This window comes from Miscanthus floridulus, chromosome 7, assembly GCF_019320115.1.
Source record: "Miscanthus floridulus cultivar M001 chromosome 7, ASM1932011v1, whole genome shotgun sequence".
Lineage (NCBI taxonomy): Eukaryota > Viridiplantae > Streptophyta > Magnoliopsida > Poales > Poaceae > Miscanthus > Miscanthus floridulus.
The window spans coordinates 14,893,432-15,037,197 of NC_089586.1; the positions used below are offsets into that span (position 1 = coordinate 14,893,432).

The window sequence follows — 143,766 nt, forward strand, 5'->3', positions numbered from 1 at the left end:
TTTTGATTGTGATTATTGATTGCATCTTCATCTAGACACTCATGATGCTTGAGCTTTGAAAGAACTTCTTGAGGTGTCATCTCATCATAACCGAGTCATTCCATCATCACGGACGCTAGCATATTGTCGACAAAAGATGCTCAGTAGTCCACCGAGGGGTATTCCATGATGGTAGATTTGTTGTAGAGGTGAGCGAGATCAGGAGCGAGATGGTAATACAAATGATGCTCGGCAGTCCACCGAGGGGTATCCTACGCTAGGGAATCCTCGGTGCTCGGACATCGCCAGCGACGCTGGGGACTCCTCGCTCATCGGTGCTCGGACATCGCTAGCGATGCCGGGGACTCCTCGCTCTTCGATGCTCGGACATCGCTAGCGACGCCGAGGACTCCTTGCTCTTCGGTGCTCAGACATTGCCAGCGACGCCGGGGACTCCCTTGCTGCTCAGATCTTGCTACATCTCGTTGGTGTGCTATCAAGCTGCTCCATGCTATTCGGATCAGGGTGCTGATCTTGGGCGGCATGTCTGGGGTCTTAATATGCGCATGTCAGACGACGTCGGCAAGCTTTCAGACTTCTTTTTCTTTGACCCTGCTATAAGATTTATTCTTCATCTTTCAGCAGGCTCGGGGACTAAGTGGGCACACTTCACCTTGCGGTGAATGTGCGCTTTTCTCATCTCGAGGCTACGCTCAGGGACTGGTTGCCTGCTCGGCTAGTCTTCTACTTTCTGACCCTGGCACCACGTGACTACGTCACCTACTGTTAGGCTCAGGGACTAGATGTGGGGGTATGTCCCCCGGTATCCACAAGACAAGACATGGGCCGTACCATCAGAGGTGGTCTAGCCCACAAGATCAAGGCGTGCACGGCGCTACTCGGCATGCATCGCAAGCTATTGTATAGTACCAAATAGGATACTTTCCTTGTAACCCTACCCCTCTAGAGTATATAAGGAGAGGCAGGGGTCCCCTAGAGGATAGATCGATACATCTTAATGCAATACATTAGACCACAGGATGTAGGTATTACGTCATACTGACGACCAAACCTGTCTAAATCTTGTGTCTTGGTGCTTGTATTACCATCTCGCTCCTGATCTCGCTCACCTCTATGACAAATCTACCATCGTGGGATACCCCTCGGTGGACTGCCGAGCATCTTTTATCGACACATTGTGTTTTTGGCTCTATAGGTTCTTAACATCTTTCTAGCAACCTTGTTGTCATCCCATTCGGTGCTTCCAAGAGCTCTTATGTGGTTGACCAATGCCATAAGCCTATCAAACATGGATTGTGTAGTTTCATTTTGCAAGAACATAAATCTTTCCAATTCACCATGAAGCAACTCAATGTTGCCTTTTCTCACACTCTTATCTCCTTCAAATAACACTTTCAAAGTATCCTAAATTTGCTTTGCACTTTCCATTCCATTTACCTTTCTAAACTCATCTAGACTTAAGCTTGACACAAGCAAAGCTACGGCTTGTGCATTTTGATGGAGATTGTGCACTTCTTCTGGAGTTATCTCTCTATCTTCATCGGTAGGAATTATCACACCAATATCCACAACTTCCCAAAGTCTTGCGGTAATGAGATGCATCTTTATCTTGTAGAACCAATCGATGTATCTTGTTCCATCAAAGTGAGGTGGCTTGCCAATATTGATGGAAGGAGTATGTAGAGGTGAACCTTTGATGAGTTGTCCATAGTCGAAGTTCATGTTTAAATATATTCCCTTTCCATGAGCATGCTCAATGGCTCTAATATCACTACCGGCATTTTTGTTTGCTTCATTCTTGCCACTTGTTGCATCATCAATCTTCTTGCTCAATTCTTCCTTCATCTTGCTCATCTCATCTTGCATCTTTTTCATTTCATCTTGGAAGAACTTGACTTGAGTAGCCATCAACTCTTCAGCTATCTTTTGGCCATCTCGGCGGCATCGGCTTGCATCTTGTCAGACTCCGACATTGTTTCTTCTCACGCGGTGAAGCGCTAAAAGAATACCCTGCTCCGATACCGATTGAAAGGATCTAAACAATGCCTAGAGGGGGGGTGAATAGGCATATCTAAAAATTTCTATGTAAACTCAAAGTCAAATATCAGTGACAATCGAAAGTTCCGACTATTTGGGCTAGAACTTTTGGCAGCCGGAAGTTCTGACACAAACAGCCGAGAGTTTCGGCACCTACGTGAAATTCATTATAAGTGCTAAAATGAACTTTGAGTGAAAGATATCTTACAACCCCACTCCCTAGTGGTAAGGTGAAGTGTTGGGGTTGCTCCTTTGACGCCGGAAGGTCACCACTCCATAAATCGAGTCCAAACCCTAAGAGGAGAGTTGGAGAGGAAGACAAACCAACAAGAACAAATATGATAGAACAAATTACAACAACAACAAGCATGCGGGACATAAGGATTTATCACGAGGTTCGGCAACTCCACAAAGGAGCTCCAACATCCTCATTGTTGAGGTGACCACCAAGGTCAGAGTCTCCTCCACCTCCTTGCCTCTCTCAAAGCAATCACAAAGGCTACTTGAGCTTTTCACTAAGAAATCAAGGGCAATATAAACTTCCCAAGGCTCTTCCACAAGATGGAAGCTCTTGGGCGATGCCTAGCCGGCTAGGGTTCCAATAACCCAAGAGTAATAGACGTAAATCCAACTTGCTTGATGAAGAAATCAAGTGCTCAAGCTTGCCAAAGTGATTCTCTCACTCAATCCACTCTCCTTTCACCCAAAACCCTAGGGGGGTCAAAGATTGGAGCAAATGGGAGAGGAGAGGAGTGCCTTGAATGTTTGGGAGCTATTTTGGATGAAGGTTGGTGAGCAATGAATAATTAGTTCCTGGTTAGAAGAGAAGAGATAGCTATTTATACTCATAGTGAAATCCAACCGTTCAGATCTGGGTCAGAAGTTCTGACACAGATCGTCGGGATTTCTGGTCCTTATGTAAAACACTGTTCAAGGCGCAGTCAAAGGTGGTCAACACAACTGGAGCCAGAACTTTTGGCGGTCGGGACTTACGACTCATGTCGGAACTCTCGACCTAGAGCTGAGCCAGGGGCTAAGTCCCAAAGCGTCGAGACTTTCGGCGGGAGCCAGAACTTCGGTAGTCGGAACTCCCGACTCCTGTCGGGACTTTCGATGGGCGAGCGAGCACAGGCGGCCTAACGGTTAAGTCCTCAAGTGTCGGAACTTTAGGCACCAAATGCCGAAACTTCCGACGGCCGAAACTCCTGGCTCACGTCGAAACTTCCGGCTACCAAAAGACCATAAACTATATCTAAGTGTTCGTGAAGTGATTTTGTGTCTCTCTTTAGTTTTATTTTTATGCTTGAGCACTCTATCTTCCTCAGACCACCTAAACTTGCATCGCTCTTTATAGTACGGCATACCTAAACCCAAAACAGAATAAAAATGCTATGAAGAGCGTTTTGGGTTTGTCCGCCTTTTGCACTTGAAAAATTGAGGGATACCATTTCATCTTAAATCAACTCTTTGAAACTTTCAAGGGACTAAAGCTGCAATATATCTCATTAAGATCTCATTAGTCCCTAATTTGGATATCATCAATACACCAAAACCCACATAGGGGGCAAATGCACTTTCACCTACTAAAAATACAAGCCTCCTATCCATAATTCTAATTGCTATGATCTCTAATACACACAAAGAGACTAAGTCACTACCACTAAGTTAGTGTGCTCTCAAAGACTAACTAAAGAGCTACACTAACCACTAGACAAGACAGAAGCTAGCTCTTAAAACTAATTACACTAAAGAGCTTAGTTACATGAGGAATGTATTCTCAATAGAAATAGTCAAGAGAGTGAGCAAGAGCCGATCATGGGGCTTAAATAGAAGCCCCCGTGAAATAGAGCCGTTGGGCTCACACTGTCTGCCTCCATGAGGTGACTGGACACGCCGGTCAGTTTGACCGGACGCAGCCAACCCAACGTTCGATCGCTGGATTACTGCCACGTGTCACCGCCTTCAAACGTGAGCTGCTGATCTCCAACGGCTAACTTGAACACACTCGACCGTTAAGTTGTGACCGGACGCACCGAGCCAGGACCTGACGCGGCCGCCCGGTGTCCGCCCGTGCGCTCCCACTTTGTCTGCGTGCCGTGACTTCACGCGCCGAGAGGATAACTGAACGCACCCCCGAACAGCGTCAGGTCACATTCGGAGAAGTTCTAGAGCCAAAAAATAGCGATTGGACGTGTCCGCTCGAACGTGACCAGATGCACCCCTACGTCCGATCCTCACAAGCCTCGCACACTAGCCTATGTTATCGTACGTCAACGTTGACCGGACATAGGCCTTGCGCGTCTGGTCCACTTCTCCTTCAGCTTCTGATCTTACACCGAGACCGAACCCTTCACTGCTATAAATGACCGGACGCACCCTCCGAATCCGGTCACTCCAGGACCAGAGTCCGGTCAGTGAAAAATAGTGCCTCCTCTTCTCCAACTTCGTCACCCTTGATCAAATATGCTAACCACCAAGTGTTTCACCTTATGCACGTGTGTTAGTATATTTTCATAAATATTTTCAAGGGTGTTAGCACTCACTAGAATCTAAATGCATATGCAATAAGTTAGAACATCTAGTGGCACTTTGATAACCGCATCTCACGATGAGTTTCACCCCTCTTAATAGTACGGCTATCTATCCTAAATGTTATCACACCCACTAGGTGTCTTGATCACCAAAACAAAATGGCCCTATCAAGTTTCACCTTTGCCTTGAACTTTTTGTTTTTCTCTTTCTTGTTTTCCAAGCCTGAGCAAAACAAAATAGCACTCTGACAACACAAGAATTATAAACTTGGAAAACCGCGGCAACCAAAATAAATTGTTGCCACCGGAGACACGCACTCTGACACCTGACGAACAACATTGCTTGCCGCGGTTTCGACCTCACAACAGGCGTCTTAAGATGTCCGCCTCGGTTAATGATTGCAACAAAAAATGATTCATAACTTTTTCATATAAACTCAGACGAAGACAAACTTTATATCAAAATTATAGCCCTCGACAAGATCTACAACTTTTTAGGTCATGTTTGGCAGTACGGTATTATTTTTCAAGTGCAAACCATTTCCGATTGTAATTTGTTGTGCACAAAAATGCTACTGTTTTATTTTACCCTTGTAAACTGCCGTTTGAAGGCATCCGATTGCATCTGTTAGCTGCTCTGCCACACGTGCTCCCATATGCTTGGCTCTGCTACGCGACGTACATGTTATGCTTGTGGCCCTGTTCGCTTTGCTAAAAAGGCATGGCTAAAAATACTGTTCGTTGATTTGTTGTGAGAAAAAAATACTATTCATTCACTGAAATAGTACGGCTCATAAGACTGACGTGCGAACAAGGGCTGTATCCTCGTATACCCCATGCTGCATGCATCAGTTACTAGCCTATTTAACAAGTATGTTTTGCAATGGTAGGACTGCTGTCACCCATTCACAATTCTAGAAAAATGTTATACTATGTTACCATCACAATTCTAAAAAAAATGGTATACAGATGTTTACGGATGGATCAAATGCCATCACTGAACTAGGCATCACAGTAGGTATGTCATTGCTCAATTGAAAAAATGAGATAATTACATGTCATCACCCATCCAAGGAAATATAGGGTTGCTTCAGACCAAAAAGATGTTTTTTTGGTAAAGCTCACACAAGACCATGATCTTGCAAGATCTTCAAATTTTTTGAAGCCACTAACCTGCAACACAGAGTTATAAATATGAGCGTGCAGCATTGTTAAAAAACACAAACAAGTAAGCATTTTCAAAGAGATTCCATTACAAATTGAATAAGACTGACTAGACTGCTACATATGTAAACCAAACCATATCGAGAATAGCAGTCAGTGTACCATTGAACTAGTGTCAAAAACTGGAAATGATGAATGTTACCAGTTACATGGAGACTAAATATAAAGTTAACCTGAAAATGAGTGTGCAAGGTTAATGGCATAAATTAACAAATACATCTATGCATGACCATCATTTAGCAGCTAGTGTGGTTTCTAACACTCATATCATGGAAGTGAAAGCCAAGATTTGAAGTCCAAAAGGCATTTCCATAGGAGTATGTCCAAACTAAAAAAGATAGTTCAGAGAAGGATCATATAATCTGGTGGGATACATAAGTATGTTTCAACATCCATGAATTGAGCCATGCCATAGATTGTTTCAACATCCGCAACAAAAATCAAGTCAAAATTGAGCTATATATTGTAAGGTTGTTCATGTGCCCATGCTAAAAACCACAATATCAGAGCCCATGTTGGTCCAAACAAAGGAGACAATAATTGCTAGTGTAGCCTTCTTTGTACTCCACAAATAGTCATGTTTATAGTTCCTCTACTCTATTAGTTTTAGTGATTGATAAAATCATGACAAGGAAATGCAGTATTGGCAGCAAAAGCTATCAAGGTACCTTCATCATCACAAATTAAAGTTGCAGCAATACTGCTGTCAGTCTGCTTCCAATCTAGCCTGATTCATCTCAACCTTTTCCTCTCTAGCTCTTTCCCTTTCTTTCTGATACACGGCATGCATCTCTATAATCAATCAAGTGTTACTTCCATTGTTCCATCTCCTGACATGATACATACATAAATCTAGTGTTACCAAGCTTGCTAGACTGCAATATACATACCAGAAAGTAAGGACATTGCTATCTATCTTTTCTTCGAGAACTCAAATACACATAGAGACTCTCTGAAAGTGCATGTGTTCTGAACCTTATATACACATAAAAACTCTATGAACTGTACCTGCATACTGTTCCAAGAATGTAGGCATCACTACATATATGCATGTTATATACCACATGTTCTAAAGAGTGTGTATCAGATAGCTAGTGTTTTGTTCTCTCAGATCATATATTTTTTATATAACAAGCAAATAATTTCTCGCAAAAGAAATAGTCATCATACATATATGCATGCATGTTCTACAATTGTTTGATGGAGATCTAAGCATATAGTTATGTATTAGCGCTACTACTCATTCACGTGAAAGGAAGCCAACAAGGTATTATCAATGCTGTGCAGAAGTGATCAAGGAGACTAGCGGAAGATCGACATGGACATGGTGCATCTATTGATTCGCTAGAAGAACAGCTACAGAGAACAAAAATACAAGAACGATATGGGGGTAGAAGAATATGAGTGGACAATATCTGAATGGATTTTTGCCGAGGAGGATATGATAGTCGGGGACATGGATTTTCTCATCCACATGGACGCCCTCTTCTCCGCCACCAGCTCGGGGACGCTGCCACGACCCACAAGGAACCCTACGGCGAGCCAGAGGATCAGCAGCACATCACCAGACACCGGGTTCGATTGTGCTGTAGCGCTAATCCTATGATTCTGCATCACACGACATGCTAAATCTATTGATTCATGCAAGCATGGACCTGGAGATCGATTCGCTAGCCTTTTGGAATGTCCCGCACAAGAACAGAAAAATACAGGCGAGATAGGACTCGAAGAAGGTGGATTGAGGATACCTCGATTCAAACTTCGTCGTCGCGGATTTGTTAGTCGTGGCCTTGATTCGTTCTTTGTCCCATAGATTCACTCCGCGCCGGCCTATGATTTGCTCAGCGCCAAGGCCACTGGGGAAAACCTCGGCGCCGCCGAGTCGAGGGGGAGCGGAGGGGCGACCGAGCGAGAGACGTGCCCGATAGTTGTGTTTTTTTTTTTTCCAGACCTCCTCGCACGATTGTTTTTTTCTACCGGTTTTGGCCAAATACGGGTGTAAAATTATTAGGTTCACAACTCATCCAAGCAGCAGTTTTCGAATGAGCATGTAAAATTTTCCAGACCTGTAATTTACAACGGTTTTGAGCTCAAAACTAGGCTTCCAAACAGGCATTTAGTTGAAAAGATTTTAAATTGAAACCGTTTAGGGTCCTAAAGTATTGTTGTAATTGCACATATTTTAAAATTTAAAATTTAAAATTATCAAACGATCTCGGATGTTGACATGGTCTATACAAAAGTTATAGTTCTTAATAGAATCTACAACTTTGTAGTTGAAAAGTTTTTAATTTGAAGATGTTTAGAGTTACAAATGTGTGTTCGAAGGTTATAGATTTTAAAATTTAAAATTTAGAATTCCTAAACGTTCTCAAATGTTCACGTTGTTAATACCAAAGTTCTTGTGATCTACATGTTTGATATTGACAATTTTTTGATTTAAAGTCATCTAGAGTGTCAAATATGTGTTTGAAATTCAAATGTTTTGAGACTCAATTTTTTGAACTTTTCAAACTATCTACATGTTTGATATTGACAATTTTTTGATTTAAAGTCATCTAGAGTGTCAAATATGTGTTTGAAATTCAAATGTTTTGAGACTCAATTTTTTGAATTTTTCAAACTATCTCTGATGGAGATACATCATATACCAAAGTTGTAGTACTTGACAAGATTTAAACTTTGTTGTTAATTTTTTTTTTTCATTTGAGTTCATTTAGTAGCCAAAATATCCAATATAAGATTTGGAAATATTGATATAAAAAGATAGCATATTATATATAGACATGAATGAGTGTGTGGTGCAGTGGTAGAGACATGGTAGTGTTGAGTGGTAAGTCGAGGGTTTGATTTTCCAAAGTCACAAGTTATTTGGGTTTTTTGGTTTTCTAGAGAACATTAACGGAGGCAGACATATTAAGACGCCTGCCTCGGTTAATAGACGCCCACAACGAAGGTCTTTGATCGGAGGCGGTTGCAATGCCCGTCTCCATTAAAATTTATATACTAGTGCTAGGTCCTGACATGGTGATCTTTTTTTAAGTAATTGACATGGTGATCTTTACTACTGCCATGTTCGGAACCTTCTACTTGACCATTACCTTTGAAAGATCGTTCTGTAACTTTGGCAATTGATGGAAGGGGAGGGTGGAATTATGGGATTGAGAACGAGCATGGACGTTTTGAGTATGAGACTTTTCCCTGTGTGCCATTATAAAAGATCGTAATCCCCTATATGCCCCTGAAAAAATTCAGCGGTCTTCAGCGCCACTACTTCAACTTTTTTGTGTCATCCATGCCACTTCCGTCAGTTTGGGCTCTAACGCCGTTAAACTGCAGGTGTGAAAAGACGAAAATGCCCTTAAGTTCAAATATGTTATTAATTTTTTTTGAGCATCTTAACGACTTCAAATGAAAAAACTCAAAACTAGAAAGTGGTAGATCTCGTCGAGATCTATAATTTTCATATAAATTTTTTTTTCATTTAATTTCGTAAAAAAAATATAATTTGATATGATTAATATATCTTAGAAAAATTATATTATTTTTTTGCGAAATTAAATGAAAAAAAAAATTATATGAAAATTATAGATCTCGACGAGATCTACAACTTTCTAGTTTTGAGTTTTTTCATTTGAAGTCGTTAAGATGCTCAAAAAAAATTAATAACATATTTGAACTTAAGGGCATTTTCGTCTTTTCACACCTGCAGTTTAACGGCGTTAGAGCCCAAATTGACGGAAGTGGCATGGATGACACGAAAAAGTTGGAGTAGTGGCGCTGAAGACCGCTGAATTTTTTCAGGGGCACACAAGGGATTACGATCTTTTATAATGGCACACAGGGAAAAGTCTCTTTGAGTATTATCAGGTGACCCAGCGGCACTCCTTAGGTTCTAGGTTCGACTCCTCGTGGGAGTGGATTTCAGGCTGAGGTTAAAAAAATCCTCTCGCCCGTCCCCATGTGCCAAAGCGCAGTGGAAGGCCCCGGCCCGGTTCTCACAGGGTAACGGTACCTCCTGCGTCAGGATGGGGACGGGGGTTCGGGGGTTTTCCCGATATCTTCTTCTTAAAGGGAAACCCGGGGGCCATCATAACCCCCCACAGGTCAAGTTTTTTTTTTAACATCAAGCACATAATTGTCCATACTTAGCAAATGGAAGAAACTGGTGCATGCTTAGAGGCGGCCTCCCAGACTACAATGGGGAAATTGCTTGTATGCCATTAAAAAAGATCGCAATGCCAGAAAAATTTAGCGGTTTTCAGCGTCATTGCTCTAACTTTTTTGTGCCCTCCATACCACTGCCGTCAGTTTGGACTCTAACGCCGTCAAACTGCAAGTGTAAAAAGTTGAAAATACCCTTAAGTCTAAATATGTTATTAATTTTTTTTTAGCATCTTAACGACTTCAAATGAAAAAACTCAAAACTAGAAAGTTGTAGATCTTGTCGAGATCTATAATTTTCATATAAAATTATCTTCATTTAATTCCGCAAAAAAATATGATTTGATATGATTAATATATCTTAGAAAAATCATATCTTTTTTTGTAAAATTAAATGAAGATAATTTTTATATAAAAATTATAGATCTCGACGAGATCTACAACTTTCTAGTTTTGAGTTTTTTCATTTAAAGTTGTTAAGATGCTCAAAAAAATTAATAACATATTTAGACTTAAGAGTATTTTTTACTTTTCACACCTGCAGTTTGACGGCGTTAGAGCCCAAACTGACGGCAGTGGCATGGAGGACACAAAAAAGTTGGAGCAGTGACGCTGAAGACCGCTGAACTTTTCCAGAGACACAGGACATTACGATCTTTTTTTAATGGCACACATGGAATTCCCCCCACTACAATAGTGAAAAAGGATTGTGTCCCGCCGGTAATCATGATGATGTCTAGATCGGAATCCCTGCAGCCAGAAGAGCATGCAAAACTCTCTCAACCTACAAGGACGAGCTGTCTGTTCCACCTGAAGTCCGGAAGGCTTGTGCCACGCTCATCACCTATGGCATTGAAGCTGTGAAATCTAATAAAGTCCTTGATTGGACTTGTGATACTTTAGAAGACGAAGAAGAAGAGTTGACTTTGAATATGTTGCATCCTTCTGCATCTCCCAGAATTAAGAGGTGGAGCTCACAGGGGCGGTCCAAATTGCATTACTATCTCGTAAGAAAGTTTAACCGTGAAGAAGATATCTTCCCAATAATTCCAACTTTAACAGGAATCGAAACAACCGAAGGCGTTTTAGATTCAGTCTCCCATAAAACCAATTGTTTGGTCCAAGGTCATCTAAGGCTAGAGATTGGTCAGCCTTCGCACTTGATGAAAACGCTGACATGGCAGGGGAAATACCACACTTTTCTCGGTGCACAGTTCGCGCGCCCATGGCCAAGGAATCCTAAGGTGAGTGTGGTACATGTTGGTATTTGTTAACGCAAACAGAGAAATCCGCAAGCGCATGGATACCGTTGTAGCTTTCACGCAGAAGTATTCTAGGGTATCGTATTTATCCTCAGAGAAGCAATGGTTAAAAACCTTGATAGTTGACCATCATGTATCCACTAACTAGTATACCGATTAGACTAAAGTGGGGATAAGTGGTAAAATAGGAGTTTTGTATAAGTGACACACATAGGAGAACTCCATGATAAGATAAAAGAGCAGACATGCTAAGATGGGAGGACAACGGGAGAGCTCAAGGTTCCTATGCATTTCTCTATTACCATGGTTCTATTGTAGTTCAAACCAGAGTGATTAGTTAAGTAGAGGTCAGACATAGTGATCACACCAAGATACTTTGGAGCAGCAGTTCCTTTTCGATCCTCGAAAAGACTGGGAAGGGTGATCGGGGTCAACCTACCAAAAGCTCTACAAAAACACCAACCCGAACGTGGTGGATTACAAAGGCTTGGTCGGAGTTGTCACCTCCGAGGTGACCACAACTATCTATGGGGTTGAGCGCAAACTCAAGTAATATATAGTCTAGACACCACGTCTACACTATCGATTACTACTCTAGCCACATATGACAACTAGAGCACTTAGTCGAGCGAAGATCCCATGTGAAAGGATCTAGGATGTCGCCTAGAGGGGGGTGAATAGGCGTTTCTGAAAAATCAACACCTTTAAAAGCAGAAACGATTAGTAATAGGAGTTTCCAAAATAGAAACTCCAAATCAAAGTAATACAACCCCTCACAAGTTAGCTACAAAGTATATAAAAGACACTAGATAAACCTAGGGAGCCAAACAACGGCAACCAAAGAGTTGAATCAAAATGCACTAGTCAGTTAATGTCGGAAGTCCCAACAGTTTGGGTCAGAACTTCCGACGTGTCAGAAGTCCCGACGTTTGGGTCAGAACTTCCGACGTGTCAGAAGTCCTGACGGTTTGGGTCAGAACTTCCAACGCAAACTGTCAGCACTTCCGACCCCTACGGGAAATGAACTACAAGTGCTAAAATGAACTTTGTGATGCCGATAACTTACAAACCCACTTCCTAGTGGTAAGGTAAGGTGTTGGGTCACTCTCTTGACGTTGATAAGCCACCACTCCGTAGATCGAGGCCCAAACCCTAAGAAATAGCTAGAGAGAGGAAGATAACCAAATACATGTAAATTCGAGCAAATCACAACAACAACAAGCACGCGGGAGACAAGAATTTATCCCGAGGTTCGGCAGCCCCACAAAGGAGCTCCTACGTCCTCGTTGTTGAGGTGACCACTTTGGTCGGAGTCTCTTCCACCTCCTTGCCTCACTCAAGGATACCACAAAGGTCACTTGAGTTTCTTCACTAGAAAACAAGGGTAATACAAACTTCCCAAGGCTCTTCCACAAGATGGAAGCTCTTGGGCGACGTCTAGCCGGCTAGGGAAAAATCCCTAAGAGTAACAAATGCAAATCAAACCGGCTTGACGAAGAAATCAAGTGCTCAAGCTTGCTCAAAGTGTTTTTCTCACTCAATCCACTCTCCAATCACTCAAACCCTTTAGGAATTGAAGTTGGAGGCAAAGGAGAGAAGAGTGGCGAGCCTAGAATGCTTAGGGGCTGTTTTGGCCGAGTGTTCGTTGCAATGAAATGAGTGGGCTACGGTTAGAAAGGAGGAGAGGGGTATATATACTCCAAGGCAAAATCTAACCGTTCAAATCTACGTCGGGAGTTCCGACGCAGATCTCGGGACTTCCGACGTATGAAGAAAACACTGTTCATGCGAGGTCAAAGTCCACTCGAGACAGCCAACGTCGGAACTTCCGACGAACGTCGGGACTTCCGACGGTCGGAACTTCCGACGAACGTTGGGACTTCCGACGTGCACAGTCAGCAGGTCAGTAGAACCATCGATGCCGGGACTCCCGGCTTGGGTCGGGACTTCCGACTGTCGGGAGTTCCGACTCACGTCGGGACTTCCGACGTCCACAGTCATCGCACAGGCAGTGACTGGGAGTCAGCACTTCCGGTAAGAGTCATGACTTCCGACTGTCGGGAGTTCCGGCTTACGTCGGGACTTCCGACACCGACAGTCACAGAAAATTATTCTTTGTGCTCGTGAAGTGCTAGAGTATCTCTCTTTTGATTTAATTATTATGCTTGAGCACTCTATCTTCCTCAGACCACCTAAACTTGCATCCCTCTTAATAGTACGGCATACCTATTAACTCAAGATCAAAAGAAAAACGAAATTAAACCTTTTGAGTTGATCTTCTTTAAATTGATGCCGTGTCTTTTAATCTTCATCAAGTGAGGGTGACAACATGTCAATATTGATCTTGTCACTTGAGCATAGCCATCTTGAGCACGTGACTTGATTCCATTCATCAAATATGAATAACTCCAAATGCATCAAGTCACTTTAATCAACTTGTCCAATATAGATTTGATCCTTCACATCAATATGACCATCTTAGCTTGATTAGTACCTCAACTAAATGCAAGTACTTTCTTCTTCACCCTAGCTAGGTTCTTCGGCCGCCAAGCCATCGCTTGCCCTTCACCCTTGCTTAGTACCTCGAAGCCTTTCCTTGCTATCTTCACTATCTCAAGCCATTAAGTCACATCTTGTGTTGAATCATCCATTCATATGTATTGTTATCTTTTTCATTTCAATTTAGCAAGCTTCAAATATGAGACCATTCCATATGCAATCCCTCATGTCTCATTAACTAATACTCACGAGCTTGCTTTCACATAGTACATGGAAATCCCACAATAAACAAGCATTTGCATGAATTCCATTTGCATTGTTGTCTTGTGCTTGAACTAGATTGTTTATACAACAACACATCATTTTGGCTTTCATTAAGTACCTGTGAGATAACCTATTACCTGTCCACACTTAGCAAACGGGTTAATTCTTTAATCACGTTGTCATTCAATCATCCAAAACCCACTAAAGGGCTAGATGCACTTTCAATCTCCCCCTTTTTGGTGATTGATGACAACTTGATTAAAGCTTATAAAATGATATAAACATTTAAACTTTTGGGTTCAATGATTTATGAGAGGCTCCCCCTTAATATGTGCTTATGATTAGAATTCACAAAATGACCTCAAATGTCAATTGCACATACTAAAACATATAGGAGACTCCCCCTAAATCATTGCATCCGTGGGGTGCATGTGTGTGTGACAAAGTGAAACCATGATGCAAATGACAAGATATATCACAAAAGAATAAATATAAAGGCATCACATCAAATATTTTCATTCTAGCATGCATAGTCCTTATGAAAATAAATATAACACATGTAATTCACACATAGCACTCATTACGCATTTTCTCAAGTCCACAAGCCACTAAAATATAAATAAAGATCATGTCTCAAGAAATACATAGATAAAGCATAAGTAAGTCTCATCTCTCACATGATACAATCTATCTCAAATCCAAGATATATCAATGAAGCTCAAAAACAAGAAACGACAGCCTGCAGTACATATCTTCAGGTACAAAGATAAGCAAATGAAACTCCTGAAGCTTTAATCAGTCTCTCTCCCCCTTTGTCATCTATCACCACAAAGGTCCAACAACGACATACTAAGGACAAAGGGGCTACAAGCTGTCACACAAAGCACAAAGGGTGCTTAAGGTTCAAACTTTGTACTAATCTCTCCCTTTGTATTAAACTCTCCCCCTTTGTCATCTTAAAGAGGTTGTACTTGTCACTTGTTTGCAATTCAAAATAGATCAAGTACATTGGTTTACTAGCTCATGAACAAACTCATACACTAACCACTAGATTATATAATCATTCAAGCAATAGTGGTATTCTATGAGTCTAAAAATTTTCATTTGTAATGCATGATCCTATAAGCATGTACTATATGCACTAACCGCATATTAGTAAGGGATGAAAAATGATCATGCACAATACAATGATACCTTTGTTATATTGGAGAGGAAGATAGTCATATAGATTTCAATTCATTTCTCCAATAGCACCATGAAGTCCAATTATAAGCTTGGTGAAGACCAATAGATACCAATTTTTTGAATTTCTATTCTTCACCCATATGAATTGAGAATCACTAGTGATCAAGTGCACTCTTCTTGTTGTGGTTGGCTTGCTTCTTCTTTGATCATTGCTTGCTTGAGAGTACTAAAAGATGTACCACTTGTAATACCACTTGAAATTTCATGATATCACTTGAAATTTTATGACTTGTTCTCTTTTGGGTGTTGCTTGCTTTCTAGACCAATCTCTTGATTTTCTTCAACCAAGTACCTCAAATGTCCCTTTAGATTACCACTTTGATTTTAGCCATCCAAGCCTAGGGCGAAGTGACCTCTCTCCAAAGAACCATCCTTGATACTTACTTGAAATAACTTAAAAGAAAATCACTTGATCCACTTGAAAGATTTTGTTTGATTGATCCATATTGTTGGACTTAATTTGATGAATAACTTTGAATCCTTCTTTAAGTCATTTTCTTTCTACTTGTTTAAGTCCTTTTGTTTCTATCAAAAGATCTCCAATTATCACTAGAACTTAAACTTCATCTTCATCTTGATCTTGGTCTTGATCTCTAGCTTGAGTACCAAATGTGTACCAGATACACTCTTCAAACAAATTGTCTTGTACTCATCATTTGTCATGCTTCTATCTCAAACCAAAACCAAAACATAGGTACCTCAATCACTTATAGATATGATTCTAATTTGAGGACCTTTGAATCTAAGTGACTTTTGATCAATCCAATAATTGTCACTTTCCTGACAGATTCTGTACTCTTCAAAGAATAAATCATATCTCCCAAAGTACATATCCAAAAACCATAAAATTTGGTGAAGATGTGACACACTAAGCCTTCTAGTAGTTGTATAAATTTTAGCTTCTTTTGACTTCTATATTGCTACCAGATTTCATATCTTTCCACACTGCTACATGCTGAAAACTGCTGCACTATAGCTGACAAGATCTACTCCAAATCCGAAGTATCACTTATCCAAATCTCATGAAATTTGCACAGCAACTAATACCATAAGTGTAGAGCATGCAGACCAAATTTCAAGCCAATACAAATAGATTTGGTTGCTCAAACATGTCAATGATCACTGCTAGCTCAGATTTTTAATATTGAACAGATTTCAATAATTGAGCTATTTTTCTCCAAATTGAACCAAACTTGAAATCAACTTGTTTGAATACTCTCACAAGACATATGTCCATTCAAACCACTTACTAGAAGAAATCTTATGAACATATCCAGTCAAACCAACTTCAAACTTGATTACTTAAGCATTTAATCCATTCAAACATCTCATAGCAAGCAACATATGCATATATATATCCAATTCAATTAACTCATATGCACCCAAATAAACTTTGATCAACAAGAGATATACCTTGATAGCTTATGATCATCTTTGCAAGCTTCAACTCCACTTATTTGCAGGCCTTCAAATATATCAATAAATTCCCACAACTTGAATATGACACTTGTATGTTGATAGCATATGGACTTCACTCAATTTTGACTTGACATTGGGATAGAATTGCACTAGGTTTTAATACTTGACTCAACATAAGATGAACAATAATAATTTCATTGAATCAAGTCTCCAATGCCATGGTACCTACAAACGATCATCCACTTTTCGATGGTACCCAAACTAGTTTGGGTCCTCTCATGTTAGACGCAACATACTTAGGCATAGCCTTAGTATGAATAGTGGAATTTTCTTTTTGCAATACTAACCAATAAGGTACAATAACAAACCTTCCTAGGCATAATATTTGCATCAATTGAAATAGGCTTAGGATTCTCACTTAGGGGACATGTATTAGCCAAGAATTGATTTTCTCTTTTTTGAATATTTGGCAAATTTATGATTTTCGAATATTTTAAAGGGACATAGAGATTTTTATGTACTTGAGAGAACCATGTCACATGTGATCAGGCAAATAATCAACCAAGGGTAGCAATAATCACAATATGACATGACTAGGTCACAAAGACCCAAAAACCACATGATTTTCAAAAACCACACCACCTACACATGCTAGTTAGGGATTTTGAAAAACATCTATCCTATATCACACAAATGCACACACTAGCATATAAAGGGCCTTAGATGCACTTATAATGCATGTATGTAAATACATACCTTTGCCTTGAGCCCACAATATCACCACTGAGATAATACATGGCATGACAACATCATGTTGACCTCACTTGTCAAATAATCATACCATATATGAAATCAATTTTCATCCAAAGGACTACAGATAATACTAGATAGATTTATTAGTCCACAATATCACCACTGAGATAATACATGGCATTACAACATCATGTTGACCTCACTTGTCAAATAATCATACCATATATGAAATCAATTTTCATCTAAAGGACTACAAGTGATGCTAGATAAATTTGTTAGTCCATAATGGTGCAAAATAGAAACTGAGCTCCCCCTAAATAAGTACCACAAGTAATTTGAATGACTTTCAACAAGCACTTTATTCTTTTAAGAATTTGGGAGTCAATTTTCTATTTTGACCAACACAAGGTAATTTGCCATATTTAAATTTCGTTGAGACATACTCACAAGCCACTTAGGTTTGATAGATCACAAGCTTCTGAGCAAATTAAAGATATATGAAATCATATGGATCAAACCTCAATTGCATCCCAATTAGTGCTCTGGTTCTTGCCATACCAGACACGTTCGGTAGACATACCGGACACGTTCGGCATGTGAAGAACATAAACACTTTTCCTTTCTGCCCTGGCCATACCGGACATGGCTAGTAGGCGCAGGACAGAAACAATTGAAGCGCTGCTTGTGATTCTTCATTTTAGCTCTAGTACTTCTTGTATGCCTGCATCTGAACAAATGCATTGCTCTACTAGAGAGTCATTAAAAGCATCACATGGCAAATATGATAATTATTAAATGAAACTAATTAGTCACTTCCGATTATTTCACAAATATGCTTATTTGTGAGCCATTGAGCACTAAACACAAAGTGGCTATCCTATAAGGTTTTTAGGTACTTGTTACCAATGGTAGAGATGAAGTAAACGATATGGTCATTGATTTATCTTCGGGTCAACCATATATGAGATTATGATAAGAATTGATTGATAGATCGAGTGAATATTTTCAATTTGCTTGCTCAACCACCCCGAAGCTTTCATCTCACCACCAAGTACCTACATTATCAACCTAAGCACATTTTGGTACCCAACTCTTGTTGGGTCCTTTTGGGTTAGTCAACAAGTGCTTAGGCACCCAAATGGCCTTAGTACTAGTTTGTGGTGAACACATCACCTTGCTAGTGCTAATTCCATTTGTGGTCTTCCTAAGCATATTATCATAAACAAATGTGTTTGGCTTAGGGATGTTACCATTTGGGCAATCATAGCTTAGATGTCCCTTTCTTTTACAAGCATAGCATATGCGACCTTTGTTTCCTCTACGCTTGTTTTGCTTGTATGGACATCCATCAACCTTGTGGCCCATCTCATTGCATCCATAGCATCTTCTTGTTGCAACTTGGGCTTCCTTTCTTGCCTCCTTGTACATTGGACATTTCTTGGTTGGATGCCCCAACTTCTTGCACATGAGATAAGTGCTTTGTCCATCACTTTTCCTTTGGTTGGCCAACTTGTTTGAGGCCGTTTGATCGGCCACTTCACACTTGTCGACCCAACTCTTGTGTGGACACATGGTAATCTCATGTCCATTCACTCCACAACCATAGCATAGTCTTTTTCCATGTTTCTTGCTCTTGGTTGTGTTGGCCTTGCTTGAAATGTGATTCCTTTGTTGGGTTTTGAAGGAAGCAAGGTTTGAACCCTTCTCAAGCTTCTTCACCATGTTATCACGGTTATCTTGAGAAGGTTGTGCTTTCTCCTTACCCTTCAATCGAATCACATCTTTCTTTAATCTTTTCACCTCTTCTTTGAGCTCTATGTTTTCTATAAATTTTTGCTCAATCGAAGATTGGCTTGCTTGAGAAGCACACTCATTAGCATAAGAAATATTCAATTGAGATTGTGTACAAGTGAGTGTGTGAGTGGGAGGTTGAGATGATTTTACCGTTGTAATCACAACCTCATGAGCCACCTCAAGCATGATGCTTGATTCTACTAATTCTTCATGAGAGCACTTGAGATGAACATAGTTTGCTTGTAGCACATTATATTTGCTTGAGAGTTCATCTAATTTTGCCTTGAGCTCAAAGTTTTCCTTCTCTAGTTGTGAAACACTAGAAGAGGAGTTAGTAACTAAAGCATGCTCAATTGATAATTTTTCATACCTCTCATTTATGGCCTTTAGCTCTTGCAATTTGGAGATGAGAAACTTTTCTTGATTTTGAAGTGATTGCTCTTGTTTCTCATTCTCTTCCTCTAGCTCATCATTCTTCTCAACTAGCTTCATGAGAATGAGCTTGTCTTTGTTGCTTAGATGATCAAGAGTGTAGCTATCTTCAATTTCAATATCACTCTCTTCTTGATCATCTACTCGTGCTATCTCCTTGGCTTGATCTTTCTTGCTAGCCTTCTTCTTGCTTTTCTTGGCCATGAGACACAAGTGATGAGTATTATGAGATACTGAGGTTGACTCATCACTTGGCCGCCACCGGGCTTGAGCCTCATCATCATAGACTGCCTGCTGTCCGGCTGCCTCAGCCATACCGAACGCGTCTGGTAGGGATACCAGACATGTCCGGCATGCGCTTGTAGACAGCGCAGTCACCTCGGCTTGCACCTCTTGCTCTGGCTCAGCGCTCTTGAGATCTTGTGAGGCTTCTTCGCTGCATGAAGACATAATGGACATATTTTCCATTGACTCGACCTCAAGTGCATCATCGCATTTGGATTTTCCATATAACTCAATGAGTTTGGTCCAAATGAGATGAGCACTCTCCGGAGGTGGTTGTCCATTGAATATTGCCTCATCTTGAACCTCTGCACTCAATGTACTCAAAATGATATTAATAGCTTGAGCATTTAGTTGCACGCATATCTCTTTCTCTTTTGATAAATTCTTATAGTTGCTCCAATCAACTATAGGAAGAGGTATGCTTGCAAACACAATATGCTCAACAAGAGGACTAATATCTCTAAAAGCATTGAGTACATGAATTGACCAAGGTAGAAAGTTTGAACCATCATTTTGGAGAAGCATCGGCTCCAACTCGATAGGTGTCGACATCCTTTTCTCACGGCGGTGAAGCTTTAGGTGAGAACCTTTCTCTGATACCAATTGAAAGGATCTAGGATGTCGCCTAGAGGGGGGTGAATAGGCGTTTCTGAAAAATCAACACCTTTAAAAGCAGAAACGATTAGTAATAGGAGTTTCCAAAATAGAAACTCCAAATCAAAGTAATACAACCCCTCACAAGTTAGCTACAAAGTATATAAAAGACACTAGATAAACCTAGGGAGCCAAACAACGGCAACCAAAGAGTTGAATCAAAATGCACTAGTCAGTTAATGTCGGAAGTCCCAACAGTTTGGGTCAGAACTTTCGACGTGTCAGAAGTCCCGACGTTTGGGTCAGAACTTCCGACGTGTCAGAAGTCCTGACAGTTTGGGTCAGAACTTCCAACGCAAACTGTCAGCACTTCCGACCCCTACGGGAAATGAACTACAAGTGCTAAAATGAACTTTGTGATGCCGATAACTTACAAACCCACTTCCTAGTGGTAAGGTAAGGTGTTGGGTCACTCTCTTGACGTTGATAAGCCACCACTCCGTAGATCGAGGCCCAAACCCTAAGAAATAGCTAGAGAGAGGAAGATAACCAAATACATGTAAATTCGAGCAAATCACAACAACAACAAGCACGCGGGAGACAAGAATTTATCCCGAGGTTCGGCAGCCCCACAAAGGAGCTCCTACGTCCTCGTTGTTGAGGTGACCACTTTGGTCGGAGTCTCTTCCACCTCCTTGCCTCACTCAAGGATACCACAAAGGTCACTTGAGTTTCTTCACTAGAAAACAAGGGTAATACAAACTTCCCAAGGCTCTTCCACAAGATGGAAGCTCTTGGGCGACGTCTAGCTGGCTAGGGAAAAATCCCTAAGAGTAACAAATGCAAATCAAACCGGCTTGACGAAGAAATCAAGTGCTCAAGCTTGCTCAAAGTATTTTTCTCACTCAATCCACTCTCCAATCACTCAAACCCTTTAGGAATTGAAGTTGGAGGCAAAGGAGAGAAGAGTGGCGAGCCTAGAATGCTTAGGGGCTGTTTTGGCCGAGTGTTCGTTGCAATGAAATGAGTGGGCTACGGTTAGAAAGGAGGAGAGGGGTATATATACTCCAAGGTAAAATCTAACCGTTCAGATCTACGTCGGGAGTTCCGACGCAGATCTCGGGACTTCCGACGTATGAAGAAAACACTATTCATGCGAGGTCAAAGTCCACTCGAGACAGCCAACGTCGGAACTTCCGACGAACGTCGGGACTTCCGACGGTCGGAACTTCCGACGAACGTTGGGACTTCCGACGTGCACAGTCAGCAGGTCAGTAGAACCATCGATGCCGGGACTCCCGGCTTGGGTCGGGACTTCCGACTGTCGGGAGTTCCGACTCACGTCGGGACTTCCGACATCCACATTCATCGCACAGGCAGTGACTGGGAGTCAACACTTCCGGCAAGAGTCATGACTTCCGACTGTCGGGAGTTCCGGCTTACGTCGGGACTTCCGACACCGACAGTCACAGAAAATTATTCTTTGTGCTCGTGAAGTGCTAGAGTATCTCTCTTTTGATTTAATTATTATGCTTGAGCACTCTATCTTCCTCAGACCACCTAAACTTGCATCCCTCTTAATAGTACGGCATACCTATTAACTCAAGATCAAAAGAAAAACGAAATTAAACCTTTTGAGTTGATCTTCTTTAAATTGATGCCGTGTCTTTTAATCTTCATCAAGTGAGGGTGACAACATGTCAATATTGATCTTGTCACTTGAGCATAGCCATCTTGAGCACGTGACTTGATTCCATTCATCAAATATGAATAACTCCAAATGCATCAAGTCACTTTAATCAACTTGTCCAATATAGATTTGATCCTTCACATCAATATGACCATCTTAGCTTGATTAGTACCTCAACTAAATGCAAGTACTTTCTTCTTCACCCTAGCTAGGTTCTTCGGCCGCCAAGCCATCGCTTGCCCTTCACCCTTGCTTAGTACCTCGAAGCCTTTCCTTGCTATCTTCACTATCTCAAGCCATTAAGTCATATCTTGTGTTGAATCATCCATTCATATGTATTGTTATCTTTTTCATTTCAATTTAGCAAGCTTCAAATATGAGACCATTCCATATGCAATCCCTCATGTCTCATTAACTAATACTCACGAGCTTGCTTTTACATAGTACATGGAAATCCCACAATAAACAAGCATTTGCATGAATTCTATTTGCATTGTTGTCTTGTGCTTGAACTAGATTGTTTATACAACAACACATCATTTTGGCTTTTATTAAGTACCTGTGAGATAACCTATTACCTGTCCACACTTAGCAAACGGGTTAATTCTTTAATCACGTTGTCATTCAATCATCCAAAACCCACTAAAGGGCTAGATGCACTTTCACCATGTAAAGGTGTAAATCATTATACTAATCATGCTTTAGCTAACCAACTAGGGCGAGAAATAGATAACCATGAAGGACAATTTAGTATTTAGAGAAGATAAATATAAAGTACTTGAGCCTTATGAAGAACCGATACAAAATTATACCGGAACTCCGGGGGCTCTTCCGGAACTTAAGCTTCTCTCCCTAACTCCCTAACTAATCCTATACTACTTTTACATCTTGGCAAAGAGAGTGAGGATTGCCCTTGTGGTGTGTGTGAATGGAGAGCTTCTCCCCTCTATTTATAGCAATAGAGAAGGTCGGTTTGGAGGAATATTCCTCGCATGTCCGCATACAACCGCCTTGGGGAGTTCACCAGAAATCACCATGTGGAAGGAGGAGGGAAGCCGGTGCGTTGAGGGTGCACCCACACCCTGGCTGTGCCTCCCCCCAACTGTCCTTTGCATGTCAGTTGCTTGCTAGCCCTAGGCCGCGTCTATGTGGGTTTGAGGCCCGGGATCCTGAGGTAATTAGGCATTCCTTCATTTGCTTGTTTTGGATCTATGTTACGCTTTCTCCTGTTGTACATTTTGGGTATGTTTTCTATGGTTTCTGGAAATATCTTTCTGCAAATGATAAATCACCAAAATTAAACTCGTGGAATCTTTTAGTTATAAATCCTAATTCTGAGTTTGGCGTTCATTTGAGCGGATTTTATTTGAAAGTTGGCGGTTAAATTTAGCTATTAAGGACTGCCAGAACATTTTTTTTAGAGTTCAAGGGCATACACCCCTGGCCTTTCAATTAAAATCAAAAGGCCAAGAGTTATTATAGTTCAGGGGTTCAAGCCACAGAATGTGTCCACCAGGACTTAGAACACTGAATAAGAGAAAACATACTAGATATCCATAAAAGAAGAGTCTGTTTATATCACACCTAAGTGATTTACATGCCTCTCTCACACGATTTTTACAGAACATCACTTGTATACCACGTGATCATCACATAAAACATCAGAGAACGTCACATGTATATTATATGAACATCATATGTACTATTTTTGGTACTTGGCATTTTTGGTTGCTTTACACGCCTCCCAAACGTCATTTTTACGAAACATCACTTGTATACCATATGAACATCATAAAAACATCATAGAACATCACATGTATACTATATGTAAATCTGTCAGATTTCATAGAACATCACTTATATACTATGTGAACATCAAATGTGTATTGTGCGAACATAAAAAAATTCGAGTGACAGCAGTCCATAAATCACCCGAGTGACATATAGCTTTACTCTAAAAGGAACAGCTGGATCAAGAACTAGCCAAAGCATCAGAATCAAGTCTTCAGGCTAGGTTGAGCGAGATGTTCAGAGAACTCCACCATGGAAGCTTCAGTTCAGCCATCAGGTCTTCATGCTCCTTGTTACTCTAGGTCACTCCTTCATTTTCACCTCTATAAAACTTCAGGTGGTGTTTAGGCGCCCAAATGGAAGCCGCAGAATCTTGCCCGCTTCTGCCTTGATCTTGTTGATATATTCTACCAATAGATCCTTCTTGTCGGGAGGGCAAAGAATTGTCCAATTCAATAACAGCCCAGAAATACTGAAAAGGAGCATTTCCATGCTTCTCCAACCAATTTTCTGAAAACAAATGTGTGTTCCATATTTAATATTTAACTAGCATTATCCAAAATGAAAATATTACAAGAGGACATTGGCATCCCACAATTCATCATGTCATAGTTGCGTGTGCTAGAGAAGGAGCCTATACCTGCACAAGAGCAGGCTCTAAGAGTTATTAACTGTGCTGTCAGAATTTGTAAGCTGTCATGTTTGCCCAGCGCTAAATATTCTGTATAATCTGGTTGAAGTGCTCAATCAGATGAATGAGTTAGCTATAATAGTTTTGGTTATGTTTATTCTATTTGGAATTTGTTTTGAATTGATGCATACTAAGCTATTTAGATGTTATTTCTATTCTAAATATAGCTTGCAGTCCTTAGGTCTCCTGATACAATGATCAATGCTCCCTCCATTCTTCGATTCACCAAGGTCCGGAAGCAGAATTTTGGTTCAGGAGAACTTCCAAATGCAAGGACCTTCTCTCCAGGTGCTGGTGCAGCGTTGAGGATATAGAAGCGGAATCTTGGTTCAGTGGATATTCCAAATGCAAGGAACTTCTCTTCAGGTGCTTGCGCAGCGTTGAGGATACTGAAGTCCTTTGTGAAGTGAACATTTTCCAGCCCTACCATCACCTATCTGGTGAGTGTGTCAAATATTCAAACTTGTCTCGTTTTGCTGGATTTCCTGTATTTAATGTACCAGTGAGTTTCACTAGTAACCTTCCCTTAGAGCAAGGTCCTTGGCTATAAGACAAGTTATAAAAGCTAAGTTACACAATAGTTAGTCTTTTATTTGTCTACAAACTTTTTATATTGTTATATATTTCCATTCTCTTTCATATTCCTTCTCACATACATCCATATTGAGACCCACTACTACATATGCTTTTGTGTCCAGCTTGTGCTTGTATGAGAGCCAAGCTCTCTTCTCTCTCCTTTATTCTCTCTTCCACATCAGCAAAAATATTAATTAGCTTGGCTATAAGCCAATTATTGTACTTGCTCTTAGGCCTCCTCCAATGGTATGAGCTAGTACCTAGCTCTAAGCACTCTTTAGAGACAACCCTTCCAATGATCTAGCTATTAGCACATAGCTCATAATATGAATGACCCCACACGCCATGTCCACATAATCTTGGAGTGTGTGCATGAGACTCACTTGATCAAGAGATAGCTCTTCTCTCTCCTATTAAAAATATAAGAAAATATTCTTTGAGCTAGTTACAAATTTGTCTTAAATGCTTGGCATCTACATTGCACTTATTATTGCACAAAATCTCGGTGATAGGACCATGTAGGACATAGCTTTGAAATGAGATTCTTCAATTTGGTCCTTTTTTAGCAACATGCATGGTTGGACTGTGTCTCATTTGTTTTGTCGTTTTTAATCTGAAATTTGTGTAGGGCGAGAAGAATTCAACCACGTTGTCGAGGCTCCACACCTGCTAATGAGTGCTTCCTGGTTCCTGTGAATACCTGAATACAGCCGTGTCTTGTCAACGCGTGGAGCGTGATTTGGCCTGTTTGGCTTACCTTAAATCCGGCTTGTTCGGCTTCTTTTTTCAGTCGAAACAGTGTTTTTCTTTCACAATATTTCAGCCAGAACAGTGTTTTTCAGCCAATTTTAGTCCAGTTTCGGCAAGCCGATTGAGCAGGGATTAGTATGAACTGTGACCGGTAGCCAAAAATACATGGAAGGAGTAGTAGCTTGTGGCATGTTATTGAGCTCACACCTGCTGTCATTGGTATGTTTTTTTTTTGATACATTGCCACCTTGGTCTGATGTCATGAAAACTATGCGAGATAGATGTCGTCACTCACAAGGCACAAGGTGTTGTGGCTCAAACGACCAAGTGGCTTTTCATGAAAAAATTTTACCCACCTCATATTATAACCCTAGGATTTACTTTGTCTTTAGATCTAATGGTGCACAATCCAAATAACGGTGGGCCCATTAAAGTCGCGTAAGTCGTAGAAGGACGGGCGACGTCTCACTCGCAAATTTTTTTCACCCATCCGCCACAGGAGATTTTTTATTTTTTAATCCTTTTTAATCCCACCTAAACAAATTTTGTGGATACGACCCTTTTGGTCGTACCGGTGCTGCTGGCGCGACCAAATAATGTTGCCGCACTACATGTATTGGCGCGACAACACCTGCCACGTTAGACAATGTTTCTGACCTCAAACTTTGAAAATCATAACTCTTCGATACGACGTGGGATGAAGATGATTTTTATATGAAAATTGTAGATCTCGACGAGATCTACTTTCTAGTTTTGAGTTTTTTCATTTGAGAATATTAAGATGCTCAAGAAAATTATATAAAATTTCAGCTGCATAATAATCACATACTATCGCTTGTCGCATTAGAAAAATAGTATCATCTTTGTATGGGTCAAATGAAGATACTTTTTATACCAAAGTTGTAGCTCTCAATGAGATCTACAGCTTTATAGTTTTGAGATTTTACATTTGAGGCCGTTAAGATGCTCGAGAAAAAATATAAAATTTCAGCCCGGGTATACCGCTGAAATTTTATATATTTTTTTGAGCGTCTTAACATCCTTAAATGGAAAAAACTCAAGACTACAAAGTTGTAGATCTTGTCAAGATCTATAATTTTTATATAAAAATCATCTTTATCCGACGTCTTATCGAAAAGTTATGATTTTTCTAAGTTTAAGCCTATTCACAACAAACGAAGTGACACGGGAAGATTTTTCACGTCCGAGACGTTGTCTAACGTAGCAGGTATTGTCGCGTCAATTTATGTGGCGCGACAGCGTTATTTGATCGTGCTTGCGGCATCAGCGTGACTAAAAGGGCTGTATTAGTAAAAAAAAATTAGGTGTGATTATTATTAAAATATTAAATAAAAAGGAATTAAAATATAAAAAATTCCTCCGCCACATACCTGCCCACGCCGCCACGCCTACCCACCCACCGGTAGTTTCCTCTCTTTTTTTTCCCCCGCTCCGATCCGTGGTGCGCCGCCTGGTCCCTACCACCCGTGGTTGGCGTGGCGTGGCATCCTCGCCCGCGTCTGCCCCGTCGTCTCCCCGCGGGGGCCGTGCCTCCTGCGTCACGTGCTTGCTATGACCCCGCTCTGCTGGATTATATCTCACGCTTTCCCTTCATTCCATCTACGGCCATGTTTAGTTCCCCCATTTTCTAGAATTTGGCACTATGTAAAAAGAAGATTCCTCGTCACATCAAATTTGCGGTACATGCATGGAGTACTAAATGTTGACGAAATCAAAAACTAATTGCACAGTTTGGTTGTACTCTACGAAACGAACGTTTTGAGCCTAATTAGTCAACGATTGGACAATTATTACCAAATAAAAACAAAACACTACAGTGCATGAACAGTGCCGCCGAATCCGGCGGCGCCGAATCGGCCGCCGAACTAAACACGGCCTACGTGTTTATATGCTACCAAGTACCGACAGCTGGTCATTGCGAATTTGGTGTTGCGGTTTCCTGCTGCCCATCGCTTTTTCGTTTTATTTGGACGGGGCTTTGCCGAACAATTTAATACCACTGCTACATTAAACATTAGTGCTCGATTGTTGTGAGACATAGATTCATATCATATTGAAATATGCCGGTTTACAATTATGATGTTATATCACATAATGACATAATAATGGAGTAATTGTTGGATAAAGCATAAAACCTCCTCCTAACGAGATGGAATACACCTTGTGATTTTCAAACGAAGAGAGTATCTTTCCGTGTAAAAAGCTGAGGAGCCGTGCCAAGCACCTCCTTAATACATGTTTTTTTTTTAATATTGCATCTTAGTGTTTGTTTCTCTTGGGTTGAACAGGAAGCCTTACGCCTGTTCAAGACGTCAGCTGTTGGTATTTGGGTTGCAATTGAGTGATTGGGGGTAGCTGATTGGCCAGAAGCATTGTTTGTCAACCAATGGGAAACAATGACCTCGCACACCCTCCAAGGCTTCAAAGGCATCAGGTCATTTTCCATGGAGGTTTCATAAGAGTTTTATGAGCATTAAATATGTTGATATGTCATTGTATTGGTGAAGAGAGATGATGAAAGTTTTATGGGAGCAGAGATAGTTTCATGGGGATGAAACTCTTCTGCACTGTTTTCAAAATATAAATGCGTTGATAACTGGGCCATGAAACACCCACTGAGACTGGCCTCAGAACAAGTACTTCAAACAGTGATAACACACTTTTACATTCTTAAATGGCATTGTTAGTGTTTAACTGCGCTCCTATTATTTTCCTAAAGAGATAATGGTCATTTTTTAAAATTTTCAAAAAGATAATGGTCATTTTTCCCCTAGTGCAATAACCTTAGGGTACTTAATTACCGGTCATAATGACGTTTTTTTTTGGAATACTCATGATTTTGCTGTGCCCAAATCTGGAAACATGTCGAATAAGTATGACATGATATGAATTGATGCTTTTATGGACTAGTAATTCTTCTACTATAATGGACCAATTAAAATTATACTATGTCGAATAAGTATGACATGATATGAAAAACGTCCCCCGCTGAGAGCCTTCAACCATCATACACCAAGAAAAATACACACAGAAATTCATCTTCATTAAAATCAAGAGCTAATAAAATATCTAAACCCAATCCGATGGCTGACGTTTGACGTTTGATGCGAGGCCTCAAACGCCGCCGCACCCCGCATGCCCTCCGAAGTCCGAACCACACACGCACGGCAACCGGCGTCCACCACAAACCCACCCACGATAGAACCCACGTACCACCAGAAAAAAAACAAAGAAAAATGAAAAAAAACCTACGCCGGCGGCTCCACACTTCTGAAGACAGCCTCGACCACGCCGCCGCAACAGCATTGCCTGGCCGGGCGGAGCCACCGGCGCCGGAGATGGTGAAGCGAGATGGGGTCGGGATCAGGATCGGAGACGGCGGCGGCGGCTCCATGTGCAGGAGTGCCCGCGCCAAGGGTTTGGGCGAAGGGCACGGCAGATGCAGAGTCCTCCCTCACTTCCGCGTCCTCACGAAGCGGGACGACCGCGACTCCAAGGATCCACCGACCATTCGTGTCCCCGAGGGAATACTACGAGTTCTACAACCGCAACGACATCAGCCACATTCTAGGGCCCAAGGCCTCCTGCATCTCCTTCAAAGACTCCATCTGCCGCTACTTCGGCTACATGGTCACCAAGAAGTACATCTACACCATCGAGTACGACTGCTTCGTGAGTGCCCTTTGCTCCGCTCCGCTCTGAAAGGTCCTAATATGGCTAGAGGGGGTGAATAGCCTATTTAAAAATCTACAAACCAACTAGAGCAAATTGATTAGTATGATAAATAGTGAAATGCAAACTTACTTTAGCTCTACAAGGGTTGCAAGCCACCTATCCAATAATTATAGTTGCAATGATTGCTAGTCACACAACTTGCTATGATACTACTCACTAAGAGCTCTCAACCTTGTTACTCTAAAGAGCTCCACTAGATGAACTTAATTAGCAAAGCAAGCTCTCAATTCTAATTACACTAAAGAGCTTACCACAACTAGTTTGCAAGAATATAAATGAGTGAGTAGGATGATTATATCGTCGTGTAGAGAAGTGAATCAATCACAAGATAAATATTAAACCAATCGTTGGGAGAATACCAAATAGCAAGAGACAACCGATTTTCTCCCGAGGTTCACGTGCTTGCCAACACACTACGTCTCCGTTATGTCGACCAACACTTGGTGGTTCGGTGGCTAAGAGGTGTTGCACAAACCTCGTCCACATGATTGGACACCGCAAGAACCTACCCACAAGTGAGGTAACTCAATGACACGAGCAATCCACTAGAGTTACCTTTTGGCGCTCCGTCAGGGAAGGTACAAATCCCCTCACAATCACTGGAGTTGGCCACGAACAATCACCGACTCGTGCCAATCCTCTACCGCTGCACCAAGCCATCTAGGTGGTGGCAACCACCAAGAGCAGCAAGCAAATCCCGCAGCAAAACACGAACACCAAGTGCCTCTAGATGCAATCACTCAAGCAATGCACTTGGATTCTCTTCTAATCTCATAATGATGATGAAACAATGATGGAGATGAGTGGGAGGACTTTGGCTAAGCTCACAAGGTTGCTATGTCAATGCAAAATAGCTAAGAGAATGAGCTTGAGCCGGCCATGGGACTTAAATAGAAGTCCCCATGAAATAGAGTCGTTGTACCCCTTCACTGGGCACAACACGGGGTGACCGGACGTGCCGGTCGTATTGACCGGACGCAGGACCCCAGCGTCCGGTCCTCAGATCTTCGCCATGTGTCCCCTGCTTCAAACGCTGTTCGTCCGATCTCAATGGTCAGAAGACGACTAGACGCAGCAGCGAACAGTGATCGGACGCTAAACCCCCAGCGTCCGGTTGTTTCTAGTAAGCTTCCAAAGACAATTTTCTCGACCGGACGCGTCCGATCATGCTTGACCGGACACAGCCAGCGTCCGGTCACACGATGTCGTGTTGTCATGTCAACATGATCGGACACAGCCTGTCAACGTCCGGTCACTGAGCGACACAGCGTCCGGTCGTTTGACCGACGCCAGCGTCTTTGCTGTTACAACTGACCGGACACGCTGGTCCCACTGAGACTAGCGTCCAGTCACTTTGTGACCAGCGAGACCAACTCCTTTTCACCTCTATCTTCTTCACCCTTGCTCAAATATGCCAACCACCAAGTGTATCACCTTGTGCACAAGTGTTAGCATATTTTCATAAATATTTTCAAGGGTGTTAGCACTCCACTAGATCCTAAATGCATATGCAATGAGTTAGAGCATCTAGTGGCACTTTGATAACCGTATTCCGATACGAGTTTCACCCCTCTTAATAGTACGGCTATCGATCCTAAATGTGATCACACTCGCTAAGTGTCTCGATCACTAAAACAAAATGACTCCTACAATTTTTACCTTTGCCTTGAGCCTTTTATTTTTCTCTTTCTTCTTTTCCAAGTTTAAGCATTTGATCATCACCATGCCATCACCATCGTCATAATCTTCGCCATTTCTTCATCACTTGGAGTAGTCCTACCTATCTCATAATTACTTTGATAAACTAGGTTAGCACTTAGGGTTTCATCAATTAACCAAAACTAAACTAGAGCTTTCAATCCCCCCTTTTTGGTAATTGATGATAACCCTTTCACAAAGATATGAGTTGAAATTTAATTGAATCCATGTTGTTTGCCCAACCATATTTACCATGTGTAAAGCATATGGACAAGTTTCATGAATTCCAAATGGTAGCAATTGCCCCCCCTACATATGTGCTAAGAGTTTGGATTGTAGCTTGCACATATGCTTAGATAGGAAATATAGGAGTCAATTTCTACCAAATGATGCTAAGGTATAAGAGATGGACCTTTGAAGCGTGATACCAATCGGAGTGCACCAATATACCATCCTTAGCATCATTAGTAACTAGACATACACAAAAAACTAGAATACCCCATGAGATCAACATTACAAGCAAGGGTCTAGTTTCATAAAATTAACATAAGTCTAGTTACTTTAGCTCGATACCACTTGGAAATAAAATCACTAGATTACCTATGCATGCTAGATTTTCATTTCATCATTCAAGCATATAACTAGCATACACCACACAAACATGGATATTGAAATTTGAAACTTGTGCCATGCAAGCAAATATATGAAATGCACATTCAAATGCAACATACAAGTTTATGAGCTTGCTCCCCTACTTGTGTATAATTGTGATTGATCCCCTTACAATGTCATTTTATTTGTTTGCTTCCCTATCTTACTATCTTTGTGAATTTCTCTCCTCCTTTGTCAACAATTAGCATAAAGGAAGGGTTCAAAAATAGTGTCTTTAGTAAAAGGTACATGATATACCAAGCAGTTATTCTGGAAGTCTGAACCTGCACCTGTATTTGTTACTATTGGTTCAATTTTCTTTGTCACGGTTCTCAGTCTCATCTTCAATCACCTCATCTGTTCTATGTTCTTATTAAAATAAGACTATGTTTTATCTTCTTAAAATATAGAAGCAATGGAAGATGAATATATATGCATTGAACTCTTCTTCTTAAATTTCCAGTGAATACAACTTAGAGCATCTCCAAGAGTACCCATCTTTGGCCCACCTACTTTTAGGCGGCGATTCGGGATGTTAATAGAGTTTGTGCCCCTTCACTGCAGATGGTATGTTTATCTTTCCCTCAATACTTACTCATTTGCAAGCACAAGACACTGTTTGTTACCAACTGCCATAAGTTACTGTATTTTACGATTTGTCCATAACTTGAATTGTCTTAGTTGACAACTGACAAGTTGCAGACATATAGCACTAGAAAATTTGATATCTCGAGTCCTTTTTCCTCTTTTCAAGGCTTAGGACTAAATTCTATTTAAACTTCATGGTTTGCAGTTTGTGGCAGGGAAACGTACTCAGTGAGTGCTGATGGTGCTATCATTGCTTGGAAGATTGATTCTAGCAAAGGAAAGGAGTTTATTATTTTTCACCTTTTTATTTATTTTAAAAAACTGTATACTATGTGATGTAACTTGGATAAGTAGTGCTCACAGATGACTATTGAATTATCCGAAATCAGCCGAAATCAGCTGAAAACGTACCGGCCGAACCATGTACTAGACTAATGTGTCACAATCTTGCAATATATTTGCTGGGTAATATTAGCTTCATAAACTTGAAAGTCAACTCGAATGGTTGACGCTGGTGGCCTGATTCTTTTGTTGTTCCATTCGTCCTGTCCTAACTATGTATTTTTTTTGCATGAATCTTAATCTATTTCACTGTTTACTTCATTTTCAAAAAACATATTATATCTTGTCTTGCACAGTTATCAACTTCACTTAGGACGGAATTCTTGGCGGACATTTTGAAGAGCCGTGCAAACGAATATTTTGACAGCTTTCTTGAAGATCTCCAAGGCATGTTTAAGGACTTAGGCAGAATGTAAATTAGATGGTTAATGCGAGAAATAATGCATTATGCCTTCTTATGCAAAAGTGTTTCCCGGATTATATACATGCTCAAATATAATTGTGTAAAAGTTAAACTATGAAAAAAATTGTTGTTTGGTTGTTTTCATGTGCATCTCTAAAATAAAGCCGTCGCGTTAGCACGGGCACTGTACTAGTAAAGAATAGAAGTACACTCTGCCTTTCTCATATTATGTGGCACACAGTTACTATTTCAAATCAAATTGGGGCTTTTAAGGCTGAAGCAATCTTGCTAATAAAGTTGAAGTAAACAATTGCATACATAGTAGGTTTAGGCAGTATTTGAATGGCACTTTCTGCCTAATTCTGACTTACATAGGTATTTCCTTCCATTGACAGAAGGAAATATCCATCTAGGCCAAAACACAATTATCCCGTTTCTATTGTGACAAAACATGGGTCCTGTTCGCTTGAGCTTATCAGCCAGCCATGGAGCAGTGTTTTTCTCTCACAACAAATTAGTCCTGCAAATCAGCCACAGCAGCGATAAGTCCTGCCGAACAGGCCATGATGTTTTGTTTCTTATGTTTCTTACCTCCCTATTTTCAGGATCAACCTCCAGCTACCACATCCAGTGGAACAGCTTCAGTTTACCTTGATCTCGAGGCGATTCAGACCCCTTGTACCACTACTAGTAGCTGTACATTATTGAAAACCCAACGTTGACTAACGAGCTACCGCTGGACATGTTGAATGCGCTTGCTTGGCAATGGTCAATGCAGCAACTGAATGAGATGATGTTGATTGGCCATTCATTCATCGATGTATGTATGCAGTGCGGCAAATCTGCGAGCTGACACTGACAAACTGATGAAATGTGTGAATGTGTTCCCTCGCCTTCCCTTCTCATCCCTTACTATTGGACGTTCCGACACTCGTACCTTGAATCCGATGGTACTCGAGTATTATCATCTCAAAAGATTAAACCAAAGCACAACATGACAAGTTTGTTTAGCAACTGTTATCATCTTCACTCCACGTGTAAGGTATATCCTCTTCTCCCACCGTCTCTATCGCCATGGGATCGATGCTGATCAAATTTTTTAAGTTTGACTAACTTTATAAAAAATATTAGCAACAATTATATCTTCAATAAATTTATTATGAAAATAGATTCAGGCCTTGTTTGGATACGCGTGTATTCATCTCAATCCATATGTGTTAGAGTGGATTGGAATGGAATTAAACTAAATTCCATTCCATTCCACTCCAACATATGTGGATTAGAGTAAATACACATGCATCCAAACAAAGCCTCAACGATCTTTATAATAATGCTAATTATATTAATATTTTTTTATACTTAGTCAAAGTTAAATATGTTTGACTTTTCGGGAAAGAATAATGCCAAATAATAAGGGACATAGGGAATATGCAAGAGAGAGAGAATTGGTATTTCTTTCGTCCATCGAGTTGCGCAAGGAGTCTAGCTCTTCTCCACACGCTAGCTTAAAGATTTTTTACATCTCTCTTCCATACATGGCATATGATCCTAGTAGAGCTAGCCATTATATAACAAGAAAAGCACATAACTACCTTTTCATTTAGCAACTGTCATATGACCGCGACTCCGTGAGATGATATAATAAAAAAATAAAAAGGGCAAGGGTAAGCTCGTACTAATACATTTTTTGCTTCTCTTTTTGTGAGGAAAAATCAAAAGGTCCACACCACACATTTTTTTATCCCTACCGAAAATAATTTACATATAATAACTGCTCCATCCGTTCTAAATCATAAATCGCTTTGACTTTTTTTTGATATATCTATTTTGCTATGCTTCTAGATATAATAAAATATGTCTAGATACTCCCTCCGTCCTACAGAACATGTAATCCTATAGTTCAAATCTTGTCCCAAAATCATGTAATCAGAGTTCGGGGTATCATTTTAGATGGACCCCATCAATAAAAAGCATTGCACCTTTGGAAAATCAACTCATCCCATGTTCTACTTTGAAGAAAACATTCTAGATCGTTCTTGAGTTATAGCACATGAGAAGAAGGATATAGGAGGGGCACATGTGTAATTTCACACTTCCACTAAATTTGTCTTAAAATATTCTAGAAGATACGGCCCGGCTGCAAAGATGGCGGTCGCTTGCTGCGTCGCTACAGGTGGGCCAGGCCTATCTATCCATCCACCTATACCAATCAAAAATCATCGCGGGCGCGCACAGGCTGGGTCACGAAAGGCCCATGCCCCAATCATCATCGCCGGCTCCCTTCGTGGGCCCCACGCCCGCTTCGGTTGGAGGCGGCGGCCCATACGGTCCACCGAGGACCCGGTCCACGCCACGCCACGCCATCTCCTTCCTCCTCTGACCTCTCGTCGTCGACGAAGGAAGGATTCCGCCTCCGCCTCCTCCGCCCCGGCCGCCTTCGCGCTCGCCCGCCGCTGCATTTTCCGGTGGCCTCGCCGCGTGCGGCCGCGAGACGTGGGGGCCTGCTGCGGTCCTCGCCCGCGTCGTCTTCCCGTGGGGGCGTGCGCGTGCCCGGGACTGGTGAGACGAGTACGTGCGCTGTGACCCCCGCTCTGCTGGATTATCTCACGCTTTCCCTGCATTCCATCTACGCGATTATATGCTACCAACACTGGTCATTGCGAATTTGGTGTTGCGGTTTCCTGCTGCTGTCCATCGGAACTTAATTTTTTTTCGTTTTATTTGGACGGGGCTTTGGCGGACAATTTAATACTACTTCTACATTATTAGTGCTTGATTTTTGTTAGAATAGATTCGTGTTGAAGCATGCCTGTTTACAATTATGATGTTATATCACATAATGACATAGGGTAATTGTTGGATAAAGACATTTTTAACCTCTCGAAAACGCACGAGTCATTATTTGTTGGATAATAAAGGGCATAACTCGTCCTAACGAGATGGAATACACCTTGAGATTTCAAACGAAGACAGAGTGCCTTTTTCTTGTTAATAGATGTTTTTTAATCTTGCCTCTCAATGTTTGTTTCTCTTGGGTTCAACAGGAAGCCTTGCACCTGTTCAAGACCTCAGTCTTCAATTGTTGGTATTTTGGGTGGCAATTGAGTGATTGGGGAACCTGATTGGCCACAAGCATTGTTGGTCAACCGATGGGAAGCAATGACCCTAGCACACCCTCCAAGGCTTCAAAGGCATCAGAACAAGTACTTGAAACAGTGATAACACACTTTTACATATTTAATAAATGGCATTGTCAGTGCTTAACTGTGCTCCTGTTATTTGCCTAAAGAGATAATGGTCATTTTTTCCTTACTAGTGCAATAGCCTTAGGGTACTTAATTACTGGTTATAATGACATCTTTTTTGGAATACTCGTGATTTTGCTGCGGCCAAATTAGGAAACGTGCCGAACAAGTATGACATGATATGAACTGATGCTTTCATGGACTAATAAAGGATAGAAATACAGTCTGCCTTTCTCAGATTATGTGGCTCAAGTACTATTTCAAATCAAATTGGTGCTTTTAAGGCTGATGAAATCTTGCTATTAAAGTTGAAGTGCACAATGCATACATAGGTTTGAGCAGCATTTGAATGTCATCTTCTGCCTAATTCTGTTTTAATTACATAGGCCAGTTCTTTCCATTGACAGAAGGAAATATCCATCTAGGACAAAACACATTTCTGCTTTTTTCTATTGTGACAAAACTTGATGTTTTTGTTTCTTATGTTTCTTACTCCCTATTTTCAGGATCAACCTCCAGCTACCACATCCAGTGGAACAGCTTCAGTTTACCTTGAATGGCCTAGCTTTCAGGTTATTCCATATAAAAATATGCCCTTGCTTATTAAGAAAGAAACGTTTTCCATTTACCTTCTATTTTTATCAAGCATTTCTCCTTTCCTTTATGGCTTTATCTCTTACTTGTTAAAGTTCTTGGTAGGCCTACTCAGCAATTCCACCACATGGGTTCTTCCCCCCTACCGTTGCTGCAAATCCACAGGCCCATCCATACATGTGGGGAGCTCAGGTGCCCCCTTACTACTGTTAATGTCAATCTGTATTTATATGTGTTATATTGCAAGAGCATGTGATTTTCATATGTAAATCAAAACCAATGCCCCTTAATTGCAGCCCATGGTGCCACCTTACGGGACGCCACCACCACCTTATGTGATGTATCCACCTGGAACAGTATATGCCCATCCCTCTACACCTCCTGTATGCACTTTTATGCCTAACAAATTTAACCTACATGCAAGCTAATGTACACACACCCTTTTATCCTGCGTGGCTGACATATTTTTGCATGATGAATAAATTATTGGCAGACTATGCATCCATTTAGTCATTATCCTATGCCAACAAATGGACATGCTGAAACTCCTGTAAGTAATCAACTGTTTCTATTCCCTTTTGGTCATCACCATTTCATGTAATCCTGAAATATATCTTTCAGGGAGCTGCGCCAAGTGTTCCAGAAATGAATGGTGAGTGTTTTCCAAGGTCAACAGTTCATTATCAAAGTCAATCAGAGTATGGAAATTAAAATTAGACTTCTGGTAATAATTTCAGGGAAAAGTGAGCCTGGCAGAACATCTGCTCCATCTGCCAATGGGATTACCTCCCACAGGTTTTTATTTGTCAGTGTAAATTACAAATCTCTAGAGTTCATCCACAACCTAATCGCCTTGTAATTTTTTACCTGCAGTGAGAGTGGAAGTGAGAGTGAGAGTGAAGGAAGTGATACCAATTCTCAAAATGTGAGATTGATCTGTGATCCTCAATCTCTTTCTTGTCATAACACTTCTTTTAGACTCCTTGATAATTTTGCTGTTGCAGGATTCACACTCAAAGGACAATGATGGAAAGGAAGATGGTGGGTATCTGAGGACTTGTTTTATTTTCCAAATGATAAAGACCAATAGAATTGCATATCTGTTTTCATAAGATGATGGGTATATCCTGTCAATATGCAGGCAATTCTCAGAATGGCATGTCTTATTCGGCATCACAAGGAATGTTAAACCAAACCATGGCGATGCTTCCAGTACAACCGGGTGCAATGGTTGGAGGAGTCCCTAGCTCCACAGCTAACTTGAATATTGGAATGGACTACTGGGCAGCTCCAGGTTCTGCAGCTGTCCCTGCAACGCATGGCAAAGCACCAGCTGGTTCAGCTCGAGGAGACCAATGGGTACGGTCCTTTAGCATGTGTTTGCTTAAACTTTTATATGTACTAAAATCCTTGATCTTTGAGGATTGGCATGTCGTGATTGTGTTTCTAGTGTATTTCTTGCTCCGTAGAACCGAATACTGGTTTTGTTTTTTTATGTAGACTGTGCTGATAGTGTTGTTCTAGATAATAAGTTTCTATAATGAGGAAGTCAGGCAGGAGCCAAAGCACTGGACATCTTGTGGTGTAAGCAGTCGGATGGACCTCATAGTTTCAGTTAGAACTTAGTCTTACCTGTCCTTTTGTAGTTGTTGCCTTATCCATATAGTCCATTGAGTGAGTGAATTTGTGAACACTGTTTTATTTATTTCGAACCTAATACCAACATACACAGTTCTTCCCGTTTTATTCTTGAAAAATATAATGACTGCTGAGCGAAACTATTTGATGCCCTAACATTTCCATTTTCCATGTCCAGCTAAAAAATTCTTGTATTTGTTTCAAACACCATCCTTTAAACTTACAAACAAGAGAAATTATAGTCTTGCCATCTTCTGAAGTGCTGTGAGAAGTTTTATTCTATCTTATTGTGCTTTGGGTGTGGTAAATATGATACTAACAAGGATACCACGCTTCAATGCTACTTTATTTATATAAGTGCTTTGTGTGCACATTAATATAGCAAAATCTGTTTACCGCAAATTGTGTTTGTATCATGGCAATATTCAGGATGAAAGGGAACTCAGGAAGCAAAAACGAAAGCAGTCTAATAGAGAATCAGCACGCAGATCCCGGCTGCGCAAGCAGGTATTGTGCAATGCTCATGCTGACATCCTGCTACCTGAATTTCATCTTCTAAGATCTTTCGTTCAATGCTTTTGTGATCTTATTCGGTTATTCCAGGCTGAGTGCGAGGAGCTTGGGCAACGTGCTGAAGCTTTGAGGTCGGAGAACTCCTCTCTCAGGGCAGAGCTTGAGCGGATAAGAAAGGAGTACGAACAGCTACTTTCACAGAATGCTTCCCTCAAGGTATCAGTCATTTTCTATTCTTGATATTGTCATCTCATATTATCTGTCATGCTAGGTCAGGTTTTCAGTTATGCTAGATCACCTCCTGAATTATGCAGTTACTGCTACACATATTCATAAGAAATTGGCAATACCGTTGGCACACATTGCGCTTGAATTAGTGCATATTGCTAAGTGTGACTTTTTTCAGATGTTTCTTTTTTTCTGTAGTATTTGTTGGCCTCAATTCAGTGTTGGTATGATGTTTGTAGGAAAAGCTGGGGGCCACCAGTGATTCGATTCCTGATATGAATGAAAAGAACGATGGCGACGGCAGCTACAAGAAGCAACCTGATTCTGATGCCCAATCTTGACCCGTTTAGCTCAGGATTCTTGTAATGCACATTGCTATTTATTTTCTTGAACATTGTCGAACACAACATAGGAAAGAGTGAATTGCTTATGTAATTCTACCTCCTCGACTGGCTAATGTCTCTGACGGCATGTATATAATATATGCCCTCACTGCTGTACTAGTAATTAATTACAGACAAAAAGGAAAAACTCACTTGATGATGTTCGAGATGGACTACAGCTTGATTTGTAGAAACCAAAACAAGAAAGCAGCTCTGTGCGCAAGTGCAAGGTAGTACACCAATTGCCTGCATCCTCCATGGGCAATTGGGCATCCATGTCCATAGGTTCGGTCGACCCATAAAGAATTTTGCCCATCCAGTATTCTCAATTGCCTTAATGGATAAGTCTCATGTGTGGCTAGTCTTTGTGGGGCTGTGATGCTCACATGGTTATGGTCCTTGTGGCTGTTTTTCTGTTTTTAGGACAGCATCTTAGACTAGAGGACAGCATCTTAGAGGATAGCATCTTAGACTAGAGGACATCATCTTAGCTAGGACAGCATATTAGCATCTTAGACTAGCATCTTAGACTAGCATATTGGCATATGCTTGGCTGGCTAGCAGCCTATAAATATGTAACCCCAACCCCTCAGGTTGGTATGGTATTTGTGTGAGCTTGTGTGAGAAATAGACAAGAAAATTGCCCCAACTCCTAGTGTCATCCTTTCTCGATGAGAGTAAGAATTCTCCTACTACCAAGAGTGAGAATTCAGCGACTAACAACTGGTATCAAAGCCGTATTATCCTGTAGCCTGAGCATCTCTTGCTCATCTTCTCTCCCAGCCCCACAACAGCCCCAGCTGTTGGCAGCAGCAGCTCCTCCGGCCGCTCCTGTTCACTCCTCTCCCAGCTCGTCTGAAGCAGCCCTCTCCCCACGCAGCAGCCCCCTGGTAGCGCGTCATGTCCGCAGGGCAGTCTCAGCGCTCGGTCGCCTCGAGCACGCGGCGTCGGCAGGAGGCCGAACTTGCCGCGGCAGAGGAACGCGAGCGAGCGGCGGCAGAGACCGCTGCAGCGGCGGCAAGGGCGTCGAGGCTAGCAGCGGCGGAGCTGGCAGCAGCCAGAGCGGAGGCGGAAGCAGCGGCGGTGGCGAATGCAGCGCGTGCGGCGGCGGCGGAGGTCGAGGCTCTGCGCGGCAGCATCGGCAGCTCCATTTCCGCTGACGACACCGCCGACGCGGACCTCGAGCTGCTAGAGAGGGAGGCAGCGCGAGCGCGGGCGGCGCAGTGGATAGCCGCGCACGTACACGAGCGTGGCGGCAGCCCAGACAGGCGCGGACGCGCTGGCGGCGCTCCTGGAGGAGGCGCGCACGGCGGTGGCGCTCCTGGGGCAGCCGCGCACGCCCACGAGCGCGGCGGCAGCCCAGACAGGCGCGGACGCACCGGTGGCGCTCCTGGAGGAGGCGCGCACGGCAACGGTGGCGGACGGGTCGATGGAGAGCGCGGCCTTCACAGGCAGCGTGGCTCTCTCTCCCCGGATCGGTACCGACGGGTCGATGGAGAGCGCGGCCTTCATAGGCAGCATGGCTCTCTCTCCCCGGATCGGTACCGTGGTTACCACGGGCGCCAGGCTGTTGTCAGGGACGTCGGTCCCGGCGGTGGGTGGCCTACCCTCACCAAGACCAACTACGTCGAGTGGGCTGCGGTGATGAGGGTAAAGCTCCAGGTGCGGCACATGTGGGAGGCAGTCCGGTACGGCGACATCGACTACGACCTAGATCGACGGGCGCTGGATGCTCTCATCGCTGCAGTCCCGCCCGAGATGCAGTTCTCGCTTACCAGCAAGCGGACTGCCAAGGAGGCTTGGGACGCCATCGCTGCGGCACGCATCGGCAGCGACCGCGCCCGCAAGTCCACACTGCAGGCACTTCGCAAGGAGTGGGAGAACCTGGCCTTCAAGCCAGGTGAGGACGTTGATGACTTTGCTCTCCATCTCAACACTCTGTTGCAGAAGATGGTGCAGTTCGGCGACGACACCTACGACGAGGAGAGAGCTGTCGAAAAGCTCTTTCGCTGCGTCCCCGAGAAGTACAAGCAGATGGCTCGCTCGATCGAGTCGCTGCTGGATCTCTCCACGATGTCGATCGAGGAGGCGATAGGTCGCCTCAAGGTCGTCGATAGTGATGAGCCACAGTCCCTCTCGGGCCCATCACCACTGGCGGGAAGCTCCTTCTCACTCGGGAGCAGTGGCTTGCCAGCCAGGGTGACCGGAGGAAGGGGGAGCCTTCTTCCGCGACAGGCGGCCGCAAGCGTGGCAAGCCGCGCAAGGCGCGTAGAGACGCCCAGGCCGGGGCGCGAGGACGTGCCGAGGGTGATGCCCGCGGAGGCGCCCAGGGCGGCGCCGCCGGCAGGCACAAGCCGGCACGAGACGACACCTGCCGCAACTGCGGCCAGCTTGGCCATTGGGCCAAGGACTATCGACAGCCACGACGCGGCCAGGCCCACGTCGCACAGGCAGAGGAGGAGGAGCCGGCTCTGTTCATGGCACATGCCAGCATCGAGCTACCTCCAGCAGCACCGGCCGCAGCGGCTCTCCTCCACCTTGACGAGCCAAAAGCACACGCCCTCCTCGGCGACAGCTCCGGCAACGACAAGACTGACGGGTGGTGCCTCGACACCGGCGCCACCCATCACATGACCGGTCGACGGGAGTTCTTCACCGAGCTTGACTCTAGCGTCCGAGGCTCCGTCAAGTTTGGGGATGCCTCCGGCGTGGAGATCAAGGGCGTCGGCTCCATCATCTTCACCGCCGTGTCTGGTGAGCACAGGCTGCTCACCGGAGTCTACTACATCCCCGCGTTGAGGAACTCCATCATCAGCTTGGGACAGCTGGATGAGAACGGTTTGCGCGTGGTGGTTGAGGACGGAGTCATGAGGATTTGGGATCGTCGCCGTCGCCTTCTTGCCAAGGTATCCAGAAGCACAAATCGACTCTACGTCCTTAACGTGCAGGTGGCACAACCCCTCTATCTCGCTGCTCATCGGGACGACGAGGCGTGGCAGTGGCACGAGCGTTTCGGGCACCTTCACTTTGAGGCCCTGAAGCGGCTCAGTGCCACGGAGATGGTGCGAGGCCTGCCGTGCCTCGACCATGTGGAGCAGCTCTGCGACGTCTGCGTGTTGACGAAGCAGAGGCGACTCCCCTTTCCCCAGCGAGCGAGCTTTCGAGCCAAGGAGAGGCTCGAGCTCGTGCACGGGGACTTGTGTGGCCCGGTGACACCAGCCACACCGGGAGGACGACGCTACTTCCTGCTGCTCGTCGACGACCTCTCCCGCTACATGTGGGTGATGGTCCTCGGCAGCAAGGGAGAGGCTGCGGACGCCATCAGACGCGCGCAGGCTGCTGCGGAGGCGGAGTGCGGCCGCAAGCTGCGCGTGCTGCGCACCGACAACGGCGGCGAATTCACGGCGGCTGAATTCGTGTCGTACTGCGCTGACGAGGGCATTCAGCGCCACTACTCCGCGCCGTACAGCCCGCAGCAGAACGGCGTCGTCGAGCGGCGCAACCAGACGGTTGTGGGGATGGCTTGGGCCCTCCTCAAGCAGAGGGGGATGCCGGCTATCTTCTGGGGAGAGGCGGTGATGACGGCCGTCTACATCCTCAACCGCTCGCCTACCAAGGCGCTCGACGGTAGGACGCCATACGAGGCTTGGCATGGGCGCAAGCCGGCGGTCTCCCACTTGCGGGTCTTCGGCTGCCTCGCATTCGCCAAGGAGCTTGGCCACATCAGCAAGCTCGATGACAGGAGCACTCCGGGAGTGTTCATCGGCTACGCGGAGGGCTCGAAGGCCTACCGCATCCTCGACCCAAAGACACAGCGTGTGCGCACAGCGCGCGATGTTGTGTTCGACGAAGGGCGAGGATGGGCGTGGGACAAGGCAGTGGACGATGGCTCGGCTTTGACGTACGACGACTTCACTGTCGAGTACGTCCACTTCGAGGGAGCTGGGGGAGTAGGTAGTTCTTCTTCGGCGAGCGCGTCTACCCCAGTCTCCGAGCCTCCACCGACCCCGGCACCTGCTACTCCGACAGCACCACGCTCTCCAGCCAGGACCTCGGCTGCGATGAGCTCTTCGCCGGCTCCACCACAGCCGGCAACGCCACGCACTCCAGCACCGACAGGCACCACTCCGGGCACGTCTACTCCACCACCAGCTCGTGTCGAGCACGGCCCGATTGAGCTCGCTACTCCGCTCTCTCACGACGAGGAGCGCGTCGACGCGTACCACGACGGTGAGCCGTTGCGGTACCGTACGGTGGAGAACCTTCTCGGCGACCAGCCGGTGCTAGGACTGGTGCCTCATGACCTGGAGGACCTGGAGGCGCAGTTGCACCTTGCGTGTGACGACGGCGAGCCTCGGTCGTTCGCAGAGGCCGAGAGACACGCGGCATGGCGCGCCGCGATGCAGTTGGAGATGGATGCGGTTGAGAAGAACCGTACCTGGGAGCTTGCTGACCTTCCTCGTGGTCATCACGCGATCACCCTTAAGTGGGTATACAAGCTGAAGAGGGATGAAGCCGGTGCCATCGTCAAGCACAAGGCTCGTTTGGTGGCACGAGGTTTCGTGCAGTAGGAGGGGGTCGACTTCGACGACGCCTTTGCTCCCGTGGCACGGATGGAGTCCGTGCGACTCCTCCTTGCGCTAGCTGCCCAGGAGGGCTGGCGTGTTCACCACATGGACGTCAAGTCGGCGTTCCTTAACGGCGACTTGAAGGAGGAGGTCTACGTGCACCAGCCGCCGGGATTTGCGATCCCCGGCAAGGAGGGCAAGGTGCTCCGCCTGCGCAAGGCCCTCTATGGCTTGCGGCAGGCACCGAGGGCATGGAATGCCAAGTTGGATTCCACGCTAAAGGGGATGGGCTCCGAGCAAAGCCCGCACGAGGCGGCCATCTACCGACGGGGCAATGGAGGAAATGCCCTGCTGGTGGGTGTCTACGTCGACGACTTGGTGATCACCGGCACCAAGGATGCGGAGGTGGCGGCATTCAAGGAAGAGATGAAGGCCACCTTCCAGATGAGTGACCTGGGGCCTCTCTCCTTCTACCTGGGAATCGAGGTGCACCAGGATGACTCCGGGATCACGCTTCGACAGACCGCCTACGCCAAGCGCGTCGTTGAGCTAGCTGGGCTCACCGACTGCAACCCAGCTCTCACTCCGATGGAGGAGAGGCTGAAGTTGAGCCGCGACAGCACGATGGAGGAGGTGGACGCTACGCAGTACCGGCGTCTTGTGGGGAGCCTTCGCTACCTCGCCCACACACGGTCGGACTTGGCATTCTCCGTCGGCTACGTTAGTCGGTTCATGCAGCGACCGACGACGGAGCACCAGTAGGCTGTGAAAGAGGATCATCCGCTACGTTGCGGGGACTCTCGACCACGGCCTCTACTACCCGAGGTGCCCTGGGGCGGCACACTTCGTCGGGTACAGCGATAGCGACCACGCCGGCGACATCGACACCAGCAAGAGCACGAGCGGGATCCTCTTCTTCCTCGGCAAGTGCCTCGTTAGCTGGCAGTCGGTCAAGCAGCAGGTGGTGGCCCTGTCCAGCTGCGAGGCCGAGTACATAGCGGCCTCCACCGCTTCGACTCAGGCGCTCTGGCTCGCTCGACTGCTTGGTGATCTCCTCGGCAGAGACACTAGAGCGGTGGAGCTCAGGGTGGACAGCAAGTCCGCTCTGGCCCTGGCAAAGAACCCCGTGTTCCACGAACGCAGCAAGCACATCCAGGTGAGGTACCACTTCATCTGAGGCTGTTTGGAGGAAGGGAGCATCAAGGCGAGCTACATCAACACCAAGGACCAGCTTGCGGACCTGCTCACCAAGACCCTTGGGAGGATCAAATTCCTTGAGCTCTGCTCCAGGACCGGGATGGTTCAACTCTCCCACAAGACGACGCACAAGACTTAGGGGGAGAATGATGGATAAGTCTCATATGTGGCTGGTCTTTGTGGGGCTGTGATGCTCACATGGTTATGGTCCTTGTGGCTGTTTTTCTGTTTTTAGGACAGCATCTTAGACTAGAGGACAGCATCTTAGCTAGGACAGCATATTAGCATCTTAGACTAGCATCTTGACTGGCTAGCAACCTATAAATATGTAACCCCAACCCCTCAGGTTGGTATGGCATTTGTATGAGCTTGTGTGAGAAATAGACAAGAAAATTGCCCCAAGCCCTAAGTTAGTAAGAATAAGAAATTAGGTTTCTTATATTATATTTTAAAAAAATTCTTAACGATTAGCAGGGGCCGCGCGAACGCGTACCCCCTCTTAGATGGTAGGCAAGCGCGCTCTTCCCAAGTGCAATGGACACCGCTAACCTAGGCCATGACTCTTGTTGATCAGCCATAGACCCCGTCCAGGTAAGTATGGATCAAGGTCGCACTCGTGGTTTGTTTTGTAGGTCCTCCTAAGTGCAAGCATTGTTAAGGTACCGATACGGTACTAAATCAATCGATGTTTAATTTGTGTTGTGAAGGTCCGCTGTTGTTAGCACGTTGGGCTCGGGAGCAGGCCCTTCGATCGCAAACCTGGCCCAAATGAGAATAGTTGTGCCCCAAGGCCCAATCTGTCAACTTGTGGGCCAGCTCGGTGAGATCATTTGCCATGCATACCGCATACTGTGATCTGTGATGCATGCCAACCGTGCTCAACCAATGAGGATTGGTATGTATTTATGTTACATCAAGTGACAATTTTACAGAAATAATTACAAGATTATAATCGTAATTACAACTAATAATCAGCTACTAAACATGTAACAATCACCAATCAACAGTAACTGGCCATTGCCGAGTACCACAGCTTCCATGGTTAACATCCCCCCGGAATTTTAACCGGTGGCTACAAGGTTGAGATTGATGTGTGATTTTTGTAACATCTGATGCTTGGTAGCAGGTTTGGTGAAGATGTCGTTAACTTGATAAACCGAAGCGGGATGAGCCGAACCTCAAGAGCACCAAGAGCAAACCTTCTCATGGACAAAGTGAAAATCCACTTTAATATATTTGGTGCGAGCATGAAACATAGGATTAAAACTCAGATATGTGGCAGCAAGATTATCGCACCACAGAACAGGAACACGAGGCTAAAAGATGTGCAGTTTTTTGGGAGTAGATTCAACCCAAACAACTTCAGCTGTGCCATTCGTGATGGCCTTATACGTTCACGAAAAACTTGTCAGAGTACAGATACACACTCTCTCCCCATTGTCATAGTAGAAGTACACTTTCTCTCCCCCAAAACGGCTAGGAAACAGTGTCTCTGTGCACCAGCGATCATAGTACTCCAAAATGACCAAGAAATATACACTCTCTCCCAAAATGGCTAGGATACACTCTCCAACAATGGCCAGGAAAACATTGTGTCACCCTGGTCCAACCCACAAATAAACCGTGTGGTTAGTACGAAGAAAAATACTTTTATTTTCATTTAAAATATCAAATGTTTATTTAGCTTAACAATTTTGAAAGGATAATTAAGAAGAAAATAATTATAATTATCTTCTCTAAACATTTAGCTTAATAATTGGCAGGGGCCGCGCGAACGCGTACCCCCTCTTCCACCAATTATGACGTCCACTCTCCTACTTGAGGAACCATAGACCCCGTCCAGGTAAGTATGGATCAAGGTTGCACTCATGGCTTGTTTTTGTAGCTCCTCCTAGCCATAAGCATGGTTAGAGTTATGTGATAGCATCGTCCTTTGTAACGATCAAGACTAGTAAGTCCATCAGTCCAAACAGTTGTCCATGTACCAGTAGAAGATTCCGTAGCTACTGCAGCCCCTGCTTCTTCAGGCGGAACTAAAAATGGCAATGGGTAAATCACCATCGGGTATGGACTCCCCAGACCCATCCCTGCGATAACAATTTGAGACCACGGGTATCCCGTACCCGGCTGCGGGTGGGGGAATTTCCCTAGATCCATACCCGGCAGGGTAAATTATACCAGGCGGGTCACCCGAACCCGCCAATAGTTCTTTTGTAGGCACATAAAAATCAGCAATTCAGCAGCAACCATCACTCCCATGACACAAAAATTTAGACAAATAGTAGCTTAATAATTTCTACTACAACCACCAGCCACATAGCACCATAATAATTCATGATCCATACACATTAGTACTTAGTAGGTAGTAGAGAGTAGTACTTCGCTAGCAGTAGCCACTAGCACTTAAGGGTCTGTTTGGTTGGGCTTTTGGCTTTGGCTTTTGGTCCCAAAAGCCAAAAGCCCAACCAAAGGGGCTGCTTTTTCAGAAGCAGCTGCTTTTCCGTAGTACATTTTTGAAAGCTGGTTTGACCCTGCTTTTGGCTTTTGGCTTTCTGCTTTTCGAAATTGGTGGAATAAAAAACTCTTCCATAGTTGTTTCAAGAGAGACAAAGATAGAATGTATATTTTATACTTGTTTAACCAAACAGCTTTCAGCTTTTCTACAGCTCACAGCCCACAGCAGCTTTTCCACAGCTCACAGCCCACAGCAGCTTTTTCCCACAGCCACAGCTCAACCAAACACACCCTAAGATATTACAGTTTGCAAGTTCCATCCAAGCCACCGTTCTTGGGCTTGGATGCAGGAGCGCCGGTGAAAGCTCTAGTTTGGTTTTGGTTAATTGATGAAACCCTAAGTGCTAACCTAGTTTATCAAGATGATTATGAGATAGGTAGCACTACTCCAAGTGATGAAGCAATGGCGAAGATCATGACAATGGTGACGGCATGGTGATGGTCAAATGCTCAAACTTGGAAAAGAAGAAAGAGAAAAACAAAAGGCTCAAGGCAAAGGTATAAAACGTAGGAGCCATTTTATTTTAGTGATCAAGACACTTAGTGAGTGTGATCACATTTAGAATAGATAGCCGTACTATTAAGAGGAGTGAAACTCGTATCGGAATGCGGTTATCAAAGTGCCACTAGATGCTCTAACTCATTGCATATGCATTTAGGATCTAGTGGAGTGCTAACACCCTTGAAAATATTTGTGAAAATATGCTAACACATGTGCACAAGCTATTTTCTATTGCGCCGGATGCAAAATTCTTGGTGGTTGGCACATTTGAGTAAGGGTGAAAAAGTTAGAGTTGAAATAGAGTTGGTCGAAATGATGCTGGCGTCGGTCTACTGACCGGACGTTGGGTCACTCAGCGACCGGACGCTGAAAGGCTGCGTCCGGTCGAGCTGGCAGAGAGGTCGCCAGTTTCGGTGTTGCACCGGACGCTGGACCTGAGATGCACCGGACGCTGGTTTCTGCGTCCGGTCAAACTAACGGGTCTGCACAGTGGCTAAGGGTTGAGCACCGGACGCTGGCAGCGTCCGGTCAAGGTGGACCGGACGCGTCCGGTCGAAAAAACATGCCTCGGGGAGCTTACTGGAAACGACCGGACGCTGGGGCTTCAGCGTCCGGTCAGTTTTGACCGGAGCGTCCGGTCAGCTTCGTAGCCGTTGAAATCTGACGAACAGCGTTTGAAGCTAGTGACGCGTGGCGTCCATCGGGCGACCGGACGCTGAGGGCCAGCGTCCGGTCAGTATGACCGGAGCGTCCGGTCAGAGCGTGTTTTGCCCAGTGAAGGGGTATAACGGCTCTATTTGATGGGGGCTCTATTTATAGCCCCATGGCCGGCTCAAGGGAGCTCTCTTGCACATTTTCATTGACATAACAACCTTGTGAGCTTAGCCAAAGCCCTCCCACTCATCTCCATCATTGATCCATCATCATTGTGAGATTGGGAGAGAATCCAAGTGCATTGCTTGAGTGATTGCATCTAGAGGCACTTGGTATTCGTGTTGCGCTGCGGATTTCGCTTGTTTCTCTTGGTGGTTGTCACCACCTAGACGGTTAGAGCAGCGGTGGAGGATCGGCACGAGTTGGTGATTGTTCGTGGCCATCTCCGGTGATTGTAAGGGGAGTTGTACCTTCCCCAGCGGAGTGCCGAAAGGTAACTCTAGTAAATTGCTCGTGTCATTGAGTTACCTCACTTGTGGGTCGGTTCTTGCGGTGTCCTATCATGTGAACAAGGTTTGTGAAACATCTCTTAGCCGCCGAACCACCAAGTGTTGGTCGACACAACGGGGACTAGCGTGTTGGCAAGCACGTGAACCTCGGGAGAAAAATCGGTTGTCTCTTGTCATTTGCATTCTCCCGGTGATTGGCTTGATCTTCATCTTGTGATTGGTTCATCCCCTACACGAAGGTATAATCACCCTACTTACTTGTTTACATTCTTGCAAACTAGTTGATACAAGCTCTTTAGTGTAATTAGAATTGAGAGCTTGCTTTATTATTTACATTCATCTAGTTGAGCTCTTTGGAGTAGCAAGTTTGTGTGCCTAAGTAATCATTGCAACTAGAATTGTTGGATAGGTGGCTTGCAACCCTTGTAGAGCTAGAGCAAGTTTGCATTACGCTATTTGTCATACTAATCAAATTGCTCTAGTTAATTTGTAGATTTTTAAATAGGCTATTCACCCCCCCCTCTAGCCATATTAGGACCTTTCAGCCGGCGGCTCCGTTCTTGGGCTTCGATGCAGTAGCGCCGGCAATGCTGTTCTTCGCCTTCGATGCAGGTGGAGGGACGACGATGTCTTCGGCTTGGTCCTGAGTCGAAACTAGAGGAGACGTAGTGGTAGTGCCCTCCGGATCCGGATCTTGCAGCTTCAGAGTGTGGACGGCGTCGACGAGCTCAGGATCCGACGGCTTCGGTAGGTGGTCAGCGTCCTCCTCGATGTCCCATTGAAATGGGACGGCCACGGTTGATGCTGGCTAGTGAGGGGATGCGAATCGGAGCTGCAAAGCAAAAGCGTATGAAAGGAAAGGTCAAGAAGCAAGATTGTCACCGTCCGTCGACGCTGCCGTGCTCGGTCGCTGGCATGGCGTCGCCCGCCCCCCACGGGTAAACGGGTATGGGGACTGCTAGGACGTCCCCGTACCCGGGTATCCGGTGGGTGAAGGTTTTGCTCCGTTTATGTACTCATGGTAGTGGTTTTAGTCCATATTGCTACTCTAAGACGGTCTCCAATAACCGCGACCCAAAATACAAGACATATTCGTCCTTTGAGTAATGTTAGAGGTAAATGGTTCAATACCTATTTTTAGTCTTCTCCAACAATAAGACCAAAAGGACAACAATTTCTGCAAATGAGTCTCCAGAAAAGAGGATACTCAGATTTGGGTTATACCTCTTCTGAAAAAAAAGATACTCAGATTTGGGTTATGCCTCTCCTGACACACAAAATTGGTCTTTTCCATATAGGTACTCTGTTGGAGGCTATAGGTATTATGTTAGAAATCTATTTTGAATTTGGGTTCCGCAATGGGCGGAGCTAGAAGTAAATACCAGTTGGGTCGTGGGTCCCCATTGCCATTTTTGGAGGAACCCCGGGCCGAGGAGAACCGATATGGTACTAAACCGATGGCTGTTAATCTCTGGTCGACTGGTCCTGCCCGCGTGCTGTTAAGGTCTGCTGCTGTTAGTTAGCCCGTTGGGCTCGGGAGCAGGCCCTTGGCCTTCGGTTGTCCGCAAATATGGACCAAGTGAGAATAGTGTACCCCAAGGCCCAAGCCATCAAGGGTTTCTCCTCCACTAACCAAGAGGCGGGAGTGCACGACTGCACGGCTATGAAGTTCTGGCCAATGTTTACTGCCTTCCTTTTCTTTTCTTCACTTTGTTGTTTTCAGACTTGGTAGGAAACCATGTAGATAGTTTGACAAGGTAAGAGAAGGTTATTGGGGAGCATTGCTTGTTAGATAGTTTTCAATTTTGTTATCAGATTTGCAAGACACATCCAAGGAGAGAATGTAGATAGATTATTATTATAAATAAAACATTATTAGTTATCAGATAGTTTTAAGATTTAAAAACTCATCCAAGGAGCAGAACAGTACTGAATCAAGAATTACTATTGTTGCTTACCTAAATCTGTTAACAGTAGTTATGAATCTGCTTATTAAAAATAGAGAATAGTATGCAAGGCTGGTAATCCATTTCATCAGAATGTATATATCTTAATCTGTCTAACATTATCGTGGGCGCGGTGAATGAAGTCCATCAGCCATGCATTAAAACTAATTAAGAGGAGGATGCACTAAAACTAGAGAAAATTGACCTGAAGTATATATTGCTAAAATGACTGACTAGAGCGCAAACTCTAAAAAAACTAATTAAGAGGAGGATGCACTAAAACTAGAGAAAATTGACCTAAAGTATATTGCAAAAATGACCGTCTAGAGCGCAAACTCTCAAAAAAAATTTGGACCATTTCTCGATTTGTGCGTGTCATCCTCAAAAAAATTTGGACCATTTCTCGATTTATGTGTGTCATCTTTGCACAGGGACCATGCTAATCTTCTTTGTATCGTTCTAATTTTATCAGATGTCTCCAAATAGAAAGAGTAAGGATGGGCATTCCAGCTTATAACCAAAGCTTTCTGGCTTTGCGCTAGCGAGGTGGCACTGATTAAGCATTGAGGTGGCACTAATTCAGCATTGTTAGTTGCCTACCGCAGTGTTGCTCCACAATTCAATATCAACGGACCTTAGAGCCGCGTGTGGGCTGCTTGCTTTCCACGGCCCATTTAGTTGGGAGCTCGATATGGGCCCCTCTTTCCCTTTTTTTAATCTGTACGGGATTGGGAGGAAGAAGAGATTGACTTCGGGGCAGATAGTACTACTCTGTCTCCCCTAAAATGACGAAAAGTTTCGGATTCTCGCCAAAACACGAACTACGTGCAGCAATATCAGTTCTCTATATTTTTTCAGAAATAAGCAGAGACAAAAAACAAGGTTACGGGAACAATTGCAGTCAGTATCTCTAGACAGTCCACCATGCCTAGCTGCCTACTTTCTATAAATTTCTATATATTGTAAAAAAAACATTTCGTTATGCTTTATGGACATTTAGAAATAGTAAAGCCATAGAAGTTGCATTCTGTAAAAATCCTATCCATGGTTACAAAGCTAGGGTCGTGACCAATGAGGGCCAATACAACCCGTGGGCACACAGATTCTGGACATCGATTATATGAAGGGTAAAAAACACACGGCAATTCCTGCACCGATGACCAATCTAATCAGTGAACAGTGTTTGAACAAGCAATATGCCGGAACCAAGTCTTCTCTGGAGACCAACACAAGTCACCAGCAGGCACTACAAAATTCAAACCATTCCCCCGCAAAATGTGCTCTCTCCAAGACTAATATGAACCTGTGAAGCAGATCGATACCAAAGCCACAAACTACATGGCTTTGACCTTGCACCTACATTCTCTTCGAGGCTTCCACGACAGGAGAAACCTAAGTGATGTATCTTTCTTGTTGCTCCTGCAGCAGGCGAGCCGAGGATTTGGCATCCAAATAGAGCCCGCTAACTTCCTCGAGATCAGCCTGATAGAGATCATATATAAGCTCAGAGATCATAAGCTTGCGAGAACAAGAATAAGAATCAGCTAGGAATGAAAGCTCGGTACATATACCTTGCAGATCTTTTCTCTTCCATTAGTCTTTGCAACCACGCTGGCAGGTGATAGCAACTGAATAGCATGTCTGCAAAGAGAATAAGATCTGTTACCATCATTTCTTACTAGTTATGGAGGGGGAGGGAAGGAGAAATCGGCTTGCAGTATCGAACACTACAGTGAGATCTATTCTAAGAGTAACGCAAACCATTACACATCATAGATCAGGTCAACAAGATACGTGCCTAACCTCCAAGGGCTTGTGTCTTTTGAACTCATATTTGAAAACTATTTGAACTCATATTTGAAAACTAATCCATCAAATGCGTGGAAAATACCAAAGAATACAAAAATCTAACCTCAAAGATGTCTGCTGTCCGATCTCGCCTAAATAAGCAAGACTTTCTTCATCAATATCAATCTCTTCCACTTGTGCTCGGATAGCCAATATCTGTAAAGGGCAACAAACAAAGATTAGCGAAAATTCTGGACAGGAAAAAAACAGATAGAAATCATGCCCAAAATAAGTAAGAACCTGTATCATCTCAGTAGGGCCATATGTTTCTGTCCGAATAATCACCAACCTATCTAGAAGATCCACTGGTATACCATGTGGACTTGTCATATCAGTTCCTCTGGATAAAATCATTACAAGATTCATTAATCAAGTAATTAATAAATCAAGGTGCAACTTAGTAGACAAGTACGGATTTATGCTGGGTATTGAAGTTAGCTGTGGAGTACTCTTGCAAATAAACTGCTTACCTTACATTACATATTCCCCTATTCGTAGCAAGTATCACAATTGGTGACAATGGGCTCTCCAATGCACGGTTAAGATAAGAAAAACATTCAATATCCAACATGTGGACCTGAAAAAAGATATTTGATTAATTGATTTTGAATAACCAGAAGACAGCCAGACACAATCAAGTTCAACAGTTGTGGCACTGCACCATTAGGCGGATAAAATATGTTTAGCAATCAGCAAAATCAAATGCGCTTTCTACTTAATTTTTTTTGTTAGGACAAGACAGGTGGATTTTTCAATCACAAGTACAATAAAATAATACCTCATCAATGAACAAAACACCAGGTACAAGCTCTGCAATTCCTTCATCAATATATCTGTTTACCACCTGTCATCATATAAAATTAAAAATCAGCTGAAAATTCGATACTGCCTAAAAAATAAAAAAAAATGTTAGTCAAAAAGAAGAAGAAGAAAACCTTATTAATTTCTTGGCGTAGCTTTTCGGTGATTTCAGTCTTTCGTGGTTTCATCATCTGGCCCATAAGGGACAAAATATCTTGGCCACCTTGTGGCTGAGCATTTGCTGCATCAAGGTCATGAAGTGTGACATCCTGCATAAAATGATGAGAAGATTATTTCCTCTTCAGAACAAGAGCATAGAATACATGAAGCCTCCATGTTGAGATGCAAACACAAGCATTAATTTTTATTAAAAATTGCATTAAGAAAAATATCCTCCTTGTGATAATAAACAATCAGGTAATCTAAAAGCAAACTTTCAACTGTTTATTTACTATGTAACAGTAGCAGAAGCAGCAATGATAGAACCAAGTTAATCAGCTCTAAGAGATTCTTGTTGAAAGGACTTGGGCTCATGGCCGATGGTGATGCACATAACCATTGTTTGTTATCCATGTAGATATTATTCTACCAAGGAAGCAACAGTCACTAGCATTGCCCTATAACTTTTCAATATTTGTTGTTCTGGAAATCTGGTGTGCCCATCTTATACTACCTCCCAACTAGCTGATTTGTAAACCACAAAAGCAGCTTCCATTATAGCAGAAAAAAGATGAACAAGGTGGCCAGCAATTTTGCAGGGAAAGTACAAGAAACTTTTTGTAGCTAAAATTGATTGTAGCAAGCTATCATCAACATATCAACTTGCAATACTGTATTCTTATAGCTTTTCACCAACATATTGTGAAGGAAATTAGTCAACAATTTGTGATAGAAATTATCGGTCAAAGTTGCATCTTGAGGAGTATACTGTTCCAATAATGGAAAGATTTGCTTCAATCATGATAACATTCACTAACGAAGGGTACTGCATGAAAAAGATCACTGCAGAAAATAATGAAATGTTATGATTAAGATAGCATCAGAATGATACCTGCACTATTTCCTTTTTCTTATGGACTTCACCTTTGGGGATAGGAACATACTCTTCAGCTTCAAGATCATATTCTGTAGCAAAAGAATCACATCTACCAACTCTTTTCACTGCTCCACTATTTGCTTCGATGTATATAACATCACCCACTGCCACCTATATCCATATGCAGACAATGAGTAACCTAAAGCAACAAATGAAGATAGCAGAATAGATACAGTAACCCAAAAAGCAAATATAGTGCATCTTCTCAATGTTTAAGGAGCTACTCAGCACCAGGACATCTGACAGTGAGTTAGCATAAAATTTTCCCAGAGTAAATTATCAATAGTCCTAGAAGATTTAAAATGTTTGTCAAGACATTATTTCGAGTACGAAACAATTAGACTGCCTATTGTTATTGAAGAGTAAAAACTTAATCCAAAAGTCCACCACCAGCAGGATAGGTAAGGAAGTAGGAAGTTACCTTTTCCTTGATCAAAGCATCATAAATTGAGGGATCTAACTTCAGTTGCTTAGTCCCTTTAACAGTCTTTAGGCCAATGATTACATGGCTAATGCTTTTCGCATATCCACCAGTTGTACTCTCAGCCTCTTCTGGGGAAAGTTCAGTAACCTAGGAACAGAGCAACATTGGTAAATCTATTATAGAAGCAAGAAGTCAACATCAGCTATCAAAGCGATTATGGAAACTGTTGATAAATGAAGGAAACCACTAATCTAATTATAGCCTAGTATCCATTTAACGTTTAACTTGGGTATGGGCATATATGCATTGCTTACCTCTCCTTCGTAGACCTCTTTGTTTTCCTTTATACGCAAACCTATAGCTCTACGGAAATTCTCCATCAGCACCTCAGTTTTCTTGACCTCTGAGGAGTACACTTCTGATCCTACCATAGGACAGAAAGGGACCTGTATTGTAGTGACAGGGGAAGGAAACATTAGATTACGACATAAGCTCTACAGTAAATTCAGCAAGCATTACACCTTAGCAACATCAATAACGTTTACAGACAAACCAATTCAGCTAGTTGAACAAAAATGACATTAATTAAGTATGCTAAAATACCTCAAGATCCCTATGAACTAGCTAAACAGTTTTTTTGTTGTGCCCATCCAGAGCTTCTTGTTCACCAAATAGGGTAATAATCTATAATAAACAGGGTAATTAACTGAAGACAGCCCACAGTTATCAGAACCTATCCTCATCTCCACAACCATGGTCCAATACAGGAATTGAGTAGACGAAAATCTGATACAGTCAGTCATCAATATAGAAAACTAGTAGATTAAATTTGGCCCTCTTTCTTACAAATGTGCAGACCACAATCCATATATTGTTACAGTGGCAGGATATTGGTATGGGACATTATGACCCACAACAAAGCCAAAGGGGAAGTAATAAACCCTAGCTTTACCACCACAATGAACAGCTGATATGTGTGAAACAAAGGAGCAACTGGGCGCACGGACCTTGCTGCCGAGCTCCTGCGCTATGCCGAGCGCTAGCGCCGTCTTGCCCGTGGCGGGCGGGCCCGCAAGGAGCAGCGCGCGGCCGGCCATCTTCTTCTGGCGAATCATGTCGACCGACAGCCCGGCCGCCTCGCGCGCCGCCGCCTGGCCCACGAACCCCGCCGCCAACGGAATCGCCATCCCATTGGCCTGCTCCGCTCCCACAATAAGAAAACCAGGAAAAAAAACAGTGAGGAGTACGCAAACACACAGAAGAGCTAAAACCCTAGAAAACCCAGAGGGGGAAGGAGGAGGAGCGGGCAGCTACGTCGAGGCCGAGGCCCTTGATGTGGGTGTGGGTGGCGATGCGCTCCTTCTTCGAGGTCGACTGCACCTCCTCGATCCTCATCGCCGCTACCGCCCCTCGCCGCCGCCGCCGGTTATGCGCTCTCTGTTTTCTCTAGAGCTGCTCCCCCGCCGCAACAAAATTGAGCTGGGAGCGGAAGCGGGGACGCTAGGTACCCTACGCTAATTTTTAATTCACGTACATACGCATACCACGCGTACCGACGCTAGGTACAAACGGGGGTGTTTAGATACCCAAACTCCTGAATTTGGCACTATTAAAAAAGAAGATCTTCCGTCACATCAAATTTACGGTACATGCATGGAGTACTAAATGTTGACGAAATCAAAAACTAATTGCTCAGTTTGATTGTACTTTGCGAGACGAACGTTTTGATCCTAATTAGTCAATGTTTAGACAATTATTACAAAATACAAACGAAACGTTACAGCGCGCTACGGTGCGCAACGGTAAATTCGGCGTCGCCGAATCGGGCGAACTAAACATGGCCCGGGTCAAGTTCTTAACCCGTTAGCTCCGCTAACCGGGCCCGGCTGCCTCCTGCGTTCATGGGAGGAGGGACTAATAGGGAGTAGGAAAAACTCTCTCTATATTTATATCTAATAATGGCCCGTTCGCTGGTCTTAAACGGGCTGAAAAAACTGTTCTGGCTGAATTGTTATGAGAGAAAAACATTGTTCCGGCTAAAAAAAACGAACAAACTGAATATGAGGTAAGCCGAACAGGGCCAATAAAGAGGTAAAATTTCTGACTATTTTTTTCGTCCATCTATTTTTTATCCTTCTCCTTCTAACTACCGAATAATAGAGAGTTTCTTCCGTTCGGACTTATATATATACAACCCGTGCTCATATGAGTTAGAATAGCTCTTGTCTAACGCGATACGGAGTCGGATTTCAAAATGTATTACGTTGTGTATGATCTATGTTTAACCAAAGAGTCCATACTCCTACGCAAAAAAAAAAATCCAAACCCCATACGATTACTATATAGAGTAAATCTGGCTTTTTTCTTTTTCTATTCCATCATCTGTTCGGCCTTTTTTTTTTACTATCTCCGATCAGTTACTGTGTCTGATCCGTTTTTCATTTTTGTATTCGTTCCACTTCTTTTCCTGATTTCCTCTTTTTGTTTTTTTCTTCTTCTTTTTCCTTTTTTTTCCTATTCTGGACTATCAAGTCCGTTCATGCCCTTTCCCAATTCTCTCATAATTTTTCTTATAAACATAAAAAAATTTAAACACAGTATTATGGGTCTTTGGATCCTTCATCCTTCCCTAATCCTTAATAATCAAATATTCCTACTAATAAATTATTGATGTAATTTGATTAAGAATAAAAATTATTCTTATTATAACCTAGATTAGATAATGGTCTAATTAATTAAATCATGAATAGAAATCTTGGGTAATTTATTGTCCAATCTAACCGGGAAGCGGCAGCGGGGGTTGTGCCTCCAGCAGATTTGACGCCGCGGGAGGTGTTGGTGGCCGGAGAGCGAGGCGGCCACGACAACCTGTTAGGGTGGGGAGGCGAGCGGAGAAGGTGCAGGTGCGGGCTGCCTACAGGGATTCCTCTTTTCCACTGAACTTCCCCGCTCATTCATGAATAATTAAGAATTTTTGTATATTTCTACTGATTTTGCAGGACATAAGGAATTTGCTAATTTGGCTGGCATTATTCTAAATTGCACTTTTATAGACGGTCAATGTCCTAATGTAATTATTGCTTCATTGCCGATGGATTAAATGGAAAATATACATATTACTAGCTAAGTAGAGATACAAGTTTTTTCTCAAAAAAAAAGATACAAGTTTTCATTTCCTCCTGTTGCAACGCACGAGTATGTTTGCTAGTATATATAAAAAACCGATATTATTTTTGATATTATTTTAAATATTTAAATTCGAAATTATGACAAAAGAAATTCTGTTTCGATCAGTTCTCTTTGACTCGGTTACCGATTTATTTATGATGACAAAAAAACTGATTATTATTTTCTCAGTTTCAATCGAATTTTGTTAAAAAGCTTTCGTGATCTTACTCGGTTATTCCAGGCTGAGTGCGAGGAGCTTGGGCAACTTTGAATTTTAAGGTCACACAAGGCTCCTCCCCTAACGCCGTGCTTGAGCGGATTAGAAAGAGTATGAACAGCTACTTCCACAGAATACTTCCTTCAAGAAATTCATTCGCTATCTTTACATTGCTGTATATCATATTATCGGTCACTGTAGCTCAGATTTTAGTTATGCCAGCAGCCTAGCTCCGGATGGCAACGGGGATGAACCCGTCGGCTGCCGGAACGTTCTTTTGCCGCTAGGTAGAATTCATCCCTGTCCCCGTCTGTGTCTCGGGTATAGATTCTTGTCTGTCTCGGGTATAGATTCTTGTCTATCCTCATATTCATCGGGCATCGGTCGGGTAACAGATACCTAACGGGTACTGCATACCCAATAAACAAGGACACTTGGGGTCGCAGTTTTGCAATCGAAGACGTTTCTTCTTCACCCGGCTATAAGTATCAAAGTCTCAGAGATGCAAGGAGAAAGAACGAGGTTGCGAGGAGGACGAGCAAAGGTGACAGAGAGACCGAACTGAGGAAGCGAGGGGCACGAGCGCTCGTGAGGCAGGCGTGCTTGTGCTGCCGACGGAGATGGTGAGAAAAAATTGAACTATGGTTCCTAGAACACACAAACTATATATATAATTGTTCAGATTTGGGTCAAAATACATATGTTGAGCTTCTTTGGGCCTAATACTTGCATGACAGCTCAAATAGTCAGGCTTCCCAACGGGTAACGGGGATGGGTAAACAGGGAACGTTCCCGTACCCACTATACCCGTCGGGGATGGATTCTTGCCCATTTAGATGCCCGCGGATAAAGATACGATCCAATCCCCATCCCCTAATGGATCAAATACCCGTCGGGTATCGGGTATCTGGGGCCCGTTGCCATCTTTAAGCCTAGCTCACCTTTTCAATTATGCACCAGCATGTTCTTAACAGAAACTTGCAATAACGTTGGCACATGAAGCAAGGACACACCACTTGCCTGCACCCTCCATGGAAATTTCATTATAAAGCTGCAATGGCCGATGCCACAGCCATAAGATGATGATATCCAAAGGACAATTATGATGTACATTTCCATTGCCTTGCCGTAGTACAACTACATTCTCTCTCGCCCAAAATGGCGAGGAAGCAGTCGCCTCTGTACACCACCAGCAAAAGCTACCGACTCGCCCCAGCCAAGCCAGTCTAGCTCCTAAGTAAACCCTAGGGTTAGTAAGACAAAAAAAAAAGGAACTAAACTTGTCGAGCATCTAGCAATATGCTTTCCATGGCACTATCCCAGCTACCTGGTACCTCAGCTCTTGTTAGAAGCACTCAGATTGGAACCCTCAATTGTCAAGGGTTTCTCCTCCAGGAAAGCATACACTCGCGATCTGAATTTCTGTGCTAGTTCAGCGAGATCATTCGCTATCCGGGTCTGGGGCAACCGGTTCGCAACGTCGATCGTCAAGGTTGCGCATAACTTGCTCCTCGTCAGCACTTCCAAAGTTGGTTTTGAATAGTTAGTGTGTGATGCCAACCGGTTTAGGAGGATAAGAGCTTCTCTCATCACCAAACACCTGCAGAAATAATTTTCACATTAATACTACAACAAATCGCAGACTAAGAGCAATTTGGAGTTTACTCAGCAATATCTCCACATTCATGCTCTGATACAACAAGCTAGGAACGCACAAGACTGGGGTAGCAAAGTTTGATGTACCTTTCTTTTAGTAACTCTTGTGTTTCATATTGCATCTGCGATGCAAGAACTTCCATTATCATCTCCAAAAAACTGGCACCGCGGGCATTCACTGGACCTAAAAGCACCTCATATCCCAATTGGCCACTGGAAGCTATATAAGCTAGCAGAATGATAACAAGCCGGCAAATCTCAATCCCCTGAAAAATATAGTTGTTCAGCTAAGGTAAAGTGAAATAAACAAGTTATGCTGAATCTAAAAAAAGTCTCTAGGTGAAAAAAGTTTTCAGGGAATATCATGCAACGCCTTTTGTTTATCAGCGATAGGTGAAAACCATCACGATGTTCAAACCATGTGGACAGAACAATAGAATCTGGATAAATGTAAATGCAGATTTCCATCCTGAATAACTAAAAGAGATAAGTAGCTTACTAGAGAACAAGTTGCCTCAGAAGTCAAACAATCAGATAAATCCACAAGAACTGAGCTTATGACTTCTTGTGATCTATTGTTTTCACAAGCTTCCGATTCCATCTGTTCGGAGCCATCTTTGCCTCCACTACACAGCAACTTCAACATCACTGGGCCTAACAGAACAGGAATTAGGTTGCAATTGCAAGGATTAAAGGCAGGGAAAGTTACTACATAAGTGTAACATATTTAATATATCTTTGAAACTGAAAACAAAATTATTTTAACGAGGAACCTACATTAAGCCGATCCCACAATAGCTGAACTCAATTCTATATAAGCATATCAAAGGAAAGGTGTGGGACAAATGTCTTTGGTAACAGTTAACACTAAAAACACCAACAAACAAATCATGTTTTTCGATCTAGTCATTAAAAACAGAGGCTCCACTACCGATTCCCCTTATGCTTATGAGGGATGAGAAGTCCCCAAGAACCAGGAAGAAGCGTCATTAAAAAGACCAGGTAGCTAGTCCACAGAATGCACACATTGCAGTGTTCACCTGGCAAGAACAGTTTTTGCATGGTAGCATCTTCAGTTCTAAAGCTAGTGTGAAGAAATCAAACATACAAGCACAAGAACTTACAATTCAGAAGCAAGAAAAGTAGACGCACAGAATGCTTCTTAACAAGCAATCCGTTTTCTTTCTGCAATAGCAGATGTAATCTCGTCATTACAGAAGTAAATCCGAATCTGAAAGTAGCAGCATTATATCATTAACATCCAACATCATAATAAGCAACTAAACAGAGGAAACATAATTCAGATGCTTGCTTACTTATGGCGTTCCTCTTTGGCATCTGTCGACCTTACAATGAGAATCATTATGGATAATGCTGTTGGAGTATGAGAGTATGTGTATTAGGCCCATGAGGCCCATGTATGACCAATATACATTGCTACCCTTCTAGGGTTAGCCCAATAAGGAAATCACAACTCTAGCATGGTATAGAGCCTTCAGAGCCTGGCTTTCCTCCTCCCCTTCCCCAGCCGCCAGGCGTCGCCGGCCGATTTCTTGCCGCCGCCATGGCTGGCCGCCCTCCCCTCCCTCCCCAACCTACTTCCAGGCTTTCCCCTCACCTTCCCTACCCGTCCCTGGGCCCAGCGCGAGGCCGCCGGCCTCCCTCCCGAACGCGATGGGCCCAGCCGCCGCCGCCGCGGTCGCGGAGCGGGCGGGGGCGCGGTTTCCGGCGCGGGCCGCGGGCGGGCGGAGGCGGCGCGGGCCGGCGGGCGGGGTGGCGCCAGCCGCTGCGTGGCGGCGGGCCCCGCTGGTGTGCGGGTGCAGGGCGCGGCGGCCCCGTCGCTTGGGGCGCGGGCGCAGGGCGGCCCCGCCCTGCGGCCGCGGGCGAGGCGGCCCTGCCGCCGCGGGCGCGGGCGCAGGCAGCCTGGCCACTGGCCCTGCCGCCGCGGGCGCGGGCTTGGGCTCTGGACGATGCCGCCGCGTGCTGCGGCAGACAGCCACGCCCTGCCGCTGTAGGGTGCGGGGGGAGAACCTGGAGCCTTTCTTCTTCCCCGCTCCTCCTCCTCTGCCGCCCCCTGCCCCTCTCCAGACGGCAGGGGCCAGCTCCGCTCTCGCCGCTGCTCTCGTGGCTGCACGGGCTGCTGCTGCTGACAGCCAGGCCCGGGTGCGGGCGGCCGCCCTCGCTTTGGAGCGCGAGCGCGACGCGGCTGATGCCCTGGCCCGCCAGATCGCTGAGGCGGAGCAGCTCCTCGTCCTCCCTACATCCTACGACACCGCGGCCACCTCCTCCGGCTCGACGGGTCACCGCGCGTCTCACACCACGGTCATCTGGCACGACCCGGCCGACCCGCACGTCGCTCAGCTCCACTACCAGGCCGGGGGTGTCCAGAACATCCGACTCCTCGTCCCGGTCGTCCTCGAACCTGAGTCGCCCTCTTACGCCCGCTGGAGGGACCTGGTTCTTCTCACCCTCCGCCGCTACGCCCTCGACGACCACGTCCTAGTCGACGCCTCGGTCGCAGTCCAGACCTCATCGTGGCTGCGCCTGGACAGCGTCGTCCTCTCCTGGATCATCGGGACGATCTCCCTGGACCTCCACGACCTCGTCCGCAACTCTGCTGACGCTCGCCGGGCCTGGCTTGCACTCGAGGGCCAGTTTCTGGGCAATGCCGAAGCCCGGGCCCTGCGTCTCGATGCGAGCTTCCGCACCTTCGTCCAGGGTGACCTCTCCGTTGGCGACTTCTGCCGGCGCATGAAGAGCATGGCGGACTCCCTCGGCGACCTTGGCTGGCCCGTGGAGGACCGCATCCTGGTCCTCAATGTCCTCCGCGGGCTCAGTGACCGCTACGCCCACCTCCGGACGTGGATCACCCGGCAGAGGCCCTTTCCCTCCTTCCTGCAGGTCCGCGACGACCTTGTCATGGAGGAGCTCACTCAGGGCGTCCAGCCAGGGTCCACCTCCACGCCAGGGTCCTCGTCTTCCTCGACTGCCCTGGCCGCTACTCCTCCGGCGCGTTCCCTCGCTCCACCGCCGTCGTCGCTTCTTGGTTCTCCTCCCCCCGGGCCGGGCGGGGGTGGAGGGGGCCGTGGCGGCCGCCGTCGCCGTGGAGGGGGACGTGGGGGCCGCGGAAGCCACCACACACCGGTGCAGTCGCCCTCCGGAGCCCCTACGCCCGCGACTCCACGGGGTGCACCCTCGCCCTCCTTCCACAACCCGTGGTCGGGGCGCATCTACATGTGGCCCTTCCCGGCTCCAGGCGGAGAGCCTCGCCCACCAGCAGCCTTGCTCACTGGAGCTCCTCCAGGGTTTCACTGCCCATCTTCGTGGGTGCCACCTCCCGACATCTTGCCCGGGCCTGTCGGTTGGAACCCGGCGGCCTTGGCCAGATCCTTCAGCACCATGGCCCTGACACCGCCTGCTGGTACCGACTGGATTGCCGATTCGGGTGCCACTTACCACACTACTCCAGACCCTGGTATACTCTCTTCTATTCACCCTCCTTCTTCCTCTCATCCTTCGTCCATCATGGTCGCGAATGGTTCATGTATTCCAGTTACGTCCGTGGGGGCCGCCGGCACTCATGGTTCCTTTCGTCTTCCTGACATTCTTGTTGCACCCTCTATGGTTCACAACCTTCTTTCTATTCGTCGTTTTACAGCTGACAATTCTTGTTCTGTTGAATTTGACTCTTCTGGTCTTACTGTGAAGGATTTGGCTTCCCGGCGTCCTCTTCTCCGATGTGACAGCACGGGACCCCTTTACACCCTTCGGTTTCCGGCGTCTGCTTCCTCTTCGTCGCCGTCTACTTTGTCAGCTGCCTTCGCCGCCACTCCTTCTTCCACCACTTGGCACCGTCGCCTTGGCCATCCTGGACGTGATGCTCTGACGCAGCTTAGTCGCAGTTCCGACATTGGTTGTACTCGGGCTCACGATGAGCACTTGTGTCATGCGTGCCAGCTGGGCCGTCATGTTCGTCTCCCTTTTTGTTCTTCTTCTTCACATGCTACGCATGTGTTTGATCTTGTACACTGCGACCTATGGACATCTCCTGTCATCAGCATTTCTGGGTATAAATACTATCTTGTGGTGGTTGACGATTTCTCGCATTATTCGTGGACTTTCCCTTTGCGTGCGAAGTCGGATACTTTCACCACTCTTCTCCACTTTTTCGCCTGGGTGTCTACTCAGTTCGGCCTCACCATCAAGGCCGTCCAGTGTGACAATGGCCGTGAGTTCGATAACGGCACCTCCCGTGCCTTCTTCCTCTCTCACGGTGTCCAGCTGCGCATGTCTTGCCCGTATACCTCCTCCCAGAACGGCAAGGCCGAGCGCATGATTCGCACCACGAACGACACCATGCGCACCCTTCTGCTCCAGGCGTCGCTACCTGCTCGCTTCTGGGCAGAGAGTCTGCACACCTCCACCTATCTCCTTAACCGCCTTCCTTCCGCTGCCTGCCCGGCTCCCACACCACACCACGCTCTCTTCGGTACCCCTCCTCGGTATGACCACCTTCGTGTCTTCGGGTGTGCGTGTTACCCTAACACCACTGCCACCGCTCCCCACAAGCTGGCTCCCCGTTCCACTCTGTGTGTCTTCCTTGGGTACTCCCCGGATCATAAGGGGTACCGGTGCTTTGACCTCACCTCCCGTCGGGTCATCATCTCTCGCCATGTGGTGTTTGATGAGTCTGTCTTCCCCTTCACCACCACCACCCCATCTCCCACCCCCGATCCGGACCCCTTCTCTTTGTTTCCCACTGACACGGTGGTCCAGCCACTTTTACCGCTGTCTCCTGCAGGTACTGCTTCCCCGTGCCCCTCGCCGGGCCCGTGCCCCCGCTCGCCACCCACCAGTGACGCCCCTGGCCCTGCGCCCTGCCCGGGTCCGGAGGCGTCGCCCTCCGGAGCTGCTCCTACCCCTACGTCCGCAGCGGGTACGGGGACGCTGCCTGTCGCACCTCCTGCGCGTTTCGCCCAGCCGGTGCACGTCTACCGGCGCCGTGTGCCGGCGGCACCGCTGCCTCCGGCATCACCGGGGTCCCCTTCTCCACTGGTGACGCCTACACCACCGGTGGCCCCTTCTCCGCCGGCGACCCCTACACCGCCGCCGCCGCCTCAGGCTGCCCGTGTCGTGTCGCCGGTGTACCACCCGCAACTCCTTCACCGACACCCGCGGCATGTTCACCCTATGGTGACGCGACACGCGGCTGGAACCCTGCGGCCCCGGGCTCTCGCGACGATGCCCGACGACCCGCAGATCTCTCCTGTTCCCTCTTCCGTTCGCGACGCCTTGTCGGACCCTCATTGGCGCCGCGCGATGGAAGAGGAGTACGCGGCTCTCCTCGCCAACCAGACATGGGATCTGGTGCCCCGTCCACCCGGATCCAACGTCGTCACCGGGAAGTGGATCTGGACACACAAGCGGCGGGCTGATGGTTCCCTTGAGAGGTACAAGGCTCGCTGGGTTCTCCGGGGTTTCACACAGCGCCCTGGAGTCGATTATGATGAGACTTTCAGCCCCGTGGTGAAGCCGGCCACCGTACGCACAGTGCTCTCCCTGGCTCTCAGTCGCTCTTGGCCCGTGCATCAGCTGGACGTCAAAAATGCCTTTCTCCACGGGACTCTCACCGAGACGGTCTACTGCAGCCAGCCAGCGGGGTTTGTTGACTCTTCTCGTCCGGCCATGGTCTGCCGGCTCAACAAGTCTCTCTACGGGCTCAAGCAGGCCCCCCGGGCGTGGTATTCTCGGTTTGCTGCTTTCCTGCTGACACTGGGGTTTGTGGAGGCCAAGTCAGATACGTCCCTGTTTATCTATCACCATGGAGCTGAGACTGCCTATCTGCTGCTCTACGTTGATGATATTGTCCTCACAGCCTCCAGTCCGTCCTTACTCAGCCGTGTCATCGCCTCTCTTCAGCAGGAGTTTGCTATGAAGGATCTTGGTGTGCTCCACCACTTCCTCGGGGTCACTGTTGAGCCTCGCCCCACCGGCCTTCTCCTTCACCAGCGGCAGTACACTCTTGATATCCTGGAGCGTGCTGGGATGACTAACTGCAAGCCCTGCTCTACTCCAGTTGACACACAGGGCAAGCTGTCCGAGGCCGTGGGAACCGCCGTGGCAGACCCCACTGCTTACCGGAGTCTGGCAGGTGCCCTTCAGTACCTCACCTTCACCAGGCCAGACATCACCTATGCAGTACAGCAGATATGCCTTCACATGCATGATCCCCGAGAGCCTCACCTCACTGCGCTCAAGCGCCTCCTCCGCTACCTCCGCGGCACTGTCGACCACGGCTTACTCCTTCAGCGGTCTTCCTCCACCGAGCTCGTCGTCTACACTGACGCCGACTGGGCCGGGTGTCCGGACACTCGGCGCTCTACCTCCGGCTACGCTGTCTTTCTGGGCGGCAACCTGGTGTCCTGGTCGTCCAAGCGCCAGCCGGTGGTCTCCCGATCCAGTGCCGAGGCGGAGTACCGAGCTGTCGCTAACGGCGTGGCTGAGGCCTCCTGGCTCCGACAGCTCCTTGCCGAGCTCCACAGCCCTCTCTCCCGGAGCACGTTGGTCTACTGCGACAACGTCAGTGCGGTGTACCTCTCCACCAACCCTGTGCAGCACCAACGGACCAAGCATGTGGAGATCGACCTACACTTTGTCCGTGATCGGGTTGCCATCGGCGATGTTCGGGTCCTCCACGTCCCGACCACCTCCCAGTTTGCCGACATCTTCACCAAGGGCCTCCCGTCATCGACCTTCACCGAGTTTCGCTCCAGCCTCAACATCATTGGTGGCTAGTTGCGTCTGTGGGGGGGGATCGTGTGATCGTGTGTGCTTCTTTTCATGTCCAGTCTGTAACTCCGCTGCGCCGGTAGCTCAGACTGCGGGGGGGTGTTGGAGTATGAGAGTATGTGTATTAGGCCCATGAGGCCCATGTATGACCAATATACATTGCTACCCTTCTAGGGTTAGCCCAATAAGGAAATCACAACTCTAGCAAATGCATCAGTACGAATTGTCTCTTCTGAGTACTTGACGCCAATTTGAAGCATTGCAGTGAAAAGGGAACTCCATGAAGTAAAAGGAAGAAACATATAATGCTGTCTCAATGAATCTTTTGCATCCAATGGACTCAGCAAGGTGGAACAGTCTTTGTGGTTGTTCTCCATGTGTATGTTAACATATGGTTCAACAGAAACGTTGTTCCTGAGGGTACACTGAGAAAAATCAAATTAAAGTTCATAAGCATGGGAACCTACAATAGTAATAAACAAGGAAAAAAGGAGAACATTATGCAAGCCACCCTTGAGTAGAAACATTTCCAACATTAAAAAAAATCTAACCAGTTTATTTCATTTAGAAACCACGTCACCATTTAACTCTAAGAAAATTTAAAAACCGAAGCAGAAAGGAAAACATAGTTTACAGATCAAGAAAGAATGGCATCCCAAAACGTGTCGAGTGAAGCAATACTGATCACTTTACAGCTTAGATCTAGGGAAATATTCCAGGTCAAATTTTGAATTAGAGAAAAAACATGAATATTATCAGTTAATTACTGTTTGAGTTCAGTGCTAAACCTAAGCACCATATTTACTTCAACTGTGAAATGCAGTTGCTGTCTACTAGTAAAAATGTATTCCATGCACGAGTAAAGCATACCTTCCACTAGACTTCACTCCATGATGCAGTAAGTGCTGTAAAACTCTGAGCAATACCCTCAAAGTTCTACCAACTATAGCAGCCTGAAATACAGAGGTAAAAATGAATAGCATGTCCAACAAAGCAAAAATACAGTGTTACTCAGTCCAACATCACAATCCACAAGAAAAGTGGAAAGACTGACATGCATATATAGCAAAACCATTACAACAATGTAGCAAATAAAATTAAGTGTATTCATTAATCATTATTGTTTCAACTCTATAGCAATAGTATATATCTGATGGGGTGACGCTATGAGAACTCAAACAAAAGCCGCAAAGTGATGAGTGAATGTACTATTGATGTTTCAACAGGGACGGTTGAACCAGTTTTGCTAGCATTTTCCCAAGTCTGCATCAATTAACTGCTCGCTCTTTTATCATTCACAAAGAAATAGACCTAAAATGTACAGCATTGCTTCATGCTCACTACAGATAGTGTCGGGTTCATAAACCCAGGGTCCCTCGTAGACCGGCTTCCACGCCAGGGCTCAGCCCAGGAGGACAACTTCTTTTCTTCTAGACCGGCCCGAGAGTCTAAATTCGACAGATCAGAGCACTCGCTTTGGACCCTGGCCGCCCTCGGCCCATCTCACAGACCGGAGCACTCGCTTCGGACCCTGGCCGCCCTCGGCCCATCTTACAGACCGGAGCACTCGCTTCAGGCCCTGGCCGCCTTCGGCCCATCTTTCCGACCGGAGCACTAGCTCAGGCTCAGGCCAACTCCGAAACGGCCTCTCCGATCGGAGCGCTAGCGTCGGGTCCCAGCTGCCTTCGCACGGCCTCCGCTCGGAAAGCCTGACCCAAGGACCGCCTGCGACTCCGACCCCGCGACCGGGCTCGTGGGAAGCCTGCTCACCGCTCTTCTCCGACCGGCGCACTAAGAGCCGACTGGAGCCATCCGACCAGAGGCTCTCCGTTCGGAAGGAACCAGAAGACGTGCGGAAAAAGGCAAGGCATGGCTCACAAGTCAAAACCACTATACCAGGGACCATACCCTGCGCGAAACAGTGCTCTGCAGCCACCCTGACACAAAGTATTATAGGGGCCGCTAGAAACTCCCATATGGTAAGCCCCCCGCGTGTCTCGAGACATCGATCGCAGTATGGGCACCATGATTTGCCATACCGGGTGAACATAGCACGGCTCCTCACATGCCACTAGGCATCAAGAAGTATTTGCAGGTACCGGCGTCCATCCTTCCTGAAGAAGATAGCTCGACCCCCCGTGCACATCTGACATCTTACAGCGACATCGACAGTATTGGGGGGCGTCAACCATTATCCAGTTCACATCACCGTAGGCAGCAAGGCTTAGAAATATCTGTAATCTCCCCTCTCACCTGTAAAGCCATCTCCTTCATCTATAAAAGGGGATGCGCTCCCTCCAACGAGGGGGGATCGACTTCTTCAAACTCAGACTCACTAGATCGACATCAACAATCACAACCGCAGGACCACCCAGTTCCGACCGCGACCCTTCCGGTCGGAGTCAACCGAACCTCTTGTACACCCCCTCCTCTCTCTCTTGTTTGTAACCCCACTACAGACTTCGAGCACCTGGGCTCGGGAATAAAGTCATCGACCGACCCACACTGGACGTAGGGCACGTTGCCTGAACCAGTACAAATCCCGTGTCATCGAGTGCTAGGCCACCTCCGATCACAACGTACAGCAAAACTACAAATATTTACTAAGTTGGTCACATTCTGCACTGACAGTTGGCGCCGTCCGTGGGGAGGACGTTGTACGTTCAACACTTTTTTGGTAATCGGATAGCCCATTTCTCCGCCACCCCCGCCGTGGCGGGTTCGGGCGATACGATTCGCTTCGGCACGATGGAATTTCCCGCACTCTCGCTCGTCGGGATGCGGGTTCCACCTGTTTTCGAGCCTTCCCAGGCCTTCCGCTTCGGAAGCCTGGATTTCGCCGCCGACCGGCTCGGCGTACTCCACCTCCACGAGGAGACTCGCAACCCGGCACCCGTCAGAGGGACGTCCTCCATCGACTCCGGGACGCGCGACTCCAACGACTTGGCATCTGAGCTTCATTCCGAGCAAACTATCTGCTCAAACCCTGCTGTGAGTAATATACATGCTGTTATTTACTTACTACGCTCTATCTTCCGTCAAATACCCGGTAGGTTACCGTTGTCCCCGTCGCAGCCGCCATATGGCCGGTTCCCCGGCGACGTGGCGCCTAGCCACCGTCGGTCCCGGGAGTACGCTGTGGCGGACGCCCCGGAACAGCCGCTAGGGGTAACGGAGTCCTTCCGGACCCACGCCCTGCCGGGCCCTCACGCGGAGACCCCCAAGCTCACACGTGAGCACGGGGAGGACCTACGACGACAGTGGCCGCATCAGCCGCCAACTGCACCAACGCGCTCGGCGCACCACATTGCGCCCCGTGCGCATAGACCGGCGAGCGGCGCTCGGGGTCGCTCAAGTCAACCCCAGCGCAACGCCCCGGTTCGGGGGACCGACCCCCCGCAATTCGCTCGGGCCAGTCAGAACGTTGCCGCCATACCTCTATTTCTTTATAATCATTTCATACATCCACACCTGCATTTCATACCATACGCCTGAACCCCTCGGACGGTTAGGGCATGAACCGCCCGGGGGCTCGGGAACTAAGCATCGCACATGCAGCGAGATGCATCAAAACGTTCCGTGATTGCGTCACGAAGCGGCGGTTGCCTCATTCGATATGAGCAACCGAAACAGAGCCAGGGGAGAAAAACCGCAGATGAGCCATGTGCGACCCTCGCCCGGTTTGGCAGACTGGGTCATCTCAACCTTCTCGTTCGATCCTGAACCTCTCGCCAAGCCCACAGAATCTCCATCGAGGGGAGGCCGAAAGGCCACCCAGGTTGGTCTCCGGAACGACCTAGGCATCTGTCGGGTTGCAGGTAAAGGAGTAGTGGAATGTCACAAGAGGGCTATGCCGACCCCGTCGCGAACGACGGACCCGGATTCCACTCGATCACACCCGTTAACAACTCACTGAGCTAGTCTTTCGGGCCCGAGCGATCGGGACAGGAGACGAAACTCAGCCCCTCTGGTTGTGAGGAACCGAGGATGGGGTAAACGCACATAAACTCACATCGACCCCTACGAAGGCCCGACAGGGCTCGGGGGCTCAAGAAAAATGCCAAGGACGGCGACCTCGAACTCGCCAGATCCACAACTTCGACTCGCCCGGTTCCCGGCGCGCACCGACGCCTGGACCCACGAGCTCCGCCTCGTCCGATCTTTAACTAAACTAACAATGTCTTCGTAATGGCTTCAGACGGCTTCGCTGCGCTCCAAAGAAACCCTGGGACCGCGACCCCGAACTCGCGTCGACAGGATCGGCGACATCCGGCTACGGCTCCTGGGACCACGACTCCTAAACTCGTGTAACGGCTTCACCAACTAAAACTAACTCTCTTGATCCACGGCGCGCACCGACGCCTAGGTCTACTCGCAATTTCAACTCGATCCTATCCACGGCATGCACCGACACCATGGTCCGTTCACGACTCCGACTCACCCAACCCCACGGCGCGCAACGACACCGTGGTTAAACAAAAAACCTCCCCCGCTGGCAAACGCAGAAAAACCCCCGAACCGGTTCTGCCCGAACCGCCCGGGGACTCGGGGGCTACACCCGCGGGTGCGCTCGCGCGCACCCACCGACAAAACAAAAATCCCCCGGACGATTCTGCCCAAAATCGCCCAGGGGCTCGAGGGCTCCTGTCGAGTTCATAAACCCGGGGTCCCTCATAGACCGGCTTCCACGCCAGGGCTCGGCCCAGGAGGACAACTTCTTTTCTTCTAGACCGGCCCGGGAGTCTAAATTCAACAGACCAGAGTACTCGCTTCGGACCCTGGCCGCCCTCGGCCCATCTCACAGACCGGAGCACTCGCTTCGGACCCTGGCTGCCCTCGGCCCATCTTACAGACCGGAGCACTCGCTTCAGGCCCTGGCCGCCTTCGGCCCATCTTTCCGACCAGAGCACTAGCTCAGGCTCAGGCCAACTCCGAAACGGCCTCTCCGATCGGAGCGCTAGCGTCGGGTCCCAGCTGCCTTCGCACGGCCTCCGCTCGAAAAGCCTGACCCAAGGATCGCCTGCGACTCCGACCCCGCGACCGGGCTCGTGGGAAGCCTGCTCACCGCTCTTCTCCGACCAGCGCACTAAGAGCCGACTGGAGCCATCCGACCGGGGGCTCTCCGTTCGGAAGGAAACAGAAGACGTGCGGAAAAAGGCAAGGCATGGCTCACAAGTTAAAACCACTATACCAGGGACCATACCCTGCGCGAAACAGTGCTCTGCAGCCACCCTGACACAAAGTATTGTAGGGGCCGCTAGAAACTCCCATATGGTAAGCCCCCCCGCGTGTCTCTGGACATCGATCGCAGTATGGGCTCCATGATTTGCCATACCGGGTGAACATAGCACGGCTCCTCACATGCCACTAGGCATCAAGAAGTATTTGCAGGTACCGGCGTCCATCCTTCCTGAAGAAGATAGCTCGACCCCCCGTGCACATCTGACATCCTACAGCGACATCGACAGTATTGGAGGGCGTCAACCATTATCCAGTTCACATCACCGTAGGCAGCAAGGCTTAGAAATATCTGTACTCTCCCCTCTCACCTGGAAAGCCATCCCCTTCATCTATAAAAGGGGATGCGCTCCCTCCAACGAGGGGGGATCGACTTCTTCAAACTCAGACTCACTAGATCGACATCAACACTCCCAACCGCAGGACCACCCAGTTCTGACCGCGACCCTTCCGGTCGGAGTCAACCGAACCTCTTGTACACCCCCTCCTCTCTCTCTCTCGTTTGTAACCCACTACAGACTTCGAGCACCTGGGCTCGGGAATAAAGTCACCGACCGACCCACACTGGACGTAGGGCACATTGCCTGAACCAGTATAAATCCCGTGTCATCGAGTGCTAGGCCACCTCCGATCACAACGTACAGCAAAACTATAAATATTTACTAAGTTGGTCACATTCTGCACCGACAGATAGGGTTTTAAGATAGTTTTTCTGCAGGTTCCTTCATTCCTTGTTAGTTAAACTACTGGATCTATGATGCCTAAAGTCACCACTTCTCACAATAAGGTGCATGATTAAAATGGAACTTAGTCACAAGTAAATTGCTGTCCATAAGCATTAACATTAGAAACCATCATTTTCCTTTCACCACAGTTACAAAGATTAACATGAAAACCTCAATACCACATCAAATAACTTCTACTGATTTAAGAGTAAATTTCACAAAACTACAATTGTTAGCTATTAGAAAATTGTAGTTCTATAGTATCAAGTGCTAAAATAGTTTATTGTTGTGATACACGTCAAAATAGTTGCAGATCTCTGGGTATTAGATCACAATAGTTGTAGTTCTGTGAAATTTACTCAAATTTTAATGCTAATTAAAAAATAAACGTGAACAGATCATTCCAGTATGTATCAGTATTAACATAATTAGTACAAGATCATACTCTTGTGCCGCTACACCTATACTCCATAGTCCATACCAATAAGGAAGCACACACACATGTTCATCAAGTGCATCTAAGCGATAATAGAAATGGCAAAAAAAAACGATGCTACAAATGAAAGGAAACTCTCAGAGTCTCGGATCTTACATTATCAAAAGCACAGAGATTTAGCAATGCTTCAAGGAAAGTTTGTATTGATATCTTCCCACTATTCATCTGCCAAAAAATGAACAATTAAATTGATCGTTTTAATCAACTTAAATGGCATGATCAAAAGGAAAAATGGAAGGAAATTTTGAATTTTTTTTAAAGATCCTGGCTACTTCAAATGCAGACAATATATGTGGCATTTCATATGTAGATCCTGAATTGAAATGTTCAAGCAATTTAGGACATCTTGTGGCTAAATACAAGTCTTATATCAGTCCCGGTATAAAAAGACAGGTGGAAAGATCAAGAGTAAACTGGAACAGTTGTCTGACATTAAGGCTCAAGTTCAGTCAGAAAATTCGTATGCCCACCATTGAAATGCATGTCAGGGTGAACTGCAACAGGGAAATACAGAAGGCACTTTTTACATGGTACTCACCTTAATGAACATGTCATACACTTGGGAAATAGCTTCATTCATGGAGGAGCTTGGTTCAGAAGAGGGTTCACAGTTGTCTGACAATCTAGTACATTGGAGAAGTGACAAAATTTCTTCTGAACAAGAAACAATGATCTTTGATATCAAATTCCTTCTTGATAAACTGTTAGGTGGCATGCCCCACATTGCACGTAGGTTACTAGAGATACGCTCAACCAATACTTTATTGCACTCAAGATGTTCATTGTCGGATGTTTTATCTGTCTGTACTCCTATTGCCTTAATTTCCTTGCATGTAATGCTCCTTTGTTCAAAATGGGTATTCTCCTACCAACATAACAGAAAATATAATTTACACAGGTTTTGGTACTATATATATGACATAAAAGGATGAAAATAAGCTAGGGGCATTACCTCCAGAAGCACTACTCCGGATGTACTTATTCCTGTTCAAGACAAATCATCGATAAGATTCAAAAAGGAGGGGAGAATAAGAAAGGAAGTGTCAGCTACAAACTGAGCTTAACATCTTACCATTATCAATCATGGTGCGACGCCTCAGTTCCAAGGCCTCAGGCAAATCAGTTTGTTGCCCTTGCTTTAGATACAAATCATCTCGCAAGGAATGGACATCCTTATCTCTGCCATTCATCTTGTCTGTTCGCCTAGTGGATGTCCTAGAAGAACCCCCAGCATGCAAAGCCCCATTTGCAGGGGCGTGAAAGGACTGATCAATATCCACCCCTGCACTGCATACATCTTTGCTGGAGCTGATGAATAAAAAGAAAATGAAAGGGGAAAACAGTGTCAACAGTCTTGGAACTGATGCAGAAAGCAACATATGTGAATCAAGTAATATTTCAAAAACCCCGCCCCCCATAATCCTGCTTCATTCAGAATGAACTAGACATGTTCAATTTCTTCAGATACAGATAGATGACAAGTATGCTAACTCACAGTGAGCATCATGGTGATTGAAATAATGAGTTGCTGAAACCAGTCGTACTTACACATTAGCTTTTCTCAGATTTTGAATCTCCGCTTCTTTAGCTTTGATTTGAAGATCTTTCTTTGTTCTGTCCTTTCTCAGCTCGGTGCATTCATTTTTCTGCAAACAAGATTACAAAGAATCAACACCTGCTTATCATACGAGTTAGCTAAAAACAATCCCAATTAATCGATAAAAAAGAGTTTGTCAGCAGCACCAGTTTAGTAGATCAGACCTCATCTCAATTCAGATTCAAACAAGGTAAAAATGCACAGTTCAAAGGATTCACAGAAATACAGAATACGCCACAGATGATAACACAAGGTACGCACCAATCCATTCATTTGCTTCGAGACACGGTTCAGCTCCCTCTGCGGTGGTTAAGATCAAAAGCATTAGGAACAAAATGCAAATGCATCTACGCCAAGTGAACCGCCACTCCGCTCCAAACACAGAGAAAGAAATCACCTTGAGCCTCTCGAGCTCCCTCGCTTCCCTGTCCCACTTCACGCCCACGCCGGTGCCCACGAAGCGGTGGTCGCCAGCGGAGCCCGACGCCGCGACGATCGCGAGGCTGCCCTCCTCGGGCGCCTGGCGCTGGGAGAGCTCGCGCGAAGGGGAGAAGCCGCGCGCATCCCTGGCGCTGGCGGCGACGGTCGGCGGCGGGAGCGGCGGCCGCTGGGAGAGCTCCCGCGGAGGGGAGGAGAGGAGCCGTGGGGAAGGGTGCGAAGCGGCGGGGAGGTAGGAGGCCGAAGAGGCGGGGAGGTAGGAGACGGGGGTGGCGGCGAAGGGGCCGGGAGCGGGCGCGGGTGTGGGGGTGGGAGTGGGGTTACGGTTGCGGGAGGCGACGGCCTCGTCCGCCGTGCGGATCAGCTCGGCGATGAAGGTTGCGTCCTCCCACTCGTCGTCCAGGCCGCCGTCCATCCCCGCGCTCTCCGGTCCCTACTCGTCTCATCGGCGCTGGAAGCGGCGGCGGCGGTGGCAGTGCGCGTAGTTAGATATGTCCCGCAGCCCGATGGCACGGCCGAAGCACGTTTTTTTTCCCGGCCCAAGCACGTCACGGCCCGATATTGTGCGGGCCCAGGCCGGCATGGTCCGATGCAGAGGGCCGTGCATAAGGCTGGACGAAAAACTCGAACCTCGTTAGTTCGCTCGGCTCGTAGCTGGTTCGGCTCGGCTCGTTAAGATAACGAGCCGAGCCGAGCCGAGCCAAGATTTTAGCTTGTTAGCTATAACGAGCCAACTCGAGCCAGCTCGCGAGCCGCTCGCGAGCTAAACGAGCCAAGCTTCCAGGAAAAAAAGTATCATTTAAGGTAGTTAGATGCATGAATACTATAGTATTTTATTATACTTGTATATATATTAGCGCATATTAATTTTTTTATTCAATTTAAGGTTGTTAGATTCATTTCTTTTATATTATTATTATTCTCAAACTTTAGATAAATGCAAATATTATATTTTGTATATTTTTTATATCTGGCTCGCGAGCTTAACGAGCCAGCTCGAGCTTTTAACGAGCCGAGCCGAGCTGGCTTTCTGGCTCGTTAGGATAACGAGCCGAGCCGAGCTAACTCGTTATCTTAACGAGCCAGAACGAGCCGAGCCTAAACGAGCCGAGCCGGCTCGTTATCCAGCCTTAGCCGTACACCCAGGCACGTGGGCTGACACGACACGACCCGTATTTTCGAGGCCGGCCCGGTAGCGGCCCGATGACCACCCTGGCGGTCTGGCCTGCTAAGAGCCCAAGCCTCCTCCCTGTGCACACTAACCATAACTTGTTTTCACGATCTCACGGTTCCCACCCCCGCGCCGCCCCTCTTTCTCCCGATGCGTTCATGCGCACGCACACCGCACACGCTCCTCTCTCTCCCAAGCCTAACCCTGCCTTTCCCTCTCCTCCCGCTCCACTCTCTATCCTGAATCGCTCATCAGCCTCATCTCCGCGGCGGCGCGACCCCTAGCACCAGCAGGCCAGCACCGCCGGGCGCCTCCCCACGCCCCAGCACCGCCGCACGGCAACCTCCTCGCCGCCCCTCCTCCACGCGACCACGATGGCCGGCCTCGAGCAGTAGCGGTGGCCGGCCTCGAGCGGTGGTGGCATTGAGTGCAGCTGCTAGCCGCCCGGCCACCTCCTCCACCACGCCCCCGCACAGCCGCACCGCAAGCGCCGGCCACCTCCGCCTTCTCCCGAGTCCCGACTCCCGGTCTAGTGGTCTCCCTTCCCCTTTCTCTTAGCGGGCCTCGGGCTGACCCGGCCTGCAAAAAATGGTTGTGGTCATCGGGCTAGCCCCGCACGAAATGTGGCCCCGCGGGCCGTGCCTGGGCCGTCGGCCAGGCACGAAGGCTCAAGGTGGCACGCCCTGGCGGCTCTGCTGTGCCGGGCCGGGTTGGCCCGGCCCGATGGACATCTATACGCGTAGTGCGAGTGGTGCTGTGGATTTGCGGGTGGGGTGACGACGCATAGGGTTTTGTGGGGCTTTTGGTGCCCTTTATTTAATCCGGATACTTTAAATAAGCCCATTTTTCCGGTTTCAAAAAGACACGGGACAGGATAGATGCACATGTTACAACTCCTCCAAGCCTAAAATGCTGTACAGGGAGGAGTCATTTAAAAAATATCCTAAATGGATATAAAAATACCAATATTTATAATGCATAGGTAAAAAAAATATTATACTCCATTCCAGATTATAAGTCATTCTGGTTTAGAGTTTGCTACGTATCTAGATATATATTATGTCTAAATAAATAGTCAAAGTTATGTATCAAAAAAGCCACACTGACTTATAATTTAGAACGAAAGGAGTATTAAATTAGTAGTAAAATATCTTTTCATAATAAAAATATTAGAAGATACAAATGTTAGTAATATTTTCTATAAATCTAGTTAAATTTGAAAAAGTTTAATTCTTCGAGAAGCTTGAAAGGGAGGAAGTACATTCATACATTATACTGAAAGTGTCTTTTAGTAAATAGAAAAGCTTGAGAGGGAGGGAGTACATTCATACATTATCCTAAAAGTGGTTTTCAATAAAAAGACGCTATAGGCTCGTTGGTCACTAGGACCTCTGCAGTTAAGGTGTGTTTACATGTATGGACACTAGTGGCCCTGTTTATTTCGCTGAAATTTAGCTTATGTTGATTTATTGTGAGAGAAAAACACCGTTCGTTCGTTGAAAAGTACTGCTGAAGTAGTGTTGCAGAACGGGGCGACTATTTGCACCTCGTTTGTCTCGTACCAAAGCACATGTCTATAAGTAGAGCAAGGGTTCAAAGGTTTTCTCGAGAAAGTCTTTTTCTTAGACAAAATGCCCGGGGCGTCTTTCCTGGCAGATCCCGCACATCAAAAAAAAAAATCAGAAATTTCACTCAAGTGTGGAGACAGGCATGGGAATTTAATTTGCCAAAAAAAAATTATGTATCCTGTACAACTGATACATGACACAAGAAAGATGCAGATGAAGATTGGCTTAAAGGTTCCTTTCTTGTCTTTTCTATCTTTCCTTTCATTTCCCGAGAATGCTACAGTTTTTCAATGAAGAAAATCATCCCATACCCCAGACAAACTCAGATGGAAAAATCAGCTTACAATATCCTCAAAACCACTCACCTTTTCTACTGATTCACATGAGACAATAAAGAAAAGAAAAACTAGGTAATATTCGATTAACCAGAGCAAATAGGTATAGGATCAGCAACTAGGTCATATTCGATTAACCATGGAAATGCCTATCTGATTGACTTCAGTTATCTATCTAAATTATTGGGCCAATATAGTCACTGTTTTTCTTAATGTAAGAATGCAATGCCCCTTCTCTTTCTCTTTCTTTCTCTTCCCCAGTTAGCCGCCCATGATTCGCCTGATGGCTGCCCGCTGTGACGACGATAACCTCATTGGGAAGGTCACATCGAACTTGATTACCAGTTTTCCCTTCTTCCCAGGTTCCTTCCTGATTGGCCACCCTTCGTTCTCCAGCACAACTTCGTACCCAGGGCGCACAACTTCCTCCACCCTCACAGGCAGATTCCGTCCATCGAGGGTTCTGAGGTTTATCTCTGCCCCAGCAAGGGCATCTACCAGAGGGATCTCCTGCTTTACAAGAAGGTTGTTTCCTTCAAGATTGTACACATCGTGGGGCTTTGAATCGAGGACAAAGGTCAGGTCTTGTGCAAACTGGCCATGCAGCTTATCGCCTTTGTTGGGGAATGTAATCTTGGTGCCCTTCTTCCAGCCAGGTAACACTTCAACAGCCAAGACCTCTGTTTCAACTTCTACTCTTCTGCATAAGATGAGATTTGGATGGAGTCAGAGAATCAGCATAATTTCTATCTCAGTAAATGCAACCGCAAACTGATTCAACATACTAAAGCTAATCATGCTGCCATGAAATTGACAAAAAAAATAAAAGGAAATAACTTTGTGATAGATATTTGTTTCAAAAGTAACAGTAAGGACTTGTGATCCATAACTAATTAGCTATCCTAAATTGCTTAAGAATTTTCTCTTGAGAAGGAAAGTTGGCATGCAGGACTTTGCCATGAAACAAGAAGTCTAGGATTACCAAGGAAGATGTCAAAATGGAATTGATGATATTCAAGAACTGTTTTCATGTCAAGCAATCAAACCACTGTGTGTTTAACAGCCAGCAGGCCAACTTCTCCTGAATAACACTGGTTAGGCCACTGAAGTCAGGAGATCGATGAAGCCCTGTCACCAGTCCAGGTTCAAAGGTTGGCACAAACTTATTAAGAACAAAATCCGGGAGGACGTCTCTCCCCCCAGTTAAGTTTTTTACCAGTCAGCAGGCTCATCAGTGTTAACTTAATAAGAGTTCATGCAGACATTAGCCTGCCCTTGCAGTCAAATGTTCAAATTAACTTTCTAGAATTTCATTCCGGAGTGCTAAGAGGTAAAAAAAATAGTATGCATTATGACTGCTGTGCAATCGAAAAGGGCCAAATGTGACACTGTTGCATGTTTGCAAGTTCCTGTAAAACAGGTTAGATACACAAACAAAAATAAGTCCTGTTGACAGATTTTCAACTCAAGCACCATGTATATGCATCCAGCCTTCATGTTTTACTAAAATCGAAACATACATCTTGCCACCGCCACCCCAACCCCTCCCAAAAAAAACTGGGAAAGAAAAGTTAAAAGAAAATATATAATGGACTCATAACATGCGAATATGCGATGCAAACAGAAGATAATTACAAAATATATATTAGCAAAGCCAAAGCATATCTTAACTGTCACAGAAGAGTCATGTCTGTGTGGGCCTGAATTTTCAAATTATCTAAATGTGTTATTGACCCAAACTCTTGTCCAGCAAAAAGGAGAAAATTATAACATTGAGGATCAACTTATGACTACAAAGATATCATAGAAATATGAGGAAAGTAGTACAACATACCCATCTGGCTTTGCAACATTCCTAGTGATCTTCATTTTCCTTTTTGTTCCATTGTACAACTCTTCAAGGGTACAAAGTAATGTTTTTTCCACAGGCGGTGGCTTTTCTACATGGCTTGTACTGGCACCACTCTCTTTCCGTGAACCAGAAGGAGCTTCGCTTCTACTGTTCCTTGCTGAAGTCCAATGTGATCTTGGTTGGAATCGTGTCCGGTCTTGGTCGAAGGAGTAAGTCTTGTTGCTTGCCATGAACTCAGCAAAGAAATCATCTGGGTCACTAGGATTGTACCGGAAATTACTCGGACCACTTGGGCCAGCAGTTGTGGAGGACCGGCTCTGGGAACCAGGTGGAGGCATCCCCTTTAAGCCTTCCTCACCATATTGGTCATAAATTGCACGCTTCTCTGGATCACTTAGTACCTGCACTAATCATCTAGAGTTGGTCAGCAAAGAGCAAATAAGCAACACAGCTCTTGAACTGAACTTTTGCATTCGGAGTCCTAGAAGATTGTATGCAATGATTTTTCAGCACTACAGGCTGGAAGTAAAATAAATACAATGGGTACAAGTAAATGTGAAAGTGACGATTAGAAGAGAAGGAAAGTTCGTCTGCTAAATTCACTTGCCTCATACGCCTCGGTTATCTGCTTGAACTTTGCCTCAGCCTCCGCCCCTCCAGTCGGATTCTTGTCAGGATGCCACGTCCTTGCAAGCCGCCGATACGACTTCTTGAGGTCCTCCAAGGTCGCATTGCGATTCACCTTGAGGATGTTGTAGTAATCCATTCCCAAATGCGTAGTGAACCCTAGATCATCGTTTCTACAGGCTCCGCTGCTTTTTCAGGAGCCTAAATTCACAGAACAGTTGTGAACCCCAGTCTTTGATTACGTCGAGTGGTCCTTCAAACTTGAAGGAATATGCTTCACAAGAATCAACAGGAGACAGGGCGGACCCAGGACACGGGTGTGCACACGTACACCCAATAATTTGCAAAAAAAAAAAATCGAAGTTAGTAGGCATAATACATTCAGATCCGGATACAAATAGCGAAATTGCTTAAGTTAGGGTTCGGGTGCTCGGTTTCGCACAGCAGGAAGGGAAGACAAGGGCTGGCGCATACCTGGTGGGTGCTCGTCGCCGGCGAAGGGAAGACGAAGACCTGGCGCGAAGGGACCGACGAGGGCACCTGGCGTAGGGCGGCGGCGGCGGCGGTCGCCCAGTTGTGGCGACGGGGCAGAGGGAGAGAGCGCGCGCGCTTCGGAGTGAAAGGGAAATGTTTTTTTTAAGTTATTAATAAATGCACTTTGCTCTCCCTCCGTGCCAAATGAAAAATATAAATATCGCTTTTCAACAAATTAGTTAATCTTAACTTAGTAAATAAATATATATACAAATACTAATAGTTATGATACATAATAAGTATCATTAAATTAATGATAAACTATATTTTTCATAAGTGATACAAATGTTGATACTGTCACATTCCTTTTAGGACATAGGGGATTGGTTTCAATTAGATCCATAATAATTTCAAAATTTACGTCATGTTCGCTTGGGCTTGTTTGGCTGATAAACCATGGCTGAAAGTATTGTTGGCTGACTTGGTGTGAGAGAAAATACGGTTCGTTGGCTAAAAAAGTACGGCTTATAAGCTAAACAAGCCCAAACGAACAGTGTGTTGATTTTTGAGTGATGAAGGACAAATACACTACTACTACTACATGTCAGGGGGCTATACTATATATCGTCTCATGTGACATTTTGTATATAGTAAACAGGAAATTCAGAATCAAGTCTGTCTAAAAAATGCTAAGCTATGTTCTTTCTCAGTATTATTAAAGCTAGAAGATTTTTGGGCTGCAACATAAAATTTGTCATCTTTGATTACTTATTTTGGCATAGTGATTTCAGATTACAATCTCTTCTTCTTCCTTGTATTACTGGCTTAAAATTTCCTTTGTGCTCAAGTGTATGTTTCTGCATGTTTAATACTACAAAATCGTTTCAAAAGCACTAAGTAAGACCCATTGGAATGATGCATACATAAATCTCTTTACTAATATATAATTTGGTTTTTTTCATTCATCGTTTATACATGTGAAATGTGATTTCACGAATAAGTGTATGAAATGTTTACTAAGTGGTCGTGGCGTAGATTGATCACGGCTTCATCCACACATTTTGCACTAGCATGCAAAGACAAAAAAAAAAGACGTACTTTGCCCTACACATGCATCCCCAACAGCCAAAATCTCACGTCCTAATGAGATGGGTCCACCCACATATCTATTGGAGAATTAGGTCTAAGGATATTTTCGCTTATAATGTATGAATCGGTGTCCCTTAAAATTTTGAAAGGGTCCATGGTTCATGTGTGGTACGATATGTGAGCAACCACATCCATCTTTACACATGGACACGATTCCTTCGTATCTTGTTTTTGGCTCGATGAGAATCCTGAACAATATCATACATACACCTTAAGCTTTGTTACAATATCGTATCTTGTAGCACACGGGTAAATCACCTAGCTACACTGAAGAGGCACCATGATCTGCAAACGTGGAAGGAGGAGAATAAGGAAGGTGAAAAGCAGAGAGATACAATAATGTTTAGAAAATCTGAAAGAAACCATAGACAAAGTCATGAAGGCCTTCAGGCTATATAAAATTTTAAATCCAAGTACATCTATACACCTTAAGCTTTGTTTGAATGCATTTGTATCCACTTAATTCACGTTTATTAGAGTGAATTGAAGTAAAATTTAGTTTAAGTTCTATTTGAATCTACTTCAGTATATATGTATTGAGACAAGTATATGTATTCAGCATATATGTCTTTATATATATATATATGGTGTATCAGTCGTGGGGTCCAAGCTGGCTGGTTGCCCACCGGACAATGGGACAAGATCACAAGACCGTCGCCGTGAAGGTGACGTCGTCCATGCTGCACATCGCATCCACGCAGCTACACCGTGCAGCAACACCTGGCGTACAGAAAGTGACATCATATACTTCATCAAAGTGGTTATGTTATCCTACATGTGATTACCGCTAGATCTCTTTTGTCCATGATCAGATGCATCTAGTCGTTTTCCTCAACAAAAAAGAAGAAGATGCATCTAGTCGTATGTACCCTACCCTATAATCCACCAGTTAAAATAAATCTACAGCCACACAACAAATGCCTGCTCCATAGTCATGGCCTATGCTACATCCATACACATGAATACACCCAAAAAATATAACACCATCAAAATGAAAGCACAAGATTATCTCTTAGTCATTCTCTCTCATTACTCATCCAAATCTAACGGCTCATGTTTATTGTGTCTGCGCAAATCATCCTTCGAGATTGACTCACTCAAATCCGATGACGAGGATCGCGTGTATGGTCCTCCTCAGCCCGCTGCCGTCTGCCTCGTGCAAGGAAAGCAATCCGCGCGCGCGAGATCTCGCGGTCTTGTGACTGCGGAAAGAAAAAACACGCGACTTTTGGGCCGCGGAGGAGCCGCCGCCGACGTCAGAGCGGCGCAGCCGCGTGGTGGCGCGGCGAGGAAGGGAGTGGAGCGCGACGAGCAAGCCAGTGACGAGGAGGAATAGGAGGGAGTGGAGTGCCACGACTTCTTATTATTGGGTGGATCTCGGTGGCGTGCGTGCGTGCTGCAGGATCCGTGGCGGCGTGCAGTGGTCGGCTGGCGATGGCGCATCGGGTGGACAACGAGTACGACTACCTCTTCAAGATCGCGCTCACCGGCGGCTCCGGCGTCGGCAAGTCCAACATTCTCTCTGGATTCACTCGCAACGAGTTCTGCCTCGATTCCAAGTCCACCGGCCGTACTTTGATGACTGCTGGCGCACAGCACACTGCCGCGTCTGCTCGTATTCTTGGTCAGCGCCGACGCCGTCGGCGTCGTGCCAAGGAGTGCCTCCGCGATCACCCAGCATGACTTCCCAAAGGGGTTCGCCCTGGTCCTCTGAGTAGGATCTTGTATGATGCTAACAGTTCCTTGGGATTTCGTTGCTCCTCCATATCTGCATATGTGAAATTGACAAATCGCTGAGAGAAAAAAGAAAAAAAATACAGCACACATACTGTTTATGTCCTTTCCTTTTGCTTTTTTTTCTTTGTTTTGCCGAACAAACTTCAATCGGGGAGAAGGGGTTTACCGAACACTTGTGTTGATCCGATCCCAAAAACTGTTTACTTCCTGGACTTTTGGTGAAGAGCTCAATTATTTTGAATACATTAGGTGGAAGGGGCGGCTGTAGAGGATGGGAGAACACGTAGCATTTAGGAGAACACCTAGGTTTGTGTTGGTCTTCAAATCGTGCTCACAGCTTGAATGTTTTAAAATTTGTATGTGATGATAGGTTTTTAGTATGATGGGTCCACTGTAGATGTTTTAGCATATCAGTATCACCATTACAAGATCTGTATACTATAGCGCTTGCAATTGTACAGTAGGCAGTATCACCATTACAAGGTCTGAGGAGTACCGGCATAATCTTAAAGGAAAGTAACAAAAATCTTTTCTTGTCAGGAAGATGTGAAGTTTATGCATGAGATGGGTTTAGATGCTTACAGATTCTCCATTGCTTGGCGAAGGCAGATTCCAGGTAGGTAAAATGACAGTAGTAAGTTTTCTTAAAAAAATTGTGATGTTGTTACGTAGATGGAAGAGGAAAGAATAACCCAAAAGGCTTGGAATACTACAACAATCTCATAGATGAACTGACATACAAGGTTTCTCTTTCAATCTGAAAAATACAGTATATAGCGAACACGAATGGTTGCCACATGGTACTTGTGCATAGAATTGATCAATCACTCTGCAGTGCAGGCAAGTCAGGGAGGTCAGATAGGATCACTCTCCTGGGCTGGTGGCACGATCCTGCCACCATCACATCGCAGGACGTAGCTGCTGCAGGAGGAAGAATGACTTCCATACATATCGGATGGTCAGTATAGAATGCATCTAAAAACTTTTTCAGATGTGTGCATCATAAATATTATGAAGGCAGCTCCTGAAAGATATAAGTTAGAGCTTACCTGTAGATTGATGTTCGGCTGGTATTAATTTTCTACTGTAGCAGCCAGAAAACACTGTTTATGCTGGAATTTTATGATAGAAAAATACTGCTCCGGCTAGGAAAAAAAGCCAGCCAGCCAGCCGAAGCCGGCCAGCCGAACACGCAGTTTGTTTCCTTCTGAAATTACTGTGGGGCAAGTAGATTGATGTAGTTGTGCAGTGCCTTCCATTGATTGAGAAACAGAAATGCTCGATGCTTTCTTATTTTCGGATATAGGGTTATTTATTATTTTTAGTATCTGTGTTGGTGCTCAGGGATCAGAGGGCGTAGGAGTGGGAGGTGAGAGGCCTGGGCTTGAACCCCCGGCAATGAACTGGCGACGCCGTGCTCGGCGCCCGACTGGAACTCGGTGGCAACTAGGAGATCGTGAACAGTAACGTCCGAGGGACCAAGGTGAGATAAACTCAATCATAGGCTAATCTATTCCATCATAATTGTTCAATACTTATACAAGCAAATCTCTAACCAACTCAACTCTGACTTAATCATGTAACAAACTCAAGAGATAAGTATCCTAGATTCTAGGACTTGCTAACCAACTGGGCTGACTAAGCCGGGCTCCTAGCCACGGTGTCTGCGCCTGTAGACCGTATCGGTCATAACATCTCTCCCCTCCTTCGAAAACAGCTCGTCCTCGAGCTGAAACGAAGGAAAGAGAGCACGAAACTCATCCATGGGTTCACAAGTGGCGTCATCTTCCAGCAAGTTCTCCCACTGAACCAACACATGCCAGTATGCCACACACCGCGCCTCAACTGAGAATGAAGCACGCGTGCAGGACGATGAAGCACTCGGCCATGACGAAGAGGAGGAAGCGCCAGTGTAGTGGAGGGCAGAGTTCCCTGAAACGGCTTGAGAACCCCAACATGGAACACATCATGAATCTGAGCTCCCTCTAGAAGACGCAGACGATATGCCACTTCGCCAATGCGCTCAATTACCTGAAACGGACCAGCAAATCATGGACTAAGCTTGCCACGGGAGCCCGGCACCAAAGATTACGTCGGCCAATGAAGAAGGCGCAGGAGAACCCAATCGTCAATGTCAAACTGAAGAGGGCGGTGGTGAGCATCATGATGCCGTTTGGCGTATTCCTGGGCTTGCAGCAGCCGATCACGAACATCGGCAAGAAACGCGTCACGATTGCAGAGAAGCTTGTCCACCTTGTCTGTTCGTGCCATGCCGACAGCGTAAGACAACAGAGGCGGTGGAGGCCGGCCATACACCACCTCAAATGGCATCGTCCTTAGGGAGGAGTGGAATGAAGTGTTGTAACAATATTCTGCCCAAGGAAGCCACTGAAGCCAAGAATGAGGACGATCGCCAGTGAGACACCTCAAATACATAGCAATTGTGCGATTGACCACCTCGGACTGTCCATCGGTTTGAGGATGAAAAGTTGTGCTCATCTTGAGCTTGACCCCAGTGAGCTTGAAGAGATCGCGCCAAACATGCCCCGTAAACACTAGATCACGATCACTAACAATGGATGCCGGGAAACCATGAAGTCTGACGACGCCCTCAAAGAAGATCTCGGTGACAGAAGCTGTGATGTATGGGTGACTCAGCGGAAGAAAATGCGCCTGCTTGGAAAATCTATCAACCACCATTAGAATCACACTCTTCCCATGTACACGTGGAAGCCCCTCTGAAAGGTTCTAATATGGCTAGAGGGGGGGTGAATAGCCTATTTAAAATTCTACAAATCAACTAGAGCAATTTGATTAGTAAGACAAATAGCGAAATGCAAACTTGCTCTAGCTCTACAAGGGTTGCAAGCCACCTATCCAACAATTCTAGTTGCAATGATAGCTAGACACACAACTTGCTATGATATTACTCACTAAGAGCTCTCAAACTTTCTACTCTAAAGAGCTCCACTAAGCAAACTTAAATAGCAAAGCAAACTCTCAATCTAATTACACTAAAGAGCTTGCCACAACTAGTTTGCAAGAATATAAATGAGTGAGTAAGATGATTATACCGACGTGTAGAGGGATGAACCAATCACAATATGAAGATTAAGCCAATCACTGGGAGAATGCAAATGACAAGAGACAACTGATTTTTCTCCCAAGGTTCACGTGCTTGCCAACACGCTAGTCCCCGTTGTGTCGACCAACACTTGGTGGTTCGGCGGCTAAGAGGTGTTTCACAAACCTCGTCCACACGATTGGACACCGCAAGAACCTACCCACAAGTGAGGTAACTCAATGACACGAGCAACTTACTAGAGTTACCTTTCGGCGCTCCGCTGGGGAAGGTACAACTCCCCTCACAATCACCGAAGGCGGCCACGAACAATCACCAACTCGTGCCGATCCTCCACCGCTGTACCGAGCCGTCTAGGTGGTGGCAACCACCAAGAGTAACAAGCAAAATCCGTAGCGCAACACTGAAAGGTCCTAGTATGGCTAGAGGGGGGGTGAATAGCCTATTTAAAAATCTACAAATCAACTAGAGCAATTTGATTAGTATGACAAAAGGCGTAATGCAAACTTGCTCTAGCTCTACAAGGGTTGCAAGCCACCTATCCAACAATTCTAGTTGCAATGATTACTTAGGCACCCAAACTTGCTATGTAACTACTCACTAAGAGCTCTCAACCTTACTACTCTAAAGAGCTCAACTAAATGAATGTAAATAATAAAGCAAGCTCTCAATTCTAATTACACTAAAGAGCTTGTATCAACTAGTTTACAAGAATGTAAATAAGTGAGTAGGGTGATTATACCGCCGTGTAGGGGATGAACCAATCACAAGATGAAGATCATGCCAATCACCGGGAGAATGCAAATGACAAGAAACAATCGATTTTCTCCCGAGGTTCACGTGCTTGCCAACACGCTACGTCCCCATTGTGTTGACCAACACTTGGTGGTTCGGCGGTTAAGAGGTGTTTCACAAACCTCATCCACAAGATAGGACACCGCAAGAACTGACCCACAAGTGAGGTAACTCAATGACACGAGCAATTTACTAGAGTTACCTTTCAGCACTCCGCCGGGAAAGGTACAACTCCCCTCACAATTACCGAAGGCGGCCACGAACAATCACCAACTCGTGCCGATCCTTCACAGCTGCTCCAACCGTCTAGGTGGTGGCAACCACCAAGAGAAACAAGCGAAATCCATAGCGCAACACGAATACCAAGTGTCTCTAGATGCAATCACTCAAGCAATGCACTTGGATTCTCTCCCAATCTCACAATTATGATGGATCAATGATGGATATGAGTGGGAGGGCTTTGGCTAAGCTCACAAGGTTGCTATGTCAATGAAAATGTGCAAGAGAGTTCCCTTGAGCCAGCCATGGGGCTATAAATAGAGCCCCAATCAAATAGAGCCGTTATACCCCTTCACCGGGCAAAACACGCTCTGACCGGACCCTGGACTCAGCGTCCGGTCGCCCAATGGACGCCACGCGTCACTTGCTTCAAACACTGTTCGTTAGATTCCAACGGCTACGAAACTGACCGGACGCACCGGCAAAACTAATCGGACGCTGAAACCTCAGCGTCCGGTCGTTTCCAGTAAGCTCCTCGAGGCGTATTTCTTCGACCGAACGCGTCCAGTCCACTTTGACTGGACATAGACTAGCGTCCGGTGCAATATCCTAGGTATTGTGCAGACCCGTCAGTTTGACCGGACGCAGCCTATCAGCGTCCGGTCGCTGAGTGACCCAGCGTTCGGTCAATAGACCGACGCGCACACCCTCTGCTACCACTGACCGGACGCACCGGTCCAGCCGAGGCCAGCATCCGGTCACTTGCGGTGACCTCCAACTTTTCTATCTAGGGCGCCGGTGGCACCATCGGACTGTCCGCACTCTACGGGCGAACACTCCGCCGGTGGAGTTTCTTACCCTTGCACCTAAACTTCGCCACCCTTGATCAAATGTGCCAACCACCAAGTGTATCACCTTGTGCACATGTGTTAGCGTATTTTCACAAACATTTTCAAGGGTGTTAGCACTCCACTAGATCCTAAATGCATATGCACTGAGTTAGAGCTTCTAGTGGCACTTTGATAACCGCATTCCGATACGAGTTTCACCCCTCTTAATAGTATGGCTATCAAACCTAAATGTGATCACACTCTCTAAGTGTCTTGATCACCAAAACAAAATGGCTCCTACAATTTATACCTTTGCCTTGAGCCTTTTGTTTTTCTCTTTCTTCTTTCCAAGTCTGAGCACTTGATCATCACCATGGCATCACCATCATCATGTTATGATCTTCATTTGCTTCACCACTTGGAGTGTGCTACCTATATCATGATCACTTGATAAACTAGGTTAGCACTTAGGGTTTCATCAATTCACCAAAACCAAACTAGAGCTTTCAATCTCCTCCTTTTTGGTAATTGATGACAACCCTTATACAAAGATATGAATTAAAATTCAATTGAATCCATGTTACTTGTCCAAGCATATTTACCATGTGTAAAAGGATATGGACAAGTTTCATGAACCCCAAATGGTAGCAATTGCTCCCCCTACATATGTGCTAAGAGTTTGGATTGAAGCTTTGCACATATGATTAGATAGGAAATATATGAGTCAATTTCTACCAAATGATGCTAAGGTATAAGAGATGGACCTTTGAAGCGTGATACCAATCGGAGTGCACCAATATACCATCCTTAGCACCATTAGTAACTAGACATATACAAGAACTAGAATACCCCGTGAGATCACCATTACATGCAAGGGTCTAGTTTCCATAGAATGAACATAAGTCTAGTTACTTAGCCTATGCATTCTAGTTTTTCATTTCAACATTCAAACCTACAACTAGCATACACCACACAGGCATGGATATTTGAAATTAAAACTTATGCCATGCAAGCAAACATATGTAATGCTCATTCAAATGCACCATTCAAGTTTATGAGCTTGCTCCCCCTATTTGTATGCTCAAAAATTTGAATTGATCCCCTTCTTTTGTCATATATTATCTCTCCCCCTTTGTTTCACTATCTTTGTACACTATTTCTCCTCTATCACTCATATCTTTGTTTCTCTCCCCCTTTGTCAACAATTAGTACAAAAGGTGAGCTCAAATTATGGATAGGTTAGGGTGAAACCATGTGAAATAAGGATCATTTTCCCAATTTGGTTCAATCTAGATTACATGCAAAAGATATTTAACTCGGTTTGATCCAAGGACAAGCTTCTTCACACCTCCAAATAAGGGTTATCTTGTACCATGTTGAGTTAAACACTTATAGCTCATTTTCTAAATCAAACACTAGGTTTACAAGCCCACAAACATGGCATATGCTACCACTAGATCATTTCAAGCATACAAGCAATAGTGGTACCATACAAGCATCAAATTCATTTGATTTTCATGAATGAGCCTAGTATATGTTAGGAATGACTAGATGCACTAAACAAGTCCTTAGCAATGGATGGATGACATGTCAATCAACTTTACCTTGCTTTGCTCGAAGGAGAGGCATGTCATATAATGGGGGTGCATCAACACATATTGGAGAAGTCAAGTATGTTCAATTCATTCCTTAGCTTGCAAAACCTCTTCTCATCAAGTGGTTTGGTGAATATGTCGGCAAGTTGATCTTCGGTGCCCACACTCTCTATGCAAATGTTTCCTTTTTGTTGGTGATCTCTTATGAAATGATGGCGAACATCAATATGCTTTATTCTTGAGTGTTGAACCGGGTTGTTGGTGAGCTTTACGGCACTTTCATTGTCACATAGCAATGGCACTTGCTTGAACTTGATTCCAAAGTCACTCAAGGTAGCCTTCATCCAAAGTAATTGAGCACAACAACTACCGGCCAAAATGTACTCCGCTTCGACGGTTGAAAGTGCTACACTATTTTACTTCTTTGATGACCAAGATACAAGTGATCTTCCCAATAGTTGACATATGCCCGATGTGCTCTTTCTCTCAACTTTGCATCCCGCATAATCGGAATCCGAATATCCAATCAACTCAAATCTTGCTCCTTTGGGATACCATAATCTAACATGTTGTGTATGCTTCAAGTATCTCAATATTCTCTTAGTTGCCTTCAAATAACTTTCTCTTGGTGAGGCTTGAAATCTAGCACACATGCATACACTAAACATCACATCTGGCCTTGATGCGGTCACATAGAGTAGACTTCCAATCATAGACCGATACATCTTTTGATCCACCATGTTGCCACTAGTATCACTATCCAAGCTTCCATTTGTCCCCATTGGTGTACTAATAGCTTTACTATCATCTATTCCAAACTTCTTGAGCATGTCCTTGATATACTTGCCTTGACTCACAAATGTGCCATTCTTCATTTGCTTGATTTGAAGACCAAGGAAGTAACTAAGCTCTCCAATCATAGACATCTCAAACTCACTTGCCATCATCTTGCCAAACTCCTCACAAAATTCTTGATTTGTTGACCCAAAGATGATATCGTCAACATAGATTTGCATTATGAACAAGTCATTCCCAAGCTTCTTGGTGAAGAGAGTGGTGTCAACCTTTCCCATCTTGAATCCCTTAGAGAGTAGGAAATCCCTCAATCTCTCATACCATGCTCTAGGTGCTTGCTTCAATCCATACAAAGCCTTTCTCAACTTGTAGACATGGTTGGGTTTCTTCTCATCTTCAAAACCGGGAGGTTGCTCAACATACACAAGCTCATTGATGTACCCATTGAGAAATGCACTTTTCACATCCATTTGATACAACTTGATATTTTGGGCACAAGCATAAGCTAGCAAGATCCTAATTGCTTCCAATCTTGCAACAGGGGTATATGTTTCTTCAAAGTCAAGACCTTCAACTTGAGTGTAACCTTGAGCCACTAATCTTGCTTTGTTCCTTATTACTATCCCATCTTGATCTTGCTTGTTCCGAAAGACCCACTTGGTTCCAATCACATTATGATCCTTAGGCCTCTCAACTAAATCCCATACTTGGTTTCTTGTGAAGTTGTTTAGCTCTTCATGCATAGCATTGATCCAATCAACATCCCTCAAAGCTTCATCTATCTTTTTAGGTTCAATGGATGACACAAATGAGAAATGCTCACAAAATGAAGCCAATCTTGATCTTGTTTGCACACCTCTTGAAATATCACCAATGATAGTGTCCAATGGATGATCTCTTGCAACATTGGTTGGTTGAAGCACTTGCACTTGATTGCTAGCATTTGATTGATCACTTGGTTGAGATGATGAACTAGCCATTTGTTGATCTTGCACATTGCCATCACTAGTGCTTGCTTAAATTTGATCATGAGAACCACTAGCTTGCACATTTGAGTTAGAGAGCACTTGATTCTTGTCATCTTCAACATTAATCACCTCTCTAGGCCTTAACTCACCAATGTCCATGTTCTTCATTGCATTGACCAATTGAATGCCTCTTACATCATCTAGATTCCCATCTTCCTCTTGGGAACCATTTGTTTCATCAAACTCCACATCATGAACCTCCTCAAGAGTACCACTAGCCAAATTCCAAACTCTATAAGCCTTGCTAGTAGTGGAGTAACCAAGCAAGAAACCTTCATCACATTTCTTTTCAAACTTGCTCAATCTAGTGTCTTTCTGAAATATATAGCATTTACAACCAAAAACCCGAAAGTATGCTATGTTGGGCTTTCTTCCATTCAATAGCTCATAAGGTGTCTTCTCCATCATGGGGTGACAATAGAGTCAGTTGCTATAGTAGCAAGCCGTGTTGATTGCTTCGGCCCAAAATGAATGACTCACATTGTACTCACTCAACATTGATCTTGCCATATCAATCAAGGTTCTATTCTTTCTTTCAACTAGCCCATTTGATTGAGGAGTATACTTGGCCGAGAATTGATGTCTAATTCCAAATTCATCACACAACTCATCAAATCTAGTGTTCTTGAATTCACTACCATTGTCACTTCTAACTTTCTTGATTGTGGTTTCAAACTCATTGTGAATGCCTTTGACAAATGATTTGAATGTTGCAAACACATCACCCTTATCAACAAGAAAGAACACCCATGTGTATCTAGTGAAATCATCCACAATCACAAATCCATATTTGTTTCCACCAATGCTAGTGTATGTGGTTGGTCCAAACAAGTCCATGTGCATCAACTCAAATGCCTTAGATGTGCTCATTATGCTCTTCTTTTGATGTGTATTACCAACTTGCTTTCTGGCTTGACATGCACTACATAGCTTATCCTTCTCAAATGTGACATCTTTCAAGCCTCTAACTAAGTCATGCTTAATCAATTTGTTCAATTGTTTCATTCCAACATGACCAAGCCTTCTATGCCATAACCAACCCATGCTAGACTTAGTGATTAAACATGTTGACAATTGAGCTTTTCTAGCATTGAAATCAACTAAGTATAGATTCTCATATCTAAATCCTTTGAATATCAAGTTAGAGCCATCTACACTTATGATCTCTACATCATCCACACCAAATATGCACTTGAATCCAAGATCACACAATTGAGCTACCGACAATAAGTTGAAGTTCAACCTCTCTACTAGTAGCACATTGGAAATGCTCAAGTCATTGGATATTGCAATCTTACCAAGCCCTTTGACCTTGCCTTTGCCATTGTCACCAAATGTGATACTATCAATCCCATTGCTCTTGCTTTCATTGATTGAATTGAACATTCTTGAATCACCGGTCATGTGTTGTGTGCACCCACTATCAAGCACCCAATGCCTTCCTCCGGCTTTATAATTTACCTACAAAAGAAGATCAATTCTTTTTAGGTACCCAAACTTACTTGGGTCCTTGTAGGTTAGTCACCAAGGTCTTTGGTACCTAAATAGCCTTCTTCTTTGGGCCCACAATTGGTGTACCAATGAACTTAGCCTTCACACCATTGGCACCCTTATAAAGCATGTAACAAGAATCAAATTTGATTGAGGATACATTAGGTAGCTTGTTCTTGTTAGTCTTGCAATTTTGCTCTATATGCCCAACTTGCTTGCATCTATTGCAAAACCGACCATTGCCCTTCACAAAGCTAGTTTTGGGAGTGACAAAGGTTGCCTTGCCTTTCTTGGGGGTATAGCCTAATTCCTCTTTGTTGAGAGAAAACCTTTGGCTACCCAAGCACTTTAGCAAGCGGGCATCTCCACCATAGGCATTGCCTAAGGCACGAGTGAGCTCATTCACCTCCTTCTTGAGGGTTTCATTTTCCACCATTAGTGATGTATCATTCATAGGTGGAGTGGTAATGGTTGTGCTACAAGAAGTGTTAGTGGGAGCAACAATAATGGATTCATGAAAAGATTCATTAATAAGATCACATGTTAGTCCCACATCACATGTTACTATCACTTGCTCCTTCTTGGCTTCCTCCTTCTTGACTTGCTCAATGAGAGAGGAGTGAGCCTTTTCAAGCTTAAAGTGAGCTTTGCCAAGCTTCTCATGGGCATCCACTAGCCCCTCATGAGTGGCATTGAGCTCATCAAAGGATTGCTCAAGAAATTTTACTTTCTTGCGCAATTCTTTGCACTCCTTTCTCTTCATCTCATTGCAAGCATGCACTTGCTCACACATGTCCAAGAGCTCCTCCTTGGAGTACTCCTCATCATCATCATCATCATTATTTTCATTCCTACAAGAGTCACTTTCACATTCATCATCATCACTCTCATCATATTTTACCTTGGTAGGCTTTGCCATGAGGCATGTTGATGGAGTATCGAAGATGGAGGGCTTGTCATTGATGGCGATGCTTGCTAGTGCTCTCTTGATAGACTTCTTGCCATCATCACTAGAGTCATCACTATCCGATGAGCCATCACTATCCCAAGTGACTACATAGCCTCCACCCTTCTTCTTCTTTTGGAAGGTCATTCTCTTCTCCTTCTTTTCCTTCTTTTCTTTCTTATCCTCCTTGTGCTTCTTCTTCTCATCCTCATCATTGTCACTATTGTATGGACAATTTGCTACTACATGATCGGGGCTCTTGCAATTGTAGCATCTTCTCACATACTCTTTCTTATTGGTGTGATCTCTTTTCTTTCTTGCACCATAGCCCTTCTTCTTCATGAACTTGCCCATCTTGCGCACAAAGAGAGCCATAGCCTCATCATCAATATCACTTAGATCTTCATCATCACTAGATTCTTTCTTGGACATGCCCTTGTTTTTGTATGATGATGAGCTAGCCTTGAGTGCTATACTCTTCTTCTTCTTCTTGTCCTCTTCTTCCTTCTTGTCATCCTTGTCATCCCCCTCCTTTTCCACACGGTATGTCTCTTGTGTCATGACATCACCTAGTACTTGGTTGGGGGTAATGTCCTTCAATCCTCCTCTTATGATGAGCAATCTTAACATCTCAAATCTTGGAGATAAGCACATCAAGAATCGATGGGAGACATCATCATCCTTGATCTTCTCTCCCAATACCTTCAAGTCGTTGACAATGACTTGCAATCGATGAAACATCTCCAGAATGCTCTCATCATCCTTCATCTTGAAACTTGTCAATTTATCCTTGAGGATATACAACTTGGCACTCTTCATCGCCGGTGTGCCCTCATATGTTTCCTCCAATCTCTTCCACACCTCATTTGCTCTATCACAATCCTTGATTTGCTCAAACACCTTGGAATCAATGGCATTGTATATGGTGTTGAGAGCCATTGTATTGCATTGCTTGTTGATCTTATCTTGATTGGTTGGATCATCGGGATCAATGATAGCATAGTCATTCTCGGTCACTTCCCACACTTGATCATTGATTGAACCAAGATACATCCTCATCTTTCTCTTCCAATAACCATAGCATGTGCCGGCAAAGAACGGTGGTTTGCCCCCCACATGGTTGAACACAACTTGAGCCATAATTTGACACTGAGGTTGTTAAGCCTTTAATCAAACGGTGACCATGGCTCTGATACCACTTGAAAGGTCCTAGTATGGCTAGAGGGGGGTGAATAGCCTATTTAAAAATCTACAAATCAACTAGAGCAATTTGATTAGTATGACAAAAGACGTAATGCAAACTTGCTCTAGCTCTACAAGGGTTGCAAGCCACCTATCCAACAATTCTAGTTGCAATGATTACTTAGGCACCCAAACTTGCTATGTAACTACTCACTAAGAGCTCTCAACCTTACTACTCTAAAGAGCTCAACTAAATGAATGTAAATAATAAAGCAAGCTCTCAATTCTAATTACACTAAAGAGCTTGTATCAACTAGTTTGCAAGAATGTAAATAACTGAATAGGGTGATTATACCGCCGTGTAGGGGATGAACCAATCACAAGATGAAGATCATGCTAATCACCGGGAGAATGCAAATGACAAGAGACAATCGATTTTCTCCCGAGGTTCACGTGCTTGCCAACATGCTACGTCCCCGTTGTGTCGACCAACACTTGGTGGTTCGGCGGTTAAGAGGTGTTTCACAAACCTCGTCCACATGATAGGACACCGCAAGAAACGACCCACAAGTGAGGTAACTCAATGACACAAGCAATTTACTAGAGTTACCTTTCGGCACTCCACCAGGGAAGGTACAACTCCCCTCATAATTACCGAAGGCAGCCACGAACAATCACCAACTCGTGCCGATCCTTCACAACTGCTCCAACCATCTAGGTAGTGGCAACCACTAAGAGAAACAAGCGAAATCCACAGCGCAACATGAATACCAAGTGCCTCTAGATGCAATCACTCAAGCAAAGCACTTGGATTCTCTCCCAATCTCACAATGATGATGGAATAATGATGGATATGAGTGGGAGGGCTTTGGCTAAGCTCACAAGGTTGCTATGTCAATGAAAATGTGCAAGAGAGTTCCCTTGAGCCGGCCATGGGGCTATAAATAGAGCCCTAATCAAATAGAGCCGTTATACCCCTTCACTGGGCAAAACGCGCTCAGACCAGACACTCCGGTCATACTGACCGAACCTTGGACTTAGCGTCCGGTCATCCAATGGACGCCACGCGTCACTTGCTTCAAACACTGTTCGTCAGATTCCAACGGCTACGAAACTGACCGGACGCACCGGCAAAACTGACCGGACGCTGAAGCCTCAGCGTCCGGTCGTTTCCAGTAAGCTCCTCGAGGCGTATTTCTTCGACCGGACGCGTCCGGTCCACTTTGACCGGACACAGACCAGCGTCTGGTGCAATATCCTAGGTATTGTGCAGACCCATCAGTTTGACCGGACACAACCTATCAGCGTCCGGTCGCTGAGTGACCCAGCGTCCGATCAATAGACCGACGCGCGCACCCTTATAAAGCATGTAACAAGAATCAAATTTGATTGAGGATACATTAGGTAGCTTGTTCTTGTTAGTCTTGCAATTTTGCTCTATATGCCCAACTTGCTTGCATCTATTGGAAAATCGACCATTGCCCTTCACAAAGCTAACTTTGGGAGTGATAAAGGCCACCTTGCCTTTCTTGGGGGTATAGCCTAATCCCTCTTTGTTGAGAGAAAACCTTTGGCTACCCAAGCACTTTAGCAAGCAGATATCTCCACCATAGGCATTGCTTAAGGCACGAGTGGGCTCATTCACCTCCTTCTTGAGGGTCTTATTTTCCACCATTAGTGAGGTTTCACAAGTGAGACCATCACTCAAAGGTGAAGTAGAAGTGATATTGCTACAAGAAGTGTTAGTGGGAGCAACAGAAATAGATTCATCAATAAGATCACATGTTAGTCCCACATCACATGATATGATCACTTGCTCCTTCTTGGCTTTCTCCACTTTGACTTGCTTAATAAGAGAGGAGTGAGCCTTTTCAAGCTTAGAGTGAGCTTTGCCAAGCTTCTCATGGGCTTCCATTAGCCTCTCATGAGTAGCATTTAGCTCATCAAAGGATTGCTCAAGAAATTTTACTTTCTTGCGCAATTCTTTGCACTCCTTTCTCTTCATCTCATTGCAAGCGTGCACTTGCTCACACATGTCCAAGAGCTCCTCCTTGGTATACTCCTCATCCTCCTCCTCATCATCATTTTCATTCCTACAAGAGTCACTTTCACATTCATCATCATCACTCTCATCATATTTTACCTTGGTAGGCTTTGCCATGAGACATGTCGATGGAGTATCAAAGATGGAGGGCTTGTTGTTGATGGCGATACTTGCTAGTGCTTTCTTGATAGATTTCTTGCCATCATCACTAGAGTCATCACTATCCGATGAGCCATCACTATCCCAAGTGACTACATAGCCTCCACCCTTCTTCTTCTTTTGGAAGGTCATTCTCTTCTCCTTCTCCTTCTTTTCATTCTTATCTTTCTTGTGCTTCTTCTTTTCATCTTCATCATTATCACTATTGTAGGGACAATTTGCTACAACATGATCGGGGCTCTTGCAATTGTAGCATCTTCTCATATATTCTTTGCTCTTGGTGTGATCTCTTCTCTTTCTTGCACCATTGCCCTTCTTCTTCATGAATTTGCCCATCTTGCGCACAAATAGGGCCATGGCTTCATCATCAATGTTACTAAGATCATCATCGTCACTTGATTCTTTCTTGGACTTGCCCTTGTTCTTAGATGATGATGAGCTAGCCTTGAATGCTATACTCTTCTTCTTCTTCTTGTCCTCTTCTTCCTTCTTGTCATCCTTGTCATCTCCCTCCCTTTCCACATGGTATGTCTCTTGTGTCATGACATCACCTAGTACTTGGTTGGGGGTAATGTCCTTCAATCCTCCTCTTATGATGAGCAATCTTAACATCTCAAATCTTGGAGGTAAGCACATCAAGAATCGATGGGAGACATCATCATCCTTGATCTTTTCTCCCAATACCTTCAAGTCGTTGACAATGACTTGCAATTGATGAAACATCTCCGGAATGCTCTCATCTTCCTTCATCTTGAAGCTTGTCAATTTATCCTTGAGGATATACAACTTGGCACTCTTCACCGTCGGTGTGCCCTCATATGTTTCCTCCAATCTCTTCCACACCTCATTTGCTCTTTCACAATCTTTGATTTGCTCAAACACCTTGGAATCAATGGCATTGTATATGGTGTTGAGAGCCATTGTATTGCATTGCTTGTTGATCTTATCTTGATTGGTTGGATCATTAGGATCAATGATAGCATAGTCATTCTTGGTTACTTCCCATACTTGATCATTGATTGAACCAAGATACATCTTCATCTTTCTCTTCCAATAACCATAGCATGTGCCAACAAAGAACGGTGGTTTGCCCCCCACATGGTTGAACATAACTTGAGCCATAATTTGGCATCGAGGTTGTTAAGCCTTCAATCAAACGGTGACCACGGCTCTGATACCACTTGAAAGGTCCTAATATGACTAGAGGGGGGGGGGGTGAATAGCCTATTTAAAATTCTACAAATCAACTAGCGCAATTTGATTAGTAAGACAAATATCGAAATGCAAACTTGCTCTAGCTCTACAAGAGTTGCAAGCCACCTATCCAACAAATTCTAGTTGCAATGATAGCTAGACACACAACTTGCTATGATACTACTCACTAAGAGCTCTCAAACTTTCTACTCTAAAGAGCTCCACTAAGCAAACTTAAATATCAAAGCAAGCTCTCAATCTAATTACACTAAAGAGCTTGCCACAACTAGTTTGTAAGAATATAAATGAGTGAGTAAGATGATTATACCGACGTGTAGAGGGATGAACCAATCACAATATGAAGATTAAGCCAATCACTGGGAGAATGCAAATGACAAGAGACAACCAATTTTTCTCCCGAGGTTCACGTGCTTGCCAACACGCTAGTCCCCGTTGTGTCGACCAACACTTGGTGGTTCGGCGGCTAAGAGGTGTTTCACAAACCTTGTCCACATGATTGGACACCGCAAGAACCTACCCACAAGTGAGGTAACTCAATGACACAAGCAACTTACTAGAGTTACCTTTCGGCACTCCACCGGGGAAGGTACAACTCCCCTCACAATCACCGAAGGTGGCCACGAACAATCACCAACTCATGCTGATCCTCCACCGTTGTACCGAGCCATCTAGGTGATGGCAACCACCAAGAGTAACAAGCGAAATCCACAGCACAACATGAATACCAAGTGCCTCTAGATGCAATCACTCAAGCATTGCACTTGGATTCTCTCCCAATCTCATAAAGATGATGGATCAATGATGGAGATGAGTGGGAGGGCTTTGGCTAAGCTCATATGGTTGCTATGTCAATGAAAATGTGCAAGAGTTGTGGCTTGAGCCGGCCATGGGGCTTTAAATAGAAGCCCCCATCAAATAGAGCCGTTGGCTCAAAAAACGGGCTGACTACGCGTCGACCGGACGCTCTGGTCACACTGCACCAGACGCAGCACTAGACGCTCCGGTCATGAATACCGAACACGTCCGATAGCTCCCAGACTGCCATGTGTCCTATTCAAACTAGCCTAGCCGTTGCTGCTCATTTTGTTGACGACCGGACGCTCACACCGGATGTAGAAACTCAATTGACCGAACGCTGCACCGCCGAGTCCGGTCGAGTCTAGTAAGCCACCAGAGCCGACCGGACGTGACTGTTAGAAACTGACCGGATGTTGAGCCTTAGTGTCCGGTCGAGTACAATAAGCATCCACTCATGACCAGATGCGTCTGGTCATACCGGACCGGACGCTGCCAGCGTTCGATCAACAGAACTATCGAACACTATTTTTTCTGACTCATACCGGACGTGTCCGATGTGGCGACCGGACGTGTCCAGTCGCTGAGTCTGCCGCCGAATACCGGACGTGTCCGGTCATCATACCGGACATGTCCGGTCACTCTGTAACTAGCACGACTAACTGCTCTTCGACTCTATCTTCTTCACCCTTGCTTAGATGTGCCAACCACCAAGTGTATCACCATGTGCACATGTGTTAGTATATTTTCACAAACATTTTCAAGGGTGTTAGTACTCCACTAGATCCTAAATGCATATGCAATGAATTAGAGCATCTAGTGGCACTTTGATAATCGCATTTCGATACGAGTTTCACTCCTCTTAATAGTACGGCTATCTATCCTAAATGTGATCACACTCGCTAAGTGTCTTGATCACCGAAATAAAATGGCTCCTACAATTTTATCTTTGCCTTGAGCCTTTTGTTTTCTCTTTCTTCTTTTCCAAGTTTAAGCATTTGACCATCACCATTGTCATGATCTTTGCCATTGCTTCATCACTTGGAGTAGTGCTACCTATCTCATAATCACTTTGATAAACTAGGTTAGCACTTAGGGTTTCATCAATTAACCAAAACAAACTAGAGCTTTCACCCTCCACAAAATCCATGGAGATATCAGACCAAACTTGTGAGGGAACCTCTAAAGGCTGAAGGAGACCAACCGGGTGCAGATGTTCTATTTTGTTATGCTGACATGTGAAACAAGAACTCACAAAGTCCCGGACAAGGCGACGATCATGATCGATCATGAACTCCCGACGAAGCCGCTGCAGCGTCTTCTGTGTGCCTTCATGGCCAGCACCGTGCGCTAACTGGAGAACAGCGGGGAGGACCATGGACGTCACCGGGACAAACACGCGGGCACCACGCATGATGAGACCATCAGCGAGACGCTAGGGCTCACCACGGTTCGCCACAATGGAGTCGCGCAGCGCACGCAGGTCATCATCCAGCTGCAGTTCGTGGTGTAGATCGTCGAATAACTAAAAGGAAGGCTCCATGATGGCATGAAGTAGCAGATCGTCCACCTCCCTTCGAGACAACACATCGGCAACGACATTGAGAGTGCCCCGCCGATATTCAATCATGAAATCAAACCCAAAGAGCTTACTAACCCACTGATGTTGGGGAACTATCGAGAGCCATTGATCCAACAAGAACTTCAATGCATGATGATCTGTGCGCACAATAAACTGTCTGCCCCATAGATACGAACGCTAGTGCCAAACTGCTTGGACAAGGCCGATGAGTTCCCTCTCATATGCGGCTAACTTGTGGTGCTGAGCTGCAAAGGGTCTGCTGAAAAATGCCAGAGCACCAGCGCCTTGATGGAGTACCGCGCCGAATCTAGAGCCGGATGCATCACAATCGACCATGAATGATTTGTCCCAATCAGGAAGTTGGAGAACCGGTGCACTGGACAGGGTCTTCTTGAGGGTGTTGAATGCGTCCGTGGCTGCGGGTGACCATAGGAAAGCCTCCTTCTTGAGCAGCGCCGTCAACGGGGCAGCCACCGAGCCATAATCTTTAATGAACCGACGATAGTACCCGGCGAGGCCGAGGAACCCCTAGCGTGCAAGCACGTTGTTGGGTTGAGGCCAGGTAGCGATGGCTGCAACCTTCTCCTGATCCATTGCAACACCAGCCGTGGAGATGACATGTCCTAAGTAATGTACCGACGTCGTTGCGAAGTCGCATTTGGAGCGTTTCAACCGCAGATGATGGTCACGCAGTGCAGTCAAGATGGCGTTGATGTGCTGCAGATGCGTCGACCAAGAGGGACTATAGATCAAGATGTCGTAAAAAAACACTAGGACAAACTTACGCAGGAACGGCCAGAGCACTGTGTTCATGAGACTTTGGAATGTCGCCGGTGCATTGGACAGCCCGAAGGGCATGACTAAGAACTCGAAGTGACCCTCATGAGTCCAAAAAGTAGTCTTCTCAATGTCATTAGCATGCATGCGCACTTGATGGTACCCTGAACGTAAGTCCAGTTTGGAGAAAAACCGGGCCCCGTGAAGCTCATCGAGCAGTTCTTCGACCACCGGAATTGGAAATTTGTCTTTAATGGTGAGCTTGTTCAAGGCACGGTAATCCACGTAGAACCTCCAGGAGCCATCATGTTTTTTGACAAGTAAAACAAGAGCAGAGAACGCTGAGGTACTCGGATGGATTACCCCCATTTGTAGCATAGCGGCGCACTGAGATTCCAGTTCGTCTTTCTATAGTTGTGGGTAGCGGTAAGGTCGCACGGCCACTGGCAGCGCATTTGGCACGAGATGAATGCGGTGATCACAGGCGTGAGCGGGCGGCAAGCCTTCGGGCGTGGTGAACACATCTTCAAATGAGTTAAGGAGCTTGTCGAGCAAGGCTGTCCCGGTGTTGCGGCCCGCGTCATGGAGAGCATGGAGGTGGCGAGTGGACTGCACATCATAGCGGGTTGAGCCGATACCGCGCCAGAACACACACCGCCCGGCCTTGGTGAATGCCATGCACAAGTCATCAAAATCCCACAATATCGGTCCGAGGGTGCGCAAGAAGTTGACACCGAGAACCATGTCCCACCGGTCCAATGGAATCGTATAGCAGCCGACTGAGAAGACTTCTTCGACAATGCGTATGCCGACGTCGCGCGTGAGCCCCTGGCAAGCAACGCGGTCACTATTTGCGACCGTAACTCTGACACCTGAGCACGGTTCAAAATGGATGCCAACACGACGTGCGATGTCCCCATTGATGAATGTGTGAGTAGAACCCGAATCAAGCAATGCCACACACTGCACGTTGCCGACCTGGACGTAAACCTGCATAGTATCTTCAGTCCTGATGCCTACAATGGCCGATAATGATATGGTGGGTTTGTCTTGGCTGACGTCTGACGTTTGTTCATCCTCATCGGATTCTGGCTCCTCCACAATATAATATGTCACTTCAAGGTAAAACAGACGCGGACACTTGTGTCCCTACACATATGGTTCATCACAGTTGTAATACAAGCCCAATTTGCGGCGATCTGCCATCTCTGCCGGTGTGAGACGCTTGAAGGGGCGGCTTGGGGAGGACGCCGAGGCTGCTGCTGATGGCATAGCGCCCCCTGTTGACGGTAAGGTGGTCTGTCCAGCCAGAGCGCGCCGAGGAGGATGACTGGGTGGTGCTGGGAGCGCGAGGGACGCTGATGCATGGCGACGCTCATAAGCCCGAGCCAAGCGCATGGCGCGATGCAAATCCTAGGGGTCATGGAGCTCCACATCAACTCGGATATACTCAGGGAGGTCCTCGGTGAACAGATGTGCTTGTTGTAGCAGCGCCAGATGTCCCGCGTGCGCCAAGCGCGCCTGGAAGGCTTCCATGTAAGCATCGACGGAGGCACCGAACGGTAGGCAAGCGAGGTCGGCAAGATGGTTGGTGGACAGCGCTGGCCCAAAACGTTGGTGGCAGAGCAGACGGAAGTTGTCCTAGGATGGGCGGCCGAAGTCGCGTTCCAAAACATAATACCATTGCTGTGCAGATCCCGTCATGTGAAAGGATGTGAGCCAAACCTTGTCCGCCTCATGGGTAAGCTGGCCGCGGAAGAAGGACTCGCAACGGTTGAGCCATCCGAGCGGGTCTTCTTTGCCGTCGTAAGTGGGGAAGGACAACTTATGGAACCTAGGAACGCCCTAGCTGTCCCCATGTTCCTCAGGGTGATGGCGTGGTTCATGCACCATCGTAGCAGAAGAGTAGATCGACTCGTTTAGGATGGAGGACAGCGATGGGACCGGCGACGGTGATGACAGAAACATGATCGACTGAATCAGAAGCCCCTTCAGGGATGGCTGCGAGGTGACGCCAGCAGCCGTGGGCGCTGGAAGCGGCGCCGTGGACCCCAACAGTGATGGCGAGGGCAGGATCTCTGAGACGACCGGCTCTGACGCCGAAAAGCCCCCATACCCGGCATGCCATATTGTAGGAGCGGCATGGTGGAATACGGTAGGCGTGGTGGCGTCGAAGGACCCGGACGGCTCTCTACCGTCGCCAGGCGCAGAGACATCTCCGCCATCTGCCACTGCATGCCTTGGAACATCTCTCCCATCTGCCGCTGCATGCTTGCCAAGGTGGCCAGGGAGTCTTCAAGGGTCGGTGGTGCGGGAGGCGGTGGAAGGGCGCCCGACGTGGCGAGAGGAACGGATGACGACGGCGTGGTGGTGGTAGCAGCAATAGCGGCACCGGCAGGAGCACCAGAGGAGGCCATGGTCTCTGATACCAGATTGTTGGTGCTCAGGGATCGGAGGGCGTAGGAGTGGGAGGTGAGAGGCCTGGGCTTGAACCCCCGGTGATGAACTGGCGGCGCCATGCTCGGCGCCCGGCTGGAACTCGGTGGCAACAGGGAGACCGTGAACAGTAACGCCCGAGGGCCCAAGGTGAGATAAACTCAATCCCAAGCTAATCTATTCCATCATAATTGTTCAATACTTATACAAGCAAATCTCTAACCGACTCAACTCTAACTTAATCAAGTAACAAACTCAAGAGATAAGTATCCTAGATTCTAGGATTTGCTAACCAACTGGGCCGACTAAGCCGAGCTTCTAGCCACGGTGTCTGCGCCTGTAGACCGTACCGGTCATAACAATCTACCTACTTATTGTGTTTATCCCGTGGAACTCAAGGAGCAGTGGAGGATGAAAAGCCAGCGCTTGGTTTTCTTGATTCTTGCCAGAATGACCAATTAATTACCCAAAGACCAGATTAGCTCCTATGATTACAGCTTTGGCTTGATTGATTTATATGATCAATAGCGTTTGGTTGTTACTTGCATCACTAAAATGCCACCGTGACGTTAGTACGAACAATATACTAGTATAAATTAATGCCCCATTTGAATCCCCGCCAAGGGAATTTTGTTTATGCCAATGAAATTTTATGGGATGTCCTTTTTAAAAAAAATATATATATGAAAAGACACACATCTGATCACACCTTTATATAACCACGTTTACCATTACAGCATGATGACGAATTTGATACATCCTTTATCCATAGCAACGCACGGAGTGGCCAGTAGAATCTAAAAAGGCAATTAGTTTTTTTTCTCTCAAATACATAAAAGATTTGTGTATTATTGTAATTAAGAAGAAGAGTTTAACCATACACACGACACGCTTCTAATGAGCGCCCTAGAAGGTCTTACAGTTGTGACTGGACCTTCCTAGCAGACTGTTTTAAACTTCAATATTATATAAAAGTAAACAACCGAACTAAGAGCAGCGCAGTAACCCACAGAGCTGGGCGCCTCCGCTACTGGCAGCGCGATCATGCTCCGTCATCCGAGAAGAGTCTTCTACTAGTCGTAGCATTGGTCCCCGAGAACATCGCGTCCAGTGCTTTCACTTCGCTTGATGTCAAGTTCCTTGCGAAAAAGTTGTCGTAAGCTCGCTTGGACGCGGATGAGATTGAAGCTGCCGGCGGTGCAAAGCTCATCCTCCGCATGAGGAGCACCTCGCCCCGCTTGGAGGTCGGAATGTGCGCCAGCGGCTGAACGGCAATCCGTCTGCTCCGTTTTGGCAGGGGTTGTCTTATGGTTGTCACCTTCTGCCTAGGTGAACTAGCAATTAATGGCGACATTCGCTCGAGCTGCACCTTCTCAGTGAACCGTGCGAGACGTCGGGCAGCTTCGCGTGGTGTGGGCGTCGCGTCCCTGGGTGTGGTGCAACCATCTACGACGCCGGGTGCTCCCGCTCGTGGTGGCGTGAGTTGTGGCGACCCCTGCACTGTCGACCTCAGAGACAAGTCCATCGTCCACTGAACAGCCGTCGTCGGGGAACAGGTGTTCGCCACTGGTGCTTCAACCTCCTGAGGAGCTGTCGTAGCAGGCAAACACTCAGATGTTGCTGCTCTCATTGGCCGGCTCACGACGAGTGAGACGGCGAGCTCCTCCAGCATAGGGGCGAAAGAGATGACCAATGCGGGAGGCCCCGCACTCACGCACATCGACAGCGCCACCGGATCTAAAAAGGCTATTAGTTTTGAACCGTCTCAATCATAGTAGCAAGTCTATCTAATTTCTTCTTAATCTCTGGTTTCTGGGCAAACGCTACATTTACTCATGATCATAGTCATAGCATTTATAATAGATCTTGGTACTTATAATTACATCGTTTTAATTGAACGCCACGAAAACGACCGAGTAGGCTCGAGCAAATTAAAAGAAGTTTGATGTAAACCTATTACCTATGTTCCCATTGACTGTGCTCTTAATTTGGCACCGAGTATTCAGCCTGTTCGCTTGTTGGTTTCAGCCAGCCCAAACCAGCCAGTCAATAGTGTTTTCCTCTCACAATAAACCAGCACCAGTCAGCCCAAACTAGCCCAGAAACCAACCAGCGAATATGCCGATGGTTAGTATATACGATTACCCTAATTCCCAAGATCATGTACACAATAGTAGTACCTCAAAGCCTCAAACAACTAGGACAAATAAATAAATTCTTCCTATGACACCTGGAACCGAGTACATGGTTGGCTGAATGTGAGCATTGTACGTGCTGAACGGTCTCAAATCAAAATTCCACAAACACGAAGACACCCAGCAAAGCAAAGCAAAGAATTCTACCCGCGTGCGTCGTGTTCTCGTTCTGGCGGCGACGGCGAGGCATGATAGCAGGCGAACCCCACAAACCAAAACTGCCAAACCCTGCCAAGAAGGCAAGAACACCCACCCACCCACTGCTTCTTCCTTCTCTCTCTCTCTCTCTGCCAGAGCCAGACCAAACCTGACCAAGACCCAACCCACCCACTGGACCGGACCGTGCCCCGCTTGGTCCAGCGCCGGCCCTGCCCTGCCTGCAGGCTCCCTCCCGCGATCCGCTGCTCTTGAGCTCGACGGGACGGAATCCCGGGGGACAGGGGAGAAGGGGAGGGAGAACAGCAGCCCGCCGCGGAGGGCCAAGAACCCGACCGGAGGGAGGCAGGGAGGAGTTGAGCGTGCGGCGGAGAGATGGGGCAGGCCCTGCGCAGGCTCTTCGATTCCTTCTTCTCCACCAGGGAGATGAGGGTACGTAATGATACCATCTTGCCCGTCTCCCTCCTCTACCTGCGGTTCCTTCCTTCGATTCGATTCGGTTGCTTGCTCCGCCCGTCTCTTTGCTCAAGTAGGCTGCTCGTTCTGGCAACTCCTAGGCTTGTGTTCTAGTTTCTCTCTGGGTTGAAAGAAGGGCACGGTTTAGGCCCGCCTGCTCCTCGAGTGGCTCGGCTCGTCTGGAAATGTGAGGAACGTTGCTTCCGCCCGGTACTGCGCGAGGATTCGGGCGTGTGGGTTGGCGTGGCTTACTTGCTGATGCGATGTTCCGTTGCTAGAGGTAGAGCTATCTTGGTTCTGTACTGGGAGTGGCATGTGACTACTGAGTATGTGACCAGGGATCCATTGTTACGGTTTATCATCATTCCAGGGCTTTTAAGTTAGGATTATACTGTTGATTCCAGGGCTCTTTAAGTTCAGTTATTAACTTGTGCCATGCAGAAGCCTATTGAATTCCCAATTCAGTGCTTGGTCACTCTATCGTCCTTCTCTCTCTCTCTTAAATAACACTATATCACCCTTGTGGTGAATTGCGAATTTGAGATCAAGTGGATGGAGGTAGCAATCAAGGAATTGGCTGTAGATGGGTCTACTGGGTACTGCTTTCTAACCAGCTGATTTTGAGATGAAAAATGAGTTACCAACTAGCATTCTAGTGATTCTAGCTAAAAATATAGATGTTCGATATCCTCCTTAAGCCAACTAACACTAACCACTCCGCCAACTTTTCTTTGTCATTTTTTTTACAAGAGAAACATCTCTGGTTATAGTAAATACTCTTCCTTTATTCATCCTATCATCCTCCATCAGTTCCAGTTTGTCTTTTTTATCAATGCTTATCTAAGTCTGTCACTAATCGTATCATTACCCTCTTCAAGGTTGTGATGCTTGGTCTCGATGCAGCTGGTAAAACAACTATACTGTACAGGCTGCACATGGGAGAGGTTCTTTCAACAGTCCCTACAGTCGGTACGTGGCCCATATCATTATACTTACCATTTATCTCCAATGCTGAATGATTGCAGCATGCATGCAGTTTTATTATTCTATAAACTGATACTCTTATTTGTTTATTCTGTGTGTTGCCAAATAAAATATCGAACCAAAACTTTTTTTTTTGCTGAAACCCTTTGTGTGATTTGTCTGCCGAGTACAGAATAAAAAAAGAAGGCAACAATAGGAAACCATGATCATCAACATTTGGTTCAAATAGTGGGATAATGCGTGCTTCAAAGGCATAATCTGATCTTAATTGGTATCGATTCAGAAACATTTGTGTATGTTGCATCTGATGGTTCAAAAAATGACTTTCTTCAAAGCATTCTTCTTCCAATCTTGATTTGGAAATTCATGATGATATAAATGTGGAAGTTGAATAGTTGGAAGCTGGGAAATGTATTGATGATATAACTTGAACGCGTCGGATGAGTAGACATTTTCAGTCAGGCTTGTAATATGATTTTTTTTTTCATATTTTGAATTTTAGTTTCCTTGTTATTGCAGTTGCAGTTATGAACAATTTCTTCTAGATCATGTTACTTGACACAACTTTACATGATTAAATGGAGCTATACAGAAACTTCATGCATAACATAATGCTCGAGTCTGGATTGACCTTGTTGCTATCCTCATTTCTCCATCCAATGACTACCTCTGGTAACATAATTTTCATGCTTCCTGCAGGTTTTAATGTTGAGAAGGTTCAGTATAAGAATGTGGTATTCACTGTGTGGGATGTGGGTGGGCAAGAAAAACTCAGGTCACTGTGGAAGATGTACCTGAGTAACTCTGATGCACTGGTAATAACTATTACTTGCAAGTCTATAGACACATGAGTAGCTTCCCATTATGTCTCTTTGGTACTTTTGCCGTTCTTGTCTTTCTCAACTCTTGATATGGTGTTAACTTTGTGCATTGTTCTTCTTCAATTGTAGTTAATATCCACATCACAGCCTATATGTATTCCCTCAAGTCGAAGCACATTTTGAAATTTTTGGATGGGTAGCTTAGTAAATTGGTGTGCAGAATAGTATAAGTGAAAGGCATTTAGTCTTCTTGCTAAGTTTGTGTTTCAGCTTTTGGTTTGTTGCAGATCTATGTCGTTGATTCTTTGGATAGAGAAAGGATTAGAGATGCGAGGCAAGAATTCCAGGTAAGATAGTCATACGACCTCCATCAGTACAAGCTTTACTGGCCCCTTAGATTATGTCTGTTGATGATACGATGTTATGCATCCTTTTTCTCCTTCCAGACCATTATCAAGGACCCTTTGATGGCAAACAGCATAATCTTGGTATTCGCAAACAAACAGGATCTGGTAAGTTAAACCAAGAGTTTGGAGGCGCTAAGGGCTACCTGTGTAATATTTTATGACCTTATTCACATGTGGCTGTTTATTATTTATGTTTTGAAGTACCCTCCTTATAATGAGTAGTTATCACATGTTCTTTTTTTTATTATTTCAGTTTATATTGTGTGCCACATTAAATTATTTTGCATGGTTATGAGGCATCCAATGTCTTCTTTATTGATTACAGATGAGCTTTCTGTAGGATAAATTTACCTTACAGAAACAAAATTTACTCTGTCCATATTAACAAGATGCCAAGATATCAGAGCATTTATACTTAAAAAAAACGACAAATGTAAAGACCTTCCTGTGTAGGAACTCTTGAGACTATTGGTGCTCTCATGGAACTTTTTAGAATACCAAAAATATTTCTTTGAAATTCAGTATGGCTAATTGATAACCAGGAAGTTTAGAACTGCTATGTTGTTAATGACTTCAGATTTATTATGGAAGGTTCAAGTGAGCAGCGATCGAGCGATGCTTTCAGACTGATATCTTTCTCTTGCTCACACAGAGAGGTGCGATGAGCACGGATGAGGTTAGCGAAGGACTGGGGATGCATGATCTCAGGAACAGAATATGGCATATACAGGGGACCTGCGCACTCCGTGGTGAGGGCCTATACGACGGGCTCGACTGGCTTGCGTCCACTCTGAAGCAGTTGCAAGAATCGGGTCATGCAACTTCAGTTGCTGGCCCTTCCATCTAATCCAGTGGAAGGTTCTGTATCATTCTGAGCACACAATTGAACCCCCTTTTCTCTTTGCATTAGTATATGGGATGAACATGAACTTCGATCATTCAGGAACCATTTTCCTTTGCTTGCCCGGCATAACTTCTTTCAGTTCTCTCAGAATGTACGATGTCAGCGCTTCAACCCATTCTAAAATGCATGTTCTGTTTGTGCAGTGAGCTCAATGCCTCAACTAATTGAGAAGGCTCCTGCCATGATTCGCCGCAAGCCCAGAAGAATATGCTCCAGCGCAAGCATTCCTTGGTGTGGCTGCCCGCTGATGGAGTTCCTTTGTGTTGGTATCATATGAGCCAGTTCATCCGGCAGGAACTCGCACACTTTTCTCCTGAGATTGTTTGTAAATTGTTGAACGAATGTATGCCGATCCTGTGTGTATACTTGAGAGCTGGCGCACGTGGTTGTTTTGTTTGTTGTTTGACTGCTTTACAATAAAAGAGATAGTCTGTGATTCCGGTGATTACAAGCTTTGTCGAGTGCTCACAACTAAAGAATATATTGCAATTGTTTTCTCCTGTGCTGCTGGAAATTTCGGAAATTCCTTGTATGTCGTTGAGGTCTGAGTGAAACGTGGGCCCAGCAGTTGCATATAATGGATGGATGTGTCACGTGTGTGAATTTTCAGTGGTATAGAAAAACAATCTCCAAGAATAGAAGGATAAACACATCCCATTTTCCAGATGATGGATACAGCATTTTCGTGGATTGGGTTGTTAACAATATATGTTTAATTCTAAGTTTCCTTTTTGGCATGGGGAGAGAAAAGGAAGGGAAAAAAAAAGATTTGGTTGTTAACAATGTGTGCAATGCTAAGATTCCTTTTGGCATGGATGGTGGCATGGGGAGAGAAAAGTCAGAAAAAAAAAAGATTTGGTTGTTAACAATGTGTGCAATGCTAAGATTCCTTTTGGCATGGATGGAGAGAGAAAAGGCAGAAAAAAAGAGGAAAAAAGAGACGACAACGGAGAGATTTGAACTTATGCGGGCGTGGCCACCACTGCTTCAACGGGCGGTGCCGGGGCTTCGAGGCTTCAACAGCGCACGGTTCGACGTTGCTGGGGCCGGCACCGTCCAAGCCAAGGCGAGGAGATGGTGGCTGGTTCTGCAGACGAAGATCGTGGGGAGGAGAAGCATGGCGGCCACGAACAGGAGTCCATCGATAGCGAGGAACTGCATTGGCACGGAGGCCACGAACAGCAGAGTCGAAGAGGCGGTCGAAAGGACCAGGGCCATGACCATGGGCAATGTTGCGGCGAACACGCTCCAAGGCGCTCGAAGACGCTACGGCGTTGTCCATGGTGGCCGCGGTGGCGGATCGGGCCACGACGAACTCTGCTGACGCGGCGAAGGGCGAAGAACAAGCCACGAGCGATGTGAGACGGTAAGTCAATTTTGGCCATGATGCTTACTGGTGTTGGTTCAGAGGCATTCGTTGCCTCTGCGTTCTCCTTCTCTCTGTCCAGAAGAGCGAAAGTGATTGATAACGTATTAAATGTGAATGTAAATGAACAGAGATTTTGGGAACAACTGTCTGTTTCATTGATCTCTTTGGATTATATACAAGTGAAGGGTCGCGTTATACGAACGCCGTACGGACGTGACTGTTTGGGAAAATGCAACTGTTCACTAGAACAGTCTACTACCGAAGGGACATGCCCCTTCGTAATGCTAACCGCTTATACTAACTAATTGCTAATTCTCTTCATCTGTTGATGAGATCAATGAGTATAAAGAGGTGTGTTAGGAACAGACACGTTTCGTAACAGAACTCTCGCGGAAACCCCATGTACTTAGCAGACACGCCTTAACCACTCAGCCAAAGCGTCGTCGCGGAAACCCCATGTACTTAGCAGACACACGCCTTAACCACTCAGCCAAAGCGTCGTTGTTGAAGGCATGGAAGACAAACCATCACCCTGTTCGCTCGAGCTTGTTTGACTTATAAGTCGTACTTTTTTAGCCAACGAGTAGTACTTTTCTCCCATGCTAAATCAGTTAACAGTACTTTCAGTCATGGCTTATCAGCCAAACAAGCCCAAGCGAACATGGCGCATATTTATAGCTTTTATTTTCTTCCCCTATCAAACCGTTCCACATTTGTACACGTACACGTTCAGACAACAAAATCGCGTCTTGCACTGCACCCAGCCAGATGCCCAGGCCAAGCCTAGTAACCGTTGGCTGCTACAGGAAAAAACAAAAACATATGTGCATTGAGCATTGAGGACCACGAGCAGATCCCGTGCACATCTCAGCTCGGCCCGGTATCTTTTCACCCCTGGCTTTTCGTTACTGGGTATACAGCCGTAGCCGTAGCACATGATACACTTGCTCACAAGAACGACTATCTGGCAGGGACAACCAGACAAGGCATAAAAATGAGCACATGTCAGACTGATAGGTTTTGCCGGGGCTTTCCCCACGTGTTAATCAGGTCTGGTCTGGAGACAGTCTGGTCTAGGCTACAACGTATCCAAAATATTTGTACACACATCAAATGCACAGGACGAACACGGAATGGGACTGAACCATCATGGCGAGAAGCAGATCAGCAGAAGGCTGCCCGGTGACCCGCATCATGAGCACGGTGCACCAGGGACGGGGGGATGCGATGCTTCATTGCCCTTGCTCCCTCCAGATGCGGCCGGTGACCCGCAGCTTGAGCTCCTGCCTGCCGCCACCTGAGAAGAAGAGCGCCATGTTCCGGTGGATGATGAGCCCGTCGAAGCTGTCCCGCACCTTCCGGTGGCTGTCCCTGATGCTCCGCGGCGTGCCCTGCCACGTCAGCTTCCGCCCACCCCCGCCCACCTCCAGGCTGTACCCGAACCCCTGCGCCTCGCTCTCCTCGCCCATGAACCGCAGGAACGCCATGTACACCGGCGCCATCCCCAGTAGGAACGCCTCGAAGTGCAGGCAGAAGTGCTGCCCAAAACACTTGAAAACCTGCATGTATAAAACACAAGGGGGGTGAAATACTGAAATGGCAGACTCACTTAGCCTGATGATGCTTATGATACAGCCATCACAGGTCAGAAAAGAATGGATGGGCTCAAAACAGATCTGACCACATTCAAAATACAAGACATCTCAGAAGTAGGTCTTGTTAGGCAAATACTATGAAGTCACTACTCAATGTATATGCTGACCATACAGATAATCCAGATTACATAACCTGGAATGTTTCCCATGTATCGGAAATAATCGCTTGAGTACTTAAACATGAACAGAGTGTCATTTTACTTACTGTGAGCATCCATGTAGCATTTTCCACTTCGTAAGGGTTGGGCTTCACATATCGGTGGTTAAATGTGCAGCCCTCATGCAAGTCCACCTTATGGTCATTGATGAGATGAGACACCAGAAACGGAACATCACCTGTGATCAGACACTCTGAACCTGCGTACGGACAGTTGTATGGCCTGAACCTGCAGAGCTCCTCGTGCTTGAGTTTGTTCTTGTATGGGTGAATCTCAGTGCATCCCATACTCTGGTATTTGCATGGAAGCTGGAGTTGTTCTGCCACCTTCTCAAGTGCTAAGCACCTGATGTTTCCCAGTTCCTGGCGACAAGTTGGGCAATGGTTCTCTACCCTGTGCTTGCAACTAGAGCAGATTGTGTGGCCATTAGGGCACTGCAGAAAAAAGGAACCAGTAGATTATTACCATTCTCATTTCCTGAATTCATTTATGTAACTCTAATCATTGCAACTAAAGCTGTTGTTCAAATTACATGATATAAATCCTGAAGCAATACAAATACCATCACTATTCAAGTAACACAATTAGCTTGCAAATCATTTAATTATTCTTATGAAAAAAATGTGTAGAAACAACACCTGAGGAATTGTGATTATAATAAAGTCACCCTTTTATTTGGAACAATAAATATAGCTCTTTGACAAAAAATGCAGAACAAGGATACAATAAACATAACCATGGACAATACACAATAGTATGTGTGTCTAGAGAGAGGGAGAGATAGCAGACTAGAAAAAACTTGGAAGTGTTCCAATGCAATTGCAAGCTATAAAAGCTTTAAACTTGCTGATGGTCATGACCATGCCAAATTCTAAGAAAGCGGAGATATAAACTGATAAACATGGGCTCCAACACTATGCATGCACTGATATAAACATACAGAGGAAACAAATGACTGATCCCTTCATTGCTGCTCTTTCATTAACATTAGGAAGTTCTAGGTTATTTTGATGTGAGGGAGTCCATAATTGTAATGGACAACATGACAGATGCGATGCGAAGATGAAACAGACTTGATCCATGTGGATCCCAGAGAACTTATCGTCGATTACAATGTGACAACAGAAAAAATGTTACACTAGGATTTTAACAGAACAAAAGTTCAACAACTTGAGATCAATGGGCAAACCTAGATACCTTAAGGTGGTGCAAATGCAGCATATGTACCATAGAACCCAGTCAACCCACCTTCTATACTAACTCAATCCACATATCTAATAGGCATTGTAAGCTAACATCATTTTCTTAGCATACAGACTCAAACATGCAAAGATGCATACTGCAATTACCAAAGTATACCTTTTATGCTAACTCAATCCACATATCTAATAGGCAATGTAAGCTAACAGCATTTTCTTAGCATACAGACTCAAACATGCAAAGATGCATACTGCAATTACCAAAGTATACCTTTTATGCTAACTCAATCCACATATCTAATAGGCAATGTAAGCTAACAGCATTTTCTTTGCATACAAACTCAAACAAGCAAAGATGCATACTGTAATTATCAAAGCACCTCCTTTTGCCAACAAAATAAAAAGAGAAGATATGTCTAAGCACACAAACCTGGAGTATAGGTGGGCGCATCGAGTTGGTACACACTGGACACTCGAGCAAATCATTCAAGCCAGACAGCGATGACAATGCAACATTGGCTAGTGATGTCGACCACGGTTTACTTGCAGAGTCTACGTCAAGCCTGATACCCCCAAGTGGCTCAGAAAGCCCATCGTCATCTCCACAGTCCAACTCAGGGACTACTGTCACAATGCTGCTTCCCGGTGCCATTGTAAGAAGCTCCTTTCAGGTTCGGAAGTAGCACAAAACATCAGCACCCCACCACTCCATTGCTTTCCTGCTAATCACACCAAATTTTAGCATCAAAGGAGACATGCAATCTAAGCACAACAGAATTAACATCCTGCACAGGTTGATTCTGATGTTCAGTTTATCAGGGTCACATAAAAAATGGATAATTTCTCAGAAGTCAGAACCATGAATGAAAGGGATAAAATCTGTTGGCACCGACTGAAGCGTCCGAATCCAACTTGACGCAAGCTACTGATGAGCAAACTACATTCAGATCTCAGAACTCAAGGAGAACCACCCATTCCAGTGACTCTCATCCATGACCATGAACCTTGGCAGTTTCCTAACTCGAATTTGCCACTACGGGTAACCCAACCAACTTCGCCCGATGTATAGTACATTTAATCGAGGACAGGTGCAGGAGGGGCGGACCCAACCCGAGAATTTTTGGCCAAGAAATTCGAAGTCTGTAGGCGTATACATGTATACTGCACTTGAAATTGGGTCAGATTTCAGATCCGAATTCAAAGAGGTTGGGTTTGGGTGCTCGGTTTCGCACAGCAAGAGCGGAAGAGAAAGGGATGGGCGTACCTGGTGGGTGCTCGTCGTCGGCGAAGGTCGCAAAGAGGGAAACCTGGGCACCAGGGCGTTGGGCGGCGGCGGCCGAGCAGTCGTCGGCACAGAGCGCACGCGAGGGGGACGGGAGAACCACCGAGAGAGAGAATGCCGGGGGATAAAGGTTGTTTGGCCGTACGGGCCACCTCAGTAGTCAGTAGTCACTACTGTAGTAGTCAGTACTAGTGGATCCGGTGCTCCCACCCCTTCGTATGCTCTCACGTTCCCATTTGAAATTTGAAAAAAAGAAGAAAAAACCACCCAAATATACTCGATTTTTTTAAAAAATACGAATAGATAAATATTGTAAGGTTCTATATTATGTAAAATTCAACGGAAATGCTAGATCAGGGCGTCCGTTGCCATGGGCTGTGACGGTACGAATGACCCAACTGCCCCGAATGCGTCCTGTTTGAAAAAAAAACGTTCGGTTGTCTTCTTTCACTCAAGGGTCTCTAGAAATGTCATTCCCCAATTTCCACTCGCCATCGAATTCTAATTCCGCGCTCCACCGTGACTGCTCCCGGGCGCTCTCGACCGCGGCTGGCTGGCCGCCATCCTCCATCTCCACCTCACCTGAGCGCCGCCAACCACCTTCCTCCCTCTCCACCGCAGTTCACCTACCATCGCGCGGCTTCAGCTCGTCACGCCTGCCCGCCCGCTTCTGTCCTTTTCAGGGTGGCACCTCGGGCCAGGAGGGGTGACTAATCGGCCTCCACCTCTCTTCCTCTCCACAGACCTTGGTCTGCATCCTCCCTCGGCGACGGCATCCAGCGATGCGGACGAGATCGGGCAGGGGCAGCGTCGCCTATCTCTGATGGTGCTGGTGGTGCCGTTGCGTGCCTCAGGTCGGTCCCCACTAAGCCAAAGGGCACCCACGAAGCGCGGACCGTGCTGATGGTGCTCGCGTGCTGCCGCTCGGCGTCGGCTCCTGCTCCGAGGCCGGAATCAACTGACCCTGGCCTCTCCATCCCTCTATGTTACAAATGTATGTTTCAAGTGTTTCATATGCTATCAGAAGTATATTGCAAGTGTTTCATATGGATATTGCAAAAGTAGATCGGCATGTTGCATATGTTGCAAGTGTTTCCGAGGTATGTTGGAAGCGTTTGTTCAAAATGTTTCATTTGTTTCAGACATATGATGCAGGCGTTTTTATCGAGATGTTGCACATGTTTCACATATATGTTGCAAAGTATGTTTAAAATGTTTCAGCTGTTTCAGTCTTGTGTTGCAATAAGTGTTTTTCATGTTGCAAGTGCTTGATCTGGTTGTTGCATATGTTTCACATATATATTGCAAGTGTATGTTCCAAATGTTCTGCTTCAGACTTATGTTGCATTCAAGTGTTTTATGTTGCAGGTGTTTCATGTTTCAGAGGTATGTTTAGAGAGTGTTGGTATAGATTAATGCACACAGAATAATCCGCAAGCACACGGATAATATACCGATGTAGCACTTCACCGGGAGTACCCAGTTTTATATCGAACTCGAGGAAACATGTGTGAGAATAACCAAATCTAACTTATCCTAACTTCACAATCAAGGCTAGATAATAAAAGCATAGAGGAGACTGCTAAGGTCTTCTTGTTCTAACTTCGGTAAGCTTTGTCTTTTATTGTTCAATTCTGGGGGTATTATTAGAGAAAACACACACATAGTGTATTTCCTATAGCAACAATGTCCTGCTAGGTCTACTAATGGGAGGTGGACTAAAAAGGATTCAACGAGGCTATAAAAGTCACCCTCGCGAGCTACCACCGATCCGTAAAATAGGGTACATCCATGAGTAACCAAGTCTAAGCACCACGCTTACACTACGAATACTACTTTAACCCAGGAGCTACAAGGATTAAAGTACTCAAAAGAGAATCGCAAACCTAAAGAACAATATGAACAAGATGCTTACTTGAATTAGAAGTCGATTACCAGAGTCTCAGAAGCAAGCTCAAGAAGAACTTGATTCCGCTAGGGTACAAGCCGTAGAGAGAGCTCCGACAGGCCAGGACTTCTCCAAACTCTTCCCTCTCACTCTACCTCACTATCTCTAATACAAGACTAGATCCTATTGAGGACTAATCTTCTCTTGATTGCTAGCTATGATCCTGATGGACATCTAAATTAGGGTTTCTAGCTTCTCAGCTCTTAGGATCAAATGCCTATTCCTCCTCCTGGGGTGGTAGGGGCTGGTATATATAGCTCGAAGCATCTAACGTGAGCCATTGGATCAAACCGACTTAAAGAACGGCAGAGATGCAATCCTTAAGGCGGTGGAGAACTAACATAACAATGAGGCTAACAGGTGGGACCCACAGGGGCCGGGCGACCTCTAGGTGGGGCCAGGCAGCCCCACATGTCAGAGACACGTGTCTTGCTTCAGTGATTCGCCTTCTGGAGTCTCCTAGAGTCTTCCCACGTCGATTACGCGGCGGAATTCTGTAATTTCCTTTGACGAATAGGTCCTCCTTGGCGGTTTTCTGATTAAATCCTGCTGAAAACACAAATTCACCAAAACTCATAGAATTTGTCAGTTTAAACCTATAAGTCTACATTAGTGATCTATTTTAGCCATTTATGCAAGTTATATCGACAGTTTGTGATGAGTGTTAAATACCGTCAATAAACTCCCCCACACTTAGGCTTTTACTCGTCCTCGATAAAGGATAGATTACTCAAGACATAACCTTAGGACAAGACATCAATATAAAACCATTTCTAGTCATACATGCACTGTAGGATTCAAAGTGTCTACCATGAAACTTTGGGCGGTTGAAGAATGGAACAGCTTAAAATAGATCAGTATCTTCCTTCAGTCAAGTCAATTGGAGAAACATTTTAATACTTTTGAAAACAAAACATAGCTTACCTTCTCCTTTTGTAGTACTCTCAAATCACTCTATATATGTGGTATTTTTGAATCCTCACCAAGGTATTGATGACTTTGCCTTCTTTTTGCCTACTTCTAAAAGTTTATGTGGAGCTCAGGTAGGGATGAATATGAAAACATACTTGCATTGCATATATTGTAAAGTTAAAACAAGGATCCAAGGAGAAAGATGTCATACTCTTAGATCAAGATGTGTATGTGTGTGGATATATATATGGTGGCTAACCTATTTCTACTATGCTCCTTGAAACATATCTCTTTTATTTGAAACTTGAAAAACACTTTTTGCAAGAAAACATGGGCTATCTTATTCATCTCTGTCTTTTTTTGGGCGAGCATCCTAGTACCCATTGTTTTCAATATCTCAGACACTTGTCGATTTTTTCCAATACTATTTTTTATGAATAACTTTTGCATAGCCCATGCCTCTCTTTCTGCAACTAAAACCTTTCAAGAGAGACATTTACAAGAACTTGGAGCATTTATCCTATCAAACATATTTTTATGTCTATTTCCAGTGTATGAGTAGAACATTTTTAGGTGAATAGAAACATATTGTTGTGTACTCCCAGTGTAGGAGCAGCAAATATATGTGGAGTGTACGTGATCTTGATCTTGAGAGCATGATAAGTTTCTGAACAAGGGTCACAAGGTTTGACCAAACTCAATACAATGACAAGTAGTATATGTAGAAGGTTTCTTAGTTTATCATATCATGTTTGGCTCTGGTAGGACATTGCTTACCACAAAGGAGAGGTGTAGCTATTCTTTTTACTTTTTGAAATAAAATTCTCCAATAACAACACATCAAGAATCAAGTTTTCATTATTCTTTTATATCCCATTCCACAACAACTTAAGTAACATAGGGTCCCTAATAATAAGTTCTCAACAGTAGCATGACTTCTAGGAAAAGTACTATATGAGTCTATCCTTAAGTCATGACTGAAATAATCTTTCCTCATGTTTTAAAGTTGTTTTATTAAGTGATTTTTAATTCGGTTCAAAACGAAAAGCGAAACATATAAAAATAGAGTGTATTGGGCTCAAACCTGACCGTGGACAAAGTGTGAGGCGAGGTAGCATCATGATGGGCTGGCCGACCCATGTAGGAGGCCGAGCGGCCTGCTCTAGGGTCCATTTTGGTCCAACTTTGGTGAGCGTGGTTCTTCGCTCATTACTTCCGAATTTCATGATTTTAGCGATCGAATTCCATCTTGCTGTCGCGGTGTGTCTCCCCACACTTGTTTCCTGTATACCTTTATGCACAACATGTGGAGACAAAACACATACCCAAATGAAATAGAGACCAGATAATAATAAGACTCCATTAATATCTAAGGCACTTTATTACACAAGCACAAACTAAACATAAACTTTTGATGACCTAACACGAACTTCAATATTCTAACGATCTAAGCTAAGCGAGTAACCTAAACATATGACCTAACCACTCATGCCTTATTATTGACTACTTAATTCTCACTTCTTCATCTTAACAACAAAATGATTTAAAGCGTTAAGATCATATTGTAGGCTCTTGCGATAGACATGTTCTTCATCGATCCTTTGCTGTAGGGTATAGATAATGTTAGAGAGGTCGTCAATCTTCTTCTCTAGGAGGGCCATAGTCATCCTTGGATGCTTCTCAACCTCTGGGATAGTGGTGATGGTGCCTTCCTCTTCTTCTCCTTTGGCGGAATAACCTTGATCTAATCCGGCATAGCGTGAACTCCATCAATGGTGGTATGAGGGGTGATCGACTTGTATTTTGCACATGTAACGTCTCCAAATTTATTGGTCTTCACTCCAGTCAGCACCTCATGTCCCTTTAGAGGAAGGAGGTTGATTTCCTTGGTCACCTTGATCAGCTTCTGGATGGTTAGATGAGACTCTTGTTGGCATGACTTGTCTTCAAGAAGTGGACGCGACAGCGGTGAAACAAGGATCGGACGACATATGGCTTGGATGAAGTAAGATTGGCTTGAGCGAATGGGGGTAACTTCAGGAGGCACAACAGTCAACACAAGCGTGTCGAGCTTCATGCTAGGATCAAAACCATAGGGGACGATCTCTTTGTTGGCCATAGGGACTAGAGAGGAGGAGAGCTTTGCTGCTATTGGAGAGACAAGGCTCTGTGGGATGGCTATGGAGGCGGTAGAGGCTCGCTTATATAGGGGGGAACAACTTGTAGCAGGGGTCAAGATCTATCCATATGGGGTCTCGTAACGAGGAAAAATTGAATGCGTAAAAAAACTACAGGATTGTGGAGAGGAAAGATCTAGAAGACATGAGAAAGTTGACCGACGCGAGGCGACTGACAAGTGGGCTGGGTAGCCTCTAGGTGGGGCCAGGCGGCCCCACATGTCAGGGTCTCGGGGTCATCTTCTACGCTATGACTTCTATCGCTTATCTAATCCCGAAAGTTATATTTTTGTGTTACGAAACATAAGGGGGTGGCAGAGGTGTAAATCTATAGTAAAATCAAGAAATCTACCTCATCCAAATCAATAGGTGGGTTTTCAGGTTCTAGAAAGATCTTAAGATGGTGGCCATTTACCTTGAATAACGTACCTTCATCGTTTTGAAGTGTTTTATCACCTTCAATGGTTCTTCCCATTTGCTCTAAAGTTTTTCATGCCCGAATAATTTAATCCTAGAATTAAAAAGTAATACCTTATCTCTGGGGGCGAACTCCTTCCTCATGATCCTCTTGTCGTGCCATCTTTTGGTCCTCTCTTTGTATATCTTGGCGTTGTGATATGCTTTTTCACACCATTCATCAAGCTCAGAGAGTTGCATCTTCCTCTTAGTTCCTGCGGCTTCAAAGTCCATGTTCCATCGCTTGATGGCCCAGTGAGCTTTGAATTCTAACTCAACAGGTAGATGACAGGTCTTCCCATAGACCAATTGATATGGTGACATTTCAAGTGGTGTTTTATAGGCTGTTCTGTAAGCCCATAATGCATCTAGTAGTCGATCTTTCCATGCAATCCCCATCTCGTTGACCGTATTTTACATAATGTTTTGATTTGTTTGTTTGATGTTTCTTCTTAGCCACTTGTCTGAGGGTGATATGGAGTAGTGACATTGTGACGGATTCCATGTTTTGACAAGTAATTGTGAAAATTCTTGTCAGTGAAGTGAGTGCCTCCATCACTAATCACCATCCTTGGAACTCCAAATCTTGGAAATATTGTCTCTTCAAATATCTTCTTGGAGTTCTTTGCATCAGCAGCTTTGCATGGCATGGCTTCAACCCACTTGGAGACATAGTCAACTGCCACCAAGATGTATTCATAGTTCTTTGATTTTGGAATAGGTCCATGTAATCAATTTCCTAGACATTGAAGAGCTCAATCTGAAGGTTGTTGGTGAGTGGCATGGCATCTCTTGAATTAATGTTTCCGTGCCTCTGACACGCTCCACACTTTCGAATGAAGTTCTTCGTGTCTTCATACATGGTTGGCCAGAAAAATCCACTTTGCCAGATCTTTGAATGAGTGTGGAATGCACCATAATGTCCTCCATATGGTGATGAGTGGCATCGTTCGATGATTTTGACGCCTTCTTCCCACCTTCTGAGTAGGCCGTCAGAGCAGACTCTAAAGAGGTACGGTTCATCCCATATGTGGAGATGACTTTCGTAGATAAGCTTCCTTTTATTCTCCCCTGGTGGTACATAGCCTGCAACCATAAAGTTAACAATATTTGCGTACCAGGGGTCGGATTTTGTGACTTTGAAAAGCATGTCGTCCCACAACGAATTATTGATAGGCAGTTCCTGCGAATTCTCAAACTATATTCTGAACAAGTGATCGACAACAGAATTTTGTACTCCCTTTTTATCTTTTATTTCTAAGTCAAATTCTTGGAGTAACAAATTCCATCTTATTAATCTGGGTTTAGCATCTTTTTTAGTGAGCAGGTATTTTAAAGTAGCATGATCAGTATAAACAATCACCTTTGCTCCTACTAAGTAAGATCTAAACTTATTAATAGCAAAAACAATAGCCAGGAGTTCTTTTTTAGTTGTTGCATAATTAAGTTGAGGTCCTGTCAAAGTTTTGCTAGCATAAGCAATTGCATGATGCTTTTTATCTTTTGTTTGTCCCAAAACTGCCCCAACAGCATAATCACTAGCATTATACATAATTTCAAAAGGTAGCAACCAATCAGGGGGTTGAATGATTGGTGCAGAGATGAGTGCTTTCTTAAGTATGTTAAAAGATTTCAAACATGCATCATCAAATTCAAAGGGAATATCCTTAGCCAAAAGATTTGTAAGTGGTCTAGCAATATGTGAAAAATCTTTTATAAAGCGGCGATAAAAACCAGCATGACCAAGAAAACTATGGATCCCTCTGATATTTATGGGAGGAGGTAACTGTTCAATTACTTTAATTTTAGCTTTATCTACCTCTATCCCTCTTTCAAACACCAAATGTCTAAGCACTATTGAAAGCTCTAGTTTGGTTTTGGTGAATTGATGAAACCCTAAGTGCTAACCTAGTTTATCAAGTGATTATGAGATAGGTAGCACACTCCAAGTGATGAAGCAAATGAAGATCATAGCATGATGATGATGGAATCATAATGATGATCAAGTGCTTGGACTTGGAAAGAAGAAAGAGAAAAATAAAAGGCTCAAGGCAAAGGTATAAACCATAGGAGCTATTTTGTTTTGGTGATCAAGACACTTAGAGAGTGTGATCACATTTAGGATTGATAGCCATACTATTAAGAGGGGTGAAACTCGTATTGGGATGCGGTTATCAAAGTGCCACTAGATGCTCTAACTCATTGCATATGCATTTAGGATCTAGTGGAGTGCTAACACCCTCGGAAAAATGTTTGTGAAAATATGTAACACATGTGCACAAGGTGATACACTTGGTGGTTGGCACATTTGAGCAAGGGTGAAGAAGATAGAGTCGAAGAGGAGCTAGTCGCGCTGGTTACAGAGTGACCGGACGTGTTCGGTATGGTGACCGGACACGTCCGGTATTTGGCAACGAACTTCGCGACCGGACGCATCCGGTCGCCACACCGGACACGTCCGGTGTGAATCAGAAAAGGCAGTATACGGTAGGACAGTCGATCGGACGCTGGCAGCGTCCGGTCCGGTATCACCGGACGCGTCCGGTCGAGCAAGGATGCTTACTGTACTCCACCGGACGCTGCGGCTCAACGTCCGGTCATTTGTGATTCAGCGTCCGGTTTGAGCGTCCGGTCGTCGGCAGATTGGGTAGCAACTGCTATGTTGGTTTGAACTGGACACGTGGCAGTCTGGGGGCTACCGGACATGTCCGGTATGCCGACCGAACGCGTCCGATATTCATGACCGGAGCGTCCGGTCAGTTGGACTGCAGCATCCGGTCAGCCCGCGTTATACCCAGTGAAGGGGTATAACGGCTCTATTTCGTGGGGGCTTCTATTTAAGCCCCATGAACGGTTGAAGCTCAGACCTTTGGCCATTTTCATTGACATAGCAACCTTGTGAGCTTAGCCAAAGCCCTCCCACTCATCTCCATCATTGATTCATCATCATAGTGAGATTGGGAGTGAATCTAAGTGCATTGCTTGAGTGTTTGCATCTAGAGGCACTTGGTGTTCGTGTTTCGCTGCGGATTTCGCTTGTTACTCTTGGTAGTTGCCACCACCTAGACGGCTTAGAGCAGCGAGGATCGTTGAGCGGAGGGTGGTGATTGTCTCCAGCTCCGATCGTGGTGATTGTGAGGGGTTCTTGACCTTTCCCCGGCGGAGAGCCAAAAGGTACTCTAATGGATTGCTCGTGGCTTGTGTGATCCTCACCTTGTGTTGGTTGTGCGGCACCCTATTGAGGGTTTGGCGTGTGAAGCCAATTAGCGCGTGAACCTCCAAGTGAGTGAATCGCCACAACGAGGACTAGCTTGCCGGCAAGCAAGTGAACCTCGGTAAAAATCATTGTGTTCATCATTGATTCCATAGTGATTGGTCTTCATTGTTATTCATCCTTGTGATTGATTGGTTCTTTCATCTACACGGCGGTATAACCCTCTTGATCACTCTCTTTACTTTACCGCAAACTAGTTGACAAGCTCTTTAGTGTAGATAGTTGTGAGAGCTTGCTTGCTTGGTTGGTGTGGCTCTTTAGTTAGCCTTTGAGAGCACACTAACATAGGTTAGTGTCATAGCTCTTGTGTGAATCGACACTATCTAAACTAGAATTGTGGTAGGTGGCTTGCATTTTGAGTAGGCTAGCGCAACACTTGCTTCGCCTCATAATTGTCTAACTATTTTGTTAAGTGTTGTTGTAGAATTTTTATTAGGCTATTCACCCCCCTCTAGCCATTAGGACCTTTCAACTATTCCTTCACTAACTATGAAATGACATTTTTCCCAATTAAGGACAAAGTGCTTTTCTTCACATCTTTGCAAAACCTTGTCTAAATTTTTAAGGCAATCATCAAAAGTTTTTCCATAAACAGAAAAGTCATCCATGAAAACTTCCATGATTTCTTCAATCATATCAGAAAATATAGACACCATGCATCTTTGAAAAGAAGCTGGAGCATTACATAGTCCAAAAGACATTCTACGATAATCATAAGTTTCATATGGACATGTAAATGTGGTTTTGCTTTGGTCATCTGGATGCATCAGAATCTGGTGATAACCTGAGTACCCATCAAGGAAACAGAAGAAACAGTGATTCGCCAGTCGCTCCAACATTTCATCAATGAAGGGCAACAGAAAGTGATCTTTCTTTGTTGCCTTGTTAAGTTTTCGGTAATCTATACATATCCACCATCCAGTGATGGTTCTTGGGGGGGATTAATTCATTCTTTTTCATTTTTAACAACAGTCATGCCTCCCTTTTTAGGCACAACTTAAACAAGGCTAACCCACTCACTATGCGGCACTGGATAGATGATCCCGGCGTGCAAGAGTTTCAAAACTTCTTTCTTAACAACCTCTCTCATCGCATTATTAAGCCTACGCTGGGGCTCCCTAGAAGGTATAGAGTTAGGATCTATAGAGATGTAATGGGTGCAAACAACAGGGCTAATTCCCTTAAGGTCTTGTAGTGAATAGCCAAAAGCAAAACGATGCTTTTCTAGGATAATTAGCAAGCATATGGATTCTTCCTGAGAAAGTTTATCACTTATGATCACAGGAGAATCCTGATCATTATTAAGAAAAGCATATCTAAGACCAGAAGGCAGGAGTTTAAGTTCAATGGTGGGCTTAGGTGGTTCTAGTAATTCATCAAGAGGTTCAGACTCCGTAGGATTTTCCTCTTCTTCCTCGATGAAGAACTGAGCATCATGCTCAAGGTTGTATTCAATTAAATTATCAAGAGATGCAACCTTAACCTCTTTCATTGGGTCTTCCTTAGGAATTGTCTCACTCTCAGCATTTAGAGAATGAGTAATGGGTATAGAAAGCTTAAAGTTTTTCTCAAGTCTTATATTCAACTTCCCCATTTGTCCTTCTTGAACATGTCTTTCAATTAGTTGTCCTATCAACAGGTAGTGGCGGACCTAGGACTTTACTGCAGGGTATGCTGCTCGAAAATTTTCCTGATGCACAACTAATGTTGGAGTGCAGACTTTGTAAAGTGGACACGACACTACACACAGCTACCGATTTCCATTCCATTTCATGGTTGTATATGTCTCACAGGACACAACAAGATGGGTTGAAAAAATTGCAAAATAAAGGATGAAGTGTATTATTTATAGTTATAATATCTAGTGGGGATAAAAAATTGAAAAAACAAAAATAAAGACACATGAGGTCTCATGGGACACAACAAGAGAGGATAAAAAATAGAAAAACTAAAGAATGAAGTGTATTATCTATACTTAATTTTAAAGGGGTCATAAGAAAATGGGAATTTAGAACGGCGCGTTGTACATAGCTGCAAAGGAATGCAAAATGGAAAATAAAAACAAAAAGTGAGGCTGCCAAGGATTGTGCTAGCGACCTCTAGATTGCAGAGCAAGAGGCTTACCACTGGGCCAACAAGATGTAATAGTTACGTATGTTGCAAATTTCGCTATGTAAAGAGTTATAATCCAGTGTTAAGTAGTGTAGGGCTGCCCCACAGGGTATGCCGCCATGGGTCCGCCCATGTCATGACGAGCGACAATTATCTAACCCTTCAAATGGTTCTCCCAACCATTTGGAGGCTCGCGTGAACCAGTGGAATACAACCACGAGTCCACGATGAGACACGCTCACAGGCCAACCGATGGGACCACCCCACGATTCCCAAAAATCACAAAGAGGTCTGTGTTACTGGTGAGTACCTATACCTAGGTACCCTCACCATCCAGGTATCAAAGCATCAAAACACGGCAAGTCCCTGACTCACTGCACCTAGTCTACTGATGATTCAGGGGATACACCCTCAGGGTGCGCCCATGCCCTAATAGATCCATACTCGAGAGTGTGGGCTCCGGAGCTAGTCGAGAGGCATCTCTCAATTGGGCCCTGAGCACAAACAACTCGGTACTCGCTAAGTAGGGACGTGGCACTCTCCCGACCCCCCTGGCGTAGAGCCGGAGAGAGGCCAGGCCAACCCTTAGCTGGGGCATTTGGTTTGATGCAAGGGTTAGCTTCTTCAGCAAGCCCCACCAAGACCGTCCGGCATGTGGAACCCAACTACTTTTTGTAACCCGCCCCTCAACTATATAAGGCGGGACAAGCTTCCTTTCCTTCTTCTTCGCTCGGTGGACAATTGAAACCCTTCGATCCCTAGCTTTCTTCTATGCTCTCATGCTCTCCCATTAATTTGTAATCGCTTTTACCAATATTGAGCCCTTGGTGTTTAGGAACACGAGCGAACCACCCAATTATATGTAGGGCATGATTGCCTGAACCAGATCCTAAGTCTCCAAGTGCTAACCCATCCAAGCCGACACACGACTACAAATTCACTAGTTGATAGTATGAAACGTCGATAAATGTACATGCATGTATGATGGTTATCTTCCATGGCGTCACTGCGATACCAGATTAGACAAGCACCAGAGCTCAGTGTAGTCGTCCTCGAGCTACTAGCGTTGGCCTGGAAGGAAGACAGATGATGAGGGAGACGTTGACCTAGATATACGCTTTGAAAAGTTTTAAATAGCAAGCTAAAATATTTAAGTATGGGTTCCTCTAGGAGCTATAAAGAGCTACAATGAAATATAACTGAAACTATTTCATTTAGCGATTTTGTAGAAAATAATTTTTAATGAATTATGCACGAAAATATGTTACTAGGGAAATTTCATCATTAACCAAAAAAAAAAATACTCAAACATGCACATGTTCTAATAAGACGTGTCTCTAGTTCCATTATTTTAAATCAATCAACAACTACAATCAACATTCATACTAATTAAACATTCAACTAGTAACAATTCAATAATTATTCAATGGTTCAGTGAATCATTTATTAAACATATAACACAATAGAGTGTTATATTATATTTACCTGGAGTAAGAATACTTGCCTCTTCAAGATTAGCGGTGCTAAAAATATTTCATGGCTAAGCTAAATACTAGCGGTGTTTAGCAGAGATATAGCGATGTGTTAGCGGCAACGACAGAACAATTGGCAGTATCGTAGATACAGATGGCCATATGGCCTGAGGCCCATGGGCCTGACCCTTGGCCAGGCCTAGGGACGACACAACCCGATGGTCGTCATGCTCATGCTGGCCTATTCCGATGGGTGGGCCATGCCTAAGCCGCTCCCTCAGCCTGCGTGCCGGCCTAGCCCAACCTGACCGGGATAACACAAATGATTGGCCTATCCTGACTCCCCACCTATATAAATTAAATCCTAACTCCTAAACGCTAGCCGCCCAACACTCCCACCCACCGTTGCCACTTCTCACGTCCGCTTCTACTTCCATGTTTGCCCACGATTTCCCCTCCCCCGAGTCCCGTCACATCTGCCATCGTCCTCCTCTCCTCCTCCCTCGCGGACTCCATATCATCAGGCTCCCCTTACCACCCTCCACCATGAGAGAGTGACGACGCAAGGCGCGACCTCACCATCGTGGGAGGCGATTGCCGGGGCACGAGCGTAGTTGCATCGTCCGCAGCTTACGAGTGGCGACGTATGGCACAGGCACGATGTGCGTGTTCCTCTCCTCCCCTTATATACGAGGGGCGACAGCGTTACAGGCGTGTAGCTTGGCCTCAACAGAGGATGGGCTTAGTGTTCCATCTGGGTGACCCGCCTCGATTAAGATGTTTGTAGGGTCATGCATGGACCGAAGGCATAACCCATGGGCAAGCACGACACAACACAATTTGCTAATAGGACCATGCCGTCCTAACCGTTATCAGGTCATGCCTCAACGGGCCAGACTATCAGCCTGTTCGTTTGTTCGTATACGATCGTGGATTATAAGCTGAAATAGTATTTTTCTCTCACACCAAAACAGCCAGCAGTAAATAATCCACGACCGTTTACGGCCTGCCGAACAGGCTGTATGCCGTTTATTTGGTCATCTATAACTATAGGCGTAGCAATGGACCCTATGAAACAATTACAGCGGAGCTTGGCCTATTTAAAACCCTAGACGCTATATGTGTTACTTTCTCCATTTCAAATTATAAGACGTTTTGATTTTTTTAGATGCATTGTTTTGGCTATGTATATAGGCATACTGTATATCTAATAATATCTAAATGTATAGAAAAACGATACTATGTCTAAAAAAACCAAAATGTCTTATAATTTGGAATGGACAATGGAGAGAGTAAAAACTATACTATGTCTGGAAAAACAAACCGACTCGTACTAGCAATAATTTGGATTTTGGAACGCGGACACAGAGAGCAGGTCACTACCTCCGTGCTTACTTACCAATCCGAGCCGTCTTCTTTGGAAAATAAACCGATCGAGTCTCGTTCTCGTTAATTCGTTCGCGCCGGCGGGCCATAAATATGCGCGCCAACCCGCCCACCTTCCAAAACAGATCGATCGACGATCAGTGAAACCCGAGCACGCCTGCACTGCATAGAGTTGATCTCTCGAAGGCCAGCTTGAAGCTCTAGCCGCGCGCACGTACGGCGACCGTCGTCGTCGACGACGACGATAACAAGAGGAAGATGGCGTCTGCAGTGGCCTCGCGCCGCCGGCTCCGGACGTGCTGGTGGAGTACGCGGAGACGGTGAAGGAGCGGAGGCAGGAGGAGCGTCGTGTGAGGAGCCTGGACGAGTGGCTCCCCATCACGTCATCGCGCCCCGCCAAGTGGTACTACTCGGCGTTCCACAACGTGACGGCCATGGTGGGCGCGGGCGTGCTGGGCCTGCCGTTCGCCATGTCTCAGCTCGGGGGTACTACTCGGCGTTCCACATCGTGATCGCCATCGTGGGCTCCTTCGCCGTCACGCTCTACACGCTGTGGCAGATGGTGGAGATGCACGAGATGGTGCCCGGGAAGCGGTTCGACCGGTACCACGAGCTCGGGCAGAAGGCGTTCGGGGACCGCCTCGGCCTCTGGATCATCGTACCGCAGCAGCGCTCGTCGTCGAGGTTGGCACCGACATCGTCTACATGGTCACCGTGGGCCAGTCGCTCAAGAAGGCGCACGACCTCTTCTGCGGCGGCGCCGGCGCCCTGTGCGTCGGCGGGGTCGCCGACATCCGCCTCCCCTTCTGGATCATGATGTTCGCCGCCGTCCAGCTCCCGCTCTCGCAGTTCCCCAACTTCAACTCCATCTCCGCCGTGTCCGGTGCCGCCGCCGTCATGTCGCTCACCTACTCCATGATCGCCTTCTCCTTGTCCGCCGCCAAGGGCGCCACCGGCGCCTCAGTAGACTACGCGCTCAGGGCGCCGACGACGGCCGGCAAGGTGTTCGGCGTGCTGAACGCGCTGGGTGCCGTGGCGTTCGCGTACGCGGGGCACAACGTGGTGCTGGAGATCCAGGCCACCATCCCGTCCATGCCGGAGCAGCCGTCCAAGAAGACCATGTGGAAGGGCGTCGTGGCCGCCTACGCCGTCGTCGCCCTCTGCTACTTCGCCGTCGCCTTCGCCGGCTACTACGCCTTCGGCAGCACGGTGGACCCCAACGCGCTCATCTCGCTAGAGCGGCCGCGCTGGCTCGTGGCGGCGACGAACCTCATGGTGGCGGTCCACGTCGTGGGGAGCTACCAGGTGTTCGCCATGCCGGTGTTCGACATGATGGAGACGGTGCTGGTGAAGAGGCTCCGCTTCGTGCCGGGTCTCCGCCTCCACCTCGCCGCCCGCTCCGCCTACGTGCTGGCCACCATGTTCGTGGGCATGATGTTCCCCTTCTTCGACGGCCTGCTAGGGTTCTTCGGCGGCTTCGGGTTCGCGTCCACCACCTACTTCATCCCCTGCGTCATCTGGCTGATGCTCAAGAGGCCCAGGAGGTACGGGTTCACCTGGTTCGTCAACGTCTTCTGCATCGCCATTGGGGTGCTCCTGATGCTCGCGTCCCCTGTTGGAGGCATGAGGCAGATCATCCATGAGGCCAGGAATTTCAAGTTCTACTCGTAGCCTGCCATGCCCATGGATGCATCGCATTGTATCTATCCAGGGAGGAAGAAGGCGCTATTGGGCACAGAATCAACTAACCGGCCAGATACAGCATCAAAGGAAATTCATTTAACTTTTCCTGTCTTCATTTCTTTATCTGCTGTCCTACTTGAGTGCTCTGCTATCGGCCTGGCTTTATTTAGCTCCAGGCTTTTCTGATGATGTATTAAATACATATTATTTTATTTATTTTCAATGATCACTAGTTGCCTAGTAGGAGGATAATTATCCTACAACACCACAAGTAGACCTAACCCCATGCTGGTTTCATGTATTCAGTTTTTCACATGTTGAAGCAGAGGTTAAATAATGATCGCAATAACTGAAGATTTCCATGAGATTTGATAAACAGGCTACATCTCACATCTCTGTTGCATATATATATACGGCGTTGCCAAGACCAACTTTTCAGTTTCAGTTTCAGTTTCAATTTACTCTCCACAATTCAGTTTCAGTTTTGGGCTCGCGATTCAGCATCCCTTAGCTCGTAGGAAAGGAAAACTCCGTCGCACTAGGACGGGGAGGCATCTGAAATTTAGAATCCTCTTGGTCTCCTAAGCATGTTCGTGGGGATACGGCATTGAGCTGTTTCATCTCTCTGTCATTGCACCGCCAGTTGCCTCGATCTTGAGCTATGGAGACCGTTCGAGCATAGATCGAGTTGCCAGGTCTAAACAACGCTGATGCATAAACATGGCGTTGCGACCAGCTCTATGAGAAACGTCAGAACTCCACTACCACAGTTAGAGCCCAAAAAGGAGATGCTCATTCTCTTTTTAACATCTCCTTCAATAGATTCAGCATCAAGGCAAATTCATTTAACTTTTCCTGTCTTCATTTTATCTGCTGTCTTATTTGAGTGCTGTCGCCTAGCTTTATTTAGCTCCGGCCTTTTTCTGATGAATGTACTAAATACATATTATTTTATTTATTTTCAATGATACTGACACAGGTAAATAAGATATTATATTTTATTTTACTGTTATCACTAGTTGCCAAGTTGTAGGACAATTATCCTACAGCACCACAAGAAGACCTAAGCATGATGTTTACGTAAAGGGCGTACCCAGTGCAGAGAGCTCCCGCTCTGTGCGGGGTTTGGGGAAGGGTGTCAGTGGTAAGTCTTATCCTCGCTTGTGCAATGTGAGGAGACCGCGACTCGAACCCGGGACCTTCCGGTCACAGACGATAAGACTCTACCGCTTGCACTAGGCCCGCCCTTCACCTAAGCATACTGTTTACATGCATTCAGTTTTTCACATGTTGAAGCAGAGGCTAAATAATGACTGCAATAACTGTCAAAATTTCCATGAGATTTGAAAAAAACTACATCTCACGTCCCTGAAGAAGACAAAGTAAGAGAATTAAGCACAGCCACAAAAAACTTACTCAAAACAAGGCATTACTCCCGAAGGTGACACATACAACCGCTTGCAATCCTTGGCGAGGTGGCGAAAGCCGTGGTAGTGCAGGCAACGCCGTGGCAGCCGGCAAGTCGCTACTTGGTGCGAGTAGGACAGACAATTGAAACACGTGTCGCGAAGCTCTGCAGGGATCCTCTGGGCTTGCAGGAGTTGTTTTGGACGAGGCTCAACCACGGCGCCCGCAGGTCGCATCTCTTGCCGGTGGAGGATTTTCCGCGACCCATCGGCATTGGGGGCGGAGACCCGTCCGCGGAGGCCGAGGCGTTGGCGGGCAGGGACGCGGACATCCACAGGCTGAGCAGGCAGTCCGCACAACAGCTGGGGGCGCGGCCGGCCGGCTTCGCCCATGCCCTTGCCGTCTTGCGTTCGCTCCACCACGGCCCAGAACCACAAGAGTTTGGGCGCGCGGCGGGGATGCAGTTACCGGCTTGGCCGGCGACGACTAGCATCTAGGTAGGTTGTTGGGGGTCGTCGTCGGAGTCTTAGCTCGCCGCCGTCGTCGTCGTCTGCCCACCGACGACGCTTGTGCACCCTCCCGAGGAGCAACCTAGGAAGAACGAAGCCGCGGCCGGCGAGATGGAGGAGGAGCGGGGGGTGGCCGCTGGCTCCGCGGCGGCCTCCGGGGAGCCAAGGGGCCCAAAAGACCCTGACTTGGACACAGACGACGGGGATCAGAGCAGATCGACAACAGATGGGCACACTGCATCGACCGGCACCGAGGACGGCAGAAGAGCCCCGGACCCGAAACCGGCGCTACCGGGGAGAGGGGCCGTCTCCAAGGAAGCGTTTGCTGGAGGGGGCTGCTCTAGCCTAGATTTGGGACCACGGGACTTGCCCTGCATCGGCGACAGGAGGGTGGTGTGGTGCGGCATAGGCGGGTGGGGGGAGGAGAGCGGCGAGGCCATGACCACCTGGGCGCGCGGGTGTGGTGGAGGTGAAGGGGAGTGGGAGTGGGAGGGAGGCGGCGTTGCCGGGGCCCATCCGGTGATGGCGCCTATGGTGGGGAGCGGTTGGAGGTGGTGGAGCCTCCCAGGGCCGCCCCATGGCCGCCAGCAACCGCGCGAGGGAGATGATTGGGGGCGTGTGGTAGTGATGGAGGAAGGGGAGGGGAAGGGGAAGGGGAGGCGGGAGGCGTGTGTCGGCGGTGGGGAGGCGGTCACTAGGGGCTACGGGCCTCCTAGATCACGGATTATCGGGCTGCTTTAGACGGCACTCTGCTCATGGTGACAAACCACTGGCCTCCCAGCATGCGCTCCGCTCGGACAGGACCGCGCAGGGTGTCGCGGGGGCCGCCGGTGGAATTCGGCGACGACGTTGGTAGCAACGGAGGAAGCCGGCGAGGGACACCAATGCCGCTCCATCTGCTGTTGCACACTGCTACTCTGAGCTAGATTTGCCGGTGTTGCAGCCGTGCGCGAGCGCGGGGCCTCCCACATGGGTTGACCCAATGCTGGAGGAGCTCGATGCCTCACTCGTTGTAACCCGGCCAGTAGGAGCACCAGCGCCTGAGAGCCCGCCTACTCCTGTGGAGCATCGACGAAGCCTTCCCATCGGACGATAGACTTGCCACCATTGTCGTCGGTGCAGGGGTAGCAACGAGTCATGCCGCCACGGGAAGGGGGGGGGGGGAAGCCCGATGTCATGGATGCCGAGGCGTGCCCAGGCCACGAAGGGGAGAATGCGACCACTCCTCCCCGGGCCATGACCACCCTGGGAGATGCGACGATCGTGGCTGTGACGGATGACGTCAACCGCACTCCTTCACCTCCTCGACAGACAAACGCCTCAAGTGCTTCGCCGAGCGAATCACAAAGAGGAGATAGCCGCCACTCCTAGAGTTGCTCGGAGATGATATGGCCCTCGGCGGACGTGTGCACCGCCCTCGCTCCCCAAGCGAAGGAGACGGATAGCGACGCAAAGCATAGCTCATATCCCGGCATCCAAGTGACGTGAGCACCTTGTCGTAAAGCGCCTAGGACTATCCAACGGGAGGTCTTCTTCGTCGATGGCAGCCAAGAAGACGTACGAAGAAATATTCAACGGTGATCCCGCTCATATGCAGGCGCTACGTGAATTGTTTCCAGCGGATGGCGAGTTAGGCGCGCGCAAGCAGCGTCGACGCTCGGCAGCCCGAGCATAGGCCTCCTTGCCAGTGCCACAAATTTGGGTTGATCTCTGTTTAATGTAATAGCTTAGCTTTCAATACACTACAAGGGGTCTGAGCGTACATGTAAAACTTCATTGACCCCATAGGACGCCTTTAAGGCGTGTTGTTTCAAACAATTTCTCAACCTTAAGACATGATCAAGAAAAACAACAACTAAATAGTACTAGTACTCCACCGGTCTTCCAGCTGATATATATATATATATATATATATATATATATATATATATATATATATATATATATATATATATATATATATATATATATATATATATATATATATATATATATATATATATACTACCCTGTAGGCTATAAAATAACTTATTCTGTAGCCACTTTGAGTTACGATAATTACTACGTTAATTTACGATATTATAGTAACTCCTTACTAAGTGGTTTACTATAACGTTACGGTAAATATCCCTATGTGTTATAGTAACCCAACTATCGTAAATATGTATTGATATTATCGTAAATTAGTATATAAAATTATCGTAAATGGATGTGGCTACAGAATAACTTATTTTGTAGCTGCCTACTTTATATATATATATATATATATATATATATATATATATTTCTTACTATCAAAGCAGCGAGCCTCGGCCGCTCCTCAGGGTGGCCACGTCGCCCCGATTTCCCCGCCCCGTCCGATCTTCCGATCGACGGCCCGTGGGTTCCGTCGCTTGCTACAGCCCGCGCCCGCAAGCGACGACGCCCTCGGCGGCTCTCCCCGAACCCGACGCCCTCCTCCTCTCTGCTCTCTCTCTCTCTCGCTCTCTCTCCCTTCCTCGCTGCAGGCTCGCCACTTCCTCCTCGCGACGCAACGCGGCGGGTCACACGGCCTAGGGTTTCACCCCTCCGTCGCCGGTCGTCCACACGGCCGCGCGGCCAGCCAGCGGAGGCCCTGACGCGCCCGAGGCCTCTAGCGACGGAGAAACCTCCGTGCTGGTCGTGCATCACGGCGGGGAGGTCACGTCAGCGAACTCAGCGGTGGATCTGGAGCGGCCGCTCATGGGGCCCCTACCGGCGGCCGATCTGAGGTTGGACCACGCCGTCGACCTCGCGTAGCCAACGAAGACAGTGGATCTGCGGCGAGCAGCCGGATCCAGCGCGAACCCTCCCCTCTCTCTCCCCTTCCCTCCCGATGCGGCGGCGGACGCGACGCGCGGGCGCACCTGCGCCCCCTGCGGCCGACGCTCCTGCTCGGGTGGGCCCCGGCGGCTACCCTACCTCTTCCCCATCCTCTGCACGCGTGCTTCGCTCCTCCATGAAACACTAGCTTCGTTAGGGTTCCTGCATTGTCACTGCTACCCGTCCACCTACGCCGCCAGTCAACTGTTCCAGCTTCACAGATAAGTGTGCTCCATCTCCAACCCCAGCACCCTTTATGTTTTGTTACATTTTGTACTTCATATTAATCCCATGTCTCATGTTAAACTGCTCAACAACAAGGTAGAGTTAGTTGCTAAACTATTCCCAGATCATTGTCTTCTGCCTTAATCATTCAGCTACCAGTCTTGCATCTCATATATTGTGTAGCTGAGAATATGATTGTGCTCTATAATGACACACGGAAAAAAGTTCTATTCATATTTTACGTCATAGATAGATTGTCTTGTATCTTCATTAATCAGGTACCTGTGTTGCATCTTAAATATAGAGTAGCTGACGATGTACACCCTTGCCTTTGCCATCTAGATCATGATATTTTCTATTTTCCATTGGGAAAATACATGTTCTGATCTTTGTTTCACCTCTTTGAACCTGAACTTAGAGCGTAATGTTTTCTATTTTCCATTGGAAATACATGTGCTCATCTTTGTTTCACCTTTTCCAGCCTGATCTTTGTTTATCAAAAAGGAATATGGGGTCATGGTCTGATGGATCAGGAATATTAAAACATATGAACCTGCTTATTGTTTGTTACTGATAAAAATTCCTATAGATCTTTTAGCCTGCCACCCACAGCCCCGCTATTTATTTGGTACTGATAAATGTTTTGTCCTCACCTATTTTTTGTCTCCAAATCATCGTGGTACAAATACTTCCAATTATATATCTTCACATCCTGTATTTGCATGGATCTGTCAATAATACTGATGTCAGACTGTCAGCATAAGTAGATTTCCTTTTAGGGTTTCGATTAGAAGACTATGAGTTTGCATCGCCGATTTTTTAAATCAGTTCTTCAGCCTTACATACCTTGTTTTGAATTTCAGTGGCCTGCTCATGCGGCGAGACATTGATGGGCTACCTGCGTCACTCCCGTCTGTATCTGCTTATGGTCTAATGTTTTTGTCTTTACAAAGCTCTCCTCCTAACACACGCATCTGTTTGTTACCTGAAACACATGCCTACTACATGCCTGTGATGAAAATTCAGTATCCATTGATCAGGGATACGATATCATGTTCATTTGGCTGTGAGGGACTGGGCATGGCCTGTCATGAAGATTCAGTATCCATTGATTATGGAGTTTTTTTAGAGTGACCCAGCTATCAGCATGCCCTGAAGCTCCAGGCTCATGAACAAATAATGATTGAGACATTACTGAGGCCTTTAAGATTCTCTGCCAACTTTCTATATGGTCTAAGCCTATTTGCTAATAATCTCCTATCCTGCCCATTTGCCTGTTCATCTCGTGCATTCCACATTCGTTAATGGTCTCATGTTCTGACCATTTGCTATTTGCTATTTTTTTCCTACTTCAGCCGGCTATTAAAAATTGCCATTCGTTACTTATGTTTTTTACTTTTATGCCTCTGATTACGTCGTCTGACACGGTTTAACGGATTCCTGGTGGTCATCTTTCGTGTTTTCTAATTAAAGTCAGCTGATTGGGTTTGATGAATTCTTGCTGCCGTTACTTACAACGTGTTGCTCCCAGTTGCAAAGTTGTTTTCGTGTTTTTCGGTTCTATACTCGGCCAACAAATGCTACTTACATTCTCTCTAAAATATTTCTACATAAAGTACCACCAAGGTCGGTCCATCAATATTGGTAAGCCTTACACCCCTTACCTACTCTTATAACCCATCCGATATGTGGCCTTAATTGCCGGAGCATTTACTATCTGCGTATACAAAAAAACAATTTACAGGTTACCGCGTTAGCTGCTCTACAAAAACGAAAGATGAACTCTTCTTTTCTCAGGCTGATCATCCACTGCTGGTTGAAGGTTATAGCCTCTGTATGTCTCGATTTAGTTCTATTAACCATTCTATATCGACAAGCACAAAAAAAAGTTTTCTTGCTTATATATGAAGCTCGTTGACTGTCTGCCCAGAGTACGTCTAATTTTTACTGTGTGCTTACTGCTCCCATGCCTATTTCATTAGCAGTAAAGAATTATTACTCATGTCTTACATGTTACGTTTCCTGTTATAGTAAATGATGAAATTCATACCTACGATCGCGTAAAGTTAGTGCTATATCTACATAGTCTACTCTTCAAAATTAAAGCTATGTCTATTTTGTTAGTATTCAGATTTCCCAATGCAAAAAGATTAATGAATTCCATCCTCTACTCTTGCCATTTCAGTAGTTTCTTCTGTAATTTCTATACCTGATGTGCAACTTACATATTTGATTAGTACTGTAATTTTTGCAGCTGATACACACAACTTCCATACAGATTTATTATAGCACTACCCTCTTTAAATTTTTACCCATCAATTTATCTATTTGGTTTCCTCATCTAATGTTGCTCTCTTATCTGTGCCACTCTATAATTATAATTGACCACTCTTCCTTTTTCCTTTTTTAATATATAAACTGAATTCACCTATATATGCTTTCATGCAGGAACTCAGGAAACATGCACAGGAGTATTACAGCTTAGACATCATGCAACACTCAAAATAGATAAGTCTATTTTATTTACAGATATACATGCACCTCTAACTAAGTTTGCTAATCTATCATATCCTCATGAAAAGTGAGGACAACCACTCCTTCAGATACTTCCAACAAATTTTTTCCCTTTCAGCACCTAAATCCTTAACTGTACCTGCAGTTCAGTCATTTTAGTTATTGTCCTTCCTCCTATGATTGTGTGTGTGCACGATGCCTTCTATTTGAGATTTTAGCATCTTCATTTGTCAGCTAAATTTGTTTGGGCTCTTCACTGCAATTTACACTGATTTTTAGATTCTTAGTATCTTTTTAGCTTTTCGCTTATTCATATGGTGTCAGCTAGATTGATCCACCAAATGTACAAAGAAGCAACCAACCATAACCCAACATCATACAGTTGGTTTGTTTCTAAATGCTGATACATCTTGTGGCCTACAGCGAGCTGCTATTTGGATAAATCTTAAGGTTAAATAATCATATATGGTTATATGTGGATGTACTGTGCTACTATGCCTTATACCATACTAAAGGATTAGATCAAATGAATGAGTATGGTTACTATGGTTGGTCCAAGGTACATGATAACAGCGTGCGTTTACCTATGTGCTTCTCCACGTACCTACACAATCTAGATTTGTTGCTTTATTTTATTATCAGTTATTTATTTATTTATACTCTTGCAATTGTAGCCTGTCCTTGTTGGAGATCATTGCCAACTGGCTCCACTCATCATGTGCAGAAAACACCCCATGCAGGGTTAGCACAATCTCTTTTTGAACGCCTTATTCCTTTCGTGCTTGGTGTCAAGCAGGTCAAAAAAATACTTTTATTTTATTATCCTTTATTTATACTCTTAAAATTGTAGGTAGTCCTTGTCGAAGATCATTGCAGTCTGGGTCCAGTCATCATGTGAAAAAAAACCGTGCAGGGTTACCACAGTCTCTCTTTGAACGCCTTGTTATCCTTGGAGTGAAGCTATTCAGGCTACAGGTAAGATACCTGCATCTGATGTATTATGCCTCAACAATGCTACCTTGATGTTATTATTATTTCCCTGCTTCATCCTGTAACTTTGCCACCACATGCGTAGAGGCTATGATTTTTCTTGCCTTATTGTTTTTGTTCTACCAGCTACTTACATTTCTCCGTATACATATTTATTCTTGCTTCTATAATTTTGTGGAGCAGTACTCTTACTTCTATAATTTATAAGATATTATTTCTTTGGCCAATATGAACTCCCATATGAAATGTACACCGACACAGATAGTTGATCTCATGCTTTTGGTGATATAATGATTTATTGTCCTTTGCTGAAAATACCATATGACCTTTACAGTACAAAGAATTAAAATATTGCCAAGACCGACCATAGAAGTTTTTTTGGTTTGCCCAATATGAAGTGCCATCTAAAATCTACACAATAAGCACATATCTCATTTCCTTTAGGTCATAAATTGATTTATTAAACTTATAGATACCGCCACCTAAAATATACACATTAGGCACCAGCATCTAAAATTCAGGTAGCTCCTGATAGGCAACGTCTCCCATATCTGATGCAGAGACAGTACAATTTCTCAAAAGTTACTTCAATTTTTGAGGCGATAATTTTTAGAGGTATAGATAATTTCAACATGATGATACCGTTAGTTTGCATGTTCCTTTCAATTTCCCTCATGTTTAGGTTAATCCCCAATCTCTACAAACAATCATCCTGCATCGAAACATTCCTGCTGTATACTTTTAGTGCATAGATTACATCCTTAATTTTTCCCAGTATGTGATTCTAAAGGTTTGCACACTATGCAATTTGTTGTCTTGCTTTGGAACACGTGCATGGTTTACTTTTGTGCTTATTTTCTTACCATCCGCCTGCTGCGACCGAGTACACGAATTTGGTTTTACATGCTAAGCACTGATTGCATTTGTTATTGTTTTGCAGGCTGCCATCTGCATGCATGGAAGACTGCCGTGTACATGTACATATGTTTTTGTGACATGATTTACCCTGCCAGAACCATAAGGCTCATGGGCCATACATTTGACGACAAGGTACCACCACCTGTCCCTTAAGACGTTTTGGCTCTACACATACATCATCCCCCGTTGATGATATATATTCAGTTTATACGTTTCAAAGCGACATAGATATTTAATGGTTTTTTAGCTGCAATAAACAATCTTATTGATCTATCTGTGTTTTAACTAATCTCGTCGACATAGTTTGATGCACTACAGTCATTAATTTCCCAGATAGCTAATCTTCGGAAACACACTCTTTTTTTAGGTGCATGATCAGACCATGCTTGCTGAAAAACCAGGCCAGTCATGCTTCAGTTTCAAGGCTGCCTGCAGCAAGGCAATAATCTCAGCATCGTTAGTTTCGTGGTTGCATGGTTATTATTTTCAGCACCCATATCGGTATTATTTTCAGGTAGAATGATGTCTTTGGTTTCCTGTATGGTTCCGTAGCCTGCTGTCAAATGCTTGCTACCCAAGACTACGTACCTCTTCCAATGCCATATTCAACCCCCTAATTAACTGCATATCTAGACAGCACTATTCTCAGAATCGTTGTGCAAAACATTACAAATTTTTGGGTGTTACCTATAAGGCGTATGGAATTTTGAAATAAACAAACATTTTAACATTACCTCCAGATTCGGTACAGACGGTCAGATCAAAGCACCTTTGTGTTCCTGCTTTGTATCTGATTGACACAAATACAGGCTAAGATTATTATGACTCCTACCCATGTTTCAACATAACCACTATTTCTTACCTTGTGTTGAGATAAATTATGAGCTTATCGATTTCAGGTTGTGCATTGTCTTGTTTGTTTTGGTGTCTCCTACTTGGTTTTCAGAGAAAAAAAAACCTCTTTCGCGGCCTAATCTGGGCGCTGAGCATTGGAGGTCACAAAAAAAGATGTTTTAGTCGATAAAGATCTATGGTAACGTAGCACCATT

At 45.4% G+C, this 143,766-nt stretch overlaps 6 protein-coding genes, 1 long non-coding RNA gene, 1 other non-coding gene and 3 pseudogenes across 9 annotated transcripts; 4 read left to right on the plus strand and 7 right to left on the minus strand.

Moving 5' to 3' along the window:
* Positions 1-5,403: 5,403 nt before the first annotated feature.
* Positions 5,404-7,725, minus strand: LOC136462646 (uncharacterized). Its single transcript, XR_010760782.1, has 3 exons — positions 7,541-7,725; positions 6,461-7,400; positions 5,404-5,741 (listed from the first exon to the last, which is right to left on the minus strand). It is a non-coding gene; the product is annotated as an uncharacterized lncRNA (long non-coding RNA).
* Positions 7,726-8,843: 1,118 nt separating this feature from the next.
* LOC136464955 (uncharacterized) lies at positions 8,844-25,085 on the plus strand (annotated as a pseudogene).
* A 10,607-nt stretch (positions 25,086-35,692) lies between these two features.
* On the plus strand, positions 35,693-40,200 carry LOC136462647 (transcription factor HBP-1a-like). Its single transcript, XM_066461716.1, has 14 exons — positions 35,693-36,007; positions 36,484-36,642; positions 37,191-37,256; positions 37,384-37,470; positions 37,575-37,661; positions 37,772-37,828; positions 37,900-37,930; positions 38,016-38,073; positions 38,152-38,203; positions 38,283-38,319; positions 38,420-38,637; positions 39,346-39,423; positions 39,520-39,645; positions 39,897-40,200. Exons 2-14 carry the CDS (start codon positions 36,589-36,591, stop codon positions 39,996-39,998), a joined length of 1,053 nt encoding a protein of 350 aa, XP_066317813.1. The 5' UTR covers positions 35,693-36,007; positions 36,484-36,588; the 3' UTR covers positions 39,999-40,200.
* A 6,076-nt stretch (positions 40,201-46,276) lies between these two features.
* Positions 46,277-46,404, minus strand: LOC136468159 (U1 spliceosomal RNA; annotated as a pseudogene).
* Positions 46,405-52,315: 5,911 nt separating this feature from the next.
* On the minus strand, positions 52,316-52,420 carry LOC136468342 (U6 spliceosomal RNA). Its single transcript, XR_010761845.1, has one exon. It is a non-coding gene; the product is annotated as a U6 spliceosomal RNA (small nuclear RNA).
* Positions 52,421-52,926: 506 nt separating this feature from the next.
* On the minus strand, positions 52,927-57,533 carry LOC136462649 (ruvB-like protein 1). The gene is made up of 12 exons (XM_066461717.1): positions 57,414-57,533; positions 57,107-57,295; positions 56,414-56,545; positions 56,097-56,246; positions 55,631-55,786; positions 54,714-54,848; positions 54,557-54,622; positions 54,249-54,355; positions 54,019-54,118; positions 53,843-53,934; positions 53,502-53,571; positions 52,927-53,412 (listed from the first exon to the last, which is right to left on the minus strand). The coding sequence occupies exons 1-12, from the start codon at positions 57,492-57,494 to the stop codon at positions 53,323-53,325; spliced, it is 1,368 nt and encodes a 455-aa protein (XP_066317814.1). The 5' UTR covers positions 57,495-57,533; the 3' UTR covers positions 52,927-53,322.
* A 2,642-nt stretch (positions 57,534-60,175) lies between these two features.
* Positions 60,176-76,851, minus strand: LOC136466580 (protein SENSITIVE TO UV 2-like). The gene is made up of 14 exons (XM_066465030.1): positions 76,383-76,851; positions 76,247-76,285; positions 75,937-76,034; positions 75,461-75,696; positions 75,341-75,372; positions 74,927-75,253; positions 74,485-74,553; positions 68,800-68,882; positions 68,142-68,343; positions 62,457-62,515; positions 62,265-62,371; positions 61,640-61,794; positions 61,228-61,406; positions 60,176-61,084 (listed from the first exon to the last, which is right to left on the minus strand). Exons 1-14 carry the CDS (start codon positions 76,836-76,838, stop codon positions 60,820-60,822), a joined length of 2,307 nt encoding a protein of 768 aa, XP_066321127.1. The 5' UTR covers positions 76,839-76,851; the 3' UTR covers positions 60,176-60,819.
* Positions 76,852-79,348: 2,497 nt separating this feature from the next.
* Positions 79,349-82,583, minus strand: LOC136462650 (uncharacterized). Its single transcript, XM_066461718.1, has 4 exons — positions 82,451-82,583; positions 81,957-82,250; positions 81,332-81,750; positions 79,349-80,197 (listed from the first exon to the last, which is right to left on the minus strand). The coding sequence occupies exons 2-4, from the start codon at positions 82,113-82,115 to the stop codon at positions 79,759-79,761; spliced, it is 1,017 nt and encodes a 338-aa protein (XP_066317815.1). The 5' UTR covers positions 82,116-82,250; positions 82,451-82,583; the 3' UTR covers positions 79,349-79,758.
* A 26,139-nt stretch (positions 82,584-108,722) lies between these two features.
* On the plus strand, positions 108,723-112,743 carry LOC136462651 (ADP-ribosylation factor 1-like). Its single transcript, XM_066461719.1, has 7 exons — positions 108,723-109,090; positions 109,993-110,083; positions 110,798-110,913; positions 111,207-111,266; positions 111,366-111,431; positions 111,979-112,184; positions 112,374-112,743. Exons 1-6 carry the CDS (start codon positions 109,034-109,036, stop codon positions 112,171-112,173), a joined length of 585 nt encoding a protein of 194 aa, XP_066317816.1. The 5' UTR covers positions 108,723-109,033; the 3' UTR covers positions 112,174-112,184; positions 112,374-112,743.
* A 1,864-nt stretch (positions 112,744-114,607) lies between these two features.
* LOC136462652 (E3 ubiquitin-protein ligase SINAT2-like) lies at positions 114,608-118,046 on the minus strand. Of its 2 annotated transcripts, none has more exons than XM_066461721.1 (4): positions 117,876-118,046; positions 117,042-117,330; positions 115,460-115,846; positions 114,608-115,158 (listed from the first exon to the last, which is right to left on the minus strand). In XM_066461721.1, the coding sequence occupies exons 2-4, from the start codon at positions 117,261-117,263 to the stop codon at positions 114,832-114,834; spliced, it is 936 nt and encodes a 311-aa protein (XP_066317818.1). In that variant the 5' UTR covers positions 117,264-117,330; positions 117,876-118,046; the 3' UTR covers positions 114,608-114,831. The 2 variants fall into 2 exon arrangements, with proteins under 2 accessions (XP_066317818.1, XP_066317819.1); XM_066461722.1 differs by having other exon boundaries at positions 117,042-117,333.
* A 13,883-nt stretch (positions 118,047-131,929) lies between these two features.
* LOC136462653 (lysine histidine transporter 2-like) lies at positions 131,930-133,301 on the plus strand (annotated as a pseudogene).
* The last annotated feature ends 10,465 nt before the right edge of the window (positions 133,302-143,766 follow it).

Excerpts from the sequence above, each read along its gene's own strand:
- LOC136462650 (XM_066461718.1), bottom strand. The coding sequence starts at position 82,115 with ATGGATTACTACAACATCCTCAAGGTGAATCGCAATGCGACCTTGGAG. Across the intron at positions 81,751-81,956 it reads AGATAACCGAGGCGTATGAG|GTACTAAGTGATCCAGAGAA; the intron begins GCAAGTGAATTT and ends TGATTAGTGCAG. Across the intron at positions 80,198-81,331 it reads AATGTTGCAAAGCCAGATGG|AAGAGTAGAAGTTGAAACAG; the intron begins GTATGTTGTACT and ends CATCTTATGCAG.
- LOC136462651 (XM_066461719.1), top strand. The coding sequence starts at position 109,034 with ATGGGGCAGGCCCTGCGCAGGCTCTTCGATTCCTTCTTCTCCACCAGG. Across the intron at positions 109,091-109,992 it reads TCTCCACCAGGGAGATGAGG|GTTGTGATGCTTGGTCTCGA; the intron begins GTACGTAATGAT and ends ACCCTCTTCAAG. Across the intron at positions 111,267-111,365 it reads ATGCGAGGCAAGAATTCCAG|ACCATTATCAAGGACCCTTT; the intron begins GTAAGATAGTCA and ends TTCTCCTTCCAG.
- LOC136466580 (XM_066465030.1), bottom strand. The coding sequence starts at position 76,838 with ATGGACGGCGGCCTGGACGACGAGTGGGAGGACGCAACCTTCATCGCC. Across the intron at positions 75,373-75,460 it reads TCGCACCATGATTGATAATG|GAATAAGTACATCCGGAGTA; the intron begins GTAAGATGTTAA and ends TGTCTTGAACAG. Across the intron at positions 74,554-74,926 it reads TGTATGACATGTTCATTAAG|ATGAATAGTGGGAAGATATC; the intron begins GTGAGTACCATG and ends ATTTTTTGGCAG.
- LOC136462649 (XM_066461717.1), bottom strand. The coding sequence starts at position 57,494 with ATGAGGATCGAGGAGGTGCAGTCGACCTCGAAGAAGGAGCGCATCGCC. Across the intron at positions 56,247-56,413 it reads AAGAGGTCTACGAAGGAGAG|GTTACTGAACTTTCCCCAGA; the intron begins GTAAGCAATGCA and ends CTCTGTTCCTAG. Across the intron at positions 54,119-54,248 it reads AGGGGAATATGTAATGTAAG|AGGAACTGATATGACAAGTC; the intron begins GTAAGCAGTTTA and ends GATTTTATCCAG.
- LOC136462652 (XM_066461721.1), bottom strand. The coding sequence starts at position 117,263 with ATGGCACCGGGAAGCAGCATTGTGACAGTAGTCCCTGAGTTGGACTGT. Across the intron at positions 115,847-117,041 it reads TGCGCCCACCTATACTCCAG|TGCCCTAATGGCCACACAAT; the intron begins GTTTGTGTGCTT and ends TTTTTTCTGCAG. Across the intron at positions 115,159-115,459 it reads ATGCTACATGGATGCTCACA|GTTTTCAAGTGTTTTGGGCA; the intron begins GTAAGTAAAATG and ends TTATACATGCAG.
- LOC136462647 (XM_066461716.1), top strand. The coding sequence starts at position 36,589 with ATGGGAAGCAATGACCCTAGCACACCCTCCAAGGCTTCAAAGGCATCA. Across the intron at positions 37,662-37,771 it reads CCCATCCCTCTACACCTCCT|ACTATGCATCCATTTAGTCA; the intron begins GTATGCACTTTT and ends AATTATTGGCAG. Across the intron at positions 37,829-37,899 it reads ATGGACATGCTGAAACTCCT|GGAGCTGCGCCAAGTGTTCC; the intron begins GTAAGTAATCAA and ends TATATCTTTCAG.